The sequence below is a fragment of the Oncorhynchus masou genome, chromosome 23 (assembly GCF_036934945.1).
Source record: "Oncorhynchus masou masou isolate Uvic2021 chromosome 23, UVic_Omas_1.1, whole genome shotgun sequence".
Taxonomy (NCBI): Eukaryota; Metazoa; Chordata; class Actinopteri; order Salmoniformes; family Salmonidae; genus Oncorhynchus; species Oncorhynchus masou.
The window spans coordinates 53,098,033-53,206,533 of record NC_088234.1 but is presented as its reverse complement, the minus strand read 5'-3'; the positions used below and the strand labels follow the sequence as shown (position 1 = coordinate 53,206,533).

At 41.7% G+C, this 108,501-nt stretch overlaps 1 protein-coding gene across 1 annotated transcript; it reads left to right on the top strand.

The window, feature by feature from the left end:
• Positions 1–47,447: 47,447 nt before the first annotated feature.
• Positions 47,448–105,620, top strand: LOC135511041 (E3 ubiquitin-protein ligase NEURL1-like). Its single transcript, XM_064932514.1, has 6 exons — positions 47,448–47,715; positions 61,594–61,841; positions 62,556–62,877; positions 93,105–93,800; positions 98,314–98,481; positions 100,329–105,620. Exons 1-6 carry the CDS (start codon positions 47,601–47,603, stop codon positions 100,571–100,573), a joined length of 1,794 nt encoding a protein of 597 aa, XP_064788586.1. The 5' UTR covers positions 47,448–47,600; the 3' UTR covers positions 100,574–105,620.
• The last annotated feature ends 2,881 nt before the right edge of the window (positions 105,621–108,501 follow it).

Genomic DNA, 108,501 nt, shown 5'->3' with positions numbered 1-108,501 from the left:
TGGCAAACAGTGCCAACAAACTGTTAGGGTGTACATAAAGCTGTCTCAACAGCAGTCCCAACATCTTGCCACTGTTACATCTGGCTATCGGCGGAGCCTTGTCTGGCAGCAAAACAGTTCATTCAGCCTCATTTAATGCCTTTAAAAAATATATAGCTGATATGGCTGACTTGCTTAAACAAACATGGTTTCTAATGACAATTGAGATGTACAAACTATGGTATAGGGGGACGACAAGTGGATAAGAGGCAATCCGTAATTTCGATTAAGACATTAATGAGCGGGCGAGGATGGAGGTAGTCAATATAACTATTTGTTTAGCACTTTTGAAATGTACAGCGACAGAATTCAGAACACAGGCTGTTCTTACAGTGTTTTTCCTGTACACCAAGTCAGAACCGTAGGATAAATAAAGGGGGCATAAAAGCAGACAGTGAAAGCCCTTACAAAATTATATGATTACATTTCTAAAACAAGTTATAGGCTACATGTGCACCACCTAGTCAGAACAGTAGGCGAAATAAAGAGGGGCAAATAGACCAAATGATTAGGGTGAGGCATATGGCCAACTATCAGCTTACTACACAACATACACTTAGTATAACTTTATTAACCACAGTATACATATTTCCCTGGCATATTAAATAATTTATTCAGCAGCATACAATATATTTTTGGACACCTTGTTGTGTTGTGCTCACTTGAACCAGAAGGTGGCACGGCGGTCCTTCGTGGGCAAATTGTGTCATCAAAGTCCGGCATTCTCTGGATTTATGGTGCTTCCAAGGCAACTGAGAACTCTGAAAAAAATAAGGTTGAATCATGATGACGTCAGTGATCTTCCGGTTGAAAGAGTTCCTGACTTACATTTCAGAGTAGGATGGCCGTTCAAAACGTATTTCCCAGTCGTAGTATGTTTTTTCCACTATCCCCTGTTGTCTTGAACTCACTGAAGTCAAGTTTTCGCAATTCCAATTTAACAGTTGTTTTTCGTGCGGCACAAATCATGCTTCATTGACAGCATGGCCAATGTTGAATGTTTATAATTTTAAACTTGGAAAAGAGACACTTATTCCCAGATTCGGGACCACACAGCCACTCCACTGTATAGCAGGCAGGTGATTGCTTTGCAATGCCGGCAGTTAGCCACAGTCACTGATTCCTTCCAAACTACTCATTGTCTGGCAGCGAGCAGATAAGAGGCAATCCATAATTTAGATTAAGACAGCCCCCCACACCTCTCTGATTCGGAGGGGTTGGGTTAAATGCAGAAGACACATTTCAGTTGAATGCATTTAGTTGTACAACTGACTAGGTATTCTCTCCCTCCCATTTCTGTCTTTTCTGTAAATGTTATATAGGTATTGTCTAAGTGAGTCAAAGACAATTGTGTAGTCTTGAGCGAATTTCTAGGTTAGCTAGCCAGCTATTGTCGTTCTTTTAACGTAACGTAACGTAATCAACACTGCTAGCTAGCCAGCTAGCCCACGAATAGCAGCACTGTAGAAACTATTACACTCAACGGAACGACTTGATTAGTGTAGTGTCAACAACGCAGCCACTGCCAGCTAGCCTACAAAGTCAACAACGCAGCCACTGCCAGCTAGCCTACTCCAGCAGTACTGTATAATTTCAATCATTTTAGCCAATAAGATTCTTGCTACGTAAGCTTAACTTTCTGAACATTCGAGACGTGTAGTCCACTTGTCATTCCAATCTCCTTTGCATTAGCGTAGCCTCTTCTGTAGCCTGTCAACTATGTGTCTATCTATCCCTGTTCTCTCCTCTCTGCACAGACCATACAAACGCTCCACACCGCGTGGCCGCGGCCACCCTAATCTGGTGGTCCCAGCGCGCACGACCCACGTGGAGTTCCAGGTCTCCGGTAGCCTCTGGAACTGCCGATCTGCGGCCAACAAGGCAGAGTTCATCTCAGCCTATGCCTCCCTCCAGTCCCTCGACTTCTTGGCACTGATGGAAACATGGATCACCACAGATAACACTGCTACTCCTACTGCTCTCTCTTCGTCCGCCCACGTGTTCTCGCACACCCCGAGAGCTTCTGGTCAGCGGGGTGGTGGCACCGGGATCCTCATCTCTCCCAAGTGGTCATTCTCTCTTTCTCCCCTTACCCATCTGTCTATCGCCTCCTTTGAATTCCATGCTGTCACAGTTACCAGCCCTTTCAAGCTTAACATCCTTATCATTTATCGCCCTCCAGGTTCCCTCGGAGAGTTCATCAATGAGCTTGATGCCTTGATAAGCTCCTTTCCTGAGGACGGCTCACCTCTCACAGTCCTGGGCGACTTTAACCTCCCCACGTCTACCTTTGACTCATTCCTCTCTGCCTCCTTCTTTCCACTCCTCTCCTCTTTTGACCTCACCCTCTCACCTTCCCCCCCTACTCACAAGGCAGGCAATACGCTCGACCTCATCTTTACTAGATGCTGTTCTTCCACTAACCTCATTGCAACTCCCCTCCAAATCTCTGACCACTACCTTGTATCCTTTTCCCTCTCGCTCTCATCCAACACTTCCCACACTGCCCCTACTCGGATGGTATCGCGCCGTCCCAACCTTCGCTCTCTCTCCCCCGCTACTCTCTCCTCTTCCATCCTATCATCTCTTCCCTCTGCTCAAACCTTCTCCAACCTATCTCCTGATTCTGCCTCCTCAACCCTCCTCTCTTCCCTTTCTGCATCCTTTGACTCTCTATGTCCCCTATCCTCCAGGCCGGCTCGGTCCTCCCCTCCCGCTCCGTGGCTCCACGACTCATTGCGAGCTCACAGAACAGGGCTCCGGGCAGCCGAGCGGAAATGGAGGAAAACTCGCCTCCTTGCGGACCTGGCATCCTTTCACTCCCTCCTCTCTACATTTTCCTCCTCTGTCTCTGCTGCTAAAGCCACTTTCTACCACTCTAAATTCCAAGCATCTGCCTCTAACCCTAGGAAGCTCTTTGCCACCTTCTCCTCCCTCCTGAATCCTCCTCCCCCTCCCCCCCCTCCTCCCTCTCTGCAGATGACTTCGTCAACCATTTTGAAAAGAAGGTCGACGACATCCGATCCTCGTTTGCTAAGTCAAACGACACCGCTGGTTCTGCTCACACTGCCCTACCCTGTGCTCTGACCTCTTTCTCCCCTCTCTCTCCAGATGAAATCTCGCTTCTTGTGATAGCCGGCCGCCCAACAACCTGCCCGCTTGACCCTAACCCCTCCTCTCTTCTCCAGACCATTTCCGGAGACCTTCTCCCTTACCTCACCTCGCTCATCAACTCATCCCTGACCGCTGGCTACGTCCCTTCCGTCTTCAAGAGAGCGAGAGTTGCACCCCTTCTGAAAAAACCTACACTCGATCCCTCCGATGTCAACAACTACAGACCAGTATCCCTTCTCTCTTTTCTCTCCAAAATTCTTGAACGTGCTGTCCTTGGCCAGCTCTCCCGCTATCTCTCTCAGAATGACCTTCTTGATCCAAATCAGTCAGGTTTCAAGACTAGTCATTCAACTGAGACTGCTCTTCTCTGTATCACGGAGCGCTCCGCACTGCTAAAGCTAACTCTCTCTCCTCTGCTCTCATCCTTCTAGACCTATCGGCTGCCTTCGATACTGTGAACCATCAGATCCTCCTCTCCACCCTCTCCGAGTTGGGCATCTCCGGCGCGGCCCACGCTTGGATTGCGTCCTACCTGACAGGTCGCTCCTACCAGGTGGCGTGGCGAGAATCTGTCTCCTCGCCACGCGCTCTCACCACTGGTGTCCCCCAGGGCTCTGTTCTAGGCCCTCTCCTATTCTCGCTATACACCAAGTCACTTGGCTCTGTCATAACCTCACATGGTCTCTCCTATCATTGCTATGCAGACGACACACAATTAATCTTCTCCTTTCCCCCTTCTGATGACCAGGTGGCGAATCGCATCTCTGCATGTCTGGCAGACATATCAGTGTGGATGACGGATCACCACCTCAAGCTGAACCTCGGCAAGACGGAGCTGCTCTTCCTCCCGGGGAAGGACTGCCCGTTCCATGATCTTGCCATCACGGTTGACAACTCCATTGTGTCCTCCTCCCAGAGCGCTAAGAACCTTGGCGTGATCCTGGACAACACCCTGTCGTTCTCAACTAACATCAAGGCGGTGGCCCGTTCCTGTAGGTTCATGCTCTACAACATCCGCAGAGTATGACCCTGCCTCACACAGGAAGCGGCGCAGGTCCTAATCCAGGCACTTGTCATCTCCCGTCTGGATTACTGCAACTCGCTGTTGGCTGGGCTCCCTGCCTGTGCCATTAAACCCCTACAACTCATCCAGAACGCCGCAGCCCGTCTGGTGTTCAACCTTCCCAAGTTCTCTCACGTCACCCCGCTCCTCCGCTCTCTCCACTGGCTTCCAGTTGAAGCTCGCATCCGCTACAAGACCATGGTGCTTGCCTACGGAGCTGTGAGGGGAACGGCACCGCAGTACCTCCAGGCTCTGATCAGGCCCTACACCCAAACAAGGGCACTGCGTTCATCCACCTCTGGCCTGCTCGCCTCCCTACCACTGAGGAAGTACAGTTCCCGCTCAGCCCAGTCAAAACTGTTCGCTGCTCTGGCCCCCCAATGGTGGAACAAACTCCCTCACGACGCCAGGACAGCGGAGTCAATCACCACCTTCCGGAGACACCTGAAACCCCACCTCTTTAAGGAATACCTAGGATAGGATAAAGTAATCCTTCTCACCCACCCCCCCCTTAAATGATTTAGATGCACTATTGTAAAGTGGCTGTTCCACTGGATGTCATAAGGTGAATTCACCAATTTGTAAGTCGCTCTGGATGAGAGCGTCTGCCAAATGACTTAAATGTAAATGTAAATGTAAGTGAGTGTCCGAGATATTCAGAATATTAATGTCATCTGTTATTAATTTCATTAACCTTGTTTCTTAAGCTACATATATAAATTGGACTATTTTGAGTACTTTTCTGGGATGATTGCTTGTTTCATTGCTGAAGCTTACTAGGGCACACCGCCTCAGTGCTAACAGCATAAATCTGGTTCATAGGCAGATGATTGTGCATACAATAGCTGTAGGATCAGCAGAGGCATTAAGGGAAGTTAGAGGGACATAAAATAGGTTACTTACATTGTGTCTACCAATGCCCCTGGTATAATGTGCATTTGTTAAAGCATTGCTTTGCAATGCTTGCAGTTAGCCACTGATTCATTCCAAACCACTCATTGTTGAATTTGCAATTTCCAAGTTGTTATGTAATGTTTATGTCCAATGGCCGATGGGCACCAATACGTTTTATCTATAATTTCTCTTCATTATTTATCTTCATATGACAAGGACTAAACATGATTTGCCAGTAGATTGTCGACTTGATTCATTATAATGACTGCTAGCTAAGATTTGAAAAGTATTATGTTGATATGATCAGTCCAATCAAAGCTACATAATGTGACTTGACGCCATTGATTTGACCTTGGTCTTCTTGGATGGGCACTTCTAATGTAACTCTAAGGGGCTTGAATTGAATAACTCAAGCCAAGGGGCTTGAATTTTCGAGGTCTACCCTTAGACTTGGAGGTGACGTACTGTCCCCATGAGTGACAGAACACTGAGCTAATCATGGCACAACTAGAGAAGATAACCAACACCTACACTCTGTATTTTCCGCTGGCTGACCCACCACCACAGAAAGCACTGAGCTCGGCTGAAACGCCTGCATTTTAGAGCTGCCATACTCAAGAAAGCAAAAAAGAGACCATGTTTGTATGCAGCTTCATTGACTCAATAATTTATTTTTTATTTTTTACATTGTTTGCAAACTGATATGTAACACGTAATAATGCCAAAATAACATGAAAAACAGATAAGCCCATGTGGGACTCAAATGTGGGTCTCAAAACCATTGGTCAAGTCGTCCGGCCCTTATACCTTCATCTTTCAGGACCTGAGCGCTGTATCCCCGATTCTAGAAGTGATTCTCCAATTCAGCAGATTTCACACTGTAATCTGTTTCCTGATAACAAATTCTGCGGACTCTTTGGATTTGGCCATATGGAATGTTCTCTTGTAGCCTTGTGGCCTGGAAGCTGTCTGCCCTCAGAATGGTATTCCCATCTGTAAGCTTTCTAAAGATCAATGTGTGCAAACAACTTTAGTTAATTTTACTGATGTCAAGGTCCAAAAAAATGTTATCCTTGTTGTACTCCATAGTTAGTTTGATATTAGAGTTAATGCTGTTAAGGTATTGGCGGAAGGAAATACATTCATCTTCTGGGCCAGTCCAGAGCAGGCAAATATCATCAATATAGCGTCCCCACCATATAATCCTATCAAAGAACTGGTTTTTAGAAGGATCCAAAGATAAGTTATTTTCCAATACTGCTTCTGCTAACAGATCCCTCTGTGCATATTACATTATAGTTTTTCATTCTGTTGCTGAGTTAATGGTAGTTAATGTATGGAGGCTAAATGTAAAGCTAATAGGCTATATTTTTGAAGATCAACTGAGGTGAATGAAGATACAGCAACCAATGTGATAATAGTGGGATCATTTTTGCTTTGTTTTTGCTTTCCTCCAAATTTGCTGTTTTAGTGGACCTTACTAAAACTCAGACCCTGGCAATCCCAGTTAGTGTTGTGGGGTTTTAGACTACAAGGCTGTGATTTGTATATGACATACAAGGTGGGGTTAGATCATTGGCAACCAGCTGTGCCTTGTTGAGATGTTGTTAACTTCATCACTAAGCCAAGCATAAATAACTTGAGACTATAAGACTAATATATTGCATGTAAATGGATGTGAATAATCAAGGGTTTCACAGTTTCTGTTATTGGCATAGAATTGGATGTGACATTGGTAAAACATGTTATGGATAAAAAAATAATTAGAAGATTGTTTATGTTTTACTGTGGTTATATCAAATGACCTAATTGATACCTAGGTTTATGTAGTGCATTATGAGGTAAACATTTGGCAGATGCAGACCTGCCCTTTCTAAATATCTGGAATGTGAACGTGACAGAAAAATAGCTAAGACATGAGAACTTGCTTACCTGGTTAAATAAATAAATAAAATAAAATGGTTGGAGATGACTTCATCCATGGTATTCCCTGCAAAGCTGACAGACATATGGTGGACGTTGAAACAGAAAGAGAACAACTTCAGCAGGCAGGGATGAGGATTAGCTTGGATGCAAGTTCAGTCTCCGCCAATTTAATTTGCATGAATTTCTCAAAAGGCAGAACATATTTGCCGTTAGATGACTGTGTTGATAGGGGAAAACGTTACACAAACCATTATACAGTGTACTCGGAAAGTATTCAGACACATTGACCAGTGTTGATAGGGGAAAACGTTACACAAACCATTATACAGTGTACTCGGAAAGTATTCAGACACATTGACCTGTGTTGACAGGGGAAAACGTTACACAAACCATTATACAGTGTACTCGGAAAGTATTCAGACACATTGAGCTGTGTTGATAGGGGAAAACGTTACACAAACCATTATACAGTGTACTCGGAAAGTATTCAGACACATTGACCTGTGTTGATAGGGGAAAACGTTACACAAAGCATTATACAGTGTACTCGGAAAGTATTCAGACACATTGACCTTTGTTGATAGGGGAAAACGTTACACAAACCATTATACAGTGTACTCGGAAAGTATTCAGACACATTGACCTGTGTTGATAGGGGAAAACGTTACACAAACCATTATACAGTGTACTCGGAAAGTATTCAGACACATTGACCTGTGTTGATAGGGGAAAACGTTACACAAACCATTATACAGTGTACTCGGAAAGTATTCAGACACATTGACCTGTGTTGATAGGGGAAAACGTTACACAAACCATTATACAGTGTACTCGGAAAGTATTCAGACACATTGAGCTGTGTTGATAGGGAAAACGTTACACAAAGCATTATACAGTGTACTCGGAAAGTATTCAGACACATTGACCTGTGTTGATAGGGGAAAACGTTACACAAACCATTATACAGTGTACTCGGAAAGTATTCAGACACATTGACCTGCGTTGATAGGGGAAAACGTTACACAAACCATTATACAGTGTACTCGGAAAGTATTCAGACACATTGACCTGCGTTGATAGGGGAAAACGTTACACAAACCATTATACAGTGTACTCGGAAAGTATTCAGACACATTGACCTGTGTTGATAGGGGAAAACGTTACACAAACCATTATACAGTGTACTCGGAAAGTATTCAGACACATTGAACAGTGTTGATAGGGAAAACGTTACACAAACCATTATACAGTGTACTCGGAAAGTATTCAGACACATTGACCTGTGTTGAAAAGGGAAAACGTTACACAAACCATTATACAGTGTACTCGGAAAGTATTCAGACACATTGAGCTGTGTTGATAGGGGAAAACGTTACACAAAGCATTATACAGTGTACTCGGAAAGTATTCAGACACATTGACCTGTGTTGATAGGGGAAAACGTTACACAAACCATTATACAGTGTACTCGGAAAGTATTCAGACACATTGACCTGTGTTGATAGGGGAAAACGTTACACAAACCATTATACAGTGTACTCGGAAAGTATTCAGACACATTGAGCTGTGTTGATAGGGGAAAACGTTACACAAACCATTATACAGTGTACTCGGAAAGTATTCAGACACATTGACCTGTGTTGATAGGGGAAAACGTTACACAAAGCATTATACAGTGTACTCGGAAAGTATTCAGACACATTGACCTGTGTTGATAGGGGAAAACGTTACACAAACCATTATACAGTGTACTCGGAAAGTATTCAGACACATTGACCTGTGTTGATAGGGGAAAACGTTACACAAACCATTATACAGTGTACTCGGAAAGTATTCAGACACATTGACCTGTGTTGATAGGGGAAAACGTTACACAAACCATTATACAGTGTACTCGGAAAGTATTCAGACGCATTGACCTGTGTTGATAGTGAAAAACGTTACACAAACCATTATACAGTGTACTCGGAAAGTATTCAGACTCATTGACCTGTGTTGATAGGGGAAAACGTTACACAAACCATTATACAGTGTACTCGGAAAGTATTCAGACGCATTGACCTGTGTTGATAGTGAAAAACGTTACACAAACCATTATACAGTGTACTCGGAAAGTATTCAGACACATTGACCTGTGTTGATAGGGGAAAACGTTACACAAACCATTATACAGTGTACTCGGAAAGTATTCAGACACATTGACCTGTGTTGATAGGGGAAAACGTTACACAAACCATTATACAGTGTACTCGGAAAGTATTCAGACACATTGACCTGTGTTGATAGGGGAAAACGTTACACAAACCATTATACAGTGTACTCGGAAAGTATTCAGACACATTGACCTGTGTTGATAGGGGAAAACGTTACACAAACCATTATACAGTGTACTCGGAAAGTATTCAGACACATTGACCTGTGTTGATAGTGGAAAACGTTACACAAACCATTATACAGTGTAGTCGGAAAGTATTCAGACACATTGACCTGTGTTGATAGGGGAAAACGTTACACAAACCATTATACAGTGTAGTCGGAAAGTATTCAGACACATTGACCTTTGTTGATAGGGGAAAACGTTACACAAACCATTATACAGTGTACTCGGAAAGTATTCAGACACATTGACCTGTGTTGATAGGGGAAAACGTTACACAAACCATTATACAGTGTACTCGGAAAGTATTCAGACACATTGACCTGTGTTGATAGGGGAAAACGTTACACAAACCATTATACAGTGTACTCGGAAAGTATTCAGACACATTGAGCTGTGTTGATAGGGGAAAACATTACACAAAGCATTATACAGTGTACTCGGAAAGTATTCAGACACATTGACCTGTGTTGATAGGGGAAAACGTTACACAAACCATTATACAGTGTACTCGGAAAGTATTCAGACACATTGACCTGTGTTGATAGGGGAAAACGTTACACAAACCATTATACAGTGTACTCGGAAAGTATTCAGACACATTGACCTGTGTTGATAGGGAAAACGTTACACAAACCATTATACAGTGTACTCGGAAAGTATTCAGACACATTGAGCTGTGTTGATAGGGAAAACGTTACACAAAGCATTATACAGTGTACTCGGAAAGTATTCAGACACATTGACCTGTGTTGATAGGGGAAAACGTTACACAAACCATTATACAGTGTACTCGGAAAGTATTCAGACACATTGACCTGTGTTGATAGGGGAAAACGTTACACAAACCATTATACAGTGTACTCGGAAAGTATTCAGACACATTGACCTGCGTTGATAGGGGAAAACGTTACACAAACCATTATACAGTGTACTCGGAAAGTATTCAGACACATTGACCTGTGTTGATAGGGGAAAACGTTACACAAACCATTATACAGTGTACTCGGAAAGTATTCAGACACATTGAACAGTGTTGATAGGGGAAAACGTTACACAAACCATTATACAGTGTACTCGGAAAGTATTCAGACACATTGACCTGTGTTGATAAGGGAAAACGTTACACAAACCATTATACAGTGTACTCGGAAAGTATTCAGACACATTGAGCTGTGTTGATAGGGGAAAACGTTACACAAAGCATTATACAGTGTACTCGGAAAGTATTCAGACACATTGACCTGTGTTGATAGGGGAAAACGTTACACAAACCATTATACAGTGTACTCGGAAAGTATTCAGACACATTGACCTGTGTTGATAGGGGAAAACGTTACACAAACCATTATACAGTGTACTCGGAAAGTATTCAGACACATTGAGCTGTGTTGATAGGGGAAAACGTTACACAAACCATTATACAGTGTACTCGGAAAGTATTCAGACACATTGACCTGTGTTGATAGGGGAAAACGTTACACAAAGCATTATACAGTGTACTCGGAAAGTATTCAGACACATTGACCTGTGTTGATAGGGAAAACGTTACACAAACCATTATACAGTGTACTCGGAAAGTATTCAGACACATTGACCTGTGTTGATAGGGAAAACGTTACACAAACCATTATACAGTGTACTCGGAAAGTATTCAGACACATTGACCTGTGTTGATAGGGGAAAACGTTACACAAACCATTATACAGTGTACTCGGAAAGTATTCAGACGCATTGACCTGTGTTGATAGGGGAAAACGTTACACAAACCATTATACAGTGTACTCGGAAAGTATTCAGACGCATTGACCTGTGTTGATAGTGAAAAACGTTACACAAACCATTATACAGTGTAGTCGGAAAGTATTCAGACACATTGACCTGTGTTGATAGTGGAAAACGTTACACAAACCATTATACAGTGTACTCGGAAAGTATTCAGACACATTGACCTGTGTTGATAGGGGAAAACGTTACACAAACCATTATACAGTGTACTCGGAAAGTATTCAGACACATTGACCTGTGTTGATAGGGGAAAACGTTACACAAACCATTATACAGTGTACTCGGAAAGTATTCAGACACATTGACCTGTGTTGATAGTGGAAAACGTTACACAAACCATTATACAGTGTAGTCGGAAAGTATTCAGACACATTGACCTGTGTTGATAGGGGAAAACGTTACACAAACCATTATACAGTGTAGTCGGAAAGTATTCAGACACATTGACCTTTGTTGATAGGGGAAAACGTTACACAAACCATTATACAGTGTACTCGGAAAGTATTCAGACACATTGACCTGTGTTGATAGGGGAAAACGTTACACAAACCATTATACAGTGTACTCGGAAAGTATTCAGACACATTGACCTGTGTTGATAGGGGAAAACGTTACACAAACCATTATACAGTGTACTCGGAAAGTATTCAGACACATTGAGCTGTGTTGATAGGGGAAAACATTACACAAAGCATTATACAGTGTACTCGGAAAGTATTCAGACACATTGACCTGTGTTGATAGGGGAAAACGTTACACAAACCATTATACAGTGTACTCGGAAAGTATTCAGACACATTGACCTGTGTTGATAGGGGAAAACGTTACACAAACCATTATACAGTGTACTCGGAAAGTATTCAGACACATTGACCTGTGTTGATAGGGGAAAACGTTACACAAACCATTATACAGTGTACTCGGAAAGTATTCAGACACATTGAGCTGTGTTGATAGGGGAAAACGTTACACAAAGCATTATACAGTGTACTCGGAAAGTATTCAGACACATTGACCTGTGTTGATAGGGGAAAACGTTACACAAACTATTATACAGTGTACTCGGAAAGTATTCAGACACATTGACCTGCGTTGATAGGGGAAAACGTTACACAAACCATTATACAGTGTACTCGGAAAGTATTCAGACACATTGACCTGCGTTGATAGGGGAAAACGTTACACAAACCATTATACAGTGTACTCGGAAAGTATTCAGACACATTGACCTGTGTTGATAGGGGAAAACGTTACACAAACCATTATACAGTGTACTCGGAAAGTATTCAGACACATTGACCTGTGTTGATAGGGGAAAACGTTACACAAACCATTATACAGTGTACTCGGAAAGTATTCAGACACATTGAGCTGTGTTGATAGGGGAAAACGTTACACAAAGCATTATACAGTGTACTCGGAAAGTATTCAGACACATTGACCTGTGTTGATAGGGGAAAACGTTACACAAACCATTATACAGTGTACTCGGAAAGTATTCAGACACATTGACCTGTGTTGATAGGGAAAACGTTACACAAACCATTATACAGTGTACTCGGAAAGTATTCAGACACATTGACCTGCGTTGATAGGGGAAAACGTTACACAAACCATTATACAGTGTACTCGGAAAGTATTCAGACACATTGAGCTGTGTTGATAGGGAAAACGTTACACAAACCATTATACAGTGTACTCGGAAAGTATTCAGACACATTGACCTGTGTTGATAGGGGAAAACGTTACACAAAGCATTATACAGTGTACTCGGAAAGTATTCAGACACATTGACCTTTGTTGATAGGGGAAAACGTTACACAAACCATTATACAGTGTACTCGGAAAGTATTCAGACACATTGACCTGTGTTGATAGGGGAAAACGTTACACAAACCATTATACAGTGTACTCGGAAAGTATTCAGACACATTGACCTGTGTTGATAGGGAAAACGTTACACAAACCATTATACAGTGTACTCGGAAAGTATTCAGACACATTGACCTGTGTTGATAGGGGAAAACGTTACAAAAACCATTATACAGTGTACTCGGAAAGTATTCAGACACATTGAGCTGTGTTGATAGGGGAAAACGTTACACAAAGCATTATACAGTGTACTCGGAAAGTATTCAGACACATTGACCTGTGTTGATAGGGGAAAACGTTACACAAACCATTATACAGTGTACTCGGAAAGTATTCAGACACATTGACCTGCGTTGATAGGGGAAAACGTTACACAAACCATTATACAGTGTACTCGGAAAGTATTCAGACACATTGACCTGCGTTGATAGGGGAAAACGTTACACAAACCATTATACAGTGTACTCGGAAAGTATTCAGACACATTGACCTGTGTTGATAGGGGAAAACGTTACACAAACCATTATACAGTGTACTCGGAAAGTATTCAGACACATTGAACAGTGTTGATAGGGGAAAACGTTACACAAACCATTATACAGTGTACTCGGAAAGTATTCAGACACATTGACCTGTGTTGAAAAGGGAAAACGTTACACAAACCATTATACAGTGTACTCGGAAAGTATTCAGACACATTGAGCTGTGTTGATAGGGGAAAACGTTACACAAAGCATTATACAGTGTACTCGGAAAGTATTCAGACACATTGACCTGTGTTGATAGGGGAAAACGTTACACAAACCATTATACAGTGTACTCGGAAAGTATTCAGACACATTGACCTGTGTTGATAGGGGAAAACGTTACACAAACCATTATACAGTGTACTCGAAAGTATTCAGACACATTGAGCTGTGTTGATAGGGGAAAACGTTACACAAACCATTATACAGTGTACTCGGAAAGTATTCAGACACATTGACCTGTGTTGATAGGGGAAAACGTTACACAAAGCATTATACAGTGTACTCGGAAAGTATTCAGACACATTGACCTGTGTTGATAGGGAAAACGTTACACAAAGCATTATACAGTGTACTCGGAAAGTATTCAGACACATTGACCTGTGTTGATAGGGGAAAACGTTACACAAACCATTATACAGTGTACTCGGAAAGTATTCAGACACATTGACCTGTGTTGATAGGGGAAAACGTTACACAAACCATTATACAGTGTACTCGGAAAGTATTCAGACGCATTGACCTGTGTTGATAGTGAAAAACGTTACACAAACCATTATACAGTGTACTCGGAAAGTATTCAGACTCATTGACCTGTGTTGATAGGGGAAAACGTTACACAAACCATTATACAGTGTACTCGGAAAGTATTCAGACGCATTGACCTGTGTTGATAGTGAAAAACGTTACACAAACCATTATACAGTGTACTCGGAAAGTATTCAGACACATTGACCTGTGTTGATAGGGGAAAACGTTACACAAACCATTATACAGTGTACTCGGAAAGTATTCAGACACATTGACCTGTGTTGATAGGGGAAAACGTTACACAAACCATTATACAGTGTACTCGGAAAGTATTCAGACACATTGACCTGTGTTGATAGGGGAAAACGTTACACAAACCATTATACAGTGTACTCGGAAAGTATTCAGACACATTGACCTGTGTTGATAGGGGAAAACGTTACACAAACCATTATACAGTGTACTCGGAAAGTATTCAGACACATTGACCTGTGTTGATAGTGGAAAACGTTACACAAACCATTATACAGTGTAGTCGGAAAGTATTCAGACACATTGACCTGTGTTGATAGGGGAAAACGTTACACAAACCATTATACAGTGTAGTCGGAAAGTATTCAGACACATTGACCTTTGTTGATAGGGGAAAACGTTACACAAACCATTATACAGTGTACTCGGAAAGTATTCAGACACATTGACCTGTGTTGATAGGGGAAAACGTTACACAAACCATTATACAGTGTACTCGGAAAGTATTCAGACACATTGACCTGTGTTGATAGGGGAAAACGTTACACAAACCATTATACAGTGTACTCGGAAAGTATTCAGACACATTGAGCTGTGTTGATAGGGGAAAACATTACACAAAGCATTATACAGTGTACTCGGAAAGTATTCAGACACATTGACCTGTGTTGATAGGGGAAAACGTTACACAAACCATTATACAGTGTACTCGGAAAGTATTCAGACACATTGACCTGTGTTGATAGGGGAAAACGTTACACAAACCATTATACAGTGTACTCGGAAAGTATTCAGACACATTGACCTGTGTTGATAAGGGAAAACGTTACACAAACCATTATACAGTGTACTCGGAAAGTATTCAGACACATTGAGCTGTGTTGATAGGGGAAAACGTTACACAAAGCATTATACAGTGTACTCGGAAAGTATTCAGACACATTGACCTGTGTTGATAGGGGAAAACGTTACACAAACCATTATACAGTGTACTCGGAAAGTATTCAGACACATTGACCTGTGTTGATAGGGGAAAACGTTACACAAACCATTATACAGTGTACTCGGAAAGTATTCAGACACATTGACCTGCGTTGATAGGGGAAAACGTTACACAAACCATTATACAGTGTACTCGGAAAGTATTCAGACACATTGACCTGTGTTGATAGGGGAAAACGTTACACAAACCATTATACAGTGTACTCGGAAAGTATTCAGACACATTGAACAGTGTTGATAGGGGAAAACGTTACACAAACCATTATACAGTGTACTCGGAAAGTATTCAGACACATTGACCTGTGTTGATAAGGGAAAACGTTACACAAACCATTATACAGTGTACTCGGAAAGTATTCAGACACATTGAGCTGTGTTGATAGGGAAAACGTTACACAAAGCATTATACAGTGTACTCGGAAAGTATTCAGACACATTGACCTGTGTTGATAGGGGAAAACGTTACACAAACCATTATACAGTGTACTCGGAAAGTATTCAGACACATTGACCTGTGTTGATAGGGGAAAACGTTACACAAACCATTATACAGTGTACTCGGAAAGTATTCAGACACATTGAGCTGTGTTGATAGGGGAAAACGTTACACAAACCATTATACAGTGTACTCGGAAAGTATTCAGACACATTGACCTGTGTTGATAGGGGAAAACGTTACACAAAGCATTATACAGTGTACTCGGAAAGTATTCAGACACATTGACCTGTGTTGATAGGGGAAAACGTTACACAAACCATTATACAGTGTACTCGGAAAGTATTCAGACACATTGACCTGTGTTGATAGGGGAAAACGTTACACAAACCATTATACAGTGTACTCGGAAAGTATTCAGACACATTGACCTGTGTTGATAGGGGAAAACGTTACACAAACCATTATACAGTGTACTCGGAAAGTATTCAGACGCATTGACCTGTGTTGATAGGGGAAAACGTTACACAAACCATTATACAGTGTACTCGGAAAGTATTCAGACGCATTGACCTGTGTTGATAGTGAAAAACGTTACACAAACCATTATACAGTGTAGTCGGAAAGTATTCAGACACATTGACCTGTGTTGATAGTGGAAAACGTTACACAAACCATTATACAGTGTACTCGGAAAGTATTCAGACACATTGACCTGTGTTGATAGGGGAAAACGTTACACAAACCATTATACAGTGTACTCGGAAAGTATTCAGACACATTGACCTGTGTTGATAGGGGAAAACGTTACACAAACCATTATACAGTGTACTCGGAAAGTATTCAGACACATTGACCTGTGTTGATAGTGGAAAACGTTACACAAACCATTATACAGTGTAGTCGGAAAGTATTCAGACACATTGACCTGTGTTGATAGGGGAAAACGTTACACAAACCATTATACAGTGTAGTCGGAAAGTATTCAGACACATTGACCTTTGTTGATAGGGAAAACGTTACACAAACCATTATACAGTGTACTCGGAAAGTATTCAGACACATTGACCTGTGTTGATAGGGAAAACGTTACACAAACCATTATACAGTGTACTCGGAAAGTATTCAGACACATTGACCTGTGTTGATAGGGGAAAACGTTACACAAACCATTATACAGTGTACTCGGAAAGTATTCAGACACATTGAGCTGTGTTGATAGGGGAAAACATTACACAAAGCATTATACAGTGTACTCGGAAAGTATTCAGACACATTGACCTGTGTTGATAGGGGAAAATGTTACACAAACCATTATACAGTGTACTCGGAAAGTATTCAGACACATTGACCTGTGTTGATAGGGGAAAACGTTACACAAACCATTATACAGTGTACTCGGAAAGTATTCAGACACATTGACCTGTGTTGATAGGGGAAAACGTTACACAAACCATTATACAGTGTACTCGAAAGTATTCAGACACATTGAGCTGTGTTGATAGGGGAAAACGTTACACAAAGCATTATACAGTGTACTCGGAAAGTATTCAGACACATTGACCTGTGTTGATAGGGGAAAACGTTACACAAACTATTATACAGTGTACTCGGAAAGTATTCAGACACATTGACCTGCGTTGATAGGGGAAAACGTTACACAAACCATTATACAGTGTACTCGGAAAGTATTCAGACACATTGACCTGCGTTGATAGGGGAAAACGTTACACAAACCATTATACAGTGTACTCGGAAAGTATTCAGACACATTGACCTGTGTTGATAGGGGAAAACGTTACACAAACCATTATACAGTGTACTCGGAAAGTATTCAGACACATTGACCTGTGTTGATAGGGGAAAACGTTACACAAACCATTATACAGTGTACTCGGAAAGTATTCAGACACATTGAGCTGTGTTGATAGGGGAAAACGTTACACAAAGCATTATACAGTGTACTCGAAAGTATTCAGACACATTGACCTGTGTTGATAGGGGAAAACGTTACACAAACCATTATACAGTGTACTCGGAAAGTATTCAGACACATTGACCTGTGTTGATAGGGGAAAACGTTACACAAACCATTATACAGTGTACTCGGAAAGTATTCAGACACATTGACCTGCGTTGATAGGGGAAAACGTTACACAAACCATTATACAGTGTACTCGGAAAGTATTCAGACACATTGACCTGTGTTGATAGGGGAAAACGTTACACAAACCATTATACAGTGTACTCGGAAAGTATTCAGACACATTGAACAGTGTTGATAGGGGAAAACGTTACACAAACCATTATACAGTGTACTCGGAAAGTATTCAGACACATTGACCTGTGTTGATAGGGGAAAACGTTACACAAACCATTATACAGTGTACTCGGAAAGTATTCAGACACATTGAGCTGTGTTGATAGGGGAAAACGTTACACAAAGCATTATACAGTGTACTCGGAAAGTATTCAGACACATTGAGCTGTGTTGATAGGGAAAACGTTACACAAAGCATTATACAGTGTACTCGGAAAGTATTCAGACACATTGACCTGTGTTGATAGGGGAAAACGTTACACAAACCATTATACAGTGTACTCGAAAGTATTCAGACACATTGACCTGTGTTGATAGGGGAAAACATTACACAAACCATTATACAGTGTACTCGGAAAGTATTCAGACACATTGAGCTGTGTTGATAGGGGAAAACGTTACACAAACCATTATACAGTGTACTCGGAAAGTATTCAGACACATTGACCTGTGTTGATAGGGGAAAACGTTACACAAAGCATTATACAGTGTACTCGGAAAGTATTCAGACACATTGACCTGTGTTGATAGGGGAAAACGTTACACAAACCATTATACAGTGTACTCGGAAAGTATTCAGACACATTGACCTGTGTTGATAGGGGAAAACGTTACACAAACCATTATACAGTGTACTCGGAAAGTATTCAGACACATTGACCTGCGTTGATAGGGGAAAACGTTACACAAACCATTATACAGTGTACTCGGAAAGTATTCAGACACATTGACCTGTGTTGATAGGGAAAACGTTACACAAACCATTATACAGTGTACTCGAAAGTATTCAGACACATTGACCTGTGTTGATAGGGGAAAACGTTACACAAACCATTATACAGTGTACTCGGAAAGTATTCAGACACATTGAGCTGTGTTGATAGGGGAAAACGTTACACAAAGCATTATACAGTGTACTCGGAAAGTATTCAGACACATTGACCTGTGTTGATAGGGGAAAACGTTACACAAACCATTATACAGTGTACTCGGAAAGTATTCAGACACATTGACCTGTGTTGATAGGGGAAAACGTTACACAAACCATTATACAGTGTACTCGGAAAGTATTCAGACACATTGACCTGCGTTGATAGGGGAAAACGTTACACAAACCATTATACAGTGTACTCGGAAAGTATTCAGACACATTGACCTGTGTTGATAGGGGAAAACGTTACACAAACCATTATACAGTGTACTCGGAAAGTATTCAGACACATTGAACAGTGTTGATAGGGGAAAACGTTACACAAACCATTATACAGTGTACTCGGAAAGTATTCAGACACATTGACCTGTGTTGATAGGGGAAAACGTTACACAAACCATTATACAGTGTACTCGGAAAGTATTCAGACACATTGAGCTGTGTTGATAGGGGAAAACGTTACACAAAGCATTATACAGTGTACTCGGAAAGTATTCAGACACATTGAGCTGTGTTGATAGGGGAAAACGTTACACAAAGCATTATACAGTGTACTCGGAAAGTATTCAGACACATTGACCTGTGTTGATAGGGGAAAACGTTACACAAACCATTATACAGTGTACTCGGAAAGTATTCAGACACATTGACCTGTGTTGATAGGGGAAAACATTACACAAACCATTATACAGTGTACTCGGAAAGTATTCAGACACATTGAGCTGTGTTGATAGGGGAAAACGTTACACAAACCATTATACAGTGTACTCGGAAAGTATTCAGACACATTGACCTGTGTTGATAGGGAAAACGTTACACAAAGCATTATACAGTGTACTCGGAAAGTATTCAGACACATTGACCTGTGTTGATAGGGGAAAACGTTACACAAACCATTATACAGTGTACTCGGAAAGTATTCAGACACATTGACCTGTGTTGATAGGGGAAAACGTTACACAAACCATTATACAGTGTAGTCGGAAAGTATTCAGACACATTGACCTGTGTTGATAGGGGAAAACGTTACACAAACCATTATACAGTGTACTCGGAAAGTATTCAGACACATTGACCTGTGTTGATAGGGGAAAACGTTACACAAACCATTATACAGTGTACTCGGAAAGAATTCAGACGCATTGACCTGTGTTGATAGTGAAAAACGTTACACAAACCATTATACAGTGTAGTCGGAAAGTATTCAGACACATTGACCTGTGTTGATAGTGGAAAACGTTACACAAACCATTATACAGTGTACTCGGAAAGTATTCAGACACATTGACCTGTGTTGATAGGGGAAAACGTTACACAAACCATTATACAGTGTACTCGGAAAGTATTCAGACACATTGACCTGTGTTGATAGGGGAAAACGTTACACAAACCATTATACAGTGTACTCGGAAAGTATTCAGACACATTGACCTGTGTTGATAGGGGAAAACGTTACACAAACCATTATACAGTGTAGTCGGAAAGTATTCAGACACATTGACCTGTGTTGATAGGGGAAAACGTTACACAAACCATTATACAGTGTACTCGGAAAGTATTCAGACGCATTGACCTGTGTTGATAGTGAAAAACGTTACACAAACCATTATACAGTGTACTCGGAAAGTATTCAGACGCATTGACCTGTGTTGATAGGGGAAAACGTTACACAAACCATTATACAGTGTACTCGGAAAGTATTCAGACACATTGACCTGTGTTGATAGGGGAAAACGTTACACAAACCATTATACAGTGTAGTCGGATAGTATTCAGACACATTGACCTGTGTTGATAGGGGAAAACGTTACACAAACCATTATACAGTGTAGTCGGAAAGTATTCAGACACATTGACCTGTGTTGATAGGGGAAAACGTTACACAAACCATTATACAGTGTACTCGGAAAGTATTCAGACACATTGACTTTTGCCACATTTTGTTACGTTACAGCCTTATTCTAAAATTAATGAAATTGTTTTTTTTCCTCATCAATCTACACACAATACTTCATAATGACATAGCAAAAACAGGTTTTTAGAAATGTTATCAAAGTTATTAAAAATAAAAAGTTGAAATATCATATTTACATAAGTATTCAGTGAATATTTTCCGAATGCACTGTACGTATGCATCTAATTCCAGTAGTACTTTCCTGCAGTCAAATGACCAAACTGCCCTCTAGTGGCCTCATAGGTGGAATGTTATTCATATTTTTCAAAATGTCATAATCATTTTTTTGGGGGTGGGTCCGGTGTTTCTATGTTCAATGGTTTTGTTATAGTTCAGTCTTTTGTGATGTATATAACGTGGAATATTGGGATGCAAACTCAAAATTGAATACATTTCAACTCTATATGTGACATGGTACAGGTGTCTTATTTTTCTTAAGCCCATAACCATGTGTGTGAAGTGTATACTTTTGTATCAAAGTAAATTTGTTTAAGACTACCAAGAACCAGTCGGTGTGACCATGATTTAGCCCACTGCAGTAAATTAAACAAATAAACAGTTTTAAGCAGGACTCAGTTTTCAGCTATGGTCCAACAAGAATAAGCAGTGAGTGTGAGCCACCATTGGGTTCTGTTGTGGTTGGTGGTGCTGAAGGACAGCTCCTGGTACAGAGGTCACACACAGAACTCATCAAGGACACAATTCAAGAGTCCAACCAATGTAAACCAATACCCACACATTCCGAACTGAATACTGTATTATAGCAACTAAATATTTTGCTGCATTTACAAATATACCATATGCTCCATGCACCATTGAAATTAGCGACATTTTAATTTGCAGCATTTTAATTTGCAGGCAGCAGATGTTTGGGAAAAAAATATAATTGAATGCAACAGATGGCCAGAAGTACACAGTGCACATTATATCCAAGGCCACCAGACCCCATTCAGCTAAGTTTCCTTGACAACCAAGGATGACACGTCAATGGTCTCCTCAACCGTTCTTGTCTCCCTGGTGATTACCGCTCTCTGCTATTAGTGGCCTACATTTAAGCATAATAACGGAAAGGGGCAATTGCATGGAGTTGGAATTATGCTGAGATTCGTATTGTTCACAAAATGTTGCCAAACAAAAACCATAGATTTTTGCACAAGGACTAATTTTAACAATTTAACTGAACATTTTACAAAAACACATTTACTGGAGGAACTGTGCATATGCAAAGCTTGGTAACAGAATTTTGGTAAAATCCCCCTCAGTTTTTTATGTGACCATGTTTTCCAAAAGATTCAAAGATCTCTACAGAAAGAATCAGGTGTCAGCTATGACAATGACACCTTGACTTAAAGTTTGGTTATTGAACTACAGTAAGTGAAGTGGATTTACGTACATCCGGTAACAAAATGATGCATGATTTCATATATATATATGGCAAGTCGGTTAGGACATCTCTCTCTCTCTCTCTCAATATATATATATATATATATATTATATATAGACTCTTAGTTTATATTTGACACACTGTTTGACATACATGCTCCTATGAACTTCACATGTTGGTGCTCATGGGTCCTTTTACATGGAAATGTCCAAAGCACAATGATGACAATTTGAGTTATATGCTCGTATCCAAAAAGCAAAAGATACATTTTCCATTTTCTATCTTGACCTTCCTTGAATGAGCACTTTAGGACAGCTTCCTGGCTTCTGTCAGGCTTTTCAAACAGTTGCCCGTTGTTGATTTTTATTTATTTATTCAAGTCCCCCTGCAAAAGTGCAGCCTGGAGGGTCCATAGCTCTGCTGTGAGGATGATGTCACAGTTACAGTGTGAGTAGAGACAGATGTGTTGAAGACAGAGTATGTCATGAACGTGGACACGGTCAGAGAAAAAGACTGTACTGTACTGCAGCACTGAAAGCCTCCTCAGTCCGCTCATACACGGTCGCTTTCACATCTCAAAGTGTATGTATATACAAAGAGCATGATGTCTGAGGGTGTTGTAGGGTGGTGTGTTATATTACCGTAATTGTGTTATGATGTTGTTCAGCGTAAACTTAACATAGTAAATGTAAATCAGAGACACTCAAATTAGTATGATATGTTACATTTGGTATGGTTGCATAAGACAGAAGGCTAATTAAGGCAAAAACGAAAGTGGTTGGTTGGGGTGGATAATTAGGCATATACCGCAAACGTCTATCAACGCAAAGGCTGCGTGTTAGAATCTCATCAGGGACAACTTCTGCATTTTAGCAACTTTGCAACGACACTAAATACAGTGGGGAGAACAAGTATTTGATACTCTGCCGATTTTGCAGGTTTTCCTACTTACAAAGCATGTAGAGGTCTGTAATTTTTATCATAGGTACACTTCAACTGTGAGAGACGGAATCTAAAACAAAAATCCAGAAAATCACATTGTATGATTTTTAAGTAAATCATTTGCAAGTCCCCACAGCAATGTTCCAACATCTAGTGGAAAGCCTTCCCAGAAGAGTGGAGGCTGTTATAGCAGCAATGGGGGGACCAACCATAATAATGCCCACGATTTTGGAATGAGATGTTTGACGAGCAGAATGTGTCAACATACTTTTGTTAATGTAGTGTACGTACTGCTTTTTAGCTACTTTGCAACTATTAGCTTGTTAGCTAAACCTTCCCTTAATTCTATCCTTAACCCTATCCTTAACCCTAACCCCTAGCCTAGCTAACCTTACACACCTAGCTAACGTTAGCAAAAAAAACTATTGGAATTCGTAACATTTCGTACGTTTTCAATTCTCAATATATTGTACAAATTTGCAATTCGTAGCATATCATTCGAATTGTAATTAGTAACATATCATACAAAATGGATGATGGACATAACAAATTGGAGTGTCCAGAGGGTTTTCCTACATCACAGGTTTGAGGAGTTAGTGAGGTAACTTTGGCCAGCTCTGAGTTCATATAAAAGTGTCTCACCTTTAAGCCAGGTAAATTTCAATGGCAACGGATCTTTCAGAACTAACCTGGTCCGGAGCAGGCTAACTCCACTTATCCTGAATTAAATGACTGAGCAGCAAGTTAAGGACCAATTAAATCAGGTTCCCTCCTTCTTGCAAAGATTGCTTCACCATCCCCTACATTTGAGGAAGTAGACTGATTAAATGTTTTATTAATCCCCCCAAAAATGGTGTAAAAAGAAAGTTATGTTAAAATATATCACATTACACATTTAGTGATGACAGAATGCATTTTAAAATGCAGGTATTGTAACACATTTGTATGACATAATAAAACAATTATGATGGAGTGGGGGGGGGAAAGGTGCTTGTGCATTGATAAGCACACAAAAGACGACATTAACGATAAGTAATACACTAAAGACGGCCTTTCTAAAAGCCTATTTCACACCATAGCCTGCTGAATTTGCTAGATAACTTTTCTTTCATTTTGATTTCTGCACAAATTCAAATGTGGCACTGACTCGCCCATGGATTGACGTTTTAGTATTGTCTCAATGAAGAGTTCGGTGTTCGTCCAGCCATTTGCAACATGCACGCGCAGTTATAAGCCCACTAGCATTAGCATCAGCAATATCCACCGTCATATTACGTATGAAGCGTGAGCTGGAATGTAAACTAACTGAAGCTGGCAAGCTTTAGAAAACCCTGGGTAGACCTAGCCTGCTTTGCAGGATACTCCTCATGTTGTGTGGTTTTATTGTTGTGTAGACCCATAGGCAGTTGGTGCGTCTGTCTACACACACATACAATTAACTTTATTAGTCCATTCAATTTATTAGTCCATTCAATGTATTAATCCATTCAACAATCCAGTTATTTATAATAGCTACATAATGAGGTCACAATGCTAGAATAACCAGACATCCCAGAATTTCCAGGGACAGTCCCTGATTTTGATGTCCTGTCCCCAGCTAGAGCTGTCCCCGAAAATGTCTCCAATTAGCTTAGCCTTCAGAAAGAAAAAAGCAACTCTGTCTCTGAAGTTAAATTGAGGCTGATATTAATAATCAAACACTGTATGCAATCAGATTTGATGGCTATTCCTGTACAAAAACTTGTTTGCAGACCTAAAATGAGAACGTTTGATCAGTATGCATTGTAAACATTGTATGAGCAACCATTCCCATGGCCAGAAAATACATAGGCGATTCAAAAATTATTAGATTGGCTAAGATTAGGGAAACTGTGGAGGGGTAATGCATTTTTTTAAAATTACATTTATTTTACCCCCTTTCTCTCCCCAATTACGTGGTATCCAATTGTAGTTACTATCTTGTCTCATCACTACAACTCCCGTACGTACGGGCTCGGGAGAGACTAAGGTTGAAAGCCATGCGGCCTCCGAAACACAACCCATCCAAGCCGCACTGCTTCTTAACACAGCGCGCATCCAACCCGGAAGCCAGCCGCACCAATGTGTCGAGGAAACACTGTGCACCTGGCGACCTAGTTAGTGTGCACTGCGCCCGGCCCGCCACAGGAGTCGCTAGTGCACGATGAGACAAGGATATCCCTACCGGCCAAGCCCTCCCTAACCCGGACGACGCTGGGTCAATTGTGCGTCGCCCCATGGACCTGCCAGTCGCGGCCGGGAGGTAATGCATTTCTGTTTCTGTGTTATAATTAATCCAAGTATTTGAAAGGACTATAGCGAAAGGACTATAGGCGAATATAGTTCGATGTCATTTAAAAAATATTTTCGCTTAACTATACCCAGATTTAAATTTCCAAAATCTGGTCACCTTACCCCCCAATGGGCAAAAACTAGATCAATCAATGTTGTTTCAATGTAATTTCAATAAAAAAATGATATGTGATGACGTTGAATCAACATGGAAAACTGAAAACTCAACATATACGGGCCAGTGCTGGTATCAGGGCTGACACCCAGTCAGAGACACCGTAAACCTTACATCTAGAGTTCCACTTCCGAACCAAACCCCACACCCTGACCCCAGTGCTGCTCCTGCCCCCACCCCCCCAAACCCTGCAGCAGACAGAGGCCTCCCAGTCGCCCACAACAGAGCATCCAGTGTCGCCCCAGGCCCCACTGACTTCAGCAAGACCCCCAATATAGCTCCTCCATGGTGCGTATCCCTGCTGCTTCACCTCTAGCCATAACCAGACACATCCCTAAAAACACAATTCCCATAGCACCATCTTCTTTTATGCCCTCAACATCTCATCCCACTGGGCACAAACTGGTTGAATCAACATTGTTTCCATGTTATTTCAACAACAACAAAAAAATTATGTGCTGACGTAGAATCAACATGAAACTGATTGGATTTGCAAAAAGTCATCAACGTAAAGGAATTTTGGGAACCTAAATGTAATGATACGGTACACATTTTTGTTGATTTCTCTTTGAAAACACTTTAGTTGACAACTCAATCAAATGTAAATTAAAACTTAATGTTGAACTGGTGTATGTGGGATAGCTCTGTCCTGATTTGAAAAGCACACCTACCTCATTATCAACTATCACATTGCCTTAAAACCTGTAGCTATATTTACAGTCCTTCCAGGTACATAACAATGATTGAATCTTCAGCGTCAATAACTCAACTGTGAGGTGTCAAAAGGTGTCAGATAGTGTTATGTCATGATGTGGCCCTCTTTGGGTATAGCGAGTGCCTTCCCCCTCTCTCCTCTCGTACACCCAGGTTCTGTTCTATCAGGTCGTAAATTCCTGGAGGAGACTCTCTCCCCTTGGCCGTGCAGAAAGAGACACATAGAGAGAACAAAGGAACTTCTTCTACATCACAGAACTTGAGAACTGAACAATATCCATGTTTTGCAGAATGTGTAAATGGTCCGTGGAGAATCCAGCTACGACCCGGTCCGTTTTGTTTCATGTTTGTGACCTCATGAAAGACAATACAGCCACATTACCATAACTCTGTTTATACAGGTGCCTCCATTATGAGGTTTGCGTCTAATTATTGTATAAAATGAATGAGTAAAGATTAAACTATTTGTGAAATTATGTAATGATGTTAATATGAGAGAAATGTATTTCCTTTAAAGTTTATTGATCTGGCGTCATGGGACAGCCCTTTTCTACTGTTCCGAATAAAAAACCCACCTGAAGAAATCCTCTTCAGACCATGCATACCTCGGTCAGCTGAGGGGGCAAAGGTTAGAGACCACAAAAATCTCAGTTTAAGCTAAGGTTGTAATGGTTGCTGAACTTCTCACCATACCACATGGAGCGTTGGCTACACGGTGGAAATGGTTCAACTCTGAAACTATCGATCGAGACAGAATAAGAGCAAATTTTCAATACTAATTACTAGTGTGCAGCTAGAAATTATGTGAACCTGGGATGTGAAGACCGACAACCGCCGAAACACCTATTCTATAAGAAAATTCCTGAATGGTACTCTGAAGTATCCAATCTACCACGAAAGACTTCTAGCTCTGACACATGGAACAAATAGCAGTCTACAGTAGGAGGACCCCACATCACCATGGTGACTTGGTGACATGTTGCCTTATCTAATGTAACACCACCAGCCTCACTGCTGAGTGTGTGTGTGTGTGTGTGTGTGTGTGTGTGTGTGTGTGTGTGTGTGTGTGTGTGTGTGTGTGTGTGTGTGTGTGTGTGTGTGTGTGTGTGTGTGTGTGTGTGTGTGTGTGTGTGTGTAAACGTGTTTGTATTTAGCAGTGCACAGATGCCAACCAGATTTAACATGGCCTTCACGTCGTTGTCTGCTTTATTTGACTGTGGGTCAGAGCCAATGACAGAACATCCGTTACTGTCGGGAAAATCAATAGTTCGGAGTAAATTGTCCCTCATCTTGTTATACACTGACTTTGAAAATACACTACTGGTTCACCCAGATGTATATTATAAACTACAGAAGACACACAGATATTATTTGACCTTATATATACACAATATCTGGTTGTTTTTCTAGATTAAATGTTTTCAAGCTTTGTTTCTGTGCCCCGATTATACAACTAAGTATGTGTTTAATATTAGCCTGTACTGTATGATAAGTACTATAGGCTGTCTGCCTCCTGACTTTACACACAATTACACTGAAGTCTATGTGTACTCATGTAGGAGTGGTATGTGGAATATGTAAGGTATTGCACCTGACTGGACGACAGGCAGATATTGTTATCACAACAGACACCACACACAAATACAAGCCTATATTTTGTTAGGATTCCTCAGATAAGTATTTGGATACTGAATTGGAGAGAATGTCAAAATATCACATTACCTCAACTGTTACTGCTAGTGACGTATAAACCAAGCTCTGTGAAGCATTAAGTAACACATTCAGGACTAGTTACTCTCGTCCTGTTCCTCAATGGCCCCCAGGCAGTCAGTGACAGTACTTACTATTTAATACATTGAGTTCATTAGTGCGGCTTGCTAGAAACATCATTCAAACTTTAAGACGAGCAGAGTGGTCAGGAACAGTGGGCTTGCATACAAATTGTTATTATATATTATACTTTTTAAATGATTAAACTTTTTGTCCATCTTCATTCATTCTCATCTGATTTCTTCAACAGTCTAAAGGTCCCATTGTGACATCATCAACTCCCAGACTTCCAACATTCCATTCTAATAAAATACAATTTTATTTATCACATGATTGGTAAACAACAGGTGTAGACTAACAGTGACATGCTTACTTATGAGCCCTTCGCAACAATCCAGAGAAAAATAAGAGAAGTAATAACAAATACACAATAAGAAATTATATCTTGGCTATATACCAATACCGAGTCGATGTGCAGGGGTACGAAGTAGACATGTACATATAACTAGGAATAAAGTGATAAGGTAACAGGATAGATAATAAACAGAGCAGCAGCATATGTGATGAGTCAAAAAAGTGTGTGGAAAAAGGGTCATTACAGATAGTCCAGGTAGCTGTTTGGTCAACTATTTAACGAACTATTTTGCAGTCTTACGACTTGGAGGTAGAAGCTGTTCAGGGTCCTGTTGGTTACAGACTTGATGCATAGGTACCGCTTGCCGTGTGGTAGCACAGAGAACAGTATATGACTTGGGTGGCTGGAGTATTTGACAATTTTAGGGCCTTCCTCTGACACCGCCTGGTATAGAGGTCCTGGATGGCAGGTAGTTCAGCTCCATTGATGTACTGAACCATATGCACTACCCTCTGTAGAGCCTTGCGGTTGGATGCCAAGCAGTTGCCAGTGAAGATTCTCTCAATGGTGCAGCTGTATAACTTTTTGAGGATCTGAGGGCCCATGCCAAATATTTTCAGCTTCCTGAGGGGGAAGACGCATTATCGTGCCCTATTCGTGACTATGTTGGTGTGTGGGGCTTTCGACCCGCTCTACTACAGCCCCGTCGATGTGAATGGGGACGTGCTCGGCCCTGCTTTACCTGTAGTTCACAATCAGCTCCTTTGTTTTGCTGACATTGAGAGAGAGGTTGTTTCCCTGGCACCACAATAACAGGCCTACTCCCTATAGGCTGCATCATCGTTGTCGGTGATCAGGCCTACCACCGTCATGTTGTTTGCAAACTTAATGATGGTGTAGGAGTCGTGCCCAGCCACACAGTCGTGGGTGAACAGGGAGTATGGGAGGGGACTAAGCACACACCCATGAGGGGTCCTGTGTTGAGAGTCAGCGAGGCAGATGTGTTGATCCTACCCTCACCACCAGGGGTGGTCCAGGATCCAGTTCCAGAGGGAGGTGTTCAGTCTCAGGGCCCTTAGCTTAGTGATGAGCTTGGAGAGCACTATAGTGTTGAATGCTGAGCTGTAGTCTCTGAACAGCATTTCACATAGGTGTTCCTCTTGTCCAGAAAGAGCAGTGTGGAGTGCAATAGAGGTTGTGTCATCTGTGGATCTGTTGGGATGGTATGTGATTGGGGTGAGTTTAGGGTATATGGGATGATGGTGTTGATGTGAGCCATGACCAGCCATTCAAAGCATTTCATGGCTACACATGTGAGTGCTACAGGGCAATAGACAGTTATCTTGGTGTTTTGGGGCACAAGGACTATGGTCTGCTTGAAATATATAGGTATTACAGACTTGGTCAGGGAGAGGTTGAAAATGTCAGTGAAGACTCTTGCCAACTGGTCAGCGCATGCTTTGAATGCATATCCTGGTAATCCATTTGGCCCTGCGGCCTTGTGAATGTTAACCTGTTTAGATTTCTTACTCATATTGGCTACAGAGAGAGTGATCACACAGTCATCCAGAACAGCTGGTGCTCTCATGCATGGTTCAGTGTTGCTTGCCTCGAAGTGAATATAGAATGCATTTAGCTCTTCCAGTAGGCTCGTGTCACTGCGAAGCTCATGGCTGGGTTTACCTTTGTAATCCGTGATAGTTTGCAAGCCCTCCACTTCCGACAAGCATCAATTTAAAGGATTTGATTTTAGTCCTGTATTGATGCTTTGCCTGTTTGATGGCGCAGAGGTCGTAGTGGGATTTCTTATAAGCGTCCAGATTAGTGGAATGCTCTTTTGATGTTGTAGCTCTAGCCTTTAGCTTACTGTGGATGTTGCCTTTAATCCACGGCTTCTGGTTGGGAAATGTACATATGGTCACTGAGAGAACAACTTTGTCTATGCAATTATTAATGAAGCCGATGGCTGATGTGATAATCTCCTCTATGCCATCGGATGAATCCCGGAACATATTCCAGTCTGTGCTAGTGAAACAGTCCTGTAGCTTAGCATCCATTTCATCGGACCACTTCAGTATTGAGTGCATCACTGGTTCTTCCTGTTTGATCATAACTCTGTCAGGAGGATAGAGTTATGGTCAGATTTGCCAAATGGAGGGGTCCGGATAGATTTGTATGCTTTTCTCTATATGGAGTAAAGGTGAACTAGATTTTTGTCGCTGGTAGTTTCACAGGTGACATGCTGGCAGAAATTTGGTAAGACGGATTTCAGTTTCCCTGCTTTGAAATCACCGGCCACTAGGAGCACTGCCCCTGGATGAGCATTTTCTTGTGTGCTTATTGCCCTATACAGCTTGTTGAGTGTGGTCTTCGTACCAGCATCGACTTGTGGTTGTAAATAAGACAGCTACAATATAGATGATAACTGTCTTGGTAAATAATATGGTCTATAGCTTATCATGAGGTATTCTAACTCCGTCTTTAACATTAGAGATCGCTGACCAGCTGTTGTTAACAAAGAAAAACACATCTCCCCCTTGAGCTTACCTGAGGGTACCGTTCGATCCTGCCGATGCATAGAAAGACCAGCTAGATGTACTGTATGTTATCCATGTTTTTGTTCAGCCACGACTCAGAGAACATAGTTTAATACAGTTGTTCAGGTCCCGTTGATAGTATAGTAGAAGGAGTGGCTTCGTAAGAGGCATTTCAAGGTCCTGGAGTGGCCTAGCCATTCTCCAGATCTCAACCCCATAGAAAATCTTTGGAGGGAGTTGAAAGTCCGTGTTGCCCAGCAACAGCCCCAAAGCATCACTGCTCTAGAGGAGATCTGCATGGAGGAATGGGCCAAAATACCAGCAACAGTGTGTGAAAACCTTGTGAAGACTTACAGAAAACATTTGACCTCTGTCATTGCCAACAAAGGGTATATAACAAAGTCTTGAGAAACTTTTGTTATTGACCAAATACTTATTTTCCACCATAATTTGCAAATAAATTCATTACAAATACTACAATGTGAGTTTCTGGATTTCTTTTCCTAATTTTGTCTGTCATAGTTGAAGTGTACCTATGATGAAAATTACAGGCCTCTCTCATCTTTTTAAGTGTGAGAACTTGCAGAATTGGTGGCTGGCGAAATACTTTTTTGCCCCACTGTAGCTGTACATTTAGATGAAACATGGTGAAGCCCCAAAATTGCCCTCCCTGGAAACCTGGGTTTCAGACATAAGGAAGTTGATGGCGGAAAATGTTTTACTTTTAAACTCGGACAAAACAGAGATGCTAGTTCCAGGTCCCAAGAAACAAAGAGATATTCTGTTGGATCTGACAATTAATATTGATGGTTGTACAGTCATCTCAAACAAAACTGTGAAGGACCTCTGCGTTACTCTGGACCCTGATCTCTCTTTTGACGAACATATCAAGAATATTTCAAGGACAGCTTTTTTCCATCTTCGTAACATTGCAAAACTCTGAAACTTTCTGTCCAAAAATGATGCATGTATTATGCTTTTGTCACTTCTAGATTAGACTACTGCAGTGCTCTGCTTTCCGGCTAGCCGGATAAAGCACTAAATAAACTTCAGTGCTAAACACGGCTGCTAGAATCTTGACTAGAACCCCAAAAATTGATCATATTACTCCTGTGCTAGCCTCTATACACTGGCTTCCTGTTAAGGCTAGGGCTGATTTCAAGGTTTTACTGCTAACCTACAAAGCATTACATGGGCTTGCTCCTACCTATCGTTCCGATTTTTGGTCCTGCCATACATACCTACATGTACTCTACGGTCACAAGATGCAGGCCTCCTTACTGTCACTAGAATTTCTAAGCAAACAGCTGGAGGCAGGGCTTTCGCCTATAGAGCTACATTTTTATGGAATGGTCTGCCTATCAATGTGAAAGACGTAGACTCGGTCTCAACCTTTAAGTCTTTATTGAAGACTCATCTCTTCGGTAGGTCCTATGATTGAGTGTAGTCTAGCCCAGGGGAAAGGCACTGGAGCGGCGAACCGCCCTTGCTCTCTGCCTGGCCGTTTCCCCTCTCTCCACTGGGATTCTCTGCCTCTAACCATATTACAGGGGCTGAGTCACTGGCTTACTGGTGCTCTTCCATGCCGTCCCTAGGAGGGGTGCGTCACATGAATGGATTGAGTCACTGATGTGATCTTTCCGTCCGGGTTGGCACCCCCCTCAGTTTCATGATTTGTTGGAGATCTTCGTGGGCTATACTCGGCCTTCTCTTATGGTATTAGGTTGCTGGTTGAAGATATATATCCCTCTAAATCAAATTTGTCACATACACATGGTTAGCAGATGTTAATGCGAGTGTAGCGAAATGCTTGTGCTTCTAGTTCCGACCATGCTGTAATATTTAAGTAATCTAACCTAAGAATTTCACAACAACTACCTTATACACACAAGTGTAAAGGAATGAAAAATAATATGTATATAATAACATATGAATGAGTGATGGCCGACCGGCATAGGCAAGATGCAGTAGATGGTATAGAGTACAGTATATACATATGAGATGAGTAATGTAGGGTATGTAAACATGATATAAAGTGGCATTGTTAAAAGTGGCTAGTGATACATTTATTACATCAAGGTGGCAAGATGCAGTAGATATTATACAGTACAGTATATACATATGTCACGCCCTGACCTTTGAGAGCTTTTTATGTCTCTATTTTGGTTTGGTCAGGGTGTGATTTGGCTGGGCATTCAATGTTCATTTTTCTATGTTTTGTATTTCTTTGTTTTGGACGGGTATGGTTCTCAATCAGGGACAGCTGTCTATCGTTGTCTCTGATTGGGAACCATACTTAGGTTTTCCCACCTATGTTTTGTGAGTAGTTGTTTTCTGTTTAGTGTTCTGCACCTGACAGGACTGTTTCGGTTTAGTTTTGCACTTTGTTATTTTTGTTTCAGTGTTCAGTTTAATAAAAGTCATGAACACTTACCACGCTGTGCTTTGGTCCGATTCTTCCTCATCAGACGACGACGACCGTTACAATATGAGATATGTAAGGGTAGGGTATGTAAACATTATTTAAAGTGGCTTGTGATACATTTATTACATCAATTTTTGCCAGCCACTCAATGTTAGTGATGGCTGTTTAACAGTCTGATGGCCTTGAGATAGAAGTTGTTTTTCAGTCTCTCGGTCTTCACTTTGATGCACCTGTACTGACCACGCCTTCTGGATGATAGCGAGGTGAACAGGCAGTGGCTCGGGTGGTTGTTGTTCTTGATGATCTTTATGGCCTTCCTGTGACCTTGTGTGGTGTAGGTGTCCTGGAAGGCAGGTAGTTTGCCCCCGGTGATGCATTGTGCAGACCTCACTACCCTCTGGAGAGCCTTACGGTTATAGGTGGAGCAGTTGCTGTACCAGGCGGTGATACAGCCCGACAGGATGCTCTCGATTGTGCATCTGTAAAGGTTTGTGCATATTTTTGGTGACAAGACAAATTTCTTCAGCCTACTGAGGTTGAAGAGGCGCTGCTGCCTACCACTGTAGTGTCGTCTGCAAACTTGATGATTGAGTTGGAGGCGTGCATGACCACGCAGTCGTGGGTGAACAGGGAGTACAGGAGAGGGCTGAGAACCAAGGGTCTCGAGCTTCATGACGAGTTTTGAGGGTACTATGGTGTTAAATGCTGAACTGTAATTGATGAACAGCATTCTTGCATAGGTATTCCTCTTCTCCAGATGGGTTAGGGCAATGTGTAGTGTGATTGCGACTGTGTCGTCTGTGGACCTATTCCTATTGGGGCAGTAAGCAAATTGGAGTGGGTCTAGGGTGTCAGGTAGGGTGGAGGTGATATGGTCCTTGACTAGTCTCTCAAAGCACTTCATGATGATGTAAGTGAGTGCTACGGGGCAGTAGACATTTAGCTCAGTTACCTTAGCTTTCTTGGGAACAGGAACAATGGTGGCCCTCTTGAAGCATGTGGGAACAGCAGACTGGGATAGGGATTGATTGAATATGTCCGTAAACACACCAGCCAGCTGGTCTGCGATTTCTCTGAGGACGCGGCCGGGGATGCCGTCTGGGCCTGCAGCCTTGCGAGGGTTAACACGTTTAAATGTTTTACTCACGTTGGCTGCAGTGAAGGAGAGCCTGCAGGTTCTGGTAGCGGGCCGTGTGAGTGTCATTGTATTGTCCTCAAAGCGAGCAAAGAAGTTGTTTAGTCTGTCTGGGAGCAAGACATCGTGGTCCGCGACAAGGCTGGTTTTTCTTTTGTAGTCCGTGATTGACTGTAGACCCAGCCACATACCTCTCGTGTATGAGCTTTGAATTGCATGGGGGCTGTGCGTGGGCGCTGTGCTTTGGCAAAGTGTGTGGGGTTATATCCTGCCTGTTTGGCCCTGTCTGGGGGTATAGTCGGACGGGGCCACAGTGTCTTCCGACCGCTCCTGTCTCAGCCTCCAGTATTATGCTGCAATAGTTTTTGTGTCGGGGGGCTAGGGTCAGTCTGTTATATCTGGAGTATTTCTCCTGTCTCATCTGGTGTCCTGTGTGAATTTAGTATGCTCTTCTCTTGGCGAACCTGAGCCCTAGGACCATGCCTCAGGACTACCTGGCCTGATGACTCCTTGCTGACCCCAGTCCACCTGGTCATGCTGCTGCTCCAGTTTCAACTGTTCTGTCTGCCGCTATGGAACCCTGACCTGTTCACCGGACGTGCTACCTTGTCCCGGACCTGCTGTTTTGGACTCTCTCTCTACCACACCTGCTGTCTCTAACTCTGAATGATCGGCTATGAAAAGCCAACTGACATTTACTCCTGAGGTGCTGACCTGTTGTACCCTCTACAACCACTGTGATTATTAATATCTGAACCTGCTGGTCATCTTTAAATGTTTGAACATCTTGGCCATGTTCTCTTATAATCTCCACCCGGCACAGCCAGGAGAGGACTGGCCACCCCTCAGAGCCTAGTTCCTGTCCAGGTTTCTTCCTAGGTTCTTTCCTTTTTTGGGAGTTTTTCCTAGCCACCGTCCTCTACATCTGCATTGCTTGTTGTTTGGGGTTTTAGGTTGGGTTTCTGTACAGCACTTTGTGACATCGGCTGATGTAAAAAGGGCTTTATAAATTTGATTGATTATGCTGTCTCTTTCTTTTCCGAGTCTTGACTACTAGGGCCTGGTCCGGGGTGAGCAGTATGACCTGCGCTGCAGACTCGTTGAAGTAGAAATATTAATTCAAATTGAGGTCATTGCTGTTCTGATGTCCAGAATATGTTTTTGGTCATAGGAAACTAATGGAGGAAACAGTATGTACAAAAAAAGTGCAATAAATCAGTGCAATAAAACACACAAAAAAGCATAATTGGTAAGTAGCCTGTAAAAAGGCAGATAACCATTGCAGCGCCATTCTAGTAAAATTCTACTTTGACACAAATCAGCTACTTTGACCACTTTCCCAACAAGCAAGACAAAAAGTTACAAATCTTCCTCTAGTTCTCTGCTATTCACATCTGAAATCAGTTTAAATATACCTGCTCCTCAATCTAACGATACAGCTGTCAAAACATTCCTAACTTTTTCCAAACAACTGACATTTTTACAACTTTTGCAGCATTTTAGACAAAATCTTAGAGGGTATGACATCTTGGTCTACTTATCTATTATTCAAATCTGGAAGAGAATTATCTGCTACAAGTCTAAATTTACAGCTGCTTGGCTGAGTTTAGAGTGACAAAAAGTAGCTAGCTAACGTCAGCTAACAGCTCTTTCATGTCTTGTAATTGAGCAGCCCAAATAGAGCAGTTGCTATGGATACTCACACACCCAAAGGAGCGCATGGGGCAGCGCAGGCAACATTTCTGGGGATGGTGAAGAGGGTGATTGAATTTAGAACAATATTGTAATGATGATGAAGAATTGTGAACACCAAAAAAGCAGATACTTCTGCCAAGGAGGCTGCCAAGGAGTCAGCCAAGGCAACAGCACGGCGTCCTCCTTCTCAGCATTGTGCACAGTATGGTAAATAACTTAACTGGCTAGTTTGCCTGTCTGTAAAGAGAAGGGCGGGCTGTACATTGATCTTGCTGCTCTGATTGGATAGAGCATTTCATATTTCCGCAGATCACTTCTCATCGCATGTTTCGGTCTGGTCATTTAGATTGCTCTTCCTCCTGATAGTCTGCTACTATGGTATGATAAATCAATAGGTGAGGACATTTGCTAGCAACCTATCAATGTGAAAAATATCAAACAAGGGAAGCGAGTGTCAGGAAGGAAGAAGAAACGCTGATGCGCCTTCTGACTGAGTGACAGCAAATGTGTCTGCCAGCTGCAAGTTGAGAACAGGATACACAGACACAGTCACACACACCCACCTCTGGCTGCTGCTCCTAATCTGCAACTTTTTTGTCTATAAACCTGCAGGGAGATAGGTATTTTGCCAACATCTACTTAGGCATAAGAAACACTTACATTTGCCTGTCAATTTACGGACACAATTATGAAAATGAGTATTGTCAGGTTGTCACACCCCTAATAACAACAGACTAGATTAATCTGATAAGTAGGCTAAAAGGGAAAACCGTATCTTAGTTGTTGTTTTCTTGCATGTGAAAACTTCAGACTTCAAGGCATTTTTCTGAAACAGGACAGGAATTCTCCTGTCGTGTGTAAGTGTGGTCCGCACTTACAGTATCAGTCAAAAGTTTGGACACACCTACTCATTCAAGGGTTTTCTTTATTTGTACTATTTTCTACATTGTAGAATAATAGTGAAGACATCAAAAGTATGAAATAACACATATGGAATCATGTAGGAACCAAAAAAGTGTTAAACAAATCAAAATATATGTTCAGTTAACTTGTGTGTCCCCTCTGGGGGAAGAGGTGCTCTAAGGGAAGGGGTTCCCCCTTTCCGGCCTGTAGTCCCTCTTCCCACTAATCCCCCTCTCTAGCCCAGAGAGAACTTCATTAACACCCCGCTGTCTTCTAAATACATATATGCATTTAAATATTCAACAATGCCTGTACTCTATTATTACAATTTGAATATACTGTGGTATTCTAGTAGGAGAGTGTATAAAAGTGTAGTAGTCAGTGTGTAGTTATTTCTAATGAAATGTGTGATCTAAATGTCCAACAATCCATAGTAATAAGGTTGATATAGTAGTCTATCAAAGTAATCAGACCAATTATTTTACTGCATTCAACTTTGGCTATATTTAACTGCTTGGCTTAAGAAAATGTTTTAAACTTCTTCCACTACCACACATTTTTTTTGAGTTAAAGAAAGTCCCACAATAGTTACTATGTAATAACTAATGATGTGTCAACATCAATCAAGCAGTTACCATGTAGGTGTAGGACTCATTAGTAATGAATTACCTCAAGCCTCAACAGTGCTGGTTGAACCCATCATTACTAACCCTTGTAGCTTTTACATGTGCATTATGAGTTTACCTAGAGTACTTCAATTCTGCATTAAACCAAGCTAGATGGGACCATGTAAAGTATTTATTGATTGTAAATGTCATATTTCATTTGCCTGATTTATTGCCCTTGTACTGTTAGCTGTGGTTAGCCTTCAGACGCGTTTGAAGACAAATGTTTGGACATGTTTTGCATGCTCTATACTCACTGTTGGCATATTATTAAACAGTTTATAATCTTGATCATCAAGGGTAGGTGGGTTGTTAATACAATGCTACACTTCCATGCATTCCCCAAGTGTCACTAACATGTTTGCGGGATTGGAGGTTAAGGAAGGGAAAAACCTCAGAGGATTATGTAGACCACTGTCTCCTAGTTTCACCTCTGTCAATCAAACAACATAGTTAATAAGTTCAGTGTGCTTATATGTGTTAATCATCCTCAATAGATTTTTTTGGGTCAGGCCAAAGACAACGCCGCCCATACTGGGGAATAAGAATGATTATAGAGACAAAACAAAATGATTCCTTGTGAGGCCATCTGATATGAATACAGTTTTACACAGTGATCCTTCAGAACCAGCATTGGGAGATTACTATCAGGTTTAGGGGAAACTGGCATGTGCTTTTCGTTGGCTGGAGACCTTCCTCGGTATACTTCAATTCCTATTCCATCTCATTCACTTCCTCTTTGGCTGAATGGATCTAGCTACTGTATGGGGCGGCGGAGGTTGTGCTGGTACCATCTGGCTTGTTTTCTTGCATCATGGACTACATGTACGTTGAGTGGATGGAAACATCTGCAGAGGGAACGGCACTCTAGCTGAACTGCACTGAACCATGCTATCGCTCAGGAGTTCACTTTATGACAGCCTAACACTTAGACACATTCTCAAAAGAGAAGAGACCTAACAAAATAATGCATGAGAGTATTTTGTTCTATTAAAGATTTTTTCATTGTAGTTTGGACCACTTTATAAGAATGCATATTAATAATGAAAGTATTTGACAAATGTTTGACATACCTACAGTATACAGGAGTCAGTCCCCTATCATGCCTTACTTTTTGTCATTCAGAACTGGTTGAAAATTTTACCATTTCAAAAGTGATCACAGCAATGAATATGTACTAACTGATAGTGTGGAAAACATCATGTTTAATTGCCTTAAAGTATGCTGCCAAAATAATGGAAACTTGAGTAAATGAAGGATACAAAGTATTTTGAAAGCAGGTGCTTTCACACATCCCATCATGCTTAGGCTCATGTATAAAAATGCTGGGCAGGCCATTATTTTGGTCATTGTTTTGTCTACCGGGGCTAAGCCCCCATAGGATGACAATGCCCCCATTCACAGGGCACAAGTGGTCAATTGAGTCGTTTGATGAGCATGACAGCAATGCTAACCATATGACATGGCACAGTCACCAGATCTCAACCTAATTGCTGACTTATGGGAGATTCAGGAATGGCGCTTGACACAGCATTTTCCACCACTATCAACAAAACACCAAATTAAGGAATGTCTTGTGAAAAAAATGGTGTCTCATCGCTCTAATAGAGTTCCAGACACTTGTAGAATCTATGCCAAGGTGCATTGAAGCTATTCTGGCTCGTGGTGGCCCAACACCGTGTTAAACCACTCTTTGTTGGTGTTTCATTTATTGTGGCAGTTACCTGTAGATACAAATAGCGCTCAGATCTGAAATGAACTATACTTGACTTTGGACGTTGGACTAACACTACTATAGTGACTCTTTTAAAGCATAATTCATCAAAACATTCATTTCAGAAGTATTACAGGTTCCTTTTAGAGAGACTTATTAATTGATGTGGCTTTTAATAGGACACCTTGTTCCATTTAAATCATGGACAAAAGTTCAAGGACTGTGTTTCAGGGGAGACATATGGTACACAGACAGCTATTTAAGTGCAGGCAAATAAATGTTGGGAAAGAATATGCAGCCATTGCAAAACTGCTTTGACACTAATGAACTGAACACAAATAAGATCACAGGCCCAGTCCTGCATTGCACAGGACATATCGTTAACCATCTGCTTCCTAGTAATCACTTTGACAATGTGTTATCTCAAAGATGCTACATCTAGACTTTAGTCCTTGTTCCAGTCATGCTGTTCAAGCAAGAATGAAAACTATAGAAGACTGGGTTTGGGCAGATTCTAAAATGAATCCGTTTCAAAACGACAGGCATTTTTACAAGAATTTCAAGACTTTTCTGAATATTTATTTGAGGTGATTCTCATCCATCTAAGCGAGAGACAAACTTGTGTTTGTCTCATGACGAGATGGCATGTGATGCTGGCTTAATAATAAGTTAAAAGAGTACCGAAATCATTCCAAGTGCATAGCCCTTTAGGTGCTGACAACCACTTTTGAAACCACTGAAAACATTTCACATAGCTGAACATAGCTGCCATAACAAATGAGCACCGAAGTCCTCACTTAAGAATCTCTCCTCAAAGTCCTATTATTTGCACTGCAAAACAGAGCCACAGTGAAACCTAAACCATGTGTTGCTTGTGTGGAGAGTACTAGTTTATAATGAGAGCCATGCTGGACGTCTTCTGGACATGAACATGAAGACATGGCAGAACAGGAGGGTAGTCTGCAAAGGCCTTAGTGAGAAATGAAAGATTGTACTTTCAAGCAGCAAAGTCACCAGGGGTTGTGTGTCTGATAAGTATCATACTCCAACTTCAGGGATGGGACACTTTGATATGACAATCCAACATGCTTAAAACAATTCGTGTGATGGATAACATTGTGGGAAAAATAAGTTTAAAATGAAAAGCCTTCTCCTTTCGCCACAATACTGACAACAATGACCTGGTAACAAGTAGTTGCTGAATGACAAACTGTCAAATGTATTTAAAAAGGTAGTCTCCTGCCTTGCATTCCATTCAATTCCAAAAAGTGGTGTATTTGGCCTGTTGTATTTAACCTAGTGGCTGACATGGAGAGAAGTGTTGACTATCAAATACTCTGTTGCTTGTCTTCTGTCTAAATATTGTGACGTTGCAACCTAGATCTACTCTCTGGTCCTGGGTTCCAGTTACCTTACAAGGAATGCCTCGATCCTGGGCAAGTGAGCGCATATAAGCCACATTTATTGACCTTTGTCACATGTGACTTGCAAAAAAATAGACTGTAATAAATCTCAGGCCTGTTTACAGTTTGCTACATGAGAGACTCTAGGAGGTGTTAAATCTGTCAGTGATGTTATTGATTAGGCACATTAAAGCAAACCTTCTCACCAATCACACTGGCTGCAAACTTCCACTGTTCAATGTTTTGAATGTAACCTAACGGTAGTTCCTTTTCCAACCCTACATTTCCAGTTTGTCTTTCAGACAATGCAAGACACTTAGGATATATTTAGGAAGTATTTACATTCAGTCTTGCCTGCCTTCTAATATTTTTATATCTGGAAAGAGATGAGCCTCCGCTAGTGCATGAGTCATGCCACAGTCCCTCAGTTCATTACCCACATCTCCATTCCATTGATGATCCATCATTCCTACATTCTCTAGCCCACTGCACAGCATCAAAGGCCAGACTAGATGAAGACTAAACTGGATTAATAAAGCGATTAAAGTCTTGAGTTAGAGAGGCGGCCCATAGTGCCAAAATATTCAAAGCATGACAATTGTGAACTAAAGTGAAGAAGAAAAAAACAATGGGTGAGCGCTTAGTGAGCGAGAGTTCAATGTGAGGGAGTTCAGATGTAAAGTGGTGTTTGCCACAACAAAACAAAGATCAACACTTGACTTGTGAAAAAGTCAACATTAGTATATGAACATACTGTAAGTCGTATTTCACAAGTCAGTTACTGCAACAATGACGAGCAAAATAGAATCTTTGGAAAGCATTGACACAGCCCTGTTTCACTTGAATGTGCCTTAGGATGATTCCACAAACATCTAACGGTTTTCCTGTAACCTTGTGAGTGTATGGCTGTTTTGGGGACTAAGGTTCTGTGGGGCCTCAATATCATTCAACAGGGACTGTTAACTCCTATTTCTCACCATAATTTGGCTGGAGGGATGGAGTGATATTTGACTATCTCCTGTTGAGGATCATATGATGCTCTTCTGTTTCTTTGTAATGTTTTGCACATGGCCACAGGACCAGTGTCCAAACGCTTGGCTGAATGGTGTGTTTGTTCACCCTGGTCCCTGCAAAACAGGCGCATGGCTCTCTCAGACAATGCTGTCAAGATGTCCTCGGGAGGCCCCTCACCAGCACACCCCACTTGGCAGCTGTTGCCAGTCTCTATTCAACAAATAATCTACTGGAGAGGGAGGTGTCAGTCAGTGCTGTCAGTGCTGTATTTTCAGCCCTATACGTAAGAAAAAGGAAGAGATGCACCCTAAAATCTAGGGACATCTTTGGACTGGATTGTGGCTGAGGCATAGTGGCACTAATGTTTCTCCTCTCAAGGCAAAATCATTGTTTTTACAGATCATGTATAATTCAATACATGTCTCCTTGTGGATAACATCTGTGTAATGTCATACATTATACAGTATTATTCTTGCTAGTTTTAAGGGTATCTATTCTGAGGAGCTGAAATGGTCGAACCACACGGACACTGTGCGGACACTGTGGTGAAGGCACGACAGCGACTCTTCAACCTCAGGAGGCTGAAGAAATTTGCGGCCTGTCCCAGAGGGCCCTCACAGTGTTCTACAGGAGCACCACTGAGAGCATACAGTCGGGCTGCATCACAGCCTGTTATGGCAACTCCACCGCCACTGACCACAAGGCACTACAGAGGGTGGTACGCTCAGCCAAACACACAATTAGGTGCACACAGCCTGCCCTCCAGAACACCTACAACATGAGGGGTCGCAGGAAGGTCAAGATCACCAGGGACCTCCCCGCTACCATCACTCACTTAGACGCTGGTAGTACAGGAGCATCATGGCTTAAACTAACAGACCGGTCAATATGTTCTACCCCCAGACCATCAGACTGCTGAATAGCCACCACTAGTCAGCCACCCCCCCTTACCCCCTCCCTAAATAAAAAATAAACAGGTTATTTTTTGAATTTATACTTGTTGTTGACTGATGCAGTCCCTTTCAAAAGCGTGCCTAAACCACATGCTGTACAGAGAGAGTTATTTCACTCCAGGCCATGCTGTTCTACATGTTTACAACACTCCTCCTGTTATCAGTAAAGGCCCAATCATATTTTCCAAGCCAAGTGATCAGGTGGCCTGTAGCAATGTTAATAATAAATGTAATAGCCACAGGGGGTCTCCATCATAGATGAAAACATCCTCCAAGTGCACTGTTATTCTCTTTGTATTCCTATTTCCTGAGCCAAAAGTGTTTTTGTCAATTTTCCTATCAATAAACTGTACAATCCATCATCAGAAATGTAGTTTTTATGTTTAAAAGATCTAATAAATTGTAAATTTTGTCAAGTAAAGGCTGCTGTCATTTTTCTCTGATTTCCATTCTGTCAATGTGCTTGGGATCAATAGTGACAGAAACAGCTAACAACAACTGGACAAGCAGAGACGGCTTAAAGAATGGCTGTTTTATACAAACTCGCCTGTCAGTCAAACGCGTGTCTAGTTAACCAGTATGGCTTCAAACAGTGTATTATGAACACCAATGCTCTTAGCCAAGCTACGTATCTGAAGGCTGGCTTGCGACATGCATTATGTAACAAGAAAGGTGATAAAGAAAATTCTGAGAGGTTGCCCATTGGGAGCCGAGGCTATGATGATGCCATCTTGGCATGGCTGGACCCAGACACTGCTGAGCAGACCTACACTGTAACAAGTGGCTTGTTTGCCATGTCTAATAAAACCAACAAAGAACTACCATTTTCTTTGGGAAAATGGAAGCCAGTGCAATTCTGAGAGGTTGCCCATTGGGAGCCGAGGCTATGATGATGCAATGTAACATTGAATGATACAAGTCTACAAAAGCACATGTTTGTAGCTTTTGTTTCATCCTTCACCTGTAGTCAAGTGTGTTAGTCTGCAAACTTGTGCTTTCGTAGACTTTTATCCTTCAATAAGCTCCCAATGGGCACCTCCCTGCTGTCTTGGCATCCTCAATTAATTTATTCAGCTCCGGCCCACAGCTAGCTGCCTATGGGCATCTTAGCTGCTCCACAGTCAAACCTTTCAAAATGCATCAGTGTTCAAAATTGGCTCTTATGAGCATAGCAAAAACCAATTGGATTTTTGCTATGGTAGTGTTCTCTTGCTATGCTCATGAGAGCCAATTTTGAACAAGTGCTGTCATTCAAAATTTTGAATGACAGCGTTTGTTCAGTCTACCAACGGATAATTTGTACCATGCTATATATAGACTAGGCCTACCTTTTCACCAGTGCTGTAAAATAGGTAAGTAAAAATACTTTAAAGTACTACTTAAGTAGTTTTTTTGGGCATCTGTACTTTACTTTACTATTTGACTAAGAAAATGTTGTACTGGTTATGCCATACATTTTCCTTGACACCCAAAAGTAATTGTTACATTTTGAATGGTTAGCAGAACAGTAAATAGTTAAATTCACACACTTATCAACAGAACATCCCTGGTCATCTCTACTGTCTCTTATCTGGCGGACTCACTATACCGATATGCTTTGTTTGTTAATGATGTCTGAGTGTTGGAGTGTGCCCCTGGCTTTCATTAAATTTAAAAAAAAACAAGAAAATGGTGCCATCTGGTTTGCTTAATATAAAGAATTTGAAAGTATTAATACTTAAGTATATTTTAAACCAAATACTTTAGACTTCTACTCAAGAAGAATTTTACTGGGTGACTACTTTTACTTGAGTCATTTTCTATTTTTACTTTTACTCAAGTATGACAGTTGGGTACTTTTTCCTCCAATGCCCGACATTGAAAGTGCAACCAAAATCAGAAGTTGTGCGTACTGTAGGCCTACTGTTAATTAATATCTTATTAATAAATATCTACCTAAAATTTGGGCTGCACAAGACCTACAATAGAACTCGCCATCTTGTAGTCCTAAAAAATTGAAATGAGTTATCTCTGGTTCGTTCAGCCTTTCCTATGGGGAAAATTAATGGGGAGAGAATAAGGTTTTGGGATTAACGCTGAAAATAAGGTCTGAGGTTAAAACAGGTTTAGGAGATCTTATACATTTTGTTCTATGAGATATCAGTCAGTTAACATGACCTTTATGGATTATGAAGCCTTTATGTGCATTATGTGTTTTGTTATTACTTAAATGCTTCAAAATTCAAAAAAGTTAAATTAGTTAAAGAAGATTATCTCATAGAACAAAATGTATAAGATCTCCTGAGTTTATTTACTACAGACCTTATTTTCGGCGTTTATCAAAAAACCCTACAAAAATAAAATTAATTTTCCCATAGGCTTTGTCCAACGAACCATGGCGAAATTAGTGCCTACAAAAATAGATCATTAATATAACTCTCTATTGACAATTGACCATAAACATTCAAACCAATTGACATACACTACAAAACCAAAAGTATGTGGACACCTGCTCATTGAACATCTCGTTCTAAAATCATGGGCATTAATAGGGGAGTTAGAAGTTGGTCCCCCCTTTGCTGCTATAACAGCCACTCTTCCGGGAATGCTTTCCACTAGATGTTGGAACACTGCTGCGGGGACTTGCTTCCATTCAGCCATGAGAGCATAGGGTGAGGTCGGGCACTGATGTTGGGTGATAGGCCTGGCTCGCAGTCGGCGTTACAAATCAACCCAAAGGTGTTCGATGGGGTGGAGGTCAGGGCTTCTTGCAGGCCAGGCAATTTCTTCCACACTGATCTTGACAAACCATTTCTGTATGGACTGCGCTTTGTGCGCCGGTGCATTGTCATGCTGGAACAGGAAAGGGCCTTCCTCAAACTGTTGCCACAAGGTTGGAAGCTCAGAATTCTCTAGAATGTCATTGTATGTTGTAGCATTAAGGTTTCCATTCACTGGATCTAAGGGGCATTGCCCAAACCATGAAAACCAGCCCCAGACAATTATTCCTCCTCCACCTAACTTTACAGTTGGCGTTATGCATTCGGTCAGTTTGTGTTCTCCTGACATCGGCCAAACCCAGATTTGTCCGTTGGACTGCCAGACGGTGAATCGTGATTCATCACTCCAGAGAACGTGTTTCCAATGCTCCAGATTCCAATGGAAGCCAGCTTTACACCACTCCAGTCGACGCTTGGCATTGCACATGGTGATTTTAGGCTTGTATGCGGCTACTCGGCCGCGGAAACCCATTTCATGAAACTCCCAACTAACAGTTAATGTGCTGACGTTGCTTCCAGAGGCAGTTTGAAACTCGGTAGTGAGTGTTGCAACCAAGGACAGACAATTTTTATGCGGTACGCGCTTCAGCACTCAGTGGTCTTGTTCTGTAAGCTTGTGTGGCCTTCCACTTCACGACTGAGCCGTTGTTGCTCCTAGACATCTCCACTTCACAATAACAACACTTACATTTGACTGGGGCAGATCTACTGTCGCAGGGCATAAATTTGAGAACTGACTTGTTGGAAAGGTAGCATCCTATAACGGTGCCACGCTGAAAGTCACTGAGCTCTTCAGTAAGGCCATTCTACTGCCAATGTTTCTCCGTGGAGATTGTATACCTGTGTGCTCAATTTTGTACACCTGTCATCAATGGGTGTGGCTGAAGGAGCCAAATCCACTAAATTGAAGGGGTGTCCACATATTTTGTATATATAGTGTAGATTGCAGATGATTTTAGCTATTAAACTTAAGCTGTGTTTACACAGGCAGCCCAATTCTGATATTTTTTCCACTAATTTGTCTTTTGAACATTCATATCAGATTTTTTCAAAAGTCCAATTAGTGATAAAATAAATGCATAATTTGGCTGCCTGTGTAAATGCATCCTAAGGTAGCTACAAGTAAATTGGTGGAATTTCCCTGCATTGACAAAACGATGTACACCGTTCAGATTTCCTATAGCTGGTTTCCTCTCAGTGCATACTGGTTTTGGGCGCGCTAGGCTTGTTTACCGAAAAATGCGGTCACGTAGGCTATTGTCGACTTCAAAAGGAGAAAAGTTTGAAGGCACCTTCCTCGGTGGTATCGACTGCGTTAATTGTTATTCTTGAAGCTCCACCTCCACATTTTATGTTAATTTCAACGTTATTCTGCGCTGCGTGTGGGACTGCTTTGTAGCCTATCTGCCGCGGTCCAATGTAAATAGCCTTGGACAGCCACTAACTACACTGAGGGTAAACGGTGTTTGGAGAGAACGAAATCGTGATTATCTGATTATGTTATGTTGACAGCCAAGCAGCGCATGTCTGTGAATATTTTATCTAACAAAACCAGAGAAGAGGAACTCACCTTGTATTTAAACATGGGAGGTCAGATAACAAGACATACCTTGTACGGTAAGGATATTTTACTTTTTTTTGTGGGGGGGTAGCCTATATTCGATTATTGATTGCGTATATTTAGCAATAATAAAAACGTTGCTGATGGGATATGCTACAATGTAAACCTAGAGGCAAAAATTGCATAATTTGAGGATGATTCTAAATTGGTTAAGTGTCAGTTTATCCCTCACAGAAAGAAATGAGTCAGCAAGAAAATTTGTTAAAGTATTATGAATGCTCTAGCTATGACTTGTGTGCTTTTTTATGTTAGATGCATGCTAACGTTCAAACACAATTATTGCAATGCAATATTCTGTTATGTGCAGCAACGTGAATGTTCAAGAATTAACTTCGTATTTGCATAGTTGCAAATTGGCTGATGGTATTTATATCTCTTGTTTTTTTCATTTGCTACATATTTTCTTCAGGTTACAATTTATGGTTAAGTATATCTGGGATTATTGAGCCAAATAACTGGACTTTGAATATAACTGGATTTTGAAGTTATCAATGTGGAGAAATGGTGTTCCTTAATTATTATTATTTAAATCGTTTACCTTGCCTAGTATTTGTAAACAGTGTGCCTCTCATTGACTGCCCAAGTGTCCAATCAGTTGTCTGATACTCCACAAGACCATATGCAATGACATAACTAATCTAATTAATCCTGTTAAATTACTCTAAATTAATGCATATAGTCTGCAGTTCTACTCTGATTATTTTTATGTTTTATTTTAACTAGGCAAGTCAGTTAAGAACAAATTCTTATTTACAATGACAGCCTCATAGTGTAATACATTGTATTTGTTTTTTGTCCCTTGTCAGATAGATCTCTATGATGAGGCTATAATAAGAGGTTCTAAACTTGTATAAACATTCATATTTTATTGGTCACATACACATATTTATCAGATGTTATTGCGGGTGTAGCCAAATGCTTGTAAAAGAGCCTGAAACAAGGTGTCTATTGGCACCATCTTGGTGAACGACACAAACTGCTTTCCTAGCTATGCAATGATACAGAGATTGTGTGCAATGTACAGTATATGATATACTTAAGCAATAAGGCCCGAGAGGGCGTGGTGTATATGGCCAATATACCACGGCTCAGGGCTGTTCTTAGGCGCAACGCGGAGTGCCTGGACACAGCGCTAAGCCATGGTATATTGGCCATATCACAAACCCCCAAGGTGCCTTATTGCTATCATAAATGGGTTACCAACGTAATTAGAGCAGTACAAATAAATGTGTTGTCATACCTGTGGTGTACCACAACTGTCAGCCAATCAGCATTCAGGGCTCAAACCACTAAGTTTATAGTTTACATTAGACCTCACAGGTAGGAGAGGTCTATTAGAAATGTGAAATTATAGTTGTGACAGCCAGGGTAGTACACACCCTAGGCTTCCCAGTGGCTCTAGGCAGCCAGATGCCCTTAGAGTCAGATCTAGGAACATCTTACTTAAACCCAGCTAAACCTTGACCATCAGCAGGTCCCATGTAAAACTGACATTAGATCAGTGGTTAGGGCCAACCTCCACCTGTCCCTTTCAGAGATGACACAGTGTGACAACCAAGCTGCTGTAACACACTTGCCCTGTGCTCTCCAGGGCTGCTGCCTCTGAGCTGTTGTCCCACATTAGCAGGTCACTGAGCCCTGATGTTTACGTAATGTCAAGTCTGGAAAAAAGACTCCAGAGCGGGGCAGCGGGCCAGGTGTGACTGCCTATGGCGGTCTCTGGCTCTGTCTATCCAGGCTTCACTGTTTGGTTGCCCTGACCAATCAATGACGATTGAGCTCTGAGCAATATTCCCCTTCCTTAACCTGAGTGCCTGATGCTTGTCATGGCACTTCTCTTTATCATGCCTAGTCTCTGCTCAATGTTATGCTTGACATCTCTGTCTGGTTGCATTGCTCTCAAGACATGCCCAGAGAACCTCTGTGCCGTTGAGGAGGTAGGCACTGACCTTCTCAGACAATCCAATGTAATGCTGAAGGTAAATAAGCATAAAGAATTCAACTCTATCAATGGTGCAGCAGTAGTAACAACAAGCAAAATGCATTTGGCATTTGTGAGGTCTTTTGTAAACTAATTTTGGACTTGAGTCAACCAAAAGTGTTTGTTTTGTATGTTCTGGCATGTCATGCATTATCATTTGCTTGGCCAATGGTTGAATACAATACACCCTTTTATGTTGCCATCAAACAATCTGACATGATGAATAAAATATGGTTACTTGATTTATTGTGACATAATTTAGGACCATTGTTGTACATAGAGAACCATTCATCATTTTTATGTAGCCCAGGGACAGACGTGAATACCTCAAGTCAGTAGTGTATACTCTGACAAATAGGCTGTACTTTTCCTATGCCAGTTCAGCCTGAACAATTCGTTGGAGTTCTCTTGGCAGCCACAATCTAAAAGAGTTTCAACAATGGAGAAAATAACTGTAGAAACACATGACAAATTCTGTGCTGTTTATCTTTGGTTAATTTCCTGGTCAAAATGTGTTATTCAAATGATGCTATATGTACATCCATGGATAGATATGAGACTGTTTATTGAAATTGAAGTGACTGCATTCGCAGAAGCCCCATGATTCTCTGTTGCCAATATAAGCTGCCTAATTGAAATGTCTTCTGGGTACACTGAAAAGGTCTTGACCCCTATAGGTCAGGAGCAATAATAACTTTCTATCCCTAAGAAATTAGACTAGGGATACTCTCCCTCACACACACACACACACACACACACACACACACACACACACACACACACACACACACACACACACACACACACACACACACACCTCTTAATTAGGCAAATGTGCTCCTCTAGTTGTTGATCCTTAGACCTTTTGCTTTTTAGTGCAGTGCCCTGGTGACGGGCCAGTGTTGACCTGCTTCCAAACCTCTGCTGGTTTATACTGTAGGTTTGTAAAGAATAGGTACTTGTGATATTATCTTCATATTATTATATATTATAAAATATTATTTGTGACTGTTAATTTGACAATCGGCTAAGTGCAAGTCATAAAACAACAATTGGTACATATGCCTCATTCCCACACAATTGTCTGTTGAATAAGTCATTATTTGGGATGATCTCACTAGAAATATCTTCCTGACAACTCAATGTCCTTGGCATTGTTGTATTGCTTTGAAGGGAGATGTGAAAATGTGAATGGGGAAAAGGAGATTAGGGGAATAGCCGAACTGTTGATTTTTTTGCACATACAGTGGCACAACCCACACCTTATCAGTCTACAAAAAGGCTGATGTGAGAACAGTAGATTTGGAGTCAATTAGAGCTGCATTGAAGAATGTATGTGTAGGAGCTGGCTATTACCCATGATTCATTCTTTGGTGTAGTCGTTTTTCTTCGTGTTATGCTATTCTTTGACTCTCTTTAACTTTCTCACTCATTATTATTATTCACCATTCATTCAGCATTTTTCGTAATCATGGTAGCATCCACATCCACATGTAGAAGTGTTTAGAAACATATTATATTCTTATTTGCAATAAAAGTGACTCCAAAATGACACAATACATTATTTACCATTACTTTCTATTGGGCACACAACCAAAAACTAACTGCAAATGCATCCAACAAGTTTGTAGAGTCAATCAATCAAATGTATTTATAAACCCCTTTTTACATCAGCCGATGTCACAAAGTGCTATACAGAAACCCAGCCTAAAACCCCAAACAGCAAGCAATGCAGATGTAGAAGCACGGTGCTAGGAAAAACTCCCTAGAATGTCAGTAACCTAGGAAGAAACCAACAGGAACCAGGCTCTGAGGGGTGGCTACTCCTCTTCTGACCTCTTCTGCCGGGTGGCGATGATAACAAAACATGGCCAAGATGTTCAAACGTTCATAGATGACTAGTAGGGTCAAATAATAATAATCACAGTGGTTGTAGAGGGTGCAACAGGTCAGCGACCTCGTCAGTAAATGTCAGTTGGCTTTTCATAGCTGATCATTCAGAGTTAGAGACAGCAGGTGCGGTAGAAAGAGAGAGTTGAAAACAGCAGGTCCGGGACAAGGTAGCACGTCCGGTGAATAGGTCAGGGTTCCATAGCTGCAGGCAGAACAGTTGAAACTGGAGCAGCAGCACGACCAGGTGGACTGGGGACAGCAATGAGTCATCAGGCCAGCTAGTCCTGAGGCATGGTCCTAGGGCTCAGGTCCTCCAAGAGAAAGAGAAAGAGAGAGAATTAGCAGGAGCATACTTAAATTCACACAGGACACCGGATAAAACAAGAGAAATACTCCAGATATAGCAGACTGACCCTAGCCCCGACACATAAACTATTACTGGAGGCTGAGACAGGAGGGGTCGGGAGACACTGCTGTAATCATTGCATGCTAGGAATATGGGATCAAATACTGACCTTTTGACTACATTATTTATAAGAATCTTTAGGGTGTCAATACTTTGAGACCTACCTTTTTGAGACAAAAATGGTTACTTGTTAAACAAAATCTCTTTCTCTGAGCAATTGTATTAGTATAAAATATAATTTCCCCCCAAAAATGTAGCATACAATATAGCTCAGTATTTGAATGATTTATTTCAGATTATTGCTAATCTTTATCAAGGGTGTCAATAATTGTGGACTCCACTTTATATATTGTTGCTATATTCAATATGAATGCATATATATATTCAAGACTCATGATCAAACCAGTGCTATATCTTTAACCAAAGCCTACAGGTGTGTGTGTGTTTGTTTGTTTGTTTGTTTAAGGAAGCAAGCTAAAGTAATTCCACTCCCGAAAAATAGTAAAGCACCCTTTGCTGTCGCCAACAGTCATCCAATCAGTTTGCTGCCTGTTCTTAGTAAACTGATGGAGAGAATTGTGTTGGGACAAATACAATGCTATTTTCACAGAACAAGTTAACTACTGACTTTCAGCATGCATACAGAGAAGGTAACTCAACTTGTACTGCACTGACTTAGATGACTGATGATTGCTTAAAATAAATGCATAATAAGGTGATCGTTTTAGCTGTACTGTTAGATTTCAGTGCAGCCTTTGATATTATTGATCATAAACTGTTATTGAAAAAACTCACTTTCTTTGATTTAAATATCCTGCCATCACATGGTTGGAGAGTTATTTATCCAATAGATCCCAGAGAGGATTATTCAATGGAAGCTTCTCTAACATCAGATACGTAAAGTGCGGTGTCACTCAGGGCAGTTGGCTTGGGCTGTTACTCTTCTCAATTTTGACAAATTATTTGCCACTTGTCTTACACGAAGCAAGAATCACTGTATGTGGATGATTCCACACTCTACATGTCAGCACCAAAAGCCAATGAGCTCACTGAAATTCTAAATAAGGAGTTATCAGTATCAGAATGTGTGATTAATAATAAACTGGACTTAAATAGGGTGCCTTCATAAAGTATTCACACCCCTCGACTTTTTCCACATTTTGTTGTGTTTCAGCCTGGATTTAAAATGGATTAAATTGAGATGTTTTGTCACTGGTCTACAATGTTTTGTCACTGGTCCCATGGAGCTCAGTTGGTAGAGCATGGTGTTTGCAATGCCAGGGATGTTGGTTCACTTCCCACAGGGGACCTGTATGAAAATGTATGCACTCAATGCTGTAAGTTGCTCTGGATAAGAGCATTTGCTCAATGACTAAAATGTAATACTAAAAGCATTGTATTTGGTTAAAAAATGTAGCTAAGATCTTAACCTCAATGGTTATTGTCCAGAAGCTATTTTTGGTCATAGGAAACAATGGAAGAAATATTGTGTACAAAAAATAAATAGCAGAATTGGTCAGGAGCCCGTAAAACAGCTATCCATTGCAGCGTCAATCTCCATGCAGCACTGGTCTCTCTGCTACTACACTGCAAGCGGTACCGATGCACCAAGGCTATAACCAACAGGACCCTGAACAGCTTCTACCCCCAAACAATAAGACCGTTAAAATTTTATTTTTATTTTATTTCGCCTTTATTTAACCAGGTAGGCTAGTTGAGAACAAGTTCTCATTTGCAACTGTGACCTGGACAAGATAAAGCATAGCAATTCGACACATACAACAACGCAGAGTTACACATGGAATAATCAAAACATAGTCAATAATACAGTAGGACAAAATAAAACAAAAAGTCTATATACAGTGAGTGCAAATGAGGTAAGATAAGGGAGTTAAGGCAATAAATAGGCCATGGTGGCGAAGTAATTACAATATAGCAATTACACACTGGAATGGTATATGTGCAGAAGATGAATGTGCAAGTAGAGATACTGTGGTGCAAGGAGCAAGATAGATAAATAAATAAATACTGTATGGAGATGAGGTAGGTAGATAGATGGGCTGTTTACAGATGGGCTGTGTACAGGTGCAGTGATCGGTGACCTGCTCGGACAGCTGGTGCTTAAAGCTAGTGCGGGAGATATGAGTCTCCAGCTTCAGAGGTTTTTGCAGTTCTTTCCAGTCATTGGCAGTAGAGAACTGGAAGGAAAGACGACCAAAGGAGGAATTGGCTTTGTGCGTGACCAGTGAGATATACCTGCTGGAGCGCGTGCTACGAGTGGGTGCTGCTATGGTGACCAGTGAGCTGAGATAAGGCGGGGCTTTACCTAGCAGAGACTTGTAGATAACCTGTAGCCAGTGGGTTTGGCGACGAGTATGAAGCGAGGGCCAACCAACGAGAGCTTACAGGTCGCAATGGTGGGTAGTGTATGGGGCTTTGGTGACAAATGGATGGCACTGTGGAGAGTTTGCTGCACTGAAAGTAAAGGGGCTGAATAATTTTGCACGCCCAATTTTTCAGCTTTTGATTTGTTAAAAAATTTGAAATATCCAGTAAATGTTGTTCCACTTCATGATTGTGTCCCACTTGTTGTTGATTCTTCACAAAAAATACAGTTTTATATCTTTGTTTGAAGCCTGAAATGTGGCAAAAGGTCGCAAAGTTCAAGGGGGCCGAATACTTTCGCAAGGCACTGTATTTGTAGTTGTCCACGTATTCTAAGTCAGAGCCATCCAGAGTAGTGATCCTGGACGGGCGAGCAGGTGCGGGCAGTGATCGGTTGAATAGCATGCATTTAGTTTTACTTGCATTTAAGAGCAGTTGGAGGCCACGGAAGGAGAGTTGTATGGCATTGAAGCTCGTCTGGAGGTTAGTTAGCACAGTGTCCAAAGAGGGGCCAGAAGTATACAGAATGGTGTCGTCTGCGTAGAGGTGTACCAGAGAATCACCAGCAGCAAGAGCAACATCATTGATGTATACAGAGAAGAGTCGGCCCGAGAATTGAGCACTGTGGCACCCCCATAGAGACTGCCAGAGGTCCGGACAACAGGCCCTCCAATTTGACACACTGAACTCTATCAGAGAAGTAGGTGGTAACCAGGCAAGGAAATCATTTGAGAAACCAAGGCTGTTGAGTTTGCCAATTAGAATGTGGTAATTGACAGAGTCGAAAACCTTTGCCAGGTCGATGAATACGGCTGCACAGTAATGTCTCTTATCGATGGCGGTTATGATGTCGTTCAGGACCTTGAGCGTGGCTGAGGTGCACCCATGACCAGCTCTGAAACCAGATTGCATAGTGGAGAAGGTACGGTGGGTTTCAAAATAGTCGGTAATCTGTTTGTTAACTTGGCTTTCGAAGACCTTAGAAAGACAGGGTAGGATAGATATAGGTCTGAAGCTGTTTGGGTCTAGAGTGTCACCCCCATTGACGAGGGGGATGACCGCGGCAGCTTTCCAATCTTTGGGAATCTCAGACGATACGAAAGAGAGATTGAACAGGCTAGTAATAGGGGTTGCAACAATTTCGGCAGATAATTTTAGAGAGGGTCCAGATTGTCTAGCCCGGCTGATTTGTAGGGGTCCAGATTTTGCAGCTCTTTCAGAACATCAGCTATCTGGATTTGGGTAAAGGAGGAGAAATGGTGGGGGCTTTGGCGGGTTGCTGTGGAGGGTGCCGGTCAGTTGACCGGGGTAGGGGTAGCCAGGAGGAAAGCATGGCCAGCCGTAGAGAAATGCTTATTGAAATTCTCAATTATAGTGGATTTATTGGTGGTGACAGTGTTTCCTAGCCTCAGAGCAGTGGGCAGCTGTGAGGAGGTGCTCTTATTCTCCATGGACTTTACAGTGTCCCAGAACTTTTTTGAGTTAGTACTACAGGATGCAAATTTTTGTTTGAAAAAGCTAGCCTTAGGTTTCCTAACTGCCTGTGTATGTTTGTTCCTAACTTCCCTGAAAAGTTGCATATCACGGGGGCTATTCGATGGTAATGCAGAACGCCACAGGATGTTTTTGTGCTGGTCAAGGGCAGACAGGTCTGGAGTGAACGAAGGGCTATATCTATTCCTAGCTCTACATTTTTTGAATGGGGGCATGCTTATTTAAGATGGTGAGGAGGCACTTTTAAAGAATAGCCAGGCATCATCTACTGACGGGATGTGAACAATGTCATTCCAGGATACCCCGGCCAGGTCAATTAGAAAGGCTTGCTCGCAGAAGTGTTTTAGGGAGCGTTTGACAGTGATGAGGGGTGGTCGTTTGGTCACAGACCCATTACGTATGCAGGCAATGAGGCAGTGATCGCTGAGATCTTGATTGAAAACAGCAGAGGTGTATTTGGAGGGCGAGTTAGTTCTGATGACATCTATGAGGGTGCCCGTGTTTACAGATTTGGAGTTGTACCTGGTAGGTTCATTGATCATTTGTGTGAGATTGAGGGCATCAAGCTTGGATTGTAGGATGGCCGGGGTGTTAAGCATGTCCCAGTTTAGGACACCTAGTAGCACGAGCTCAGAAGATAGATGGGGGGCAATCAATTCACATATGGTATCGAGGGCACAGCTGGGGGCAGAGGGAGGTCTATAGCAAGCGGCAACAGTGAGAGACTTGTTTCTGGAATTTGTGAATTTTTAGAAGTAGAGCTCGAATTGTTTGGGTACACACTTGGATAGTAATACAGCACTCTGCAGGCTATCTTTGCAGTAGATTGCAACACTGCCCTCTTTGGCAGTTCTATCTTGGCGGAAAACGTTTTAGTTAGCGATGGAGATTTCAGTTTTTTTGTGGTTTTCCTAAGCCAGGATTCAGACACGGCTAAGACAGCCGGGTTGGCAGAGTGTGCTGAAGCAGTAAGTAAAACAAACTTAGGGAGTAGGCTTCTAATGTTAACATGCATGAAACCAAGGCTTTTACGGTTACAGAAGTCAACAAATGAGAGCACCTGCGGAGTGGGAGTGGAGCTAGGCACTGCAGGACCAGGATTAACCTCTACATGTCCAAAGGAACAGAGGAGAAGCAGGATATGGGTACGGCTAAATGCTATACGAACTGGCCGTCTAGCACGTTCGGAACAGAGAGAAAAAGGAGCAGGTTTCTGGGCACAATAGCATAGATTCAAGGCATAGTGTACAGACAAAGGTAAGGTAGGATGTGAGTACATTGGAGGTAAACCTAGGCATTGAGTAATGATGAGAGAGATATAGTCTCTAGAAACGTTTAAACCAGGTGTTGTCATCGCTTATGTAGGAGGTGGAACAACATGGTTGGTTAAGGCATACTGAGCAGGACTAGAGGCTCTACAGTGAAATAAGACACTAATCACTAACCAGGATAGGAATAGACGATGCTTATTGATATTAGAGAGAGGCATGCGTAGCCAAGTGAACATGTGGGTCCAGTGAGTGGTTGGGCTGACTGGGAACACGGCGATTCAGATAGTTAGCAGGCCGATACTAACAGTTAGTAGACCGGTGCTAAACAAGCTAGCAGTTAGCAGACCGGGTTAGCAAGCAAGCAGTTAGCAGGGGCTAGCAGTTAGCAGACCGGGGCAGGCAAGCTAGCAGTTAGTAGACCGGGGCAAGCAAGTTAGCCTTTGAGGGACGTCGCGATGGGGGTAAGTCTGTTTTTGCCTCATTGTGCGGTGACGTTGATAGACCAGTCGTGGAGTTAGTAGGGTTCCAAGTAACTCTAGGTAGCTAGAAGGCCTAGCAGGTTAGCAGAATGGGCCTTCAGCGGACATTGCACCTGAGGGGCCTGTTGGAATCCTCGGGCAGATTATGTCGGTATTCCAGTCGTAGAGGATCGGCGGGGTTCCGTGCCCCGTACCGGCAGTAGAAGGGGTCCGGATATTTTAGCCCAGGAGTGGGCTTCAGTGGTAGCACAGGAGCCCTGTCCGGGCTAGCTTCAGGCTAATTGGTGCTTGCTCTGGGATGGAAACGCTAGCCAGGAGTGGTCACCCGGGATTGCGGTTAGCTAGTTGTGAAGATCCATATGAAAATGTTCGGAGTTTGCGGTATGAATCCAGGGATATGGAGAGAAATAGGTTTGTTATGCTCTGGTTTGAGTCACGTTGTTCGAACTGGCGAGAGCTTTCCGAGCTAAAGGTTAGCTGATGACCGCTAGCAATGTTTTGCTAACTGATAGCTGGTAGGTAGTTAGCTGGCTAGCTTCAGTTGAGGGATTCCAGATCCGAAGAAAATAGAAATACTTTAGAAAAAAACAGATCCATGCCTCATTGGGTGAGTCAGGAGAGTATTTAGAATTTGTTTAGAATTATCTAGTCTAGGTAGCTATTTGGTTAACTATTTAACAAACTTTTTTGACTCATCACATGCACCGCTGCTACTGTTTTTTATCCACTTTATTCCTACTTATATGTACATATCTACCTCTTACCTTGCACATCGACTCGGTACTTGTACGCTGTGTATATAACTAAGTTATCATTACTCATTGTGTATTTATTATTACTTTTATTACGTGTTTTACTTTTCTATTATTTATTTGTATCTGCATTGTTGGGAAGGGCCTGTGTGTAAACAATTCATTGTTGTTTATGAAGCATGTTACTAATACAGATTTATTTGAGTTGTACATAAAGGGTGTGACCATTGAGCAAACAGGAAGCTAAACTCCTAGATTGTATGGTCAGTTATCACAGTCAAGTCCTATTGATAAAGTTGCTGGGGAGAGGTATATCTGTACTACAAATATATTCTGCATTTTTTACACAAATCAACTGTACTCGTTCAGGCTCTGGTCTTGTCCCATCTTGATTACTGTCTGGTAATAATGTCAAGAGCAGAAAAGAAAGACCTAGCAAAGCTGCAGCTGGCTCAAAACAGAGCAGCACGCCTTGCCCTTAACTGCACATACAAAAGTAACATCAACAACATGCCAGTCTTTCCTAGTTGAGTGTTACTCTGTTAAATTCCAGATTGTCTGCATAATCATATAACATACAGCTCAGACGCCCATACTTACCCAACAAGACATGTCACCAGGGGTCTTTTCACAGTCCCATGTCCAAAATGAATTCACGGCAACACACAGTATTATACAGAGCCATAATTGCACGGAACTCCCTTCCATCTCCAATGAATGAAGCAAACAGCAAAATTACCTTAAAACAATCGATAAAACATATCGTGGCACAATAGAGACTGAAATGATACACACACACACACCTTATTCTTTAGTTGTATTGTTTGAATATCATTGTATTTTTGCTAAATTTGTGTAACTTTTCTTGTCTATCAGTGTTTTGCTTTGTTACTTGTCGTTTTTGTTTTTGTGTGGTCCCCAGGAAGAATAGCTGCTGCTTCGGCAAAAGCTAATGGGGATCCGAATAAACCAGTGCAAAATTGGCAAAATGTGGAACAACAAAAAAATTTATGGTGTGACAGGAGTTGACCAATTACTGATATTACCTAATTCGGTGAGTTTTTCGCAGCTGTACAGTTTCTCTCTGGTTACCAAGCAGCTCTTATTTCAGGGTGGCAGGTAGCCTAGTGGTTAGAGCATTGGGCCAGTAACCAAAATGGTTGCTAGATTGAATCCCAGAGCTGACAAGGTAAAAATCTGTTGTTCTGCCCCTGAGTAAGACAGTTAAACCACTGTTGCTAGGACATAGTTGTAAATAAGAATTTGTTCTTAACTGACTTGCCTAGTTAAAAAAATATGTATTTTCATCCAAGGAGAAAATCAAGATGACTAACAGACCTATCTTTTTGTTTGCACTCGTTGTTGGATTTCTGAAAATAGAGTGAGTTAAATGGTTCTTAATGAAACATACAGGTAAAAATGGAAATGAGGGATACGAAGTACAGTTCAAGTCGGAAGTTTACATTCACCTTAGCCAAGTACATTTAAACTCAGTTTTTCACAATTCCTGACATTTAATCCTAGTAAAAATTCCCTGACTTAGGTCAGTTAGGATCACCACTGCAGCAAAGCACCCCCACAACATGATGCTGCCACCCCTGTGCTTCACAGTTGGGATGGTGTTAATCGGCTTGCAAGTCTCTCCCTATATCCTTTAAACATAACGAGTCATTATGGCCAAACGTGTCGAACTGCTTTGCTTTATCTTGGCCAGGTCACAATTGTGAATGAAAACTTGTTCTCAACTTGCCTACCTGGTTAAATAAGGGAGAAATAAAAATAAAACAAAAAAAGTTTTAATTTTGTTTCTTCAGACCAGAGGACATTTCTCCAAAAAGTACGATCTTTGTCCCCATGTGCAGTTGCAAACCGTAGTCTGGCTTTTTAATGGCTGTTTTGGAGCAGTGGCTTCTTCCTTGCTGAGCAGCCTTTCAGGTTATGTCAATATTGGACTCGTTTTATTGTGGATATAGATACATTTGTACCTGTTTCCAGCATCTTCACAAGGTCCTTTGCTGTTGTTCTGGGATTGATTTGCACTTTTCTCACCAAAGTACGTTCCTCTCTAGGAGACAGAACGAACGCGTGTCCTTCCTGAGCGGTATGATGGCTGAGTGGTCCCATGGTGTTTATACTTGCGTACAATTGTTTGTACGTGGTACCTTCAGGCATTTGGAAATTGCTCCCAAGGATGAACCAGACTTGTGAAGGTCTACACTTTTTTTGGCTGATTGGCTGATTTCTTTTGATTTTCCCATGATGTCAAGCAAAGAGGCACTGAGTTTGAAGGTAGGCCTTGAAATACATCCACAGGTACACCTCCAATTTGACTATCAGAAGCTTCTTAAGCCATGACATCATTTTCTGGAATTTTCCAAGCTGTTTAAAGGCACAGTCAACTTAGTGTATGTCAACTTCTGACCCACTGGAATTGTGATACAGTGAATTATAAGTGAAATAATCTGTCTGTTAACAATTGTCAGAACAATTACTTGTGTCGTGCACAAAGTAGATGTCCTAACCGACTTGCCCAAACTATAGTTTGTTAACAAGAAATTTGTGAGGTGCTTGAAAAGCGAGTTATAATGACTCCAACATAAGTGTATGTAAACTTCTGACTTAAACTGTATATTTAAAGCAGGTGCTTCCACACAGGTGTGGTTTCTGAGTTAATGAAGCAATTAACGTCTCATCATGCTTAGGGTAATGTATAAAAATGCCAGACAGGGCATTTTGGCTACTATTGCTATGCCCCCATAGGATGACGATGCCCCCATCCACAGGGCATGAGTTGTCACTGAATGGTAGGATGAGCATGAAAATGATGTAAACCATATGCTATGGCCGTTTTTCAACCATCATCAACAAAACACCAAATTATGGAATTTCTCATGTGCGAATGGTGTCGCATCCCTCCAATAGAGTTCCAGACACTTGTAGAATCTATGCCAAGGTGCATTGAAGCTGTTCTGGCTCGTGGTGCCCAACGCCCTATTAAGACACTTTATGTTGGTGTTTCCTTTATTTTGGCAGTTACCTGTACACCCAGTCATCGCCACGACATTGAGGAAAGGCAGTTTTTATTGATTGTGTGAATGCTGCTAATGCATTGTTATATTGGCTTTGTGCATATTTAAACAGTGGATGCCATAGTAATGTTCTTTGTAGATCCGTATATCTACGGTAACTCCCCCTATGCTTCCTCCTTTTCAGATTCTCTGGGTGGTCCCTTCCCCACCACATCCCACCGCTATCACCATAAGCCCACCAAGCAATGTCTGCCCGTCCTGCAGTGTGGGAGCAGCCTGTCCTCTTGTCCCCTGCTCTTCCACCCCAGTGCCAAGGGCTCCCAGATCATCATGGACGTGGCCCAGAGGACCGTCAAGAGGCAAGCCAGCTTCTGCAACGCCATCACCTTCAGCAACCGGTCCATTGCCCTGTACGAGCAGGTCCGCCTCAAGGTATGGACAGACTGGGCAGTGGACCATGGTTATCAGCACACTGTCTTTCCTTCCTTTCTTTTAGCCTAACTGTTTTCCATTTATTTGTTTGTCTGTCTCTCTCACTCACTGTGTGTTTTGCCTTCATTATTCCCCTGATTCTGTGTGGGCCAAAACAGCTTAGCCAAAGTTTCCACTTCACCTATCAGTCCATCTATGTCTCAAGTGAAAGAGCAGGGGAAGCATTGCCATGTGAGCCACTGTTATCTTGCATGGTGAAAGAAGTGTAAATAGAGGTTTTAAATGAGACAAGACAAGAATATCCCATCTGATGATAAACAGACGTACAATATGTGTTTATTTGTGTTGTTGTTTACCATCTGGTTTGTAAAAGTTTTAACATATGGCCAACCATAATGTATTTGGGTAAATCTTAGGTTAACACAACTAATGGAATGGACTTTAGGTCATTCACCAGCTTAACTCCCTTCATCAAAATTGAATTGGGGTGGCAGGTAGCCTAGTGGTTAGTGTGTTGGGCCAGTAACTGAAAGGTTACTAGATTGAATCCCCGAGCTGATAAGGTAAAAATCTGTTGTTCTGCCCCTGAACAAGGCAGTTAACCCACTGTTCCTAGGCTGCCATTGTAAATAACAATTTGTTCTTAACTGACTTGCTTAGTTAAATAAAGGATAAATAAAAAATGGTACAAACCCATTACCTGTTCCCCTCCAGATCACTAAGAAGCAGTGCTGCTGGAGTGGAGCCCTGCGTCTGGGCTTCACCTCCAAGGACCCGTCCCGCATCAACCCAGACAACCTGCCCAAGTATGCCTGCCCAGATCTGGTCTCCCAGAATGGCTTCTGGGCCAAGGCCCTGCCCGAGGAGCTGTCCAATGAGGGTAATGTCATCTCCTTCTGGGTGGACAAGAAGGGTCGTGTGTTTTACCGCATCAATGGCTCCAGCCCCATGCTGTTCTTCAGCGGGGTCCATGCCTCCGAGACACTCTGGGCTCTCATAGATGTCTACGGCCTGACACGAGGGGTCCAGCTACTGGGTAAGTTTCACAGGGAGAGGGGAAAGTGTTATGGGGGTTAATGACGTTCCTTGCCAAATATTCCAATTCATTTTGATGAATTTCCCAAATTGACTAATGACAACAAGTGGTGGTTAAATGTTTAAAATTGTATGTGCTGGTGGGTGTTTGCGTGAGGTTGGTTGTTTGGTGATGTTACTTTTGTACTACTGCTCTACCTTTCCCACACACCATCATTCCAAAATACTCCAATGGAAAAAAGATGGAGAGAGATTAGAGAGGTTGCGTAGTTACACTGTTAGCATAAAGGAAATGCCACCACAGTGGAATTTGAAAACCACTGGAAAACAAAGCATCTATTCTGAAATGCCCTGTTTGATGGGTTTACCCCAAACACTTGAAACTAATTCAGGAAAAGTTTCCCATCCAACAGATTTTGAAAAGTTGAAGAACATTTTTGTAATGTACAGGTAAAGTTTTTTTCACCAGTATCTAAAAATTTACCCAGTTTGAAAGCTGGTTAACTGATTAAAATTGAAAGGAGCGCAGTCAGATTTTTTAAACTGAAAATAACTACAGTGCTGTGAGAAAGTACACTACACAAAATAGTTGATTAGGCTATTTCAGCCACACCCGTTGCTGACGTGCAATCTCCATAGCCAAACATTGACAGTAAATTGAGATGAGCCTGAGGGGTCTTCTAGACCAACATTGCTGCCCCTGCCATTTAAGTAAGATCTATTACATCACTAGGCTCTCTTCCTACACAGATATCAATACAGAAAGGCTTGGTTATTGTAGTCATGAACTGCTGATGTTAATGACTCACTTAGCTAAGGCTCATCCAAAGCCCTGAGAAAAGGTTTTCTCTAATACAGTAGAGCACACCAGCATGGGCGTTTTTGAATTGTTCAGTATATACAGAATATTATCATGGTTGAGTGCCATCTCTATTCAGTATGCTCCTTCATGCAATCGTATACATAACCACAGTGCTTTTAGAGCAGAAATAGAGGGTATTAGGAGTATATTCTGGCAAATAAGTTGGTTGGTGGAGTTGTTTTTACAAGTGATCAGTTATGTTGCAATGAGTCCCGTTGTAGTGAATATGCTGTCTAACTTTCCCCTTTTGGAAATAAATTAATTTAGCTATATTTCAAGTATGTTTTCAATTTTCAAATTAAATTTTCTAGAGTAATAATCAAAGCATGTTTAAAAAGGTTCACTCCTTTTATTTCACAAGGTCAAGCTAACCTTTTTATCTGAAGTTCCTGAATGAAAAGCCTGTTAAGGGAACTAAAACCCTAACACGGAACCCAAACCGGCTGCGCACGTGCGCCATCGTGCATACATTAATTTTGTCCCCCTACACCAAAAGAGATCATGACACGCAGGTTAAAATATCAAAACAAACTCTGAACCAATGACATTAATTTGGGGACAGGTCGAAGAGCATTAAACATGTATGGCAATTTAGCTAGTTAGCTTGCACTTGCTAGCTAATTTGTCCTATTTAGCTAGCTTGCTGTTGCTAGCTAATTTGTCTTGGGATATAAACATTGAGTTGTTATTTTACCTGAAAAGCACAAGGTCCTCTACTCCGACAATTAATCCACACATAAAATGGCCAACCGAATCGTTTCTAGTCATCTCTCCTCCTTCCAGGCGTTTTCATCTTTGAAATTATATGGTGATCCATCCAAACTTTCATTGTATTACCACAACCACGGGCAAAACAGTTTGTCTTTCAATCACCCACGTGGGTATAACCAATGAGGAGATGGCACGTGGGTACCTGCTTCTATAAACCAATGAGGAGATGGGAGAGGCAGGACTTTCAGCACGATCTGCGTCAAAAATAGAAAGGAGTTCTATTTTAGCCCTTAGCATTGCACACGCTCGTTGGCGCGTGAGCGGTGTGGGTGCAATAAATGAATAACATGGATTTCTACATTTTATTTTGTGACGCTCACGCACTTAATGTGTCCTGTCTGGTCAGCATGTTAAGTCTCAGCAAAGAGCTGCTGGCAAAATGCACGAAAGTGCTGTTTGAATGAATGCTTACGAGCCTGCTGGTGCCTACCATCGCTCAGTCAGACTGCTCGATCAAATCATAGACTTATTTATAACATAATAACACACAGAAATACGAGCCTTGGGTCATTAACATGGTCGAATCCGGAAACTATCATCTCAGACAAGATGTTTATTCTTTCAGTGAAATACGGAACCGTTACGTATTTTATCTAACGGGTGGCATCCATAAGTCTAAATATTCCTGTTAGATTGCACAACCTTCAATGTTATGTCATAATTACGTAAAATTCAGGCAAATTAGTTTTCAACGAACCAGGCGGCCCAAACTTTTGCATACACCCTGACTTTGCGTGTAATGAATGCAAGAGAAGTGACACAATTTCACCGGGTTAATATTGCCTGTGAACCTGGATTTCTTTTAGCTAAATATGCAGGTTTAAAAATATATACTTCTGTGTATTGATTTTAAGAAAGGCTTTGATGTTTATAGTTAGGTACACATTGAAGCAACGACTGTCCTTTTTTGCGAATACGTACCACATAGATTAAATGCAACGCAGGACATGCTAGATAAACTAGTAATATCATCAACCATGTGTAGTTAACTAGTGATTATGATTGATTGATTAATTGTTTTTTATAAGATAAGTTTAATGCTAGCTAGCAACTTACCTTGGCTTACTGCATTCGCGTAACAGGCAGGCTCCTCGTGATGCAGGTGGTTAGAGCGTTGGACTAGTTAACTGTAAGGTTGCAAGATTGAATCCCCGAGCTGACATGGTACAAATCTATCGTTCTGCCCCTGAACAAGGCAGTTAACCAACCGTTCCTAGGCCGCCATTGAAAATAAGAATGTGTTCTTAAGTGACTTGCCTTGTTAAATAAAGGTGAAAAAAAAGAAGTTTGGCCAAATCGGTGTCCAAAAATACCGATTTCCGATTGTTATGAAAACTTGAAATCGGCCCTAATTAATCGGCCATTCTGATTAATCGGTCGACCTCTAGATTCAAGGTCTTGAACAACATTCTGGCCTTAAATGTCCATGTACTCTTATCTCCACCGGTACAGCCAGAAAAGGACTGGCCACCTCTCAGAGCCTGGTTCCTCACTAGGTTCCTTCCTAGGTTTCTGCCTTTCTAGGGAGTTTCTCCTAGCCACCGTGCTTTTTCATCTGCATTACTTGCTGAGTTTTAGGCTAGGTTTCTTTATAGCACTTTGTGACATCTGCTGATGTAAAAAAAAAAGCTTTATAAATTGAATGCCCATGATGTTGGAATGAGATGTTCGACGAGCAGGTGTCCACATACATTTGATTATGTATTGCATTTGCCCCCTTTCTGATTTTCAGTTTTTTATATTTTTTAATACTGAATGTTATCAGATCATCAACCAAAACCTAATATTAGATAAAGGGAACCTGAGTTTACAAATAACAAATAAAATTATTTTAAATATTTAGTTAACAAATTTATGAAACGCCCAATTCCCCTTTGTGAAAAGGTAATTGCCCCCTTACACTCTAACTGGTTGTGCCACCTTTAGCTGCAATGACTGCAACAAAATACTTCCTGTAGTTGTTGAACAGTCGCTCACATCACTGTGGAGGAAATTTGGCCCAGTCTTGCATGCAGAACTGCTTTGTGGGTTTTCAAGCATGAAAAGTTATACTTTCACCCAAAAAAGTTATACTTTTGACTCATCTGTCCATAGAACATTCTTCCAAGAGTATTGGTGATCATCCAGGTGCTTCCCGATGCTTTTTGGCAAACTTCAGTCAACATTTTGGACGACATGGGTTCCCATTATGCCTGGCGAAAACCAAACACTGCATTCCACAGTAAGAACCTCATACCAACAGTCAAGCATGGTGGTGGTAGTGTGATGGTTTGGATGCTTTGCTGCTTCAGGACCTGGATGACTTGCCTTAAAACCTCTACAGGATTGGTGGGTCCCTAGTGGGACGGTTGAGCTAACGTAGGCTAATGTGATTAGCATGAGGTTGTAAGTAACAAGAACATTTCCCAGGACATAGACATATCTGATATTGTCAGAAAGCTTAAATTATTGTTAACGACATCACGGTACACGTTCCCCAAGGGCACCCCCCCCCCCCAAGCTCAACTCAAAAGATGGCGCACAGAATGCAAAAATATTCTTAGAAATATTTAACCTCCACACATTAACAAGTCCAATAGCTCAAATGAAAGAAAAACACCTTGTTCATCTACCCAGCGAGTCAGATTTCTAAAATGTTTTACAGCGAAAACATAGCACATATGTATATCAAACCACCACTAGGACACATACAATATGTAGCCATATTGTCAAGCAAAAAACACAATCACAAACGCAGGATTAAAAGAAAAATAATTCACTAACCTTTGAAAATCTTCATCAGATGACAGTAATAGGACATGTTACACAGTACATTTATGTTTTTTTCAATAATATGCAATTTATATCCATAAATCTCCGTTTACATTGAGCCATGTTCAAAAAATGCTACAAAAATGTCCTGAGAAATTATACATAGCTCCGCCAGATAACGCCAGATAACAGCAATACACATCATAAATATACATGTTCTACATATAGTTAGAAATATACACTGCTTCTTAATGCAACCGCTGTGTTACATTTATTTTTTACGTTACAGAATTCGTTCACTAGGCACTAATCTGAGACGGCGCTCAGACATAAGCAATATTCCTCCACTATGTTGGAGTCAACAGAAACACAAAATTACAACGTAAATATTCCCTTCCCTTTGATGGTCTTCGATCAGAATGTAGTGGAAGAAGTCATACTTACCCAAAACATCGTTTGGTTTCAATTCGTGTGTCTTTGTATTAGCATATGCTGCAAGTTCCAGCTGAAATGCTACCAAAAATTACTTCTGGTCACGAACAGTTGCGCATCAAAACTTAAAAATTACATATTATATGTCGACTAAACTGGTCAAACTAAGTGCAGAATCAAGCTCTAGGATGTTCTAAGCGTACTAAACAATTGGCGATTCGACCGAATGAACGCAACTCTTCTCAAACTAAATGGAACAAAAGAATAGGCTGTATACAATTGCGCCAGGACGCACAGATATTTTCCAGTGACACGTCACTATTTTGCCCGCCAACCGGTTAAAGCTCGCGGGATTTTCTCCATTACTCGCCCCATTGAAAGAACACAGCACGCTGAACACACAGAAACTGTTCCCAGATCCGTAGCTGGTTGGGAAGGGTGGGGGCGATGACGTCAAAGTTGGGGTAACTTTCCTGATGAGAGAGAGAGTTTGGGAGAATGGCTGCCCTGTGAGTTCTGCTTTACATACAGACATAATTCCAACGGTTTTAGAAGCTTTAGAGCGTTTTCTATTCAATAATAATTATTATATGCATATATTAGCAATTTTGGACAGATTGTTTTTCTGTTTACTATGGGCACGCAATTCCTCCAAAGGGGGCAGTATTGTGCATAGCCTTAACAGGTTTTAATATAACTGCACTGTCCAATGTACAGCAGCTATTACAGTGAAAGAATACCATGCTATTGTTTGAGGAGAGTGCACAGTCATGACCTTGAAAATGTATTAATAAACCAATTAGGCACATTTGGGTAGTCTTGATACAAAATTTTGAACAGAAATGCAATGGTTCATTGAATCACTCTAAAACATATAGTGGCCAAAATCTAAATTGCGCCTGGGCTGGCATAATACATTATGGCCTTTCTCTTGCATTTCAAAGATGATGGTACAAAAAATACTCTGTTCTTTTACCAGATCTAATGTGTTATATTCTCCTACATTAATTTAACATTTCCACAAACTTCAGTGTTTACTTTTAAATGGTATCAAGAATCTACATATCCTTGCTTCAGGTCCTGAGCTACAGGCAGTTAGATTTGGGTATGTCATTTTAGGCGAAAGAGAATTCTACAGGATAATTTCAGGCCATCCATCTTTGAGCTGAAGCTGAAGCACAGCTGGTCATGCAGCAATACAATGATCCAAAGCACCCAATCAAGTGTACATGAAAATTGTTAAAAAGCAACAAATTTGAAGTTTTGGAATGGCCTAGTCAAAGTCCAGACCTAATCCCAATTGAAATGTTGTGGTAGGACTTGAAACGAGCAGTTCATGCTTGAAAACCCACAAATGTTGCTGAGTTAAAATAGTTCTGCATGCAGGAGTGGGCCAAAATTCCTTCACAGCGATGTGAGAGACTGATCAACAACTACAGTAAGAGTTGCAGTAAGGGTTACAGTCATTGCACCTAAAGGTGGCACAACCAGTTATTGAGTGTAAGGGGCTAATTTATTTTTCAAACAGGGTAATTGGGTGTTGCAGATCTTTGTTAATTTAAATAAAATAAGTATATATTTTTTGTTATTTGTAAGCTCAGCTTCCATTTATCCAATATTAGGGTTTTGTTGAAGATTTGATAACATTCAGTATCGAAAATATGCAAAAAGGAGAAAATCATGAAGGGGAAAATACTTATAGTGGTAGTATCTCTTCCTAGATTTTGCTTAATCCTAAATTGCTCTTGTCAGAGTACAATTTTGTTTACTAAACATAATCATCACCCCTCATGGAATTAACTTTCAAACATCCCAATAATTCAATCAACATGGACTCATTTCAAATAATGATCCTCCCTCTCTATAAGGAATGGAGGCTGTCATCACCATTAATATAAATAGAAAAGGCTCCCATATATTATAGATAATACCATTTAAACTCATTTCTGGCAGTACTAGTTGACAGCAAGCAGTGTGCTATCTGCTGTTGGGCTGTTTGGTATCCAGCGCTAGAGTGAGACTATCTGTAGTTCAGTGGGCTCGCGAAGAGCTGTGATGACACACTGTGCATAGCTCTTGTTCCTCGACAGACATTAAGGAAAGATGATGTCAGGAAAATGGCATGACTGAAGCCATTTTCCCAGACAGGAGAACAAATACAGTGTTCTCACTCAGCTAAGAAAGAGAATGTTGTGTTAGCACTGGGGAAATCACATCTTCAGCATTGGATCTCCAGTCGGCTTTGTGTCTTTACCTAAACATAATCATATACAATCCCCATTTTAACAGTGATCTACAAACATTCCATTTCAAATATATCCTAGATTTAAAAAAAATTGAATGTCCAAGTAGATTCTGCCTTTTGTTGTAGGTTTTCAGAACAGCAGCTCTCCATATTACTGTTACCTACGAGAGACTCAAGCCTTGTTGCCCCCTACATGTCTACACTGAATATACGTGCCTACACTGACCTACAGAAACAGCAGAGCAGCCTTAGCACTCAGTCAGCTGAAGGGTACTTCACTATCAGGCTTCTTCTATAGCCTAAGAACGTCACCAGTCAAGAGCATGGTATATCTCAAAGCCCTAGTATTGCCCCGTTGGCCGCAGTTCAAGCAGCACTTAGTGCCTGAAATATGGGGCGGCCACATCAAAGACTGCCCCGGTGAACTGGCACATGTGCTCAGTTTCCTAACGGGGGACATTTTGATTCTTAATGATGCTTAGACTAGGAGCTGACATTAACGCTAAGCCAGCTGATAAAGACAGACACATTTCACCTGTTGTGCGTGAAGCTATTTATCATACAATCTGTCGGGAGGTTGGTCCTATAGACTGGCTCCAGCTGTTTTCTGCAGGGACCAAATGGGGCGAGTTTAGCGAACAAACAATGCTTTGGAATAAGTGATTTTGGTTGTTCAAGTAAACACGTTAAACAAATGGAAAATGTGGGAAATGAATGAGGACCATTTTCACATTGATTCCACACTTTATAGTCTCTGGTGACCTACATTACGTGATATATATATATATATATATATCTCAGGAAATGTATAAAATATGAGTAGCTTAAAATTGTATCTAATGTGACCAATTCCATCTCCTAAATCTTGAGCAGCTCCACCACCGAGCCCTGACTCTCTTCCATCTGCGTGACAATATCTTGTCTTCAAATAAACTTCAATCCAATTTTCACTCTGTGTTCCAGTCAGAGATGCATACTCAGTCTCGGTGCATAACTGTAGCTACCCATTTCCTCTCTGGTGCCTTGCCTTTCACGTTTGATGGATTGATTTTAAAAGTGTCCCTGATCACATGTCTGGCCAGATCAGTGTAACTGTAGCAGTTCCTCAGTACCAGCCCCAAGGAGACTCTGTGCTATAAATGCATTTCCCATCATATTTGTTGTGGGGTGAGACTTGAGTGATGTGGGTAGTGGCACAACGCTATAGTCTAAGATACCGTAGATCGTGTGTGTAAAAAAAAAAGCAGTACTGTAGAGAAGGAGTGGAACGTACTAGAGTTGAATAAGTCACTGCCTGTTCAATTCAGTTCAATTCCACATCATATGCAGACACCATTGCTCCTAGGGTCATGTAGTGATCTGGGACTTTGTTTTAACATGTCACATAGAGATAAAGGAAACAAATTTCTGCATTAAATCAAATCAAGCTTTTTTCATAAAGCACATTTCAGACACGGAATGCAACGCAATGTGCTTCACAGGAAAATAAAACATATTTAAACATCTACTACACAACAAACATAAGAGGATGAAAAAACTAAAGAATAACAATAAAAACTGAAATGCTAAGGAAAAGCAAAGCTAAAAATGTGTGTGTTTTAAGATCTCTTTAAAATGTGGCCACAGTTTCGGCCACCCTCAGGTCCTCTGTTAGGCTATAACAGAGGCTGGGGGCATAGTAACTACAGGCTGCATCTCCACTAGGCTTTGGGTTAGTTAAAAGGCCAGTGCCAGAGGACCTGAGGGACCTACTGGGTACATAACTCCAAAAGCATGTCTGACATGTATTGGGGTGCACAATCGTAAATTGATTTAAAAACCAATAGAAGAATCGTAAAAAATTCTAAAACTCACAGAGACCGGTGTAATGTGTGATCTCCGTCTGGTCTTGGTCAGTACTCACTCTACAGCATTCTGTATGTTTTTGCAATTGACCAAGGACTTTTGTGGGTAGACCAGACAGGAGAGCATTACAGTAGTCCAACCTGCTTGTAAAATAAGCATGGATGAGTCTCTCTGTATCAGCCTGAATATACAGAACATTAGTAGTACATAAAATATCCAAAGAATATATTTCTGTTGAATTGACCAATGAGTTCAGTGATTTCGGGCTGTTATCTTGTTTTTAGTACCAGTAGTGGTGTTCATGTTGTCTGCCTTCATGGGGTGTTACGACACAGGATCTAAGGATATCTAGTTCTGTTTCCTCTAAGGCTGCTACAGTAACAGGGCAGTGTAGCTCAGTAGCTAGCCACCCTTGTGAGAATTCAAAGGTGATCCAGAGACTGGTGAGACTACTTGAAAGCCGAGATGGTGTTGCATAACCAGTGAAGCTAAATTAATCTGCCGGAATCAAACTGAGCCTGAGGGCTCTTCTAGACCAACATTGCTGCCCCTGCCATTTAAGTAACATTTGTTACATCACTAGGCTCTCTTCCTACACAGATATCAATACAGAAAGGCTTGGTTATTGTAGTCATGAACTGCTGATGTTAATGACTCACTTAGCTAAGGCTCATCCAAAGCCCTGAGAAAAGGTTTTCTCTAATACAGTAGAGCACACCAGCATGGGCGTTTTTGAATTGTTCAGTATATACAGAATATTATCATGGTTGAGTGCCATCTCTATTCAGTATGCTCCTACATGCAATCGTATACATAACCACTATGTTTTTAGAGCAGAAGTAGAGGGTAATAGGAGTTATTTTTACTAGTTATCAGCTACTATATGTTGCAATGAGTCCCGTTGCAGTGAATAACTTTCCCCTTTTGGAGAGAAATTAATTTAGCTGTATGTCAAGTTTGTTTTGACTTTAAAATAGTCCAGTTTTCTAGAGTAATGATCAAAGCATGTTTAAAAAAGGTTCACTCCTTTTATTTCACAAGGTCAAGCTAACCTTTTTATCTGAAGTTCCTGTATGAAAAGCCTGTTATGGGAACAAAACCCTAAGTCTCACCCTGATTAGATGAATCAGAGAGTTCATGTCAGAAAAAGGTAACGGCACCCCTAAATATAATGATTCAGGTCATAATACACTATATATACAAAAGTATGTGGACACCCCTTCAAATTAGAGGATTCAGCTTTTTCAGTCACACCCGTTGCTGACAGGTGTATAAAATCAAGCACTCAGCCATGCAATCTCCATAGACAAACAAGGCCTTACTGAAGAGCTCAGTGACTTTCAACGTGGCACTGTCATAGGGTACCACCTTTCCAACAAGTCAGTTCATCAAATTTCTGCCCTGCTTGAGCTGCCCCGGTCAACTGTAAGTGCTGTTATTGTGAAGTGGAAACGTCTAGGAGCAACAAGAGCTTAGCCGTGTAGTGGTAGGCCACATAAGCTCACAGAACAGGATTGTTGAGTGCTAAAGCGCGTAGCGTGTAGAAATCGTCTGTCCTTGTTGCAACACTCACTACCGAGTTCCAAACTGCCTCTGGAAGCAACTTCAGCACAATAACTGTTCGTCGGGAGCTTCATGAAATGGGTTTCCATGGCCGAGCAGCCGCACACAAGCCTAAGATCACAATGCACAATGTCAAGTGTCGGCTGGAGTGGTGTAAAGCTCCCCACCATTGGACATTGGAGCAGTGTAAATGCTTTCTCTGGAGTGATGAATCACGCTTCACCATCTGGCAGTCCGACGGACAAATCTGGATTTGGCGGAGGCCAGGAACATGCTACCATGCTACCATAGTGCATAGTGCTGTTTTTTATTGTTCAGGCTTGGTCCCTTAGTTCCAGTGAAGGGAAAGTTTAATGCTACAGCATCCAATGACATTCTAGACAATTCTGTGCTTCCAACTTTGGCAAGTTTGGGGAAGGCTCTTTCCTGTTTTTAGCATGACAATGCCCCCGTGCACAAAACGAGGTACATACAGAAATGGTTTGTCGAGATCGGTGTGGAAGAACTTGACTAGCCTGCACAGAGCCCTGACCTCAACCCCATCAAGCACCTTTGGGATGAATTGTAACGCAGACTGCGAGCCACGCTTAATAGCCCAACATCAGTGCCCGACCTCCCTTATGCTCTTGCTGCTGAGTGGAATCAAGTCCCCGCAGCAATGTTCCACATCTAGTGGAAAACCTTCCCAGAAGAGTGGAGGCTGTTATTACAGCAAAGGCAGGACCAACTCCATATTAATGCCCATGATTTTGGAATGAGGTGTCCACATACTTTTGGTCATGTAGTGTACCTCCCTTTCGTGGCTGAAAATGGTGGGAAATCACACATCTTTTTAACGACATGAACGGATTATGTTCTAATCTGACTGAAACCAAAGTTCTGTTTTATAACACAACCGTTTGTTTATGGGACAATCATAGAATTAGGAATTGGAATAATTTAATAGGATCTCTATAGATGCAGTGAAGGGGTCAATGGAGCACAGATGTTCCATTGACCAGATTGGCACACATTCAACAAATCTGATCTAACAAAGTGGATATTCATCAAATCTGTCATTATTCATTGTTATTATTTCTGTATTGTAACAGGCCCACAATGTGGTTACTTAAGTCCGATTTGGATATATTTTTCTGTTTTCGCTGCATGTAGAAGTTGTCCCTTTTCAGGTTTAGAAGAAGTGACTGCTAAATGCTAACTCCTGTTCGTATGATCTGTTTAGCATAGCTAGCATACAGAAATTGGTGGTGGTAGTCAGTCATTTTTAACTGTAATACAGTTGGAAATTATGACATGAACCTGTGATGGCGTTGACGTCCATACAAGCGTTAATGTCATATTTTTACCTCAACATAGTGTGAAATACACATACTGTATAAACAATAGCCTAAATGTAAGCACATTTTGCTGGGGGACAATGAGGAGACTCTGAATCTTTCCCCCACGGTCCTTTCCCCCATGTGTTTCCATGGCAATTCCATTGTTTTGGTCGATTTCAATTTACCTCTTTACCATATCTATGGGAACAATGCTCATGAGACTGTGGCATTCAGGTAGTGTCTCACAGGCAGGGTTGCCAGGTTTAGTTAAAATTGACCTCTGAAAACCTGCACAAGGCCTGAAAACTCCCAAATGTTTTGCAGTAAGAGAAGAGCTTTCACATTTATCCAATAAACCCTTTTTATTGAGCGAATTAAGAAGGAATATCAACGTCATTTTTAACAACGTAGCCGAAGAAGCAAAATGTGGATTTCCATTAATTATTGCAAGTTTAAGAATGTCGCGAGAGAAGATAAATCACCCTTATTAAACTCTCCCGATCATTTTAATGAATGTATGTCGATGTAACATGTTTTGACTGCTATGATTAAGCAACATGGCCCAAGAAGGTGTGGTATATGGCCAGTATACATATACCACAAAAACATATACCACAAAGAACAGCCCTCAGCTGCCGTGATATACTGGCCATATTTCACAAACCCCTGAGGTGCCTTATTGCTATTATAAACTGGTTACCAATGTAATTAGAGCAGTAAAAAAGCATGTTTTTGTCATTCCCCTTGTACATATAGGATATACCATGACTTTCAACCAATCAGCTTTCTTGGCTCAAACCACCCAGGTTGTAATTGTAAATTAATCCCATTTGTGCATGTGCATAACTATAGATAAACCTGACAGAGTTTGAATGATGAAAGTTGGACAAAGGATCTCAATCTCTGTGCAAGAAACCTTTGGACAAACTTCAAAAAACAAATGTTAGGCTATTTTCTGGCAATTGTGGCATTATTATGTGCCAGATGTTAAGAGTACAAACTGTTATAAATGGCGTATTTGCGAGATTGAATTGTAATTTCAACAGGCATAGGATACAAAAAATCTGCGTTTTATAATTGTAACTCAACTTCGCCATGGTTTGCTGAGCTAGATGCGGGTAGCCTATAGCCCCTGATAGGCCAACATCTAATTTCAGGGGAAAGTCCACAAACTGACATTAAATGTGGAGAATGATACATTTGCGATTGAGCTGTGACAACGATAATAATGAATCACTTCCGATTTAATTAACTAAACATGGCCATTTAAAAATGGCATAATACTACAAGGCTACAGCAACGGACTCCGGCCTCAAACCTGAACCTATAGGGGAGGGTCCGGGTGGGCATCTACTCTCAGTGGGGCTCCGGTGCGGGATGCAGACCCCGCTCCGCTTAAGGCTCCCCCCACTTCGGTGGCGCATCTGGTGCTGGGATCGTCGCCAGGGCCTCCGGTCCGTAGATCGTTGTTGGGGACTCCAGGCTAGGAACCCACCCTGTAAGCTCCGGACTGGGGACCGTTGCTGGAGGCTCCGGACTGCGTGGATCAGGCACAGGACGTACTAGGCTGGAGACATGCACTGGAGGCCGGGTGCATGGAGCTGGCACAGGATATACTGGACCGTGGAGGCGCACTGGAGTTCTGGAGCGTATAGCTGACACAATGCGTACTGGCTGGATGCTCACCCTAGCCAAGCAACTGTGGGGTGCTGGCACAGGACGCACTGGGCTGTGAAGGCGTACCGGAGACACAGTGCACAGAGCCGGTGCAGGATATCTTGGGCCAAAGAGGCGCACCGGAGACCATGAGCGCTGAGCCGGCACAATCCGTCCTGGCTGAATGCCCACTCTAGCACGGCAAATGCGGGGAGCTGGCACAGAGCGCACCGCATAACACGGTCCCTGACCGGTCACACGCTCCCCACGGTAAGCACGGGGAGTTGGCTCAGGTCTAAACCCTGACTGACCTGAATCTCCCCGTGTGCCTCCCCAAAATATTTTTTGGACCTGCCTCTCAGGCTTCCGTCATTGACGTAACTCCTCGTATCGTCGCCGTTCCTCTTTCGCTGCCTCCATCTGCTCCCTTGGACGGCGATACTCTCTGGCCTGCGCCCAGGGACCTTCTCCATCCAGGATGTTCTCCCATGTCCATTCCTCCTGGCCACGCGGCTTGGTCCGTTTTTGGTGGGTTCTTCTGTAGTAATTCAAAAAACACTCAAACAAAATAGAAAACGAAAACGCACAGTTCTGTCAGGCCACAGTAACTAAACAGAAAACAAGATCCCACAACCTAATGGTGGGAAAGGGCTGCCTAAGTATGATCCCCGATCAGAGACAATGATAGACAGCTGCCTCTGATTGGGAACCACACTCGGCCGAAAACATAGAATTTCCCACCCGAGATACACCCTGACCTAACCAAACATAGAGAATAATAAGGATCTCTAAGGTCAGGACGTCACAATTATTACATCTCTTTGCCAGCTCCAGGTAGGCTACACAAGTGGCACAAATGGATTTGCATTGACTCCAGTGATATTGTCATTTCAATATATATTTATTGTATAAAATAGTAGGCTACAGTAGCCTGCAATTGCATAGAAATGAATAGCCAACTTGATGGTCAAAAGATGCAGATGTAGTCCATCACTCTCCACATTTAATGTCATTTTCATTGTGGACTTTTTCCCCGTAACACAAGCATGCGAAGGAGTTCCATTACTTCCATTTCAAATTTCCACTCGCTCAGCGCTCCACACCCTAGAACTGAGCATGAATAAAACCCTTCCCTTGATACTGTTATGTATAAGAAAAGTCAACATTAGAATGCAGTTTACTTTAAACCACCTCTGAGCAAATTTATATAAAGAGCTCTAGTGCACCTAAAGTTGTTTTCCAATGCTTTGTCGCCATTCTATAATTTCTAGTGAGTTAATGTTTTATGGAAAAAGGGTGTCTCCATAAATCTAAATAGCCTACCTACAACTGGTAAAAATATGTCACAACTGGCACGTGTGATGGCTCTGTCTCCATGACTCAGCTGCTTCTGCTGCAGAACCTCTCAACCAGTGCTCCCAATGCACACACACCCCTCCAGGCCCTCCCCCTCTCCACCATTCACTCACTCCCTCCCTCACTCACTCACTCACTCACTCACTCACTCACTCACTCACTCACTCACTCACTCACTCACTCACTCACTCAATAATGAACAACATGCTCATGCCTGATAGTCATAAGCAGCAGGTCACAGTTATATATATATATATATATATATACATCTTCCTGGATGGTTGGGAGAAGTTGCTCTCGGAGGATGTGTTGGTACCATTCTTTATTCATGGCTGTGTTCTTAGGCAAAATTGTGAGTGAACCCACTTCCTTGGCTGAGAAGCAACCCCACACATGAATGGTCTCAGGATGCTTTACTGATGGCATGATACAGGACTGATGGTAGCGCTCACCTTGTCTTCTCCAGACAAGCTTTTTTCTGGATGCCCCAAAAAATCAGAAAGGGGAGAAAATGACTTTACCCCAGTCCTCAGCAGTCCAATCCCTGTACCTTTTGCAGAATATCAGTCTGTCCCTGATGTTTTTCCTGGAGAGAAGTGGCTTATTTGCTGCCCTTCTTGACACCAAGCCATCCTCCAAAAGTCTTCGCCTCAATGTGTGTGTAGATGCACTCACACCTGCCTGCTGCCATTCCTGAGCAAGCACTGTACTGGTGGTGCCCCGATCCCGCAGCTGAATCAACTTTAGGAGACGGTCCTGGCGCTTGCTGGACTTTCTTAGGCGCCCTGAAGCTTCCTTCACAACAATTGAACCGCTCTCCTTGAAGTTCTTGATGATCCGATAAATGGTTGATTTAGGTGCAATCTTACTGGCAAAAATATCCTTGCCTGTGAAGCCCTTTTTGTGCAAAGCAAGGATGACGGCACGTGTTTTCTTGCAGGTAACCATGGTTGACAGAGGAAGAACAATGATTCCAAGCACCACCCTCCTTTTAAAGCTTCCAGTCTGTTATTTGATCTCAATCAGCATGACAGAGTGATCTCCAGCCTTGTCCTCGTCAATACTCACACCTGTGTTAACGAGAGAATCACTGACATGAAGTCAGCTGGTCCTTTTGTGGCAGGGCTGAAAGGCAGTGGAATTTTTGGGGGGGATTCAGTTCATTACTTTGCAATTAATTGCAATTAATCTGATCACTCTTCATAACATTCTGGAGTATCATACAGACTGTGAAAATTAATATTTGTGTCATTCTCAACTTTTGGCCACGACTGTAGCTTAAGAAACAAAGTTCATTAAATTAATAACAGATGACAATATTCTGACTATCTCTGACCCTCACTTAGACAACACCTATATAACATTTACAGAGAAGACAGAAATGGGAGGGAGGGGGTACCTAGTCAGTTGTACAACTAACTGCATTCAACTGAAATGTATCTTCTGCTTTTAACCCAACCCCACTGAATCAGAGAGGTGCGTGGGGCTGTCTTAATCAAAATTACGGATTGCCTCTTATCCGCTCGTCGTCCCCTTATGCCGTAGTTTGTACATCTCAATTGTCAGTAGAGACCACATTTGTTTTAGCAAGTCAGCCATATCAGCTATATGCAGAAAACTAGGCTGAATGAACAGTTTTGCTGCCAGACAAGGCTCTGCTGATAGCCATGTGTAACAGTGGTAAGGTGATGGGACTGCTGTTGGGACTCTGTTGTTGTGACAGCTTTATGTAGGCCCTAACAGTTTGTGGCCACCGTTTGTCACCGTTATAGTCCAATTAATGTATTGTTTAGTGTTGTGTAGTGTCTTTGCTGGTATGCATCTACATTTTTTTGTTTTTGTTTGCCTCACCAAAATTGCCACTGCATATATATTTTAAGACAAATGCAATGGTGGCCGCTACATCTTTTTCAAAGTAGCCCAATTTAGCGAGAAAACCGTGACCATGACAACACTGCTCACATGTGTTGCTGTGTTCTTACACAACCTGGTCTCAGAGCATTTTGTATTATTCTGTAAGTAAATCCAAGACACTCCATTTAGTTTGATACAGTGCATTTGGAAAGTATTCAGACCCCTTGACTTTTTCCACATTTTGTTACGTTACAGCCCTATTTTAAAATTATTTAAAATTATTTAAATAGATTTTATCTCATCAATCTACACACATTACCCCATAATTATAAAGCAAAAACAGTTTTTTATGATTTTTTGCAAAAGTATAATAAAGAACTGAAATATCAATATTCAGACCCTTTACTCAGTACTTTGTTGAAGCACCTTTGGCATCGATTACACTCTCGAGTCTTCTTGGGTATAACGCTACAAGCTTGGCACACCTGTACTTGGGGAATTTCTCCCATTCTTCTCTGCAGATCCTCTCAAGCTCTGTCAGGTTGGATGGGGAGCATCACTGCACAGCTATTTTCAGGTGTCTCCAGAGATGTTCGATCGTGCCATCTTCCCAAGATGGTGTAGCAGTCAGACATCTTTGTCTTGTCTTTTTCGTATTTTTCCTAAACATCAACTTCAAAATACTCTCCTGCAACTCGCCTCACCCAATGTGGTGTGGATCTGTTTGTTTTTTCCTAAAGTATTTCTATTTACCTCCGAACTGGAATACCTCATCTGAAGCTAGCTAGCTAACTAGCTACCATGTATCAGTCAGCTAACCACTGCTAGAGGTCATCAGCTAACCTTTAGCTCGGAAAACTCTCGCCAGTTCGTACAACGCGTTTAAAACCAGAGCATACCGCACCTATTTTTCTCTCCATATCCCCGAATTCCTACCACAAACTCTGAACCTTTTCACTTGGATCATCACAGCTAGCTAACCGCAACCCGGGTTGACTACTCCAGGCTAACGTTTCCGTCCCAGAGCTAGCACCAACTAGCCTGGGATTAGCCCATGCTAACCGCATCTCCTGGCTCACTCCTGGGCTACAATATCCGGTCCCCTTCTACTTCCGGTACGGGGCACGGAACCCCGCCGGTCCTCTACGACTGGAATACCGACATAATCTGCCCGAGGATTCCAACAGGCCCCTCAGGTGCAATGTCCACTGAAGGCCCATTCTGCTAACCTGCTAGGCCTGCTAGCTACCTAGAGTTACTTGGAACCCTACTAATTCCACGACTGGTCTATTGACGTCATCGCACGAAGAGGCAAAAACAGACTTACTCCCATCGCGACGTCCCCCATAGGCTAACTTGCAGTCCCCGGCCTGCTAACTGCTAGCTTGCCTGCCCCATTCTGCTAACTGCTAGCTTTCCTGCCCTGGTCTGCTAACTGCTAGCCCCTACTAACTGCTTGCTTGCTAACCCGGTCTGCTAACTGCTAGCTTGTTTAGCCCCGGCCTACTAACTGTTAGCGCGTTAGCATCGGCCTACTAAATGTCTGAATCGCTGTGTCTCTAGTCAGCCCAACCACTCACTGGACCAATATGTTCACTTGGCTACGCATGCCTCTCTCTAATATCAATATGCCTCGTCTATTACTGCTCAATATGCCTTAACCAACCATGTTGTCCCACCTCCTACATATGAGATGACATCACCTGGTTCAAACGACTATATCTCTTTCATCATTACTCAATGCCTAGGTTTACCTCCAATGTACTCACATCCTACCTTACCTTTGTCTGTACACTATGCCTTGAATCTATGCTATCGTGCCCGGAAACCTGATCCTTTTACTCTGTGTTCCGAACGTGCTAGACGGCCAGTTCGTATAGCATTTAGCCGTACCCTTATCCGATTTCTCCTCTGTTCCTCTGGTGATGTAGACTTGGATAGTAATACAGCACTCTGCAGGCTATCTTTGCAGTAGATTGCAACACCGCCACCGGAAGTGGCTTCCGTCTGGCCACTCTACCATAAAGGCCTGATTTTGTGGAGTGCTGCAGATATGGTTGTCCTTCTGGAAGGTTCTCCCATCTCCACAGAGGAACTCTTGAGCTCTGTCAGAGTGACCATCGAGTTCTTGGTCACCTCCCTGACCAAGAACTTTCTTACCCGATTGCTCAGTTTGGCCAGGCGGCCAGCTTTAGGAAGAGTGTTGGTGGTTCCAAACGTCTTATAACTTCAATGCTGCATACATTTGTTGCTACCCTTCACTAGATCTGTGCCTCGACACAATCCTGTCTCGGAGCTCTACGGACAATTCCTTCAACCTCCTTGTAGAAACATCTCAAGGATGATCAATGGAAACAGGATGCACCTGAGCTCAATTTTGAGAGTCATAGCAAAGGATCTGAATACTTACAGTTGAAGTCGGGAAGTTTACATACAATTAGGATGGAGTCATTCAAGTTCGTTTTTCAACCACTCCACAAATTACTTGTCAACGAACTATAGTTTTGGCAAGTTGGTTAAGACATCTACTTTGTGCATGACAGAAGTAATTTTTTCAACAATTGTTTACAGACAGATAATTTCAGTTATAATTCACTGTATCAAAATTACAATGGGTCAGAAGGTTACATACACTAAGTTGACTGTGCCTTTAAACAGCTTGGGAAATTCCAGAAAAGTATGTCATAGTTTTAGAAGCCTCTGATAGGCTAATTGACATAATTTGAGTCAATTGGAGGTGTACCTGTGGATGTATTTCAAGACCTTCCTTCAAACTCAGTGCCTCTTTGCTTGACATCATGGGAAAATCAAAAGAAATCAGCCAAGAACTCAGAAAAAAACATTGCAGACCTCCAGAAGTCTGGTTAATCATTGGGAGCAATTTCCAAATTCCTGAAGGTACCACATTAATTTGTACAAACAATTGTACGCAAGTATAAAAACCATGGGACCACGCAGCTGTCATACCGCTCAGGAAGGAGATGCGTTCTGTCTCCTAGAGATGAACGTAATTTGGTGCGAAAAGTGAAAATCAATCGCAGAACAACAGCAAAGGACCTTGTGAAAATTCTGGAGGAAACCGGTACAAATGTGTATATATATCCACAGTAAAACATGTCCTATATCGACATAACCTGAAAGGTCGCTCAGCAAGAAGGAAGCCACTGCTCCAAAAATGCCATAAAAAAGCAAGACTACGATTTGCAACTGCACATGGGGACAAAGATTATAATTTTAGAGAAATGTCCTCAGTTTTGTTTCGTCAGACCAAAAACTGTTTGGCCATAATGACCGTTGTTATGTTTGGAAGAAAAAGGGGGAAGGCCGAACTACACCATCCCAACCGTGAAGCACGGGGGTGGCAGCATCATGTTGTGGGGGTGCTTTGCTGCAGGAGGGACTGGTGCACTTCACAAAATAGATGGCATCATGAGGTAAGAAAATTATGTGGATATATTGAAGCAAAATCTCAAGACATCAGTCAGGAAGTTAAAGCTTGGTCACAAATGGGTCTTCCAAATGGACAATGACCCCAAGCATGCTTCCAAAGTTATGGCAAAATGGCTTAAGGACAACAAAGTTAAGGTATTGGAGTGGCCATCACAAAGCTCTGACCTCAATCCTATAGAAAACTTGTGGGCAGAAAAGAAAAGGCGTGTGCGAGCAAGGAGGCCTACAAACCTGACACAGTAACACCAGCTCTGTCAGGAGGAATGGGCCAAAATTCACCCAACATATTGTGGGAAGCTTGTGGAAGGCTACCTGAAACGTTTGACCCAAGTTAAACAATTTAAAGGCAATGCTACCATATACTAATTGAGTGTATGTAAACTTCTGACCCACTGGGAATGTGAAAAAAGAAATAAAAGCTGAAATAAATAATTCCCTCTACTATTATTCTGACATTTCACATTCTTAAAATAAAGTGGTGATCCTAACTGACCTAAAACAGGGAATTTTTACTCTGATTAAATGTCAGGAATTGTGATAAACTGAGTTTAAATGTATTGGGCTAAGGTGTATGTGAACTTCTGACTTCAATTGTATGTAAATAAGGTATTTCTGTTTCATATTTTTTTATACATTTGCTAAAATTTCCAAACCTGTTTTCGCTTTGTCATTATGGGGTATTGTGTGTAGATTTGTGAGGAACATGTTTTATTTCATCCAATTTAGAACAAGGCTGTAAAGTAACAAAATGGGAAAAAATGGGAAGGGATCTGACTACTTTCCGAAAACACTGTATGTCACGTTTGGTAGTGTTACATAAGACTGATGGTTACTTAAGGCAAAAATGAAAGTAGAGTGGTTAGTGTGGGTGGATAGGAGGGAGGGACGGAGGGTATATAACATGAATGTCTAGCAACCCAAAGGTTGTGAATTTGAATATCATCATGGGCAACTTTATCATTTTAGCTAATTGGCAACTTTTCAATTACTTAACATGTAAGCTAACCCTTCGCCTAACCTTAACCATTCACCTAACCCTAACCTTAACCCTTTTAGCTAACCATTCCCCTTACCATAACCCTTTAACCTAACTCTTAAACTTAACATTTACCCTAACCCCTAGCCTAGCTAACATTAGCCACCTAGCCAGAATTTGTAACACAAGTTTTGCAAATTTGTAACATATAATATGAATTGTAATTCTTATAAAATATCATATGGATGATGGACATCCACAAATTAATACATACCATACAAAATGTAGTGGTTCTGATTTAAGTACAGACAAATACGAAATTCCCTGAGACCAGGTTGTCTTACAGGGTAAATAAGCAGTTTGTTCATCAGTGAATATAAGTAAGCCTTTTATGGATGAGGGGTATTTTGAGCTAGAAGATAGTTTACTGGAGTTAGATTAATCACTTTATCACTGACAAAGTGCTAGTGGTCCGTGAAGCTAGAGGTAGTGTCCCTGTAGTCATATTAAGGAAGATATAAAATGATTCCAGATTCAGGGTAAAATATAATCTTGTGGAAGCTAAGGACTAGCTTAATATCATGGTGTGTGTTGCCATACATTATATGTCATGGTGTGAGAAATAGAATACTGGTCGTCTCATACAAATTACATTGGGAATGAAGATGAAATTGAATTCAACTCGCATGGGAATAGAATATTGCTCTCTAGTAACAATGGACAATTGGTCAACATGTACTGGATGAAAAAACTCATTGTAACATTTGATTAAAACATAACATGTATTGTGGAAAAGACACCTTTTTACTCTTTTAAATCACTCATGCATGCCATGTTATACTGGTCAATGTGAACTGAAACTCTGAATTTATTTTAGCAATTTGATTCTTCTAGGGCTGTCTTGACCCTATTGTACACGGCTTTCCTAACCTGTTTGTTTTTGTCAACAATCACACGCACATAGAGCTTACTTTTTTTGTTTTACTTGTCACCGTAGATGTTATCTGGGGCTGCACATGGTCTCCATCTGTGGATAGGAATAGTTTTCAATCAGGCTAGATCAGATTTGTACAATCTGGCCATTGAAGCAGCCAGCCAAACAGGCCAGGGTTTATTCAAGGGCGACGCAGGTGAATGTAGGTTTGTTTAACCTCTGGTCATTCTAAAGCAGCACTACCGACAGCATTGAAACAACATTTACACTAAACAAAATAGTAATGTCTACCTGTATGCCTTTGAGTGGCACTGCTTACAGCTTATGTATATTCACTGATACCCACTTGTGTGTTACATACTACAGTTGCGGCCAAATATATAGATACCCTTTTCTTAAATAATTCCAGATTTCTTCTAAAATAAAATAAAGCAACTTTGTGACCACACCTTGTTATTGGAGTTTCAACGTTGCAGAACCTATTTTATTTTTGTAAAATTTAATTTTACCATTTTATATCAGAGAATAAAGATTAATGACGAGAACAAAGTTGTACACACCCCCGGAGCTAGTACTTGGTTGTACAGCCTTTGGCCGAGACAATTGAAGACAAATGCTACAGCCACCAATGAGCTTGCTGCACCTTTCTACTGGCAATTTGGCCCACTTTTCGGGCTGAGAATTGCTCTAATTCAACCCAGTGTCCAAAACATGTGTCTCTGTTGAAGGTTGTGGGTCTTCCAGCAGGAAAACAACCCCAAACGCACATTAAAAAACCCACCCAGGAATGGTTCAAAAGAGATGCCGGACTGTTCTGGAGTGGCCAGTGAAGTGTCCACGTCTGAATCACATCCTAAACCTATGGCAAGATCTGAAAACAGCAGTTGATTGAAGGCACCCCGCAAACATTGAAGAATTAGAGCAGTTTGCTACTGAAGAGTGAACCAGTAGAAAGGTGCAGCAAGCTCACTGATGGCTACAATAAACATTTCTTGGCAGTTTAACTTGGCCAAAGGCTGTACTAGCTCCGGAGTGTCTATAATTTTGTATGTGTCAAACTTACGTTTACAATAATTGAATTGGTTCTGCAATGTTGAAAATCCATAACGGGGTGTGAATTTCAGCAGTTTTTAGACGAAGAAATAGAGAATTATTTAAGAAAAGTGTAAGGGGGTCTGTACAGTATATCCAGATGCATGTGTTAAGAATGGTTGAGTTTGTGGAAGCATTAAATCTTACATTTTCATAGATAGAACAATAGGTTCTGTTTACCATCTCCATGAGGTGCCAAAATAAAGGAAACACCAACATAGTGTCTTAATAGGGCGTTGGGCCACAACGAGCCACCAGAACTGCTTCAATGCCCCTCGGTATTGATTCTATAAGTGTCTGAAACCCTATTGGAGGGATGCAACACCATTTTTTCCCAAGAAAAATTCCATAATTTGGTGTTTTGTTCATGGTGCTGGAAAAGGCTGTCTCGGGCGCTGTGCCAGAATCCTACATACGTTTTCAATTAATCCCACTGTTCTTTGTGAAAAATCAGAAAGTTGAGCAGTCTTCGTCACTGAAGCTCCTGCCAAACATGCCCCAACAATCACCCCTCTTTCAAAGTCACTGAGATCTCTTCTTCTAGCCATGGTTGCCAAAATAATGGGCAACTAGGCATTTGCATACATGACCCCAAGCATAATGGAATGTTAATAGCTTAATTAACTCAGGAACCACACCTATGTGGAAGCACCTGCTTACTGTGTTTGCCCCATTTACTCAAGCGTTTCCTTTATTTTGGAAACGCTTGGAAACGCTCCTTTCTTAGTTGTGATTTGTGGATGCATTTGATAGGCCTGGAGGCAGGGTCTATACCCAAGTAAGCAAAGGCTGTACTAATACCTCTAATTATGGGTCTGCTGCTTACGAATGGATCATCCAAAAACAGTGAAGCTTGGAGTTCACAGTGGTAATAATAATGTGCAGATTCATCTGTTAAAGGTCTGCTCTGACCCAAAGGAGAATGGAGGAAAAGGCGGGGGGGTGCTAAGTGCCTCCACATTATTAACATTTTGCTAATTCACTGAGCTGAAATGTTTGGCATGTTAAAATCGTGAAACATTGTACAGCCCTTCCTCTCCTCTCTTTCTTTCTTTCTTTCTTTCTTTCTTTCTTTCTTTCTTTCTTTCTTTCTTTCTTTCTTTCTTTCTTTCTTTCTTTCTTTCTTTCTTTCTTTCTTTCTTTCTTTCTTTCTTTCTTTCTTTCTTTCTTTCTTTCTTTCTTTCTTTCTTTCTTTCTTTCTTTCTTTCTTTCTTTCTTTCTTTCTTTCTTTCTTTCTTTCTTTCTTTCTTTCTTTCTTTCTTTCTTTCTTTCTTTCTTTCTTTCTTTCTTTCTTTCTTTCTTTCTTTCTTTCTTTCTTTCATACCTTTCTCTGTCTGGGACTGCTGATCACACGAATACATATGGATCCTGCTCCAAGTTTCCACATTTTGGAAAATTGCCATTTATTCTTAGACCTCATGAGATTAAGATGTGTATCATGTTGTTACCTTTGTCCTGAGGTTTTTGATCAAATGGAGTGTATGTGTACACTACAGTGAATTATATACATATGTTCTTAGACCCCAGAATCCAGGCCAAGGCCAAATAAACCATTATTCAAATAACACTCTATGGATCAACCATAGAGTACAGTATAAGTGCCCTCCCTTAGAAAAGATCTAGTCCCCATGGCAACCCTATTCTCAGGTATGTTGCCCAAGATACAACTCCAAACATCCAACATTTCACACTGGATGCCCACTGGACAATGAGGATAAGTAGAAACTAGAATGTGGGATGACCCTCTTTCATCAACATCATGCTATACACATGCAAGGTTTTAGCATATTTAAATCTAGCTTTATTTCAGATGACCTCAGCTCTTTACATTGATATGATTTGTTAAGAAATAGAAATGTCTCTAGACAGGGCCAGTTGTCTTAACCATGACTTAATCAGTCCGGATGGAATCGAAGAGATTTGCAGTGAAATCATAATGGAAATGGTAATAGAACATGTCAGCTCAGAATCTGGGGAGCTATACAGTACAGGGGGAGAAGCTAATCACTTTCAGATGGCCAGAGAGTCCATTATCAATAATGAGCTCATTGTGTGTGGATGTTTCACTGGGGGTTACCCTGGGTTTCCTTGACCAAAACAAGGAGATGAGACTAATTGAGGAAATCTGTTTGTGATTAGAGAGAATCACCATTGACTCTATAGCCCCCCCCATAGCCCCAAAGCAAAATATTGTTGATTCACCAGAACCATCACACAGATGAAAATGTTTACATTTCAGCTGTAGAAGTGCAGTGACATAAATACGTAACTTTTTGCTGACACAATACAACTTTGAGGTATGATTAATGTTGGAGTCATCAAAGAACCTTAAGATATTTCAAGTGTATAAAACATAGTTGTTGTTTTTTTGTCCTCCTTGGTAATAACATGATTCGCAGAAGGTGTGTGTCAATAGTTTAGCAGTCACCTGAAGCACAATGTCTACAGAAGGGGTTCTCAAATGCCTCACGACAGACTGAATTCTTCCGCTGCTCGTTGTTCGCTACATACTTCAGTCTGAGACTGCAATCATTAAAGTTGTTCAAACATCCGTGGGCGTGGCGTAGCGTAGCGTTTGGCTGGAGCAAGCAGATTGGGTAGGCAGGCAAGATTCTCCACTGACCTAGGGGACATTGTGCCTTTAGCAGCACAAAAGGGCACAATGTGTATGTGAACTGTGTATGTGAACTGTAGTACAGTTCAGAACCTGCCTGCCTTTGCAGATATTTGTCACCTCAGTAAGTTCCATCTTCTTTCCACTATGGAAGGAGGTCCAAGAATCAGAAACATCTGGCTTTGGGCCAGAGAATCCAACTTGGGGTTCCAAAATGCTACGTGCACAGCTCATCTTACATTTGCCATCTCCGAGGCTGAGAGTTCATTGAAACATATAGCCTCCCACTACACATCAGAGGAGCTATAGGACAACGGGATCATTATAATGGCTGGAATGGAATAAATGGAACGGTATCAAACAAATGGAAACCACATGTTTGACTCTGTTCCATTTATTCCATTACAGCCATTACAATGAAACCATCCTCCGATAGGTCCTCCCACCAACCTCCTCTGCAACACACCAATACAGTGCCCAACCCCCCATCCCACTATACACATACTGTACACACATACACCTATGCACCACTATCTCAGCTGGGATAACACTCCTTAAAAGCTCATTGATGTGTATTCTCCCCAGAGCCCTCACCCTTTCTTCCCCTGATAAACGAAAGCCCCTCTCTCTCCTTTTTGGGACAGACAAAGCTGCCCCTCTCCCCCTCCCTCTCTCCCCCAGGCAGCCCCTCTGTTTCATGATATATGACCTCACTTACTCAATCTGGACAGATCATAGGCCCTTGAGTCATGCATACTTACTGCAAATCCCCCCACCACACACACACACAAAGACACACACACAGGCCACTTGGGAGCACTGACCTTGTAGAGGTTACAGCCGTACTCTCAGTAAAGCCCAGTGAGCCCCCTAATCCAGTTCCACTACGCCAAGGAATGAATCAAACGCTCTCAGGCAACTCACAGCTGCACACCACTGTCTCAACTGATGTTTTAAAAGTCTATAAAAGGTATAGAATTCCTGAATTACTGTGAATGATTTAGCTTTAATTGCCTTGAGTGAACTGGACTGTGCTCTATCTTTCCTGCTATTGCATTTGGGTCCTTCTGAAAATATGCCAGTGTGAATGAAATGTAATTTAGTTATAGGACGTTTTCCGCTTTCCAAGTTGGAAAGGTTGTTTAAATTGGCTGGGGAATATAGGAGAACATTTAGAATCTGGGCAGCATCAGACTAATCATGTGTTTCTATGTTAGTAGGTGCTCTCTGTGTTTAATGAGTGGGAAATAGTCATCAGTGGTCCAGACCTACATTCCTGCATTAGTATAGGCTAAACTATCATCCTCCTTTCAGCCTCTAGCCCAGCACACAGCCCAGACCAGACTGGACTAACAGCACCAGAGACCAATGCTTGATGGGCCGTTTATGTATCTTCCTCCATGAGGTTAAATAACCCTTATAGGTACAATATAATGGTAATGTGTTTATTGGCTGATTTAATTTTTCCCCTGCCGTATCCTGGAGTTTCTACCTTCCCAAAATGTCACATTCTAATCCTTAGCAACTGGTTTTACTAGGTTGTACTCAGTCAGTTAGTCCCTCAGTTTCTGTTTGTTCCTCTTTTTATATTTGGAGTCAGTTTTGGGAAGTGTCTTACGTGGATTATAACTAAGCTGCTTTCCAAAGTGACCTCTCAAATCAAATTGTATTTGATACATGCGCCAAATCCAACAGAAATGCTTTCTTACAAGTCCTTAACCAACAATGCCGTTTTAAGAACATAGTGTTAAAATAATATTTACTAAATAAACTAAAGTAAAAAATAAAAAAGTAACACAATGAAACAAGAAATTACTCCTTTACCTTTTTGTTTCATGTTTGCGGTTCGATGATTGACAGGCTGTGGTTTTCAATGGCCACAAATATGAGAACTACAAACGTTTACTTTTTGAAGTTTGCCCCAAGGATTAAAATCTATGGTTTTAAATGGCCACATTCATGAGGTCAACCACTGCACCGGCCACTGTTAATAACATTAGTTTATAATGTGTTGTTCACCTGATTTGAGTGGAGTTGTAGTCACTTAATCACGTCTATTTTCTAATTTACTCAAAATGTGATCACAATTTTCTTTTGCTATTCAGAAACTTCAAAGACTTGAACTTTGCTGTTTTTTTGTGAAACGTTTTTAAATAGTGGATAATCACCATTAGTCCTCATACACCCTATTATAAAACCATCGGAGCGTATCCAAATGAACCAGTAAAAATGGGAACGCCAAAGTAGCACTCGTTAGGCGACAGTGAATGTCTGAATGCCTTTGCCTAATTTTCTGGCACAATGGCTTCAAACGGCTTCCAGAGGACAAAAGATGCAAGTCTGCACCTGTCTGTGTGTGATTGATGTTTTAATGAGTGAGGTTGTGAAACACCAAGGCACTCAGTCTGAGAGGAACCAAGCTCTAAACCCCCAACTATGAGGGTAATCACACTTGGCTTAGGATCAGCTCTATTAAAAGAAAAACATTGGCCAGTGATATGGTGTATGTGCCATTGAAATAATGTAAAGTCATACATCAAATAGTATGAATGCTTTTCGTGATGAGTTGCAAAATCGAAGAGGGAGATGAGAGAGGCTGTACCCTGGGTCTGGGTGCTGTTGCTAGGGAACTTTGTTGTGAAAATACTGTATATGTTTCTCTCTTGTGTACAATCATGTCCTATACCCTGGTGTGAGCCAAAATTGACCATTAAGTTAGTTTTCCCCTCGTGTCTCATGTCTATAGTTGCTAAAATACGGTAACTTTCACAAAATCCCCAGGTTTTCCAGAAATTCCAGTTGGAGGATTCCTGGATTTTCTGCTTATTTTTGCCATATTCCAGGAATGTTCCAACTGGGATTTCTGTAAAGCCTGGGAATTTTGAGAGTTACCGGAATTTTGCACCCCTACTCATGTCATTCTAGCGCAATCTCCTTTGTAATCTAAATTGAGAGGATTTAGATGATTTATAGGTGTAAATGATACTAATATGTAGTGTATTTGAACTGTTTTCACTGTTGGGGAGACTGAATGTGTATGTGAACTGTAGTACAGTGACACAATTATTTTGGGGCCCCATCACGACATGGACAGAACTAGTGGTGCTAAGTTTAAGACTGTGGCTGTTGTTAGTGGACACCGTTCACACAGGAAGTAATTACGACAAAGGAGTTTATCATCTGGGTCCAACCTACCGAAGATTTGCTGCCTCCGTGTGACAAAGAGGGCGTGTGAGGTAGCAAGTCTCCTCTGGCTCTTCTTCTCTATTTCTCCCTTGTTTTTTTACTCCCTCTCTTCCTTTCTCTATATTTCTCTCCGTCACACACACCCTCTCACTGTCTCTCTCACACTTCCCTTCGCATGCTATCCTTTGCGCTCTCTCTTTTGTACAGTGAGTGGACCCTGCGTCTTAGGTCAGTCAACCCCTTTCCACTCTTCTCACATGTCCAATCTGGCTAATTTTAGCCCAGGTTTAGAGGGGCAGGTTAATTTTGGCTGCTGCCTGTCCCCTGTCCCTAAGCGTGCTATGATGCAGATCCGTTTGTACCAACCAGAGGTTTATTTTCTCTGCTAAGGCGGTCTATGAATGGCCATGTGACTCTCACTCAACGGTTTGCCAATTTAGTTCAAGGGAGGCTATTTATTAGTGTTGAGCACAGCCAAAGGAAAGGTGATACTGTTGGCTCTTCAATGTCTGTCCCTCTCAGTTGCAGTATTGGCCATCTCTTTAACACCCAAACACATAGTTCAATGGCTACAGTGGACATACTTTACATAAAGTCACTGTGATTGTGTGTTATGTAAAGTTGTCGTATAGCTTTTTGAAACATGCTTATGCATACATGTGTTTTACTCGTAGAAGATACTGCACCAACCCAAATACTTTCACATTAAAGCATTAAGTTCCAATACATTGTGTGTACACTCACATTCCATGAGGATTGTTTGAGGCAGATGAATAAGGATATATACTTTAACACTTTTATTTCTAAACACAGAAAAATGCACATTTAGGTATTTGCAGGAGGCAAGTAGCCTAGCAGTTAGAGTGTTGGGCCAGTAACTAAAAGGTAGTTGGTTCAAATGCCCGAGCCGACAAGGTGAAAAATCTGTCTGTGCCCTTGAGCAAGGCACTTAACCCTAATTTGCTCCAGGGGTGACGTACTACTCTATCTGACCTTGCAAAACAGCACTTTTCACTGCACCTTTCCGCTGTGTGTGACATAAAAAAAATACATTTTTTTTTATTTGTGCATTTATGTGATAGTATGTTTCATAACATTGAGTAAAGTGGATCTTGAATGTGAAAGAAAGAAAGCCGAAAAGCTTTTAGTAAACAGCTCATAAAACCAGTATTCCAAAAAACTGCACTTCAGTGTACAAATGTGAGGATTGTACTAACATAGCAAGTTCTTTACAAAGCTTTGACCCTTTGCTGCATATTATAAGAAAAGTGTTAATCAGATGATTGATCACTCTGTGTTTGTTTCTCTCTCTGTCCCTACAGACAGTGAGATGGTGCCTCTAGAATGCCTGCGTCCTCGCTCCTTCACCACCGCCCACCGAGCATCGCTACGGCGGGACCCGGACAACCTTTCTATTAGCCTGTGTGACCTCAGCCTCCAGGAGCAGGAGGAAGAGGAGCGCCTTCACCCCCTCAGCTCCACCTCTTGTTCCATCCCCCAGAACTCCCTCAACTCCCAGCAGTGCTCCCTGCTCCCCTCGCTCCTCGACAGCGATCTCCACTTCCACCCGCTCCGAGGTGCCCACATCAAGGCCCTCGATGAGCACACGGTGTCCCGGGGCGTGGAGCATCGCAGCGGTGATGAGAGGACCCTGGTGTTCACCAGCCGGCCCCTGCGTTGCGGAGAGAGCGTGTTCGTGAAAGTGACTAAGACGGGTGCCACACGTCTCGGTTCACTCTCCTATGGCGTGACGTCGTGCGACCCGGCTTGGCTTCGTCCGAGCGACCTACCATACAGCCCGGAGTCCCTGGTCGACCGCAAGGAATTCTGGGCGGTGTGTCGGGTGGGGGCACCCCTGCAGAGTGGTGACATCCTGGGTTTCGTGGTGAACGTGGAGGGGGAGGTGTTTCTGAGCCACAATGGAATCAACGCAGGGATGCAGGTGTGTGTGGACAACTCCAGACCTCTGTGGATGTTCTTCGGTCTGCATGGAGCCGTCACACAACTCAAGATCCTAGGTAAGTTCACTGAACAGTTTTGTAAAACAGTTATAATGTAATAATATGATAGATAATTCTGTTTGACATTCATGTCAATGTTATTGTGAGATTACAGTATAAACTGGGTTAATACATGCTAATCGGTTGCCGTATAGTCATTCTCATTGACTCAAAGACAACATATTAATCTTTGTTCAAGTTTATCTGAAAATCGTGAGACTTTTCAGTCTTTTTTCCCATTAAGAAACTATTTCAGTGTCTGATCCTTGAATGACCTGTGGAGGATGGATTCTTACATAGCCATGTCATGAACTAGTTTTCCTCTTCCTCTGTTCCTTGTTGCACTCTGACTTTTTATCAACTCGTATATCTCACTTGGCATTTAGCTTCTCCTCCCACAGTTTGTAAATTTAGGCGAGCGTTCCATCTTCAGTTCTACTCCTATTCTATGAACTCACTTGTTATCGGAAGTGGCTCCAACAGATGGAAGTTTACCGCAGCTCACTTGCTGATTGGGAAATGAATCCTAGCCTAGCCTAGTCGACTGAATCCATTCAGTTTTGACTCTAGGCAACTGTAAAGGCCAATTAGAACATGGTGCAATAATGTATTTGCATAGTAGTTGGGCACATTAAAAAGCTGTTACTCTCCACACGCACAAACACAGACACACACATACACTTACTGTATGACCATAAGAACACTCTAATTCCCTAGCTGTAAGTCATCTCAGGTGCAGACTAACACATCATGCCCAATCTGTACATACCATGACAAGCTTGTCCGGATGAGGAGGCCTAAGGGGGGAAACCCTGTCTTGATTGAATCCAGTAAAAGGCTGGTTTTAGGACCAGCCCATGATAAATGAACAGTAGAATAACATGTTATAAATAATGGCTGACAGGAAAGGGTGCTGTTGGAAATGGGGAATTAATGGCGAAATGCATGTGGAGGTTTGTGGTCGTATTTAATTTCACTTGGCTTTGCAGTGATTCTCCTGTTTGTAAGTGGATTCTAGGGCTGGAATTTAAAGGGATCCTGCAAGATTTTGGCAATTAAGCCCCTAGCATAATGCTAGCGTACCTTTAGACTTACAGTCATTGCATTAACGCTAGCCAGCATTGGCTTGGGAAACTACCTCTAACTTCCTTCATACTGTACGCAGAGACATCAAAAAAATGTATCCGCAAGTTAATTTGACTCTGGGGAAGTAGAAAAACTGAATTGACAAAATCTCCCTGTGTCCCTTTAGCAGACCTACAATGTGGTACACAGAGAGATGAGGAAATACTGATTTGAAGAAAGAGTACTTGTTAGACTGTGTTTACAGGTTGAAACAAATCATAACTCACTGAAGATGTAGGCATAAATTATAATAATACAGGATCATATATTCATTACTAGATGTTCATGACTTTGATACTGGCTGTGAGGCAGAATACTGCTTGTAAGCACAGATGTGTGTGCTCTCTAGGTTGTTAACAAGCTCCGCTGAGACCAGGATATTTGTCATCAGGCTCTGAACACCCCGTTCCCCCTGCTAGGCTTTGTTTTCTGGCCAACTTGTTAATAAGAATGATCGTGTCTCAATTCGTTTGATTATTCTCCAAACTGACTGCTAGTTTGAGAGCAATATTGCAATGTCTTTAAAGACGACTTTAAAAAAAATGTGATGGAACTGATCATGAGCTACTTTGATATTCCAAGGTAGTTTGTGTGTCCTATCTTTTCCACTGTCATACCCCCTCTCCTCTCCTCTTCTCCTCTCCTCTCCTCTCCTGGGTTGAGGAGGTTATTTCTGTCCTATGTGGGCCCAGCAGCATCAGACAGCTAGCAGAGCCCCATGTCCATTAGAGGGGGGGTTCTGCTAGCTGCTGTACTAACTGTTTATGATGCCTTCCATATGCATTATTAAAATGTAATTGCGTCTCGCATTCAGGCGCCAGCGTTTTCCCTCATACCTTACTATCCTAGCAGTGGCCTCCTCTCTCTCTCTTTCTCTACCTCCTCTCTCTCTCTCTCTCTCTCTCTCACTCTACCTCCACCCCCCTCTCTGTCTCTCTCCCCTCTTATGACTCTGACAGCACTTCCCATTACCCCCTCCAGCTGTGGGGAGGGCAGCTCTGACGTTTCTCTCCGCCCACACACTGGCGCCACATGCCACGCATTGCCATGGAAACGTACCGCCACCTCTGAAAGTGGCACTTGTCCGTGGTCGGGTGTCGTTAGAGCTGTGAAATGAAGCAGATGGGAGTTCATCACTTTTACATGGTCATGGAGTCTGTGTGAATATCTTAGTTTGGTTGTATAAGCTTCATAAACGTACTCGTTTGTCTGAATTCCCATTGCAACTCCACATATACATTCTAGATGGGGCTTAAGCGTGATAATATAAACATGGTTTGAAACATATGTTCATATTATGTAAGTACAGTGGCTGGTGTCCCTACAGCACCAATGGAGTAGCAAACTGAACGAGGCCGTATATGATAATATATGCCATTTAGTACACGCTATTATCCAAAAGGACTTAGCCATGCGTTTATACATTTTATATTCACTGTATGGGTGGTCCCGGGAATCTAACCCACTAGCCTGGTGTTGCAAGACCCATGCTTTTCCAACTGAGCTATAGAGGACAGCAAATGAGACCTCAAATATAATCCTAGTATTTATTGTAAGGTCAGGCATTGAAAAGTCTGTCTTAATGAGAATGTTTATGTGTTTTGATGCAGTAAATCTGTCACATAAAAAAAAAGCAACCATGGCGGTGTGGCAAAGATCACTGCCAACGATAAGAAGGTGATATAATGCACTAAATAACCACAGTGGATTTATCTGGGGCACCATGCAGACCTCCCAGGCTTCCCTACATACTCAAATGCCCTCAGATGTTGTCCATTCCAGATAGAGGGGCCAGGAGTGCATTCATACGATGGCAGGATCTGAACCTAATCCTGGATGAAAGGGTTTATGAATAGACATGAAGGGTATCTGTCTCTCTTTCTGTCTGGTCTCCTATTAGATGTGACCAGGATGTTACCAGACAGCTGTGCAGCCGGTCAGTCAAACAGGTCAGGTTAACGATCATGAGAAAGTTTGCAAGCAAACCTATGTAACTATAGTAGTCTACCACGATGTCCCTGTCCTTGTTGCTAGTAATGCTGGGGATGTATTTGGTTGACACATTTTAAAGATGATACTGTGCATCTGCAAGTGGTACATTGATCCATTTGTCACTAGTGTAATAACCAACTTTGGTATTAGAAGATATTTCTTTACACTCCAAACAGCCTCCCTACGGCTCGGAGGCGCCAGCATGGTCCTAAGGCACACCATTGTCTTGTTTTGTATCACATTCCAATGATAAAACTGGGCGGGACAAAAATGCAATTTCAGAATGTGGGGGGGACATGTCCCCAGTGAATGTTGCGCCTCTGGTAATAACCATGCAAGAAACCAAACATGGTTGAGTGTAACCTTGTTCAATGCAACAATAAACACTAGTAAGACAAAGCTAGGATGGCTTTTAAAGGCTCCAAGCCTTTGAATTTACTCTCTCTTCTCCTTTGCCATTTCCTTCAGCCCACAGTACAGTGTGTCTGTTAATGTTTCAACATTTTGAACAACAACCTGGCCACCATATGAACCACTGTTTGCAGAAGCTAACCAGGCTTATTTATTTAGATTGAAACTGAAACCACAGCAGTAAGGGTGGTCCAAGAGAGATGGGAACTCAGGGGAACGGATAGGGGCACCCCATTGTCAAGGCTCTATAGCATTAGACCCTGCTCAGTTCTTTCAGGTCACATCGACTAAAGCACAGCTGTTTGCAGTTGTTTTTAATCTTAGGGAGTAAAGTCACAGATCTCTGCCATTTCAGGGAGACTTGGGGTACGGGATCCTGAAACAATTGGGTGATGTGTAGGTTAGTTGCGTATGCTTGCTGTTGCTTGCAAACTGACAGTGTTGTTTCATTTGGCACATAAGAGATATATTATGCCATGCCTATACCAGTGCAAGAGCAGTTTTATGGCAGACATCAAGTTATGTGTAAACAAAAATGTTTTTATGCCATTCAGACATAGCCTACTAGGTCTGTGGATTTGGAACTGTCAGAGGTTTCTCCTCTGCGGAGAGAGATGTCAATGTGAGGGCTGATGTCAAATAGGGCTGCCGGTGCTGCTGTTCAGAATAGATGGAGATGGCACAGGACAGACACAGTAGACTCTCTCTTCCATGGCCAGAGGGATTGTATATGTGGGGGATGGGGAGGGGGGCGAGACTACAATACCTCAAGGGCTCCTGACTCGCTCATAGACACACGCAAATGGGTGTTTGTGTGTGCTTTAGTCAGTTTTAGCCAGACTCTCAAAGTTGAACTTTGTCATATTCTGACATACAGTGTTATTACACCATATCTATGGAGATCTGCAAAGAACTAGACCCAGCATTTTCCTTTCTGAGGAATTTGTACATACATGAGTTCCGAGTAGTTTGCATGTGACACAGTGCTTCTCTGTGTCCTCAGGCTCGTCTCTGAATGCAGACCCTCGGGGACTCTCAATTCCCAGCTCCCCCAACACCCCCACTCTGCGTTGCAGCGTCAGCTCCGAGCCCAACTTCAACTCCAACCTGAACATCAACCTCAACACCAGCCTCAACGCCAGCAACCCACCAGCCTTCAGTAGCTCCACAGGTAAACCTTCTTTCCATTACTCTTTCCTTGTCTCGCTCACCAGGTTATCCCTGTGTTGTCTTTCACTCTCTTTTCTCTCTCTTTTCTCTCTTCTCTCTGTAGGATGTAGGATCTTAATTTGATCACTGTGTTGCTGGAGAACTTTCCTTTAACCTCTAGCGTCGAGCAATCCCGTATCCGGGAGCGTAATCATAGCTTCAAGCTCATTAGCATAACGCAACGTTAACTATTCATGAAAATCGCAAATGAAATGAAAGAAATATATTCACTTACAAGCTTAGCCTTTTGTTAACAACACTGTCATCTCAGATTTTCAAAATATGCTTTTCAACCATCGCTACACAAGCATTTGTGTAAGAGGTATTGATAGCTAGCATAGCATTAGCCTAGCATTCAGCAGGCAACATTTTCACAAAAACAAGAAAAGCATTCAAATAAAATCATTTACCTTTGAAGAACTTCGGATGTTTTCAATGAGGAGACTCTCAGTTAGATAGCAAATGTTCAGTTTTTCCAAAAAGATTATTTGTGTAGGAGAAATCGCTCCGTTTTGTTCATCACGTTTGGCTAAGAAAAAAAACAGAAAATTCAGTCATTACAACGCCAAACTGTTTTTCAAATTAACTCCATAATATCGACAGAAACATGGCAAACGTTGTTTAGAATCAATCCTCAAGGTGTTTTTCACATATCTATTCGATGATATATCATTCGTGGCAGTTGTGTTTCTCCTCTGAGGAAAATGGAAACATGCACGTAGCTGGTGATTACGCAATAATTTCGACGGAGGACACCAAGCGGGCACCTGATAAATGTAGTCTCTTATGGTCAATCTTCCAATGATATGCCTACAAATACGTCACAATGCTGCAGACACCTTGGGGAAACGACAGAAAGTGTAGGCTCATTCCTGGCGCATTCACAGCCATATAAGGAGAAATTGGAACACAGCGCCTTCAGAATCTGGGCCATTTCCTGTTTGAAATTTCATATTGGTTTCGCCTGTAGCATCAGTTCTGTGGCACTCACAGATAATATCTTTGCAGTTTTGGAAACGTCAGACTGTTTTCTTTCCAAAGCTGTCAATTATATGCATAGTCGAGCATCTTTTCGTGAAAAAATATCTTGTTTAAAACGGGAACGTTTTTTTATCCAAAAATTAAAAGAGCGCCCCCTATATAGAATAAGTTAATGCAGTAAATGTAAAATGTGTAGTGTATTTGAGGTTTAAAAAGAAAAACGGTGATTTTCCTTTACGAAAATGTTTATCAACGCCTACAAAAATGTATTATAATCAACGTAATAATTTACATTTCCTGTTGATGCAGGATAATTTTCCTGCTGTAGCAAACTGGCTCAAATTAAGATCCTACATCTGTGTCTCGCTCTCTCCCTCTTTCTCTCTCTCTCTCTCTCTCGCATACCCTGTCCCCACCCCCCCTCTCTCTTTCGCTTTCTCTCTCTCTGATTTTCCACCTCTGTTTATGGCAGGAATGTGACAAAACAGTCAACATACCATGACCAAGAAAGGCAACGTCAGTTGCAGTAAACGTAACCAGCATTTGTTGAGAGTTTCTTTTGACTTTAATAGGAAATGTGATGTGATGAAATGTGATGTTTATATTGCACAATATCACACCTGTTATGATGGTTAAGCCCCTCTCAAAATGATGAAAAGAAGTTATTTGACGCAATATCCTGTAATATGTAAACATAGAAGAGAACATTCCAGAGCAAATACAGTATAGATAGTCAGAAATTGAAAAACTATTCCTGAGTATAGTTTCCAAGTTATACTGTATGCAAATGATCCACCAAACTCTAAAACCTATTCCATTGTCTCCCAGGTACGAGCCCCAGCTCGCCATTCTCCAGCCACTCGGAATCCCCCACCTTCCCATCATGCTCTGGCTCGTGGAGTGACGAGTGCACCATCTGCTATGAGAACGTGGTGGACACAGTGCTGTATGCCTGTGGTCACATGTGTCTCTGCTACGCCTGTGGCCTCAAACTGAAGAAGATGGCCAATGCCAGCTGCCCGATCTGCAGGAGGACAATCAAAGACATTATAAAGACCTACCGGAGCACGTAGGATCTGCCTGGCTGTGTAACATCAAGGCTCATTCATCAAAGAAACCATTGAGACGTATTGGAGCATGTACGTTTGGCCTGACTGTCTCAATATTGCTCAGCAACATTATGAGATTCAGCATCATGCAGTTGGACCATCAAAGATATCAGAAAAACATGTTGGGATATGAATACATTGTAAAGATTAACAGGAAGAGGTAATGCTGGCCTCCAGTGTGTCACTGTGGCCCAGATACTGGATTGGGTTCAGCCACCATGGAGCTGGACTTAACCAGGAGGGATCTGGCTCACTCTCTGCAGAACAATCATCATTCATTCCACTGATGATATCATTGCTACTAGGATGTTTCAGAGACATGAATCTCTCCAGAGCCTTGAAGGCAGCAAGGGGAATTATCTATCTATGGTTTTATCAGCACCCTGGACCTATCATTCAGAATGTTGCAGTTATATTGTACAGCACAGACATTCAATATCATGAAAGATGGAGAATTGTGTCTGTTAGGGCTGTGACAGTCATTGAATTTTGGATAACGGTATTTGGCCAGCCAAATGACCGCGGTCACCATAATGACAAATTTAGACTGACATTTTATCCACCGCCCATGATTGCATGTGATCTCACATAATTGAATGAATTGAACGGGCTTCGCCATTCATGTCGGTGATGACATAATAGGTGGACGGGCAGCCATTGTGAGTGTACCAATAGGAGCAAAGCAGGAAGTAAAATATGTGCTGTGATTTGTTGATTCAACTGAACTGACATTACATGAGCCACATCAGTTAACATAATTTAAATGAACATTCTGCATTACCATGAAAATGATTGCATCCCAATACCAGGCAGTCATTGTGAGTAGTGTACCCATGAGTTCACCAGTCAAATTGCCAGGGTTTAAGGTTACAAGCCCATTATATTCCTTCTTTGTCTATGTGTCCTGCTGCTGCATTGTGGGGGGGTGTTGCCTAGGCAACCAAAGACTAATTTGCTTGTTTCAGCAAGTTGTTAAGAGTCCACGTTACATCCGAAACGGACTCAACCGCATGAATGCCCTTCCGTCCCATTTTCAGTCAGCAGTTCGTTATGACAGTTATTTTATTTTCATAACGGTCTTCATACATAACTGTCAGTTACACAGTAATTGTGGCAGCCCTAGTGTCTGTACAATTCATTTCCATCTGTGACGCCCTGAATGTTCCGCCTGGTTGAATAATAACGTTACCCTTTGGACAAGTGACTCATGAATGAAGAGGACATGCAGTTTTTAGTTTGTTTGGTTGGAGAAGAAAGTGAAAGATATTGCCACGAATAAGGGATGGTGTAATCAGAGGTAGTATTTTACCCGTGAAAAGTAAGGAATATAGTAATTAGCTGTGTGCCTATGTTGCATGAATAATCCCTTACATGCATTCTCTACCCAGTCTCAAAGACACTGTAGGGAAGATCACATGCAGGCAAAAATGTGAGAATACAGTCAGCTGGTCACCATAGAATGTTATAGATTCAAGATGGATATAAATCTATGTGGATAGAGCAGGGGTGTCAAACTCATTTTGCCCCACGGGGCCGCATTCGGATTTCAACAAGGTCCGGATGGCTCCACTGAAAATGTGTTATTTCCTTACCATCAAAATGGACAAATTGTCTTTTGGAATTTTCAATGCTCCTTGACTGTCTAGCTTTAATTTAGATGATTATTAGCGAACTGGACACAGTAAAAAAAAAAAAATTGTATGAATGTAGATTCATTATCATTTATACACCGTTTCGATTTGTTATATTGAGTTTGTCCTGTCCGTCTGTCCCCCCCTCCCCCAACATGTTTTGTTACTCAAACCACCTGCGGGCTGGATTGGACCCCCCCATGGGCTGTATGTTTGACATCCCTGGGATAGAGGATGTTCTGTGTATAGTGAGGGAGACGTGACCATAGACTTCGTTACACAGTGTAGGGGCACTTTGGTCCTGTGTGTGTGTCTGCACAATGTTCAGTGCACAGAAACCCTTAGCAAAGACGCAACATATATACGCAACATATATCAAAGCTCTAACTGTCTGAAGGGTCGTAAAATGCTGACTCTGTTGTATACAGCCATCTTCCTGACTATCTTCTAACTATCTCTGGTTAATTATTGTGCCATTTCCTGGGTGTATTGGAAGTAATCGCAGGTTGAAGTTTATTGGGATGAGTCTTGTCCTTCAGGCAGAACTGAGCGATTTCCACTAGATGGGAAAACTCCAAAGTCAAAATGGGCTATACTGTAAAAATTCATGAACACAAAACTGTGACCCACCACCTTGTAAAACAAATTGTGTTTTTTTACATCGATAGAGACTCGGAGCTAAAAAGGTTTTATATCATACACTGCAGTTGAGGAACAATAGGAAAGTAATTGTGCTTTGAATGTCGATGAACTTGTATCCCCACTAGCCTTAGATTATTTTGGTACACCTACTGGAGAGCTCTTCTATGTCTACACCCATTCAGCATCGTTCACACACTCCTCTAAGCCTTAGCCCCACCCATCTCTTTAAAGATTCACGTGTGAGGCTGTGCTAAACAGAGTGAGTAAGGTTGTGTAGTAAACAACCAAAGATTAAGACTAAAAGTATAGAAAGTAGTAATCAAATCAAATCTTATTGGTCACATACACGTGTTTAGCAGATGTTATTGCGGGTGTAGCAAAATGATTGTGTTTCTAGCTCCGACAGTGCAGTAATATCTAACAAGTAATATCTAACAATTTCACAACATATATTCAATTCACACAAATCTAAGTCAAGTAATGATGAATTGTGAATATATACACAACCGTTCAAAAGTTTGGTTACTGAGAAATGTCCTTGTATTTGAAAGAAAATCACATTTTTTTGTCCATTAATATAACATCAAATTGATCAGAAATGTTTTAAATGACTATTGTAGCTGGAAACAGCTGATTTTTTAAATGTAATATCTACATAGGCGTAGAGGCCCATTATAAGCAACCATCACTCCCGTGTTCCAATGGCACGTTGTGATAGCTAATCCAAGTTTATCATTTTAAAAGGCTAACCAACTAAGTTAATAACTATAACTAGCAATGCAAATGTCTTTCTGAGATACCCCCCCCCCCTTTATTTAACTAGGAAAGTCAGTTGAGAACAAATTCTTATTTACAATTAAGGCTTACAGCAGCCAAACCTGGATGACGCTGGGCCAATTGTGCGCCACCCTATTGGACTCCCAATCACGGCCTGATGTGATACAGCTTGGAAACAAACCAGGGACTGTAGTGACACCTCTTGCACTGAGATGCAGTGCCTTAGACCGCTGCGCCACTCAGGAGCAAAAATAGGAATATTAAAATGACTTTCTGACTAAATTAGAAACGTATAATATCTGAAAATGTAATTAGACTCTTACCCTTATACATGGATGAATGCTTCTCCCTCACTGTCATGGATTTCATGGTTGCCCTTAGTTTGAAGATGTAATCCAGAGACAGGGGTTTTATACAACAGCCTTCTGTGTTCTCTTTTCAACTCCCACCGCATTTGCAATCGTACTCTGCTTCCATCGGGCATTCCACTGAACTGTTGATCTCCATTTTTCCCCCATCACTGTCATCATATTTTTACCGAAATCAGGGATTTCCTCATTGTCAGATTAATTTTCAGAGTCAGCATGGCATGATTGTTCTCCAGAAAGTACTCCATCACAACTTTTTCCCTTTGATCTTTGTCAATAGTTTTATGTTATCCAAAGTTACTCCTTGGCACCCCTGTTATCCAAGGTACTGTGCTTTACTGTTCTAATGATTGTTTGTTTTAAATACAAAACCATGCTTGAGCTTCTTTCTCTGTTACTGTAAGGTTGCATGCGTCCATCAATATTGTTATGGTAAAGGTAACCTCGTCCCCAGAATAATTGCAAAAGAGCCGGCTGGTGGACAATATTATAGTAAAGGAAAAAGGATATTTCTCCACTGTTCCCCGGGGAACCGAAGATGAAGATGTCGATTAAGGCAGCCCCCCCACACCTCTGATTCAGAGGGGTTGGGTTAAATGCTGAAGACATATTTCAGTTAAATGCATTCAGTTGTACAACTGACTAGGTATCCCCCTTTCACTCTTTTTGTGAGATATTCCCTGTGTGATATATATAATGCTTTCATGCTTTGTGTTTTTGCTGTTTACACAGGAAACTGTAAACATCTGTGTCATCACATGTGTGGAAGTCATGAATCTAGCCAGCTAATTATTGTTGCACAGTGTGTGAGCTTTAGACTTGAAGTGCTGCTTTCTGTATTTTAGGCAAATCCTTTTAACAAACTAATCTTTAAGTTTTCATAATACAGTGTTTTTAATCTAAAATGTTTAAAAGACAACAATGGTCATGTATAGAGGAAAAACAAGCCATTTTTTCAGGTTCATAAAAAATATTGAATTATATGTACATTTTCTTAAAGAATGTGTTGGTTCATGGTGTCAACATGTTCCATCTCATCCCTCTGTTACAGAAACTGATCAAGATTGAATACAATAGAATAGTATATTCTTGTGTGCCTTTTGGAGAAGGGAACTTTGATCAGTTACAACACTGTAAAATGTTCAGGCAAATGAATATTCAGGTGAATATTTACCCCATTTCACTCCTACATGGGAATGAAGACTTACATAAATTACACATCCCATCTATTTATGTAAAAATTAGGTGTTTAAAAGCCAACATTTTAGTGTGAGTAATGTGTGTATGAAGTTATTCAGTGCTGTTAATAGACACTGTCTAAATAAGACAAGTCCCCGGCTGTCATTGTATTGCATAATACTGGAATTATATTGGCTCGAGAAGTGGTCCGCTTTGATGTTTCTAGTGGTTCAGGTTTTCTGAACACGTTAGGACATACAGAGATCAACCATGGAGACATTTTAACAGAGAAAAAGTATGATAATGATATTGTGTTGTACAGTACGATCATTATTTATTTTGTCAATCATATCATTAATTATTATGTTTGTTTTATATAATGTACAGGATGTCAAAATAAAAAATAAATGTAGAGGTCTTGTCAATTGTTTAATTTCTACTGAGGTAAAAATAAAAATAATAAAAAGTTGACCTACTGTACAGTGTGGGTTGAAATATGATTTTCCTTAGCGAAATATGACTTTTTAGACAAAGGTCTTTCCCAAAGACACTAGTTTTAGTCCTCTCATTTTACAAATGTTCAATCTTGTATTGCAACATGTGTTGTACTGAAACATGGACAAAATGCACTCTCTCACACAATCTCTTCATCCCTTTAGTTTATATTCAATATCTATAACCGTAAAATGGGACCAAATATTTACAGTCCAGGCACAGCCATATGAGACAGGGTAGAAGTATTGATTTTTGAAGCAGAAATCAAGTCATTGTTTGTTCTTTCTACTTTCAATTGATCATTTTGTCAAAACTGTGTGTACATTAAGATCATTCTCTGAGTTGCAACATCATGTTCACTGTGTGAGTCAGATGGACATGACTTTCAATAAAGTTTAAGCGGTGTTAAAAAGCTAAATGCCTGGAACTACTTAACTTTTGTTACTGAACTCTAATTTGCCTACAGTGTACACATATATGCATGGAATAATGTCAGTTTGTCAACTTACTGGTCAGGGTTATTACCTGCTGAGGTTGGCAAGTCCATTAGTGGACAAGTTGCCTGAACAAAAATATAAATGCAACATGCTACAATTTCAAAGATTTTACTGAGCTACAGTTCACGTAAGGAAATCACTCAATTGAAATAAATTAATTAGGCCCTAATCTATGTATTTCACATGACTGGGAATACAGTCTGTGCGCCTACAGGGATGGCCGCCTCGTGTTCCTAGGAAACTATACAGTATTTTGTTTTTTTACGTCTTATTTCTTACATCGGTACCCCAGGTAATCTTAGGTTTCATTACATACAGTTGGGAGGAACTACTGAATATAAGAGCAAGGTCAACTCACCATCATTACGACCAGGAATATGACTTTCCCGAAGCGGATCCTGTGTTTTGCCTTCCAACCAGGACAATGGATCGGATCCCAGCCGGCGAACCTAAACAACGTCGCCGTAAAAGGGGCAAACGAAGTGGTCTTCTGGTCAGGCTCCGGAGACGGGCACATCACGCACCACTCCCTAGCATACTACTCGCCAATGTCCAGTCTCTTGACAACATGGTTGATGAAACCTGAATAAGGGTAGCATTCCAGAGAGACATCAGAGACTGTAACGTTCTTTGCTTCACGGAAACATGGCTCACTCGAGACACGCTATCGGAGTCAGTACAGCCAGCTGGTTTCTTCACGCATCGCGCCGACAGACACAAGCATCTTTCTGGTAAGAAGAGGGGCGGTGGGGTATGCCTTATGATTAATGAGACATGGTGTGATCATAACAACATACAAGAACTCAAGTCCTTCTGTTCACCTGACTTGGAATTCCTCACAATCAAATGTCGACCACATTATCTACCAAGAGAATTCTCTTCGATTATAATCACAGCCGTATATTCCCCCCCAAGCAGACACATCGATGGCCCTGAAAGAACTTTATTTGACTCTATGTAAACTGGAAACTACATTATCCTGAGGCTGCATTCATTGTAGCTGGGGATTTTAACAGCACCAACCATTACTTTTAACCAGGGCAAGGTGACCAGAAACATGACTGAATACAAACAGTGTAGCTATTTCCTCCGCAAGGCAATCAAACAAGCTAAGCGTCAGTATAGACGGCTCAGACACAAGAGGTATGTGGCAGGGTCTACAGTCAATCACGGATTACAAAAAGAAAACCAGTCCCGTCGCGGACCAACCCTCGCTTTGAGGACAATACAGTGCCACTGACACGGTCCGCTACCAAAACCCGCGGACTCTCCTTCACTGCAGCCGACGTGAGTAAAACATTTAAACGTGTTAACCCTCGCAAGGCTGCAGGCCCAGGCGGCATCCCCAGCCGCATCCTCAAAGCATGCACAGACCAGCTGGCTGGTATGTTTAGGAACATATTCAATCAATCTTTATCCCAGTCTGCTGTCCCCACATGCTTCAAGAGGGCCACCATTGTTCCTGTTCCCAAGAAAGCTTAGGTAACTGAGCTAAACGACTACCACCATGTAGCACTCACTTCTGTCATCATGAAGTGCTTTGAGAGACTAGTCAAGGACCATATCATCTCCACCCTACCTGACACCCTAGACCCACTCCAATTTGCTTACCTCCCCAATAGGTCCACAGACAACACAATCGCAACCACACTGCACACTGCCCTAACCCATCTGGAGAAGAGGAATATCTATGTGAGAATGCTGTTCATCGACTAGAGCTCAGCATTTAACACCATAGTACCCTCCAAACTCGTCACTGGTTCCCTGGGTCTTGACCCCGCCCTGTGCAACTGGGTACTGGACTTCCTGACGGGCCGCCCCCAGGTAGTGAGGGTAGGCAACAACATCTCCACCCCGCTGATCCTCAACACTGGGGCCCCACAAGGGTGCGTTCTGAGCCCTCTCCTGTACTCTATGTTCACCCACGACTGCGTGGCCATGCCCGCCTCCAAATCAATCATCACGTTTGCGGACGACACTACAGTGGTAGGCTTGATTACCAACAACGACGAGACGGCCTACAGGGAGGAGGTGAGTGCCCTCGGAGTGTGGTGTCAGGAAAATAACCTCTCACTCATCGTCAACAAAACAAATGAAATGATCGTGGACTTCAGGAAACAGCAGAGGGAGCACCCCCCTATCCACATCGACGGGACAGTAGTGGAGAGAGTAGTAAGTTACAAGTTCCTCGGCGTACACATCACGGAAAAACTGAGTTGGTCCACCCACACAGACAGCTTTGTGAAGAAGGCGCAGCAGCGCCTCCTGAGGAGGCTGAAGAAATTCAGCTTGTCACCAAAAGC

What these genes read in the sequence shown, in the direction of transcription:
- LOC135511041 (XM_064932514.1), top strand. Translation starts at nt 47,601, where the DNA reads ATGTTGACAGCCAAGCAGCGCATGTCTGTGAATATTTTATCTAACAAA. An exon ending in ACGAGCAGGTCCGCCTCAAG is followed by an intron (nt 61,842 to 62,555) that starts GTATGGACAGAC and finishes GTTCCCCTCCAG; the next exon opens with ATCACTAAGAAGCAGTGCTG. An exon ending in ACGAGGGGTCCAGCTACTGG is followed by an intron (nt 62,878 to 93,104) that starts GTAAGTTTCACA and finishes CTGTCCCTACAG; the next exon opens with ACAGTGAGATGGTGCCTCTA.